Consider the following 140,409-nt stretch of genomic DNA (forward strand, 5'->3'; position numbering starts at 1 on the left):
ACAATTAAGGTCTAATATTTCTACAAATTGCTACAAAACCTGTATATCCATTCATTTTGGGGCATAAACTAGAAGTTGAAGGATACAATTAAGTCTGATGTACCGTGCATGTTCATATCATGTATAGCTGACATGAATTGATTACAAAGGACCCCAATGGAAACAAGCCATAATGCTTTCTTGGGTTTAAAATCCTCTTAACAGGCAATTTTACATCGAGGTGCCCAGATGTCCCTAGTGCCCACCTATCCTGTATCCTCGAATCATACAGAATGTACTCAGTGACCTCTTGCAGTCAAGAGAGCCCCCAGCTGGCGCATCGAGTATAATATAACTAGGCTACATTCTATGGCTATGTTTACCATGTTCATTATAGAAATGAGAGGGAAATTCTGTTCAAAATACATCACAACAATTATAATTTATCTCGGAACTTTAAATAAATATGACTGATTGAATTTAATTGTATTATAGGTGTGTGCTGAAATAATCAGTTGAGTCCTTTTCAGTAGATCCCTCTGGGATGACCCTGGACTGGAGTGATTTTATTGTAGGCTATAAAGTCAGAAGAATTCCCTCATATTTTAATGGTCTTTTTTTTTTTTTTTAGGTCGGGAGTCGGGGGGGGGGTCCCCAGATGACAGTGAAGTGACAATTTAAGGACTTTTGAGACCTTTTTAATACCTCAAAAAAGAAAGATAGAAAAAAGACCATTACTGCATCAAAAGTAATCAACAAACTATAGGCTACTGTAGAAACTGGTCAAACATTGGCCAAATTGTCAAATAATATAAGAAAATAGCCGATCTGCAAGTTGGGAGGAGTTGTGACCTTGTAGATCTGCTATTTTCACAATATTTATCTTTTTGGCAATTGAATGCCTCAACTCCTACATTCCAAGTAAGTGCTTGTTGTCAGGGTGGGGGGTCCCCAGTTCAAATATGATTATTTTGGGGGGTCAGGGCCTGAAAAGGTTGAGAAGAGAACCACTGCTTTAGAAGGTGTGGTAATAATATCCTCACAATCACCCTAGAAATAAAACACAACATCCAAAAACAAAGAAAACAGAACACTGTAACATAAACAAATAGACAACAACAAAACTCTCTCTCTCTCTCTCTCTCTCTCTCTCTCTCTCTCTCTCTCTCTCTCTCTCTCTCTCTCTCTCTCTCTCTCTCTCTCGACTAGAAGACTAGTGCGATACATTTGGGCTGTCACTGGGTGGCAATGTTGTGTCGTCTCAAAAACGTGGAGGAAAAAAACAACACATTTTTACCTCTCTGTTGTTAGCTCAGCTGTGTAAGTACATATGCTTTATTTTTTTTAAAGTTTGTATTTATTTATTTATTTACTGAGTTTTCAAACGATCGATTCCTCACAAAGTTGCCCCACAAAATCTCCCATTGTAAAATAAGTAAGTAAGTAGGCAAGTAAGTAAAACATACATACAAAATGATAATAATAAAGGAAAAAAATAAAATAATAAAATAAAATAGACTTCATGAGAAGATACTGGCTGGCTGCTGCTGGGTTGGCTTGGGGAACTTAAAACGATGGAGCAGAAAGAAGTATTCAGACAGTTTGTTTGTTTATTTATTTTGAGGTCAAATGTTATTTCCATCTTTTCCCCAGAGCTACGACCATAGAGTTATAATATATCGGCTTACGACCCCGCAATCAGCATGCAAGTTAGGCTATGATCTGATCTGATGTGTTGTGCACGCCCACAGGAGGCTATGGCAGGTGCCTGTTGAGGGAAAGCGCGGAGACGCGTCCGATGTGGAGCCGAACATACACCCACACACACATCAAGACGCTGCTCTTTCTCTCTTTTGATCGAGCACCGTGTGGTTTGTGCGTAGCCTACTGTATGTATGAAGACAAGTTGTATTATCTGCCTCCAGTCAGCTGAATGAAGGATTTGGTGCTGGAGCTCTCCAGAGGACTTGGATATCGTAAGTACTATTAAGCTTATTCTTGAGCAATCGGAAAAGTTTGTCTGCAGGTTGAGAATTTCAACCAATAGCCTACAGAATGATTTTACCATGCCTTTTTACCCATTGCCAGTAAAGTGTCAGTTAGATGGACGTTGAAAGTCATACCAAGGAATTTGCATATTCCACAGGTGCGCAGGGACCATAACAGATGAGCAGCAGCTAGCCTGAGCTTACCTGTAATTTTCTGGATACCAACCTGCCTGAACTTGATTTAACGAAATAACAAAGTTTCCACGTAAAGCATGCCCATAACTTGTAGTAGCCTACTACTCCAGGTTTACTGGTAGGAGTATGCTATTATTACAGACCACTTCTACTATTGGTTTTTACTCTGAATAACAAATACTGGCTTGCAAACATGAACACAGTAGTAGGATAGTAGAAGTGATTGTGTGACTCTCTCTCTCAGTTGTTCTGTTATTTCATGTCAGCATGGTGCTGATAAACGATGTAAAGCTTCACTGAGACAAGCTGTGTTATTGCACACCATCAATTTCCGACTGGGGGGGTGGGGGGGGTGGGCTGCTGATGCTCATGATACAATATCACTGCTGCTGATGCTTATGTGTCTCACCTCATTTGAATCATTTTGTTCAAGAATAACTAACACACACATGATAGGCCACATGAAAGGGCTGTGAATATGGGCAAAGTCTTTTGTGGCTGCCGACTGAAGTAGCCCCTGCCATCAGATACAATGTGCTGATGCCTCTCATCAATGGCTAATGTCATTAAAATGACACAACTGAAAACATATTGAAATTATAGTTAATAGTGTTGAATATACTCCTTTCCTTACATTAGTGGTTTTCTCTTCAGCCATATCAGTTCAGATGATAAATCTGTTACCTAACATTGGTGAGCTCATGGTAGTCATATTGTAGTATATGGTAATCTCCTGGTTTTGTTGAAAGAGGGAAGGAAATGCAAGAGGAAAGAAGAAGAATAAGGGGGAGAGGGTGCAGAGGAGAGAGAGAGGGCAAACAGCCCAGAGCACAGAATTAAAAAAGATTGACTATTACAAGCATCTTAATTCTCTGCTGAGAGAGGGAGAGAGAGAGAGCGCGAGAGCGAGCATGCTGACTAAGTGAGATGACTAAAGTGTATTAGATGATATTATTTGATATTATTTGTTATACTATTTAAGAGAAGGGGAGGAGAGGAAATGTCAGCAAGTGGGAACTTGGAAGTGAGAAGAAAAAAAAACACAGATTGTCATTTCTCACTGCTGCTATGCTTTTATGTATTCTATCCAATTGTCCTCTGCAGAACTACAATGTAAAAGAGTGTTGATTTAACACTCAGGATTTACTGTATTCTGGAAAGTACAGAGAGATATGCTGAGAGTAGCTGTAAAAAGAATGAAGGGATGCTTGTGGAAATATCACATTAGGAGAGTGAGAGACTAAAGGACAAGTTTGCAGGGTCAACTCATGTGCAATTTACTGTTTGCTGACAGAGAAGAGAGAGGGTGAAGTAGGGACATTGGTTACTTTCTTGCTATTATTCTCAGTGGAGTATGTCCAACTCTCACTATAAATATATCCTGACATCTAATTTTTGTATCATCGATTTTCTAAGCTACCTGGTTGCCACACATTTATGATTTGGCACAGAGCCACTAAAGTGAATGAATGCTCTGGAAAGAAGATCCCTGCTGTTCTAATCCTTGGGGTCTCAGACAGATGAGGTAAAGAGAACGAGGGATGAGTGAAACGGGTGGAGGAAAAGGAGGAAAGCCTGCCTCGGAAGAGAAACTCACCTACTCTGGTTTGTCTGGAATGAGGCTGGGCCTTGAGGAAGAGCAGAGAGAGGGACAGGAAGCGGTTAAATGGCAAATACACAGGGCGAGAGAGAGGAAAGTGGACTTGAGTAAAACACAATGTAAATAATTAGCTTTGTGGTTAACAGACAGGCAGAGCCACAGACCGATACTCTCTCTCTCTATCTTTGTCGTCTACTTTTTGTCCTTGCACCCCCTCAGCCCTTGCGTTGTGAGGGAAACAGTGAGTGATTGTGAAACTGGTAGAATGACATTGTGCGTCAGGAGGAGCAGAGCCAATAATTAAACAGATATCACTATTGTTGTGTGTAACCTCCTGCCTTCAGCATGACTAGCATCATGGTTTCATGTCAGGACAGTTTCAATTTTCTACAGTCTGTGTGCACACAGTATGATGAGCATAGTATCTGCTTGCCAAGGTGTGTGTGTGTGTGTGTGTGTGTGTGTGTGTGTGTGTGTGTGTGTGTGTGTGTGTGTGTGTGTGTGTGTGTGTGTGTGTGTGTGTGTGTGTGTGTGTGTGTGTGTGTGTGTGTGTGTGTGTGTGTGTGTGTGTGTGTGTGTGTGCGTGCGTGCGTGCGTGCGTGCGTGCGCGAACGGAGAGCAAATGTACACAGTAGCACCTGCAGTATTATTGTGTGTATGTGTGCTGGAGACTGCTTATTTTAATGACGGTAGCAAGCAAGACCGTTCTAACCCTCTTACTTCATTAGACGCACAAGGGCCCACCCAAGCCTCTCTGTCTCTCTCTTTCTTTCTCTTTCGGTCTGACTTTCTCTCGCTCTCTGTCTCTCAACTTAATTGTCTCACACACAATGGATGGGTCCTGGATCGATTCTGAGACGGGAGTGTGAGCATTGCTGTAGACTTATTTCTCCATTAGACCTGTCCTAAACAGTACCAAACAGAACAAAAGGTAAACAGGGTAAAGGAGAGAGGAAGGAGAGAAGAGGTGTAGGTTAAGAGGAGGGTGGGAAAGGAGGAACAGACTGGAGAACCTGTTGAACAGGAACGAGGAGGTATAGAAGAGGTGGCGGCGGTGGGGGTTAAAGTGGGTGAAAGAACACAGGGTTGGAGGAAGGTGAGAAGGACAGGGGGAGGCAAAGTGCCCTGGCAAGGTGGGAAAACCTCTTTAACAGATTTCATGGAAGAGGCAGAGCGTAAACGAAGGGAGGGGAAGAATGGAGGGATTGTGAATTTGGGAGATTCTGTCTAATGCAGTTCTTCAAAACAGGGAGATCGAACTTTAAAACCGGGAACAGGATTAGAGAGGATGAAGGGAGAGAGTAAACAGTCAACAGTGTGCAGCTCAGCTGTTTTGACAACGCTTGCAAGTTTTTGCCAGTTTTCGGTTGCATGGATTTGGGCAATGGTTGTCTCCCTCTGTATGGCTAGAAGAGGATCTACACATCAAAAGCATGAGTGTTAATTGAACTGATAATGTAAGAAAAATAAAGCCAGGAGATCTTGGGCATTTCAAATATTTGATTTGGAATCTGTGCATTGCGATTTGTGTTGGTTTATGCTCTGCACTGCGCTGACTGGCATGTATTTCTGTTTGTTTGTAGGGGTTGTGTTTCATGCAAGGAATTAGGGGATGCAGCCTTCATAGAGGTACCACATTTTACGTGTTTTACTGTTCTGCCGCTGTAGAGGTTCACCACCCCCTATCCTAGAATAAACAGAGATAAATGGAATGCAGGAAGTGGCTTTTGGGAGCGCTTATAGAATGGCTTACTGGCCAGGTTCCTTTTCGAGGTCATTTTCTGCATGTAATAGACATCGATGTCACACACACACACACACACACACACACACACACACACACACACACACACACACACACACACACACACACACACACACACACACACACACACACACACACACACTGCATTCTACAACTTGGTTGGGGCAGCGGTGGCCTAAACTTTGGTTACAGGTGCGAGTTTTAACCGAAAGGTTCCCGATTCGATTCCTCTGACTCCTCCCCCAACACCGCTGAAGTGCCCTTGAGCAAGACACTGAACCCAACTGCTCCAGAGCTTCTCAGTGGCCAACAGTATAATAACACTTTGGTTGTACCGGGCGGGCACCTACTTTACCAGGTTTTGATGTGAGTGTGAAGCAGGGCGTTTCTGAAAAAGAGTATTAGTTCTCGGTGAATCTCCCCTGGGTAAATAAAAAAAATATTAATTAATAAATAAATATCTAAATGATTAGAATACATACATTAATTACAAGTAATACAAATACAAAACATTCCAATAATAAAAAGGTATCAACAATAAATAGAAGACTTGAATGGATAAGGTCAAAGTTTTTGTTTTCATTTAAAGTCAACATTTATTTTAGTAGTCTTTTTGGCGACACCTCCTTACGCCTGTCTATAGTCTGCTACTGCCAAGTACGACTTATGACGAGACATCGTCACAACGCCCTCACTGCCAAGGACGACTTATGACGACTTTTTATTTATTTTTTTATTTAAAAAAATAATATATATATATTTTTTTTTCTTCGTTTTTTCACAAAGAACCAGGAGATAACGTGATCCGAAGATTTACTGCTCCATTCACTTCCTGGTTAATTTGTTTGGGAAATAACCTGTATCTCGGCTCCTGTGTGTATTTTTGGCGAGACATGCTATTTTCAACGGCGTATAACAAGCGAACGGGAGGTCGCCATGACATTTTTTTTTGCGGAAGCACAGTGAAACCCTCCATGATTAGCAACATCAGGAGATTGATCATACTGGAGATAAATATTCTGTGACTACTTGAAAATGTAAGAAAATCGAAAAATCGCTGGCAGTTATTTATTTGGCAGTGGAGAGAACACTGATTCAATGGATTCAGTTCAAAACAAAACCACAGAAGTCTGCTCCAAAAGAAATGCTGCAGGATTCTTGCACCAAGGATATTTTGGAAAGCAACAGCAACGTTATCAGAAACGGAATGTATTCACTTTAAAATGAATAAATAAATAAATGTCCTTTACATTTCTGGTGCCTGCGTTGTTTGCCTGTGTCAAGGTGACTAAAATTGTGTTTAGAGACACATTGATGTGGAATGGTTATCATGAAAAATATACCAGTAAAAGATTATATCAAAAATAACGTTTTTTGATTGAAAAAGTTTCACAGTATGACTTTCTAAGATTCACATCAATCCAGAATCGATCCCATGTCTTTAATTTTTCCTTAATTTTGTGTCTTTTAATTCTTCCCAACATATATTTGTATGATATAATCTCATATAATCTCATAAAATATTTTCCTCATTCTTTGAGCATAGGGGTTCTGGCATGTTTCCAGTTATGTAATAGGATTATGGATGTATTACTGAATGAATTTTACTCAAGTCACTTGAACACCTCTGCCTACCTCTCCCGGGCATAACTCGGGACCCCTGACCTAAAAACTTGGCATGTGTCGGCGATGACCCGGGGATGTGTTATGCCAAATGGGAATTTGGTGAGACTGGCGGCCGAAAATCCACTAGAGTGTGTGTGTGTGTGTGTGTGTGTGTGTGTGTGTGTGTGTGGGGTGCATGTGTGCATCTGTTGATCTCAGCAGGCATCAGCTTCCCTGATTGGCCAAACCCACCCACTGGCTTCATGGATTGGCCAAGCTTTGTTTAATGTTTGTGCGCTGTACCAATATAAGTGGCAAAAATACTCAAGAAAACCATGTGTGTATCTGCCCCGACTAATTGACTAATGTAGATATGGGGATCCTTGATGTCATCATACTTGCTGACGTTGTGTTGATGACATCACCAAAGGGGTCAGCCATCTCATTGATAAGAAGAGCTTATAGCATACCTGAAGATATTCCTACCAACCAGAAGTGTAAGACAGGGGAGACTCGAGTGATGTGAGCGAGGCATTGGGCAAGTCTGTCTGTGTCCCTTATACCCATATAGCTCCCTGAGGTCATCAATATGACATCATAGTACTGACGTCATAGACTAGTCTCTTAAGTACTATAGGATTTGGTATCGCACTGGGTTCAGGCAGGCAGTGTCCTTAACTCAGCATATATCAACCTCTGTCTTGTATTGGTTAGGCTGTGTGTGTGTGACTCACCAACCAAAATGTGCTTTCGCTGGTGCATGACATTTACCCGGACCTGCTCCTGAGACCCTAGAATACACACACACACACACACACACACACACACACACACACACACACACACACACACACACACACACACACACACACACACACACACACACACACACACACACACACAGGAGCCTTGTGTAGCTGTAACGTTATACCGTAATATGATCTGTCTCTGCTCTGGTCATAGTGGTTTGAGACTTTGACTTAGAGAGTAACCCTACTCTCCTGGTCCGGATGCTTACCTGTGTGTGTACCTCACTGAAGGCTACACATGATGTTTTGTCATACATGATGGCAGGCAATGCAGGGATGGACGTTTTCCTGTTCACTGTTGCTGGCCCATGGTTGGAGTTTTTCATCTTCTAGGCTATTGAAGGGAATTGTCCTCACAGGAGGCCATACATTTATTAGTAAACTGTTGACAATATACAACATACAGTAGCTGTTGAAACGGAGCTTCAGTAAGAAAACATAAACAAACGCCTGTGCACATTAGTGCAGACTATGAAACAAGGATACCGTGTGCATTATGCAACAGGCCCCCATGTCACAAGTTCTCGCACACCAACAGATATGCATATCATGCAGGCACAATAGAGTAGCATAGCATGCAGGTGCATCCACATGTACTGCACACACACATAATGTACGGCTGTCCCGTTGACAGGCGTGTATGCCTGTTTGTGTCAATGCAACAATACTCCATGTGATGCTTTGCCCGTGTCACCTTAAGTACAAACACGTGTAACTTTAAGAACGAAAACACAGACTGATTGGCTAACTCATTAATCACAGTGCTTTCCATTGGCCCTTTTTGCTTAATGATAACTGACTGGCCTGCTCCAGCTGTCATATGAGGCGGTCAGCATCTTTCATATGTACAGTAAGCAGTGTTGACGTGTTGTTTTACAGTGGTGACTTGCTGACACTGGTCTTTGCATCTGGTGCTTGGTATTTCAATGCCTCAGGCTTCTGTATGTCAGGGCTTCAGAAAGAGTTAAATAATGTACTCAGTAAATCTTTATCCCTTTTTGTATCACGGTAAAACAAACTGTGGGTGCTCAAGGCGTTTGTTCGTTCATACAGTCGTTGAATACCAGTGTGTTTGTTTACCCACATTATATCTTGAATCCCCTAAAGCCAGAGAGCTGTAGGGGAGAGAGGCAGGGAGTCTGCACTTGAAACTCTTTAAATGTTATTGTACTCCCCGGTACCACCCAGTACACTCCTTGCTAAGAACCTCTTACTCTTATACCTGCACGGTAATCATACAATATACTAGTTTTATTGCTAGTTTTATGGTATTTTTCATTATGTCGTTTTTTTTATGGGGTGTTTTGGGAGGCCTTGCTGGGCAAGAACTGGAGAAAGTGGAAAGTCCCTGTTCTTTGTATTTTCCAGTTCATTTAATGGAAGAAAAGTGAATGATGTATCCATTTAAGACCCTTGCATCATGCACAGTGTACTCATGGTTTCTGGCCTAGAAATCGACCAGATGTCTTTGCATTGGTATCGTTTTTACCAGGGCTGCTTGCAACAAACTGTGAGGTGAAACTCATTCTGCGAATGGAATAAGTGGATACTACAGCATGCCATGTTGTAGTACCCACTTAGGCAAAGATGTAAGCACATCATGTAATGATTACTTTAGATCTATGGCAAATGTACTCTTACTGTTATTGCACATTATCATGTCTGTGACAAGGCCAAGCAATTTTTGTTCTCAAATCTCTCTCTCTCTCTCTCTCTCTCTCTCTCTCTCTCTGACATAGGCTTCGCTAACTAATGTGCCTTTTATAGTGAGCCAGTGTGTTGAGGTGGAAGGGCTAAATATAGGAGGACTGAGTGATAGTGTTATGCAAATCAACCTGTTGAGTTCAGCCAGTATGCCAATGTCCAGCAGAGATCCCCCCCCTCTGTTTAAATTCACTTCTGGGATTGAGGAAATCTGCTTCATTTTGTTTTTGATGGTCTTATATTCTGGATATATGGTGATGTATGTTATCATTTGGTCACTTGGTTTGATCCAAGGATCATGAAACACTTCACACATATGGAGTTCAAAATCATGCCAAAAGAATCATGGCTTTTAACCTCACAATAAGTAGTGAGTGAGAGAGAGAGGCAGAGAGAAAGAGAGTGCAAATAATTTTTAAACTAAAGGTGAGAGGAGGGAACATATCAACATCTTAAATGTCGTCTGCTCCATCATGTTGATGTTAATTGGTGGAGATTCCGGTGTTTCCTGTTGGCTTGGCTGCAGTGATGCATACACACACCCACACAAACGCACACTTGGATTTACCCTGCATGACAGGAGGGCCGGGGGGGTTTAGGGCTGGCCCCTAGCTGATGACACTAATCTAAACTGGCTATGGCAAATGAGGAGCAATGGTAAACTCACACACAAGGACGCGCGTGTGTGTGTGTGTATGCACAAACATTTGTAGGTGTTAATGTTTAACCCCTCTTCTCATGGTTAACAGGTTCACATGCATTCTGGCATTTCCTTTTCTCAGAGGCGCAGCCCTAATTGTCCTTGGAAAAAAGTTCCAGTGATTCTGGTTTCTAAAAGCTACGGATTTCCACTCTGTCAAACAAACACACCTTTGTTTGTAGTAAATGTTTTACAAGTACTTTCTCACAATATTGAACATGTCCAGTCCTGACCGTCTGTTTTCTGATTAACCACTTTCAACCGGGTGCCCCTGTTTTAGGCATGTTATTATTGGCCAAACATAAAAACAATATAAGCTGTAATAAGATGTAAAATATTTTCTTGTTGTTTTAAAATCTTTAATTAGCAGATCTACATTTTTCTATTTGTCATATATATATATATATATAGGGCTTAAGCGGTTAACAGAATGGTGGCCAGTAAAGATCCATGATAAAAGACAACAGCCTTTTAAAGCTCTTTTTTAATTTCTGTTGTTGTGACAGCCACGATTAGTCAACTACAAAAAAAGAAAGAGAAAACATTAGCTCACAGCCTGTTCATCGTTCCTGTGACCTTGGACAGTTTAGTCTAGATTTATACACAAGTGGTCTCTATTAATGAAATACAAGAACCAGCCTGTGCGACATCAAGAGAAACACTAGAGCTGTTTTGTTGAAATTGAATAGCAGACAGATTTTTTTGCAACTCACTGCCAGCCATACTTGTAGATGAGCAAACATCAAAACCACACGCTCGTGTTCTTATGCTGTTGAATTTAACTGTACAGTTCATAGAGTGCTCTGACTGATATTCTCCCAGATCTCCCAGTCTCCACCCTCTTCTGATTACAGTAAGTCAGTCTGATGATGAATAATGTAATTAGCTACAGTATGGTTGTGATAATGGTGCTGAGGCTAAGTGTTGTCAGGCAACAAGCTCTCTGTCACAACCGTCTCAGTGTAAGCTCAGATCAGCTCAGCTTTCTGTTTTTCAGACTCCATCTGTTTGTTTTACATCAGTTTTTGTTTCTGTGTCCTTTCCCTTTTCTGCTCTGTTAATGTATGTACAATATAAACAAGTGTTATTCTCTTTCTCTATAAATACATGCAAGGGAAGGAAATGAGAATCTGTCCTGTTCCACCACATCCACTGTCATACTACCCTTGATGAAAAACCATCCATGAATCTAAACTCTCTGACCCCTCTGTGATTGACAGTACAGGGAAGTAGTAGTACTGGTTACACAATAAAACACAGAGGGTAACCAAATGGACCTGTAACTTAAGGGTCGATTTCTGGTCCATTTAGTTGCATACTCTCTCAGAGTTACAAATTAACAAATTAACACTGTAGTAGTAGAACACTGAGGATTCTACTATGTAGATGCCTGCAAGTTGTGGTGTGAATTCTATGTCGCAACTCCCTGATCCAATTCTGGGCATTTCATAATGGAGGAATATTTGTCGAAATTAGCAGATCTACAAGCTCACTAGTTCATCTGCTATTTTTGGCAAAGAGATTTGATGTAGTGGAAAAACGTTGGGGGCCAAGTATGGACCCATGCATGCGGGACCCCGGTCAACGAAGTAGCTATGGTTTTAAGTGGTTAATAAATCACAAGCAGGTCAATAATTTGAACATGTTTAATTGGATGAAACTACCAACCAGTCAAACATTCACCTGCAGAGCTGCCTGTGTGAATCTTTGATAACCTTCTGGATAAAAAGAGAAAACATTATAGGAAATGAGGGCAGCACTGAGGAAGGAATGTTACTTTAAAATGTAATTGGTTATGACAACAGCCTTTTTTCAGTTGATGTCATCTATTGCATTTGTAGCTGTATAACCATGGATTAATAAGAGTAAACTGTATCATACTGTTCTGTAACCCAAAGTTAGTGCTTGTGCTGGTTGTGGTATTATTGCTCAGAGGTGTTTGTCTAGGTTCCCTGTGACTATTTGATATCACTAGTGTGCAAGGCCAAGCACCATGGTGTTGGTACAATCACAGAATGAACGCGGTCCTGTGAATCGTTTTGTTTTTGTTTCATTTCTTTTTATTTTGTTCTTTGGACCATGTGGTCAACTAGGCTGTTTATACCTTATGTTCATTGCTGTGAGTCTGAACTGACCTGACCGGCCCGACCAGAGATTAATTTACAGAACAAAGAAACTGAAAATTATAGTAAAATTCCTTGACAAACCAGACAGACAACAGAACAGACTAAACATTGCTAAACAGTAGAACTGAAACAAATGATCAAGAAGACACGTGAAGTAGTTATAATGTAATAGATATGCAGTGATTCTCAGGCTTTTTCATTTCAAGGACCCCAGATATGCATTAGGCCTCCGACCCCCATTTGAGATTACATTTATCTCTGCGACCCCAATCTCTCCACTGTAAAATCCCCAGTATTAATTTCTCTCTCTCGGTGACACAGACTGTCGGTGTCACAGACTAGTAAGGGTCCATTTGGTTCCTAACTATCAATCCTTTAGCTGGGGGGCTACTGGAACCGCCTCAAGGACCCCCTAGGGGTCTCTGGACCCCACGTTGAGAATCACTGTGGTATGAAATCAGAAGCAGAGTAGAGTAAACTAGTGCAGCTGGGAGGCACAATGTACTGTACTGCCACGCTTCATAGAACACACAATACGCAGAGCCAAACAGCAGAAAAGATAATCTAACTAATGTTAAACCTTACAGACTCGGCTCTAAGATGATGCTTTTTATAGCATTTTTGTTTATGCATGTATCTATATTTTGCGTGTGCAGAGTTCGAAAAGAACAAAGGGCACTTGCAGCGAAATAATCCGACTCCAGGAATAACGGAGGTCAAATTGAGTCACAAATGCAAAAAAGAAAAACAAAGTGATTAGTCTTAGGGCTTCTTTTCACTGCAGAACATTTTCTGCTTGAAGACAGCAATCTGTCTCGCTATAATGTATTTTTGCAAAAAAAAGTTTTGGAAACTAGGCGGAGCGGTAATGGAGTGGAGGGGGAGAGCGAGAGTACAGTATATAAAGCTTAGTATTATATATATTACGTACACTATACAGTATCATAATGCTTAGGGTGCAGGTAGACTGCATTGCAAGAGTAAGTTGTTCCTCAACTTTGGTTTAGAATTCCAGTTCACAACCTCATATTTTGATTGATTGTCTCTTGAAAAGTGGCACATGATTTGCAGAGCAATTCCATTCATGATAAACTATCCTCATGTTAAACTCTTAAGGAGAGAAACCTCTACTGTAAAAAGTGAGCGACCTACCTTGCAGCCAGTATTGAACATGATGGAAACCATATCTTTCCTTAGGAATGTCCAGTCCTTTTTTCCCTTGAGTCTACATGAAAATCTCTTTTGTGAGCTTGTAGAATGGCTATTTTCTGTAAATACTTATTATGACGCTTGGGTCATAATAGAAAAAAGAAAATGCCTGAAAATACACATTAACATGACAACTAATGAATCGAACATATTATTAGCAAAGATGTGCAAACAAACACTCAGAAAAATGTAATATATACCTTAACCTCACTGATGATAGTGCTGTTAAACGAATCTATGAAGCCATCAATGCTGCAATGCTTTACAATGGAATATTGTCAGGGGTGCCTCAAATCTCAACGGTCAACAGAAATTGATGAGACAATCAGCTATCTTTCAAAGCCTTTTATCAAGTTGCATGAAAGGCTTTAAAATAAACAATATTTTATATGGGGGTCTCTCTCTCTCTCTCTCTCTCTCTCTCTCTCTCTCTCTCAGCTAAGGGGTCCTGACTCCTTGGCACAAAAAACGGCGAAGACCCCTGCATTAGCCTATCAGCAATGGCTGTGGGACAGAGGTACTCGTCTGTATTGGAATTAATTTATTTTCCTACATGCATCATGATTTACAGACCCCTTCCCACTAGCTGCTTGCAGACTCTCTGAACCTTCATGCGCTGGGTTGTGACCGGGCACAGGAAAAGGGCAGTGATAAAGAGCAGTGTTGGATGTCAGTAATGTACTTAGGTCCCAGCAGGCCATGTGATGGCCCTGATGGTTCTAATCATGAAGCTGATAGCAGCACAGGCACTCAACGACTGTGCAGCTAAATAGACCCAGCTTCTGGGTGGCAGTTCACTCTCTGTGGGCATACACGAACACACACACACACACACATGCACGCACGCATGCATACCCAGTCTAACCACTGTACCACTGCTCTGTCTGTCTCTTACTGTGTCGCTGTCACACAGAGAGAGACCTCAGTGTGGAGTGGATTGAGGCAGAAGAGGATTGGTCCAGCGGACGCATTGTTCAATTCGGGCCTGTGCTATTCTCACACACGTGCAGTAGATGGGAAATATCTTTTGATGTGATTGTTTGCATAAAGACAATAAGAACTGATTTAGTTCTTGGTTTAGTTACTCACCACAGTACTATTATGTAGTACTATTATACAGCTGTGTGTGTGTGTGTGTGTGTGTGTGTGTGTGTGTGTGTGTGTGTGTGTGTGTGTGTGTGTGTGTGTGTGTGTGTGTGTGTGTGTGTGTGTGTGTGTGTGTGTGTGTGTGTGTGTGTGTGTGTGTGTGTGTGTGTGTGTGTGTGTGGGGGGGGGGGGGGTATGGTGTAATAATTGTGGTGGTGTATTGTGTGACGTAAGAACAAACAAGCCACTGTGTGAATATGGTCAATGGTGTGGCAGCTCCAATAAGTATGTCTGTTTATATTGTATGGGGAGTGAACCTTTCCACCACAGTAACATTACTCTTTGTGTTCTCTTTGTGTTGGCTCAAGTTGTGTTTTGTCTATTTTATTCCAAACACTGGCGATTGTGGGAATATGTTTGTGACTTTGCCTTAAGAAATTCCAAGTTTTGTAGCTTTAACCTTCACAGTTTTCTGTTCTCCCCACAAAAATACACAGAGCAGCCATTCTGTTAGAGTCCAGCGTTAGACTTCGGCAAGAGTTTAGATGATGTGTTTTGATGCTGTGGTACTTGCTTTTTTTCTCTCTTTCTCATGGACAGACATTGTTCTGAAATCTGCTGTTTGCTGCATTCTAACAATTGGTCTTGCTAGCCACCACGATAGTGTTATTTCTCTTTCTAAAGAAATGTGCATGGGCTGCAGGGTGCTGGATTTGAGGGTCTTTAGTTAGCTTTAGGTAGCTTATCCCACTCACAGCAGGGGGCAGGGAGCAGCAGGTATCTGTATTGTGTGTGTGTGTGTGTGTGTGTGTGTGTGTGTGTGTGTGTGTGTGTGTGTGTGTGTGTGTGTGTGTGTGTGTGTGTGTGTGTGTGTGTGTGTGTGTGTGTGTGTGTGTGTGTGTGTGTGTGTGTGTGTGTGTGTGTGTGTGTGTGTGTGTGTGTGGAAGAGGCACCTCTCATAGTGTACAAAACCCTTGTTGTTGTTGTCAACCAGCAAAATGCTTTATCAATCAGAAAACTATGAAAACCAATGACAATGTCATATTAGCTCAAAATAAACTGCAGGATCATGCACATGGATTTTGTTAATGGGAATTTGGCTCAATAAATCATCACAACCACCCACAATGGTCAGGCTAGATGAGATACCTGTTAGATGGGTAGGTGACACGTTCTCGAATGTACCCCCCCCCTCCCACTTTCAAGCTCACAAACTTCCACAATTTAGAAGAACAAATTAGCCTATTCATTAACAGGGCACAATAGCAGATGTAGAAACCAGAGAAGCAAATAATGTAACCCAGTCACACACTTCGCTGTTGGGTGGAAACCTTCTATGTCCAAAACTGCTGTACTTTTCAGGAAATACAAGAAAGATCCTTTGTTATTATTTAGTCACAAGCAATTGTCAATACTTTTCATTTGACAAATATTCCACTTTGAATGTTTGGAGCTCTACAAGCTCACAACACGCCGCAATGCAAGCTTGTAGATAGGCTAGTTTCAATATATTTGCACGACATTGTCATACGTCAAAGTAGGGCATTCATTTACTAAAAACATAAATGTTAAATTATAGGGATACAAGGTTTCTGCCCGACAACATATTACTTACATACTGTATGAGAGGAACACACAATACGCTGGATAAGAGTCCACACACTTGGACACACTTTAAATCATGATTTCACAAGCCTTTCTTTGTATAATTAAAATCATATAAACAAAAGACAATGTGCATGAAGTTACAAAGGTTTTCTCATGACAACAGTGATAAATGATATCCACTGCGGTTTCTGCTCCTCTCAGGGATTTATTTGCTTAGCAGCCTTAGCTGAATATAGCAAATAAACAGCTGCATGCCAGTGTTTTTGAGAAATGTAGGTGCTGCCTGGAGAAGGAGTAAAAGGAATGTTAGAAATTCTGGTGGTAACCACCCAGTGTCAGTTGTAGACATCTGTTCTGGTTGTTACTTGATGTATTTCACATACACACCTTTCTGTAGCCTTCCACACACATCTTCAATTAAAAACTACAATGTGGAACTTATTTTACTGAATAAAAAGTTATTTAACCAATCTGTATGGTAGAGTATGTTAATAAAACTTTATTTAGAAAGCTTGACCCTGGTGCTGGGTGAAGCTCATAAATGCAATATCTCCCCAGGCTAAGCGGGAACCGTCTCTTGTATGAGCGGTAGAAATTTGGTCTCTAATGCATGAGACCCAGGTTTAAATCCTGGGCCAGGCAGGACATAAAAGATATGAATTGCAGCTTTGAAACACGGAGACGTTGTGCAGCTTCACTTTATGCTCCACAAAGTCATGTCATCACTCATGGACGTTAGTTGAAAGAAACGGGTTACAGGTTGTAGTGTTTGACAAACCTGTTTTTCTGCTGTAGATTTCTCTTGCTGAAAAATAAGTTGTGTGGTTTTTTGTGAATCAAGATTATTAAGAAATTACAAGACAAAAACTACAGTATGTAGTTTATCTGCCAGAATGTATCTGCTAATCATTCACTAGAACGAGAAGTAGGACTCGAATTTCTCTCATCTGTTTAAATAAAACAACATGCAGTGAATATAACATAACAACATTTAGGGCTGTTTTGCTCATTATTTCAACCACATACTCTTACATGAAGGTCTGAGGACCAAAACATTGTTTCTTTCTCACACACACACACACACACACACACACACACACACACACACACACACACACACACACACACACACACACACACACACACACACACACACACACACACACACACACACACACACACACCGGCACAGACAATACAAGTGATCCTCTTTGCTTTTCTGTTTCAGTTCATATAACATGGCAATAATCTCTTAATAAGGATAATCAGGATCTGAACATACGGTACTAGTGTACACACACACACACACACACGCACACGCACACGCACACGCACACGCACACACAGGCTTTGTTGTCCTAGTGCTGAGTTAGTCTGTCATAGTTCATGAATGGTGCCATCATCACCTCTGTCTCTACAAGTGCCATGGACACACTGAAAATGAACAATATGATATAGATTTATACACACACAGCTGTGCACACACTTTTAAGAGGCCAGAGGTGCTCTAATGTAAGAAAGGGCGCCCCCCTGGAGCTCTACAAGCTCATAACACGCTGTGATGCGACCTGTTGTTAACTTGTAGATAGGCTAGTTTCACTATATTTGTCATACGTCAAAGTAGGGCATTAATTTACTAAAAACAGACACGTTTTCTGCCTGACAACGACAACATATTACTTACAAAAATGGATGTAATGAGTAACAGATAAGCCCCAAGAAGTTTGACTGATTAACATAAACACTAAAAAATACCTATTAACAGACTCAAGGTGCACATTTTTGAGCAAGACTTGCAAAGGATGGTGCTAGGCATGTCCTAAAACCAGACTTATCAGGAGGGAAAACATGGGAACCTGTGCCAACAAAACAACCTGTAGTCTAGCCTTTGTATTGAATGACAGCAGGGCAGAGAGCAGCTGGTTTGGTTCAGCAAAAGAGAAATAAACAAGAGAAATTATGTAAGCATAAAAAATGCCACTTTCTCCTATAAACGCAATCAGGCAGGTGCTCAGGCACTGGTTGCCCCCCCCCCCCCCCACACACACACACTCACAATCCATGCATATGGATGACTAACAGAGGCACGCTCAAGCACACATATACTGTACTTTCACACACGCACGCACACACGCAATATGCATACGGCATAGGCAATGGCATACACCATATTCACAGATGCAGCAGTATAATAACTGCAGTTAAATATGCATTTCGTCTCTTACTTGCAGATTTCCACTGTTGGCCTTACTGGTGAGTTCTTGTAGTGAAATTAGAGTTAATGTGGATGAGCATGAGGCTGCTCTATAGGGTGCCTGTTTGCCCGGGCAGCAGTAGATTACATCACAGTCTTCCCGCTTGATGTCAGTGCTGATTTCTATTGGTCTGTAAGTCAGGATGACAGATGAACGAGCGCCTCGGAGGACAGATGACAGAAAAGGGGTCGAGTGCTTGCAACTGGAGGGTGATGGGGAACACAGCAAAAACCTCAGTGTTAATATAACTCAGAGAGTGTGTGCAAATGTAACCAAATGGACCCGTGAACGGGTACAATCTCAGAGTTACAAACTGATAAATGAACAGTGATGGGGTCGCAAAGCTGGAAGAAGGGAGATGGAAGACTAGCCAGAGGCAGCGATGACAGGGAAAGTAGGATGACAGAGATGACACATGAAGAAGAACAATCTTGCTCTAAGGAACATCTACCAGTTTGCATGTTACAGCAGTAGCGCGCATGTGTGTATGGGACGGTGCATGTGTTTTTGCTCCTTTAATTAGACCATGAATGTAAGAATGGATTGGGAAGTCTCCACATGCAAGAGGGTGCAGTTACTGCAGTATGTGTACGCATTGTATGTCCTTTTAAGCCCTTTGCTCCCTATAGCCTTCTAGACACATAATTCTGGCCTGGCGAGCGGCCGGGGAGCCCGAGGTAAATGCAGTGAAAATGTCACTTAACAATACAGCTGATGTTGTGATTTCGGTTGACCAACCCTGTGGTCCCTTAAGAGTCTCCATCTAACTAAGGGTGGTGAGTGATGTTTCAGATGAGTCGCGTGCACGGAGAACACAATGACACCAGGCAGTATCACACGACAAGCTCTAAAGTTGAATGCACACATAGAGAAATATATACAGTATTGGACAGTGGACACATGATGTGACCAGAAGATATGGAACAAGGACAAGAACAGAATGGTTAGGAATAGAACATGCATCTTGTATCATTGTGCACAGACGTCGGCCTAATAAAGTAGTTGATGGTCATCGTATCACGGGTATCAACTATGCTTACGTGATTCACCACATGTGTGTACTGGGTCAAGCAGATAAAGGTCATAATTCATGACAGCTGATGGCACATGTTGGAACCAATTATATGAATTATGTCACTGTTTACACACTGCATTTTATTCTTAAGTTAACATCCTACTATAATTCTAGTAACCTCTGTGCGTTTGTAGTGGTGGTGTAGTGGTGGTGAAGACACCCGGTTCTCCCCACTGGCTGGACCAATTGCTCTGATTTTGCACACAGCCATTGACCATTACCATCTGAACTTAACTGTGAAGCCCGTTTTTCAATTTCATCAAATCTCAGCTTCTTATTAGCGTTTTTGTGTCAAACACTGTCGCCATGGTTACGGGGCTGCCCAGCAATGGGACTAACTGCCTCCCGGGTTGCCAGATCATGTGCGCATATCCCCCCACGGATGCGCTGCGCCGACCGGGTATGGTCTAGTTTAGATAACTCTCACACTGGAGCAAATGAAAACCCCAAAAGGGTCACTAGGATTCTTACATTTCACAGTGATGTGTGAAAGATAAAATCTTCATTATTTATAGATAACTGCACACAGCAAATTGTGTGTGTGTGTGTGTGTGTGTGTGTGTGTGTGTGTGTGTGTGTGTGTGCGTGTGCGTGCGTGTGTGCGTGCTTGCAGCGTTTCTTTCTGCATGGTCTACACAATACCACTGTCCATGAAACGTTCATGTGAGTCCACATGACTTGACTGTTTTATGTAATTGTAGCATACTTACTGAGCATCTCTAGAAGAGAATATTACATTATGGGTCACTTGCAGGAGAGGCCCTCTCTCAGTTTTTCCTTGCTCAAACCCAATACCTGCTTCTGCCTGACTGCTGAGGGACATGTCTAAGTCATTTTTTTAGTTACGTCATAAAAGCCTCTTTGTTTTCTGGTAATAAAAACCCCAAATCCCCCTAAAAGTTTCCAAAGCATGCCTTCTTTTAGAAATACCCCAAAAAGTTGATGCATGTGATTACATCGAGAAATCCGTAAGAAAAGCACAGCCACGCTAATAAGATGAATCATTATTGAATTAGTGTTGGTGTCTAGCATCGACACGCTAACCGTTGCTTCATCTGTCATCACTCAACAGGATGTGACTGTGTTCAGAGCGTGATGCTTGTGTGTCACCAGCCCTAAACAACGCCCATGCCCAAGGACGCTTCCCAAACTATCACTTATAGAAATCCTTACAGATAACTTAATACTGTGAGATTCTCTCCATATCTTGATCAAATCAGCTGTGAATTTGAACACGCACACATGGTGTGTGTGTGTGTGTGTGTGTGTGTGTGTGTGTGTGTGTGTGTGTGTGTGTGTGTGTGTGTGTGTGTGTGTGTGTGTGTGTGTGTGTGTGTGTGTGTGTGTGTGTGTGTGTGTGTGTGTGTGTGTGTGTGTGTGTGTGTGTGTGTGTGTGTGTGTGTGCTGATAAAATTAGCTGTTAATTTGAACATGATATAGAGAGAATCTCACAGTGGGATACTGTGTTAGCACTACATTGTATTGAACATTATAACATTATTTACCCGTGTCGCTGCCTTTTGGCAGTATCCTTTTGCATTCTAACTGCTATCAGAATCATTATTTGCTAAAATTGCTACAAATCAAACCCTGGGCCAAATGAGTGCTCATGCAAAGCAAAATGTCAGCGAGAGTTTCTCTCTTCTGTGGTTGAGAATGTGTAGTTATTCAATTTGTGGCATCAAGGCTTTGTTGATTGTCTCAATATGTCCAATTTGTCTTTCCTCTTCACAGAACATTGAAAGGTCTCAGGTCTGATGCTGCCATCAATTGTCATGGAAACTGATGCCAGTCACATGTTGGAGGCAGCCCTGGAGCAGATGGATGACATTATAGCAGGTAAGAACAGGCCTCAAACCCAGATTATCAGTAGTTATCATTAGTATCTGTCCCTGGGCCTATGCAAAGCCTATGCAAAGCAACCCTATTAGATGTTTTTCAACAATACAGTTTTCTGTTGTTACTGTAAGCAGCATTTGTGTACAGGAATCACACAGTTTGTTGGTCCCAGGGACAAACAAGGGCAACCTAGTGGTGTGCATAGTTTTAATGTTTTTATTATGAAGCATTGCAGGTAAACATACAGGGCATCCAACTCAACATGGGTCCATTTTTCTTTTTTCTTTTTAAACATACATCAATCAACAAGAATAAATATGACTTGACAGTCATATTATTAGCAGCTGCATGCTGTATTTTGTGTGTGTGTGTGTGTGTGTGTGTTCGTGTGCGTGTGCGTGTGCGTGTGTGTGCCGTGTGTGTGCGTCTTGTCAGCGTGTGATTGTTATCCTAGACCTGCTTGTTTCTCGCCAAACCTGGCAACATTGAATGTGCGACTCTAAATGCTAATTACGTTTTTTATATAAGTGGTGGCAACATTTTTAGACACCACACAAGTCTTCCTAAAGGTCCTTACATACCGGCGAATATAGCGAATATACGCAAAATTCGGACTCGTTCCGAATAATTAAAAGACGCTTTTTCGCTTCGCTTTTTCGCTTTTTCGCTCCATGTACGGAGCCATTGACTTTATAAGGTTTTAAAAAAACCCGCATTATTCGCACGAAAAAATCGCCCCGGTGTGTAACAACCTTAACAATAGCGAAGATTAAAGTAACGGTGAACATGGCCAAATAATAACTTAATAGCCCAACTACGTCTGAGGAAGCACGCTAGCATTTAGGCTAACTCTATAGCCTGACTTCTCGCCAAACCTGGCAACATTGAATGTGCGCCGCTAATTATGTTTTTTATATAAATGGTAAATGGTGCATTTATATAGCGCTTCTATCCGAAGCGCTTTACATTGATTGTGCCATTAACCCATTCACACACATATTCATACACCGATGGCGGAGGAAACCATGCAAGGCAAGCAAGCAATTAGGGGTTCAGCGTCTTGCTCAAGGACACTTCGACACTAACTCTAGGGGAGCGCCCCAGCCCGGGATCGAACTGGGAACCTTGTGGTTTTCCAGTTCACTCTACCCGGCCACTCTACCCCTGAGCCACTGCCGCCACATATATAAGTGTTGGCAACCTTCTTAGACAACACACGGGTCTTCCCAACAATAGCGAAGATAAAAGTCAGGGTGAACATGGCCAAATAATAACTTAATAGCCCAACTAGGTCTGAGGAAGCACGCTAGCATTTAAGCTAACTCTGTAGTCTGAAGCTACGTTGCACTTGCAGCGTACTGTTGTTGAAGAAACTAAGGAGCCTTGATTTCCTCAGGGAGGGGAGGGGAGGGGAGGGGGGATACTGCGGAGGACGGGCCGTCTCCCCATTGGCTTAAACGGGGAAGTGTCCCCATTGGCTTAAAGGAGTGAAGGACAGCCAGGACAGCCAGGTGTCGAATAGGTGTCGTGGATGATGATGTGTCTGTCTCTTTGTAGAGCAGCCTGGCAGCTGCTAAAGAACAACACAAGATCAACCCAATCACACACAATAGCACAATACAGAATTTGTTCAAGCAATTCAAAATGCAAATGCTTCTTTGAAGTGAATATAAGTAAAAACATGTTTTTTTTAAAACGTTCGGTTTATTGAATTTTTAGTTTTTTTACATACTCACAGGTCATATAGGCATGTACTGAAACAAATAAACCAACCAAAGAAATTAAAGTCACACAAAACACGATACAAATACAATAGAAAAAGAGAAAAAAGAAAAGAATACAGAGACCAAATGAAAACAACCAAAAATAGGCCTGCATTGTTAAGCCATGTGGGATTATCAACAACCTTGCCCTTTGACCACCAAATTGCACCATATGTTAGATATTGACATGAAAAGTTTCATGGCCATGTCTTATTTGATATCATACAGTGTATTGAGACATGATTTGATATCACACAGTTTATTGATCCATTGCAAACAGTGACATGCATACATACTGCACGTACGTGTGTATGTACAGACAGCCTCAATATACCCATGTTGCTGTTTCCCGAGACCAATGGAGAAAGGAGAATGCATGCTGTATACGCTGCATACAACACAGCTGTTTTGTAAAACAAGTAGGCCTACAAGAGTAATGAGAGGTCTAAACCTTTATGCATGTACCTACATGAGTTCAAGTCCTGACAGTGATGACATGTAAGCATCATTGGGGTGATGTTAAGGTTAAAGTTTCTAGTACTGAGTGTTAGTGTTAGAAAAGGAGAAATTGTTGTAATGTTCTCACTAGGATTGTAATGTAATGACAACGCTGTGTGTGTGTGTGTGTGTGTGTGTGTGTGTGTGTGTGTGTGTGTGTGTGTGTGTGTGTGTGTGTGTGTGTGTGTGTGTGTGTGTGTGTGTGTGTGTGTGTGTGTGTGTGTGTGTGTGTGTGTGTGTGTTAAATGACTAATTACCAAATTAGTGCCAAGTGTAAAACACAGAGGGTGGGGTTAGAGCTGTGTGTGTGCGTGCACATGTCTGTGGCTGTGCTTGCTTCATGGGATCTCGCTTCCTGCCGGCAACGAAAGACATTGCCAAAACGATTTAACTAACAGGGGGCAAATGCTTAATGTGGCCTGCCAACGAATGCATGTGTGCATGTGTGACAGAATTCTTGGGTGAAAATGCCAGTTACTGAGTGAAAGCGAACAGCAGGCAGGCAACTCTCCAATTAGACAGCGAAGGGAGATAGACAGGGCAGGATGCAGTAGTGAAACCAAGGGCTGCCTCATAAACAGTGACACATTGATTTGATCACTCACACTTGAATGTACGTGTGCAGCTGTCTTCTCTAATGCTCTGTTAGCTGCTGCTGTTGGCAAAATAACAAAAAAACAAAAAAACATGACCTCATCAAGGTCACCGAATGCCTCTCAATGACCACAAATAGAACTGCATTAAAAATCCCATTAGTGATATGATCAGCCAATCATTAACAAGGAAATTAGAACCATTTATCTGCTGTGCGTTGACATGGCAGTCAGATTGCATTCCAGAATGAAGTGCTGGGTTCAACATGTTATGAGAGCAATATTGAAAGCACTTTGAGTGGTAATGTCTTTGATGTAACCCTTGTTCTTGTTTGGTTTAAAATGGTGCTGCCATCTACTGGTTGCAGGCGGACCATCTCTGAGTAAGAGCAATCAATTAAATGTACAGCATACCAGAATATTCTGTACTTGTGATCATTTCAATGGAAAATAATTACATATTTGAATGAATATTTTTGTTTTTCTCAACTCAGTACCTTCCGAATCTAAAGAAGGTGATATGAAAGGAATTAGCTGTTTTTTTGTTGTTGTTTTTTTCATGAGAACATTTAATGTACTGTATAGGAGATACATTTCTTCTGGGCTGTGCTGAAGTTAAATCGGCATGAATTAACTAATGCTACATTTGGATGCTGTTAGTCACTACTAAACTCTGAGAATAATCTCTGAGAGCAAAATTGGCTGAATGTGAGCTGACATTGATTCTGTTAACAGATCTCGGTAAGACTTTTTTATGAAGCCCATGTCATTGTCTAATAATGCATTATGAACATGCATACAATGCATTATAATCTGCTTTGAATGTGTGTGTGAATGGGTTAATGGCACAATCAATGTAAAGTGCTTTGGATAAAAGCGCTATATAAATGCACCATTTACCATTTTATATGGCCAAGTATCATAATACTACATAATTTCTGGTCACTCACTGACTTCTTTTGGCCAGGATCACAGTGTGTTATAATTACCATAGTTGTAATGCATGTAGTCATTTATAATTATAATTATAATGCATTACAGTGTTATTATAAGTCAGTGTCAGTGTGGTCATTAGGTGCTTTAAATAAAGTATAATCAATAATAATAATATTAATAATAAAATGTAATAGCATTAAAACTATGCAAATGCATCCAATGGCCACTTGACTTAGACAGTGTTGATAGTGGTACAGTAGTTAGACAGGGTTGATAGTAGTGGTTTGTAATTAGATAGGGTTGATAGTAGTAGTTTGAAGTTTAACAGGGTTGATGGTATTAGTTTGTAGTTAGACTGGGTTGATAGTAGTGTTTTGTAATTAGATAGGGTTGATAGTAGTAGTTTGAAGTTTGACAGGGTTGATAGTAGTAGTTTGTAGTTGGACAGTGTTGGTAGTAGTAGTTTGTAGTTAGACAGGGTTGATAGTAGTAGTTTGTAGTTAGACAGGGTTGATAGTAGTAGTTTGTAGTTAGACAGTGTTGAAAGTAGTAGTTTGTAGTTAGACAGGGTTGATAGTAGTAGTTTGTAGTTAGATAGGGTTGATAGTAGTAGTTTGTAGTTAGACAGGGTTGATAGTAGTAGTTTGTAGTTAGACAGGGTTGATAGTAGTAGTTTGTAGTTAGACAGGGTTGATAGTAGTAGTTTGTAGTTAGACAGGGTTGATAGTAGTAGTTTGTAGTTAGACAGGGTTAATAGTAGTAGTTTGTAGTTAGACAGGGTTGATAGTAGTGCCTGGTACAGTAGTTTGTAGTAGGGTTGATGGTCCATGCATAAGCCTTTCCTCTCCAAGGCCTCCATGGGCACCAAGGGCTGCCATGGACGGATGGAAAGATAGTCTAAAATGATGGGAGGAGAAGTTCATATTGTGTGTGTTCATATTGTGTGCATATATCCACTTGCGTGCATATATGTACACACAATCATGGGTTACTGCTACAGTAAGACATGTGACAATTAATTCTCCATTGGCTTCAGGATAAATCTCTCGCTGTGTTCTGCAGCTGTGCCGGCCTGTTGGCTTACAGGCAGTACGTAGCAGCAAGATTCCACAGAGGAAGAAAATCACATGTTGTTTATATCATGTGCTCTTTTTCATGTACATGAAGGGATTGTTTTGTAAGGCTATTTGGCAGTGTAATGGCTAACTTCATCTAGTGACTAGTCAACACACACACACACACACACACACACACACACACACACACACACACACACACACACACACACACACACACACACACACACACACACACACACACACACACACACACACACACACACACACACATATATATGTATTTTATTTCTGTGAATGTGTGTAAGTGCCAGGGAAAGGATCCAGGTGACACATGGACATTTGGAATCATTGAGGAGGATGTATGTCTCTGATTAATTCTGTTTCTCTACAACTGTGGCGCATTAAGTACATACTGTCCTGAAAAATGTACTCTTACAGCTGGAATAGGAGCCTCTTCGCCAATTCTACTGAAAATTACACGTGGCAGCTAATCCTATCAAGTTTTATGCTGTAAGAGCTGAACCGAAGAAGACTTTATTTTATACATTTAACCACCTAGAACCTATATAGTATCCCAAAGGCAGTTTATTTTACAATACACACACACACACACACACACACACACACACACACACACACACACACACACACACACACACACACACACACACACACACACACACACACACACTCACACACACAATCCGAAAACAGCCGAGCTGTGTGAGCTTGTAGATCAGTTATGTTCGCTGAATGTTTGCCTATGATATGCCAGAATAGGGACGCTAGGGTTCAAGTGGTTAAGTAATCTCTCTCCTTTCCTCTCCTCCGCCTATGCTCTCGCTCTCTCTCTCTGTCTCTCTCTCTCTCGCTCTTTATCTCTCCCTCTGTTTTTTTTTCTTCCTCTCTTTCCTCAGGCTCCAAAGCAGCAGCAGCAGAGTTTAACGGCCTGTACGAGCTCGGTTCTCCGATCAGCACGGGTCCACTACAGGTGCTGCAGCTGGCTGAGGACTTGAAACTAGCCTTGGATCTACACAGCAACCAGGAAGCGAGAGGCAGCCTCAGGTCACAGTTACCTAGAGAAACAGCAGACGCTCTCATAGACTGGCTACTAAGCGGAACTGTGAGTACATACTAGTAGTGTGTGGTAAACACATACATTAGGTGCCTTGGATTGCAGCAACAGGAAGAGAGAGTCAATTATGGTGCTCACTTACTCAACTACTCAATAGAAACATAGATGGGGTGCCTCAATGTTATTTTGTCCAGTGACCCAACCTGAGAAATGTATAAAACATACATGCTGTTTCACAACATGCTTTAACAGAAGTAGTCTGCCTAGCTACAGATTCCTTTTTTGGGTGGCACTGACTGTATGTATCAAAAGCTAGAGACGACACAATATACTGTAATACACAGTATGTAAAATGGTGACCAGTGTATGGCGTGCGGATGGAGATCAATTCAAAGTGCAATCATTCACAGAATTAGTTCTGAAACACACACGCTTCTGAAACAGTGATTGATGGATATGAAATATGTTCATGGTTCTTTATTGTCACTTCCATAATAGAAAAATATCATTCTCCCCAGTGCAACATAAGTGTAAACCACAGACAAGATATCATTAAAGAATCATTAACAGTAAAAAAGTCATTAGAAATGTTAATTGTTTGGCGTCCTGCAGCCACACCAGGCACAGTTGGCAATGGAATAGACTTTCCACGCGCATCTTTAGACTCAACATGCTTTGGATGTTTTGTAAGTGGAGTGGCTCGTATTTGGCGCCGGCGAAATTATCGGCACAAGACATTAAACACTTACTAAGAGCAGCAGCTGTGAGGAGTCACAGAGATGTTTTCAGTGTGGAATATTTTTGTTTATAGAGTGTTGAGGTTTTTTTTCACCGCCCTTTTTTCAAGGTCAGTTATTCATAACAAATTAGCTCAGAGAGGCTGGATTGATCCTTTCATTCAGCAGCTGTGGGGTCAGAACCAAAAGATTTGTGAGTGGTGCTGTTGGGTCGTTTACCACGGTCCTCTTTCACCTGGGACCTGAATCTGAGACATGTTTTACCAGCCCCAGACTCTGTGTTTCTCACTAGTGCTGTTTTGTGACTTTTGAGATCTAAACTCAAAACTTTGATACAGTAGCCTGTTATTGCTGTCAAGCTCACTGAATTGAATGGGAGCGGAACATGTTCAGTTTGATGCGAATCCAACTTACTTTAGTACAGTAGATGAAATATTAGTGATTGTAAAGTTAGAGCAAGACAAGTTTATTTGAAATTAATACATTTTGAATAGAAATGAACTTGGACACTGACGTAGTGCTTTAGCTTCCATGAGGGGGAGTGTAAATGAGGACAGACTGGGTGAGGTGAAGGGTCAGGGGTAAAGGAGAGGAATTTAGCTGGACTCCTAGACAGCAACTATTCCTGGAGCTGTGGGGTCTTGACGCGTGTCTGTGAGGTTTAACTCAGACAGGACTTTCTTGGTCTGTGTCCCAGTCTGAGACAAGCCTGTTCATATCTTCCTTCTTTCCTTCCTTCCTTCCTTCCTTCCTACCTTCCTTCCTTCCAATGACTTTAACATATTGTAAAGGTGTAGTCTATGCATAAGTGAAACTGGGTCTTGGGTGATAGTATTAGTATTGCTGTGAATTCTGTCTATTGGGGGAGGGAGGGAAGGGGACATGCAGAGAGGGTCTGGGATGTGGTCCAGTACTGTAAGTGTTCCTCTGAGACACTATTACAACTCAGATCAACATCCTGGGCTTAACACACACTCTTTCTCTCTCTCTCTCTCTCTCTCTCTCTCTCGCTCTCGCTCTCGCTCTCTCTTTCGCTCTCTATGTCCATTACACCCTATGTCTCTGTTTTCTCTGTGACTCACAACTTCTCTCACTCACTCTCCCTCCCCTGTTTACACTTGGTGTATCTCTCTCTCTCTCTCTCTCTCTCTCTCTCTCTCTCTCTCTCTCTCTCTCTCTCTCTCACTCACAGCACACTCCTACTATACCTGTTTGTCTCTCTCCCATGCAGGTATTTGTATTCTCTTGCACCTCTCTAGTACCTCCACTCTCTGCTCACAGCCTCTCTATTATTATTAAGTATTGTACAATATTTTGTCAAGCTCAGGATTAAACTATATTGGAGTATCAAGGTACGTTCAACTGTATATTAGTGGAATCCTTTCTCAAAGTATTTGTGGTCTGGAAGTGGCTGCTCTCTTAATGGCTTGTCCTTATTTTACTTTTTTGATGTATTCTGTAACATCCATAATATCTTGGTTTGTTTTTTGTAAACAGGCAGAAGTTTTGTAATAACTCAATTAGATTTACTGGATATTAACAGTTTTCCCTGAGCACTGCCACTGAGTTTTACAAGCCCACATGTTGAGAGACTTTTGTCTCTCAGTGCATGATACATATTTACTCTACATGCATTTAAAGGGGATTTTGCATAATAGATAGATGTAGAGTCTTACTTTTGGGTTTACCTGCAGACATGAAACAATTATTAGATTCCAATTTATTTTATTTTATTGTTTTTCTTTGGCAAAGTTAAACAACAAAGGGTTTCACAGTACTGTTTTGTTTGTTCATGGGTCAGTTTTTAGTTCGGCATTGGCCTGAAAATTTCACAGTTAATTTAAATGTAACCAAATGGACTCATAAGTGTCCATTTGGTTCATTTAACACCTTCAGAGTTAAATGAACACGGAGGATTTGACTGTGTAAAGACTATTAACAGGGAATGTTGTCCCTGGACCAGAGGAGCTCCTTCTCTGCATCAACAGCAGAGGTCTCACATGTTGCACACAGTTAACCACCTAGAACCCCATTCTCCTTCTCTTTCTTTCTTTCTTTCTTTCTTTCTTTCTTTCTTTCTTTCTTCTTCTCTTTCTTGCTTTCTCTCTCTCCTGTCCTCCATTCTGTCTCTTCCCCAACATCTTGCTCCTAATGTTGTCTTTTCCGCTCTGTTTATTTCTACATTGTGAATGCTACACTACAACATCTTCATTTTTCTTTTATTTGGATATGTTCTGACATTTGTCCTTGTTACATAATATACTGTGATGGAGAGGGTGGAGCAGAGAGAGGGGTTGCAATGCTGGTACGATTCAAGAGAGAGTCAGACACCACCCAGACACTTTCATAACATGTTGTGATCTCATAAATACAACTTAACATCTGTTTCACCTTCGGCCCACTCCTTCTTTGTTATGTCTTATGTTCTCCTTCTTAAACTCTATTTCACTTTTCTACACTGTCAAATCCTTAACTTTGAATTAACATGATGAATTCATTTATGATGAATGAATGAAACACTGAGGATTTTACTGTGTATACTTGTAATAGAACATTCTCACTTGTTAGCACGCGCACACACACACACACACACACACACACACACACACACACACACACACACACACACACACACACACACACACACACACACACACACACACACACACACACACACACACACACACACACACACACACACACACCATAATGTGAGTGCATGAACTTTACAGCTGTCCCGGCTGTCTGTAGAGAAATCACTCACTTGCTCTCATTTCAACACTGCAGACATATAGTTCTCCCAACACAAACATGCATGAAGCACTGTGAGCCATGGCATTCCTTTTTGTCTAGTTTCTTCAAATTTAACATTTCTTCAGAAGTCAGCTAGGAGAACCTGAACACTGGCCATGGTCACAGTGTTGTTCTGTAGACAGTTATGCTCTAACTAACACATCTAAGTTGCTCTGTTCTAAGTTGCTCTGTTCTACGCTCTAGTCCTTCTTACTAAGTCATTCTGTTCCAAGTCCTTGTCTTGCTCAATGTAGTCTTCCCATCTCCTCTTTTCTCAGTCTGTCATCTTTTTCACCTCCCTTGCCTTTCTGCTCCTGCTCTCTGACACGCACGCACGCACGCACGCACGCACGCACGCACGCACGCACGCACGCACGCACGCACGCACGCACGCACGCACGCACGCACGCACGCACGCACGCACGCACGCACGCACGCACGCACACACACACACCACACACACACACACACACACACACACACACACACACACACACACACACACACACACACACACACACACACTCACACCACTGACCTAGCGAAGAAACATCAAAGATACATGCAATTAGTCAGTGCCCTGTTGGTTACTCTGGGATTACACACACACACACACACACACACACACACACACACACACACACACACACACACACACACACACACACACACACACACACACACACACACACACACACACACACACGTGCATGGACAGTCGTACACACCCTCATACAGATACAAATGCACGCACGCACACACATGCATACGTACTGTACACACAGGAAATGTGATAACTGTGTTACAGGCAGGAAGTCAGGAGACCCTTTGAGCACTGCTCATTAACACTGACCTGAGGGCTTTGTCTCTTCATCCTTGTCTGTGTGTGTCTCTGTGTCCAATTTAAGGTTTTAGATTTATGATCTGGACATTATTTTACCCAAAAGAATAGAGAGAATGAATGCTTACGGCAATCTTGGAAAAAAGACATCGAGTAGACAGCCTGTAAGAGAGAGAGTGTGAGAGAAAGAGAGATTATTGTTCAAGCTTTGCAGCTGTTCCTTAGAGCCATTGCCAGGTGCTGGTTTCCACTTAAGACTCAATCCACATGGTTGAGGGTAGAATGGAGAATTACACTCTATTCTATAGATACGTTTTTCAGCCTTGCTCTAGGGTGGCGCCATTGCTCCTTTTTGTGTGAGTTGTGCATATAACTTCTGGGTCTAAACTTCCAGGGCATCAGTGGTTCTCAACGTGGTATCTGGGGACCCCCACGATTCCTTGAGGGGGGGGGGGGGGGGGGGGGGGTACAGGGTGTCCCCAGGCAAATGAGGAGTTTAATATCACTATATATTCACTTGAAATGATTACAATGCAAAACCATTACACTAAACATTACAAATATTCATAATGGTGACATATTGGTGTTAGGAGTGACTATACTAACTTCTAACAATGTTAAAAGATTACCACCATTAATCTTTTTCTCATAGGCAATTTAATTATATTTAAACCAAAACATATTTGAATAACAGGGCTCCTGAGACAGAATCATTTGAAATGGGGGTCCATGGCCCAATGAAATTGCATGTGGGGCTGTGCTGTATACTATATGGGGCTGGGCTGTATGCTACAGTATATTAATTATCAATGTGTCTGTGTAAATGAACCTGTCAAGAGTTTGACAAATGATTGATTTTGTTATGGAGAAGGGGCCTACAAGATACAGGAAATGGAATTGTGGGTGGGTTCTCGTGGGTAATGGGTTCCGACCTCTCAATGGTCAAGGAAGTTAAGTGAGAGAGAGAGAGAGAGAGATTGAGAGAGAGGCATATGGTTGTTTTCTCTTGTATCTACTACAGGCAGTCATGTAAAGTCTCAGGTCTTTCAGATAGAGTTACAGAAAGATGGAGAAAGAAACAGACGGACAAAGAGGGAGACCTGGCTTGGTTTGTGTTTGCACTGACATTACAGCCTTTTGCCGCAGATGCTGGAAAGAGTGTGTGTGTGTGTGTGTGTGTGTGTGTGTGTGTGTGTGTGTGTGTGTGTGTGTGTGTGTGTGTGTGTGTGTGTGTGTGTGTGTGTGTGTGTGTGTGTGTGTGTGTGTGTGTGTGTGTGTGTGTGTGTGTGTGTGTGTGTGTGTGTGTGTGTGTGTGTACACGGGCTGAGATTCAGACACAAACAGATGACAAATAAAAAAGAACAGCAGCAGGACCTCCCCTCTCGCTCTCTCTTTCTCTCCTCTCTCCTGTCTTTCTCTCGCCGGGGGTTTGACCATTTGGCTCTCAGTCAGACAGACTGTCAGCAGCCAGGGAGAGACGAGGGACAAACAACAAAGGGCCAGTGAGCAAGAAGGAGAACAGGAGACGAGACAGGAAGGGAGTGACTGGGGAAAAGAGGAGATGGGAAGACTAGATTGAGCAAGACAAGGACTTGGAACAGAATGACTTAGTAAGACGGACCAAGTAGAACAGAGCAACTTAGAACTTACAGAAAGTCTCCGAACAGAGCAACTTAGAACGGAGCAACTTAGAATAGAATGACTTAGACTAGAACAGTACAACTTAGTTAGTACTGAATGACTTTGAATAGAACCACTTGGTATTGAATGACTTTGAATAGAACCACTTGGTACTGAATGACTTTGAATAGAACCACTTAGTACTGAATTATTTTGAATAGAACAACTTAACTTAAAACTTAAAACAGAACGACTCGAGGACTGAGGGAGGGACAAAATAGAGGAGAGTAAAGCAGGAGACAGCTGGGCAAGGAAGAGAAAGAGCATGCGAGAGAAACAGAGAAGAGAGAGAACAAGTGCTAGTGTGGAAGGAGAGAGGGGGGCACAAAAGGGGAGTTAACCCAGTGAGAAGGCAACGATCTTAGGTCATAAAAACCTCCTACACTCACAGCTGAGAATAGCGCTAACACACATACACACTCTTACATTCTTACAGTCTTACAGTTACGCTTACTTGCTGCCAACACTATTGCATGCTAGGATGTCATAGGGTTTTAGTTATACTCTTTTGTTATTCCATCTGAGTGCTGTACTTAACACAGCACGTGCACACATACACACACTGCAGCATCAGAGAGGACTTAGTGACACAAGACAGAAGAGAGAGGCAGGGCAGCAATGGGCCGGTAGCATGGATTCTCCCATTGACATTTACAAGCACTTCTCCTGGCTGAAAAAGGTGAGACTTTTTTTTGCTTCTAACTTTTATGATCCTGCTTCTTGTTAGATGTTTCTCCAGCATGATCTGTCGTTTTTACTCTTGGAACATTCCTTGCGGCAAGATGGGCTTCTTGAAGTTGACATTGCTCTCTAGCTTTCTTTATTGATGACATTGTACTGTGTGGGTCTGCGTGCGTGCGTGCGTGCACGTGTGGTTTTATTTGTTTGACTGTGATCAGTGTTGGGCAGTAACTTATTACTAATAAGTAATACTGTATATTACCCTAACATTAGTACCACTTTATAACATCTTATCTACTGTACACTGACTGTGATTGAATGGAAACATGGGGAGATGCTTGTGTTTAATCAGGTAAAAGAGTGATGTTTACCGGGAACTGTGTCCTTATGCATCACTGTTCCCGGCAGAGGATGAGTGTTGTTGTCCAGTCCTCTATGTTATTTTCCGGGTCAAATGTTTTCTTATGTCATTCCCCTTGGTTTAAGAGCTGGGCTGTGTCTCTGATCTGGGCTGAGTCTTATTATTGTTGTTGTTGTGGGTGGAGGTGATTATGTGTGTGAGTGTGCATGCCTATGCATGTGTGTGTGTTCATGATGTTTGTTGATATGAGTTTGCGTGTGTATCTCTGTGTGCCTGATGTGCGTGTGTGTAGGGGAAGGAGTTCATGATGAGTTCAGGACCAGATGAGAAGCATTATCCATCATCTGATTGCTCTTGACAATACAGAAGTGATTCATGCGGTATAGTCAGGATTCATTCAGTAAGACGCTAAACTTTCTGTGCTGTTGTGAGGAAGTTGCAGACAACTTGTTTATTGCACATACTGTACCGTATAGCAAATGAATGAAAGATGAGATTTTTATCTTTAATCTCTATTGAACAGCGTACTGATGGACTGAACCATGATCTCATTCTACTGTTTGTCCATTGTCTACTTTGCTTATTTCATGTCTATGATATCTATATTGAACGGGCGAGTGCCTTACACTGTAAGATAATTTCATAATTTTGGAATTGCAGGGGTGCAACAGTCAATTGAACGAATTGATGTAATTGATTATAAAAAATAAAAGTTACACAATAATCGATTTCCCCCCTTTTTTTTATAATCACTTTCAACCTGACATCCCTATTTTGGGCATGTAATTATATGATTATACATTTTCAAATATTTTCAAATATACCATTTACAAGCTCACAACACACATATTTTCTTTATTTTTGCACGACATTGTTGTATGGTGAAGCATAAAGGAGGGCTTAAATAGTTAATCAGACCAATTGATTTTGTCAATTATAAAAAATCAACTAGAATGTTTTCACGGTGATTCGCTGATATATAACAAAGAATATAAAAAACATGCATCTGGATTATTCCATTGATCAAAGAAGTAATCGATAGAATAATCGCTAAGAAAATAATCGATAGCTGCAGCCGTATCGAATTAACATGGTGACAGTTTACGAAAATATACTGATTCCTAATTTGAGTGAATCTTAGTGAAACTGTTTACACTTGACAGTGGTGCATTAAATACTGTGCAGTTTGCATCAGGCATAAAAATGTGCTCTGCATGATCACTTAATTTGAAGAGTAAAATTAAGTAGCCTTGCCGAGCCATGAGGCCCATAAGACAGGAGCCTATCTCCTGTTTCTGTAGCGTGAGGCAGCTTGATGTACAAGCACACCCCCTGGACATGATGCTAGTACAGTATGTTGCAGGGACTTACCCCCAATCCAACCCTTGATGCTGAGTGCCAAGCAGGGAGGCACTGGGTCCCATTTTTCAGAGTCTTTGGTATGACCCGGCCAGGGATCAAACCTCCCAGTCTCAGGGCGGACACTCCAACCACAAGGCCACAGAGCTGGTTAATTTGAAGAAGTTCATCTTTAAATCTGCAAGACAGGCTCTGTCATGAATTATTTGAGCACTGTGTGTGTGTGTGTGTGTGTGTGTGTGTGTGTGTGTGTGTGTGTGTGTGTGTGTGTGTGTGTGTGTGTGTGTGTGTGTGTGCGTGTGCGCATGTGGGTCATGCATGCATGTTCCTAGCCTTGTGTGTTTATTTGTTGCTGCAAGCCATTTCATTATGTTGCTGTCACACTTTTATTCTCCTGGTCAATCATTTTCAAGATTCTTAAGCCAGGTCACTGCTTTGGAATGCAGTTTTTGCTTTGTTTCCGTTCACAATCTCTGTGCTCTTTGGCCACTTTCAAGACTTGATCAAGTTGTGAGGATTGATAGTGATAATCTCAGAAGGATTTTTAACAGGCTCTAAAAAATACCTCTTTCAGGACAAAGATATACTGTAGGCCTAACCTTTCAAAGTGGAATGTGGAGATATATTTGCTGAGTATTGGTATGGCGAGAAGAAGAATGCCTTTGATTTGTCCCTGGAGGCAGTGTTCAAAGGCATTAACTTAAGATGGTCCTTACAAGTTATGTTTGCTTTAGCTCCCAGAAGACACGCATACCGCCATGTTTCTAAATCCAAACTTAAGGCAGTTAATTCAATTTCAGAGCACAGCATGTTTTCACAGTTTTGGGCAAAGTGAATTTGGGAAGCTGGCTGCTGCTTGCCTGCTATTTACGCAGATGCAGATCTAATATTAAATTCAAGTCAGTTGGCTCTATAAAACATACATACATAAAACATATACTTTAGATGCCACTGGCAACCAAGATTCAATTACAAGATCCCTTACCTTGTTTACCTGTTAGGAGGCAATACAACACAGAACCAGTGACATAACAGCATTATCTATAACAGCATTATCTAAAAGTATCAAGCACACAGTTTCTAAATGGTGGGAATAGGAGTTCCTTCCCCTATTCAGGTTTTAACCACAACCCTAGCATTCTCATTCTGGGGTGAACATTTGCAGAAAATAACAGAGCTGCAAACTCGCAACGTGTTGCAATGCAACGTGTTGTAAGCTTGTAGATTGACTATTTTTGCTGATGAGGGGAGGGGGGAGGGGACCAAGTATAGACCCCTGGCGGACCCCAGTCAACTTATATAGGGTTTAAGTGGTGTTTTTAGAACTAACCACTCATAACATTTCAGTATAGAGAAAGAAAAGGTTTCATGTGGTTTGCTTTTATACCGTTCACTCTTCCTCTTTAAAAAAAAAAAAAAGTATGTTCCTTTTGCATATTTGATATATCACGCTACAACACAGCAACATAATCATGTACTAGGAAGTTGTATACTATAAAGGCAGGGTGCATCCATTTTCTGCCTTCCAGCATGGTAGCTAACCACACTGCGGGTGCAACAATTAAAAAACACACAGGGAGTGATTTTATGTGACTTCCTCAACTCCATAACACAGTGCTTAGTAGAAGGACTGGTATACAAGTAGTACAATAGGGATTTTTGTTCTTCAAGGTCTTTAAAGGAGCAGGGCGTTGTTACTTTTTTGCTGTGCTGTCATGCATTTTCAGACTCTTGAGTCATATTTGTCATGATGAATTCACCTCCCACCCAATCCCATGTAAAATACTTTTCGCTGGAAAAGCTCATGAAACTGTACCTTCATACAATGATAACTTCTCCGAAAATTATCCACAAGAACCAACAAGAATTGGCTTTCAATTAAAATCATATAATATACCACTGATGTATTGAAAGAGTGAGATCAACAAAGATATAACATTTGTGTGTGGGATGCTAACAGAGAGAATGGTGCACATTAGGATAACAATCAAACAGGAAATTCTGATTATTTGTTGTTTAAATAATTTGTCACTGTCATTTGAAGTAGGTCCAACAGTGTAGAGCATTTGAAGTTGGTAATGAATCATTCGTACATTATTTGATTAATTTGAATGACTATTGTTAATGAATAAATATGTTTTCTTTTGTTTTCAGAGACCTAACTGTGACTGGAAGGCACCAAACATGTCTTCAGGGCCACAAATATGTATTACTTTAGTCAGAAACCAAAACAAGTATCAGAACAGATCCACATTCAAGAGAAGTCTCAGAAGTGCTGAGGTTTTGACTGTATTGCCAATTCAAGTTATCTGTATTTAGTCAAGTTAAATACGTATTTATTGGACTAGTCATGTGGAATTCTGTGGGCTGAGCAACTTCATCTTCTGATCGGGTCAAAATAGGTCAACAATGCTGTGGACACTTATTTATCAGATAATATACAAAGTATCCTTCTAAAATCTTCTATACCTGGCAGAAGTCAGTGCTTAATCATTTTTGAAGACTATGATCATGTAATTTGTATTAGTTTCTTACTCGGGGCAGTAGAAATACAGGAAAGCCAGGGCAGAACTACAAGGTATGGACATGCAACACTGGTCCACAGTTTGTGATTATGTGTGGTCAACACTGCCCTTTTTCTAGTTTTTTATACTTTAATGAGAGGAGTCAGGCTTTGTGCCTCTGTTCATAAGTTAGCTCAGGCAGAGAAATAGTTGCTCTCTTACCGTACTGCGAGGGCTGTGGTTACACAAACACAAGCCCCTTCCCTACACTCATTACAGTGGAAATTATGACTCAGTGGGATATGGGTTATTGGTTACACATTGCGACTATACTATACAATGGCATTTATATGGCATGTCATGCTGTATGAAGCTATACCATGTAGCATGACAGTCTTCATTAATTACTGACTGAATGCTCATACAATCCTTTCTGGCTGACTATTGCTGTGTCCAATTTCAGAATGAATGGATATGTTGTTTCCCTGTGATATTTGAGGCAGGCATCTGACCTCAAACAAGAATTACAGTATGAACATCTAACCTCAAACAAGCTTAGTAGTGACAATCAATCCAAATATGGCTATAAGAGAGCTTCAGCTTCCTTTATACACTCTCATCTTCTCCACCCTCTGTTTCTTTCCTTTGTTCTCTTGTCCACTCTTTCTTTCATACTGTGATCTCACACTTGTTCTCTCTCTGCTGATTCTTTCCCTCTCCACTTCTGCTCCTGTTTAGTATACAGTATGTTAATGTGTTTAATGCCTCCATATGGTCTTTGTCAGAGAACCCAAGTCGGTATGCATGCATCCTCCCTGCACTCAGTGAACTCTGCCAAAGATATTTGGAGGATACCATCATGACAGAAATATGAGCTTTAATTGATTCAGTCAGAAAGAGAGAAACAAAGAGAGGGAGAAAACACAAGTTTGTAACCTTTTTTTTCTAACATTTGCTAATTACCAATGATTGTTGATGCCAAAGCTTTTTGTGTTAGAAGGTTTTCATTGCCAATATTACTTTAAACCTACATTATCGTAAAGACATCGCTAGTTCTTATCGTCATTCTTATCGTCCTATAAACCTGCTTACACTAAAGTAAACAGGAAGACGAGGGGTAAAGACGGCACCCTGTCGTTCCAATGTTTTTCTTTTTCAATGAATGGCACAAAATGACATGTTGATTTACTGATGAGGAGTGAGATGTTCATGACAAAATATCATGTAATCTCACTCAGAAATGCAGTCATTTTGCGACCAAACAAGCACAGCGGTCTTGTACAATATTGGTCATGACTTATTCACTTTGCTAGTAATCATAGACCATATTCATACGGCATCTACTTTGCTACTACTTCATAAGAGAATTATTTAAATACTCTACAAAATACAAAATTGCCAATGTTTGAATATGGTTAATGGTAGAAACTCATATTATATAACTATACTCTTGTCATGGTCTTGATCTGTCTTTCTGTGTGTTTTGTTCAGGTGAGCTTGTGTTCTCCGGTCAACAATGAATCGTACCAGGAACGACTGCTCCGTCTAGAGACGGACAAGGAATCTCTGGTGCTACAGGTCTGTACTCCAGATGTGTATGTCTGATGTGTGTGTATCTGTTCATCTGCATATCTGCATGCTGGTGCTAGGACTGCCATATATAGTCAGGCTTATAAGGTCAATTTAGGTGAAACCTGTTGTTTGTGCATGTGTGTTTCTGTGTAAACTGGTGTCAGAATCAGATTAACTTTATTTACTAAGGAAATGTACTAACAAGTTAGTGTCTTAGAGGACTGATGCCACCTATAATATACAGTAGTAACGTATTTTATGGTGCATGCATACAGTCTAGCCAGCACTTGGGTTAATTTGTGTTCTCTGACAGCGAACGTGTCCAGACATTGTCACTCTCTCTGTAATGTGTGTTTACTGTCAGCACCACCATGCTAGACTTGGAGATTATATGTCTGCATGCTAAGCAATGTCAGTTTTCTGCGAGGTATTTTCCCTCTGCTCCTACATCATTTTAATGGTTAGGGTCATGTAGCTGTGATTTTTCGTGCATGTGTGTGTACAGTATCTTTTACTGTAATTGTAGTTTTCAAGCTGCCCCTCAGGCTCTGTCTTAGCTTGTCATGTGAGGCAAACCCTTATCAACACTAGCTAGCCTTGTGCATGTGTGTGTTTGTTTTGTGATGTGGGAAACCTTGACTGGGTGGATTTTTATTATTCTTTCCTTTTTTTCTGAGTTTTTCCAACACAAAGTTAGAACCATAAACTCCAACCGCCTGGTATGTTAAAGTGTTACAAAACCCATATCAGACTTCTGTGGAAGAATAGTCATCTACTGTATCTCTCTTGTAACGTTGGCTACCCCCCCCCCCCCCCCCGCACACACACACACACACACACACACACACACACACACACACACACACACACACACACACACACACACACACACACACACCTGCCTGTTGCACATTCCTCAGGCTCAGATCCAATTCCTGTGATTGGTTGATAGCCAAGGTGACTGGGACTTGCGTTCTTTGACAGAGGATTTAATTGGCTGTCGACAGGTTCACCCTTGGTGCTGTGCTTTGCTTTCCCTTTGCCTGCTTCTTCTTAAGGGCAGAGTCATTCTGTGTGGCTGTCTCTCACTCTTGTGCATGTGTGTGTTTGTACACATGCGTATGTGCACTTGAGCACATACTGTATATGCCGAGTAACAGACTTCTCTATAGCTCAGGGAACTTTCACCTCCTTTGTATGTGTGTGTGTGTGTGTGTGTGTGTGTGTGTGTGTGTGTGTGTGTGTGTGTGTGTGTTTGTGGCATAGGAGAGAAACATGGCAGAGGTAAGGGACTAAGCTTCAGAATACTGGGTCATTCTTTTAAACATCAGAAAGAATATACACTATAAAATCCTTTAATGTAACTCTTGGATTGTACAAATGGTTACATTCAATGTTATAAATGGATAAATTAACACTGAGGTTTTTTACAGTGTATAAACTACAAAGACAGTTCATTTTAAATAGGTCACTGGGATTACAATAGCTGTGAGTTGTTCATTGAAGTTGTTTGGTACTGTAAATAATCTATATTTAAACTTCGTATTAATTGACAGGCAGATAATTGTGTACTACAGACTTAAATATTCTTACATGATATAGACTTGTTGACTAGTTTAATTTGTCAGTCGTGGCTCTGACGTTCTAGCGTCACTCTTAGGAACAATGGACACTGGTTTATCGGCTTTAATTATTTACTTTCTTTATAATGTGCATTTTAACAAACCTTAAGCCAAAGCAAACATCAGTGTTTGAATGGACAAGACAGGGGGTCTTGCTCTGTGGCTTTGAAGTCGAGTCAGACAAGATCTGGTTTCAGGGGCAAAATCTGTTCTCGGTAAAGAAGCTGAGGTGACAGCAAATGAGCTAGAGGTTTGTGTGTTGTGTGCTTGGACTGTTTGGCAGGAGTTGAGTGAGTCGACAGGGAGATTACGGTAAATGTGGTAGAATGCTCTGCGTTCCTGAGTGAGAGACTGCTGACTAATTGTGTCCTGTTTTGGTATTGCGGTAATAGTATGTACGAGTGAATACTGTGTGCCTTTGTGTTTGAAGCAGGGAAAGTCAGGACAGCAATTGATAGAATAGACAGTAAGGTAAAGATGGATGCCTGCATGTAGGCTACTGTACCATGCAATTAAATCAAAGGCAATGTGCTTGTGTGTATGTACTGTAATGTCCAGTCCAAGTTAAGTTTAGTCATGTACTGTATCTGTTTGCAACCATTTGCAAAACCAGTGCGTGCGTGCGTGCGTGCGTGCGTGCGTGCGTGCGTGCGTGCATACTGTATGTGTTTGACAGTTTACAGTATATACGGCATGTGTTAGAATAATTTCCTTCCAGGAGTGTAGTGTGTGTCATTCATAATATTGTTCCATTGACTGTTGGTGTCTGTTTGTTTAGCACAGTGGAATGTGAGCGTGTCTACATGTTTCTGTTAATACTAACGGTGTTTCTTATGTGTCACATTGTAGGTGAGCGTTTTGACGGACCAGGTGGAGGCACAGGGAGAAAAGATCAGAGATCTAGAAACCTCTCTGGAAGAAAACCACCAGAAGCTGCTCTCTACAGAGGAGATGCTGCAGCAGGTAAGAGAGACACACACACACACACACACACACACACCCACACCATATTATTACTACACAGTAAAATCTGGTGTTAATTTAACATAGTGTAAAAATGTACCTCTACATTCTCAGAATGTAATTAACTCTCCGGGATTTACTGTTTACGTAAATGTTGTTTTGTTTTGTTTTATCCAGAGCTTTGACAAAGCTCTTTCTAAGCCTCGAGCCCCAGGCTGTGAGACACCTCAAAGTGCATGCCAGTCTGCATTGTGACAAACAGTCTGTTACTGCAGGGTGCTGTTTGTCCTTCATAATCCTCTAAATGTAAGAGTTTAGAGTCTAAAGCACCCAAGCGTCCTGCAGCGGTGCTCAACCTCTTCTGGGTCAAGGCCCACTTGAAAATCTTGAATCTTGAAAATGCACGCAGCCCATTCATCTGACCACTTAACCACTTAACTTATAGTGTTAAGTGTTCAGATGGGGTGGGGCGCATGCATTTTCAGAGCATGTTTATTTTACATTCTTATTTATCTGTATCACAATGAAAGCACATTTTTCAGGTAATTTTTATTACATTATTATTTTAAATATTAATGCTATATTATCATTAAAAATATATATATATATTATTTGGGGTCCCCACTTGCAATACGCTCGCTGCCCACCAGTGGACCCTGGCCCCCATAATCACTGGTCTAAGGCATTGGTTCTCAAAGTGGGGTCCGGGGACCCCCAGGGGTCCTTGGGGGATTCCAGGGGGTCCCCAGCAAAAGGAGGTATTACACTACAGCGTCACAATCATTTTAACAACTTTATCCATTTCTATGTTGGCTATTCAAAAATAGCAGATCTGCAAGCTGAAAATTGGTCGTCGCTGGCACAAAAGGTTTTCAGATGGGGGGTCCGCAGCCAAATACATTAATTTGGGGGTCCTTGACTTGAAAAAGTTTGAGAACCACTGGTCTAAGGGCTAAGCTGCAGGGCATTGTTACCAGAGCCAAATAGCTTCAATTGTTGTGCCCGATGTCAAAGATGAAGCAGAAGAGACAAATCTGAAGATGACAGTATAGCCAGGCGATTCTGAACAACAGAACTTCCATTTGAACAATCGGCCCTCTGTTTAACCTTTTCTACAGCGTCTTTGTACGTGTTGTTGTCACACTGAGGTTTAAAAGGTCAAACGCCCAACATACATTACTCAGTGAAGCGTTGATATCTATCAGTTAAAACCAGTCAGATTTAATTATCCATTAGTGTGTGTTGGTACTGCACTTAAATTAAATCCTGAGTGTTAACTCTGAGTGTACAAATAGAACCAAATGGACCCACAATCTTTTAAGAAGGTGTCTCATTGGGTATTAGAATAATGTCAGAATTGTGTTTCTTGGTTAGCAAAAGACGTGTAACCACAGTTGCCATTTTTGTAAAGTCATTTTCTAAATGACTTTGGTTATGCAATTAGTTACAGCCTTTGTCTGTTGTGTCTCCATTACAATTCTCCATGACTCGTGATAGTAAGTCAGTGGGTTATATTGAATTTAGCTCCACTGATCTGCAGCTGTGTGTGTGTGTGTGTGTGTGTGTGTGTGTGTGTGTGTGTGTGTGTGTGTGTGTGTGTGTGTGTGTGTGTGTGTGTGTGTGTGTGTGTGTGTGTGTGTGTGTGTGTGTGTGTGTGTGTGTGTGTGTGTGTGTGTGTGTGTGTGTGTGCGCGCGCGCGCGACATGGCCTCATTCCACAGTTAATAAGAGCTGGTCAAACAGCTAATGTGATATAGGATGGGCCAATGTTTGGTGATAAGTCTCTAACAATGGAGAGTGAGGTGGTGTATGGAGATAACGTGTGTGTGTGTGCGTGTGTGTGTGTGTCTGAATAGATATTGGCCTCCTTTGAATAGTTATCACCTCCTAAAGTCTGTGCCAGTGAAATGCTCTTGATGAATACTGTAGTCTGTAAGATAAGAACACATGCCATACCCTGTCATACCATATCTCTGTCTGTTCCTATCATTCTGTCTCTGACTGTGAGACAGAGAGGGGAGGGTTAAGTGGGCAGCGACAGCAGTATCCAGACATATAACAGTTTGTGTCAGTCCCACGAGACTACTACTTGCTATGGGAAACACAATTAATTAATTATGTGTGTCCTTAGTCAGCACACAAACAGACACACACTTTGCATGTTGTTTTCGTCGAGGAGGGATTCCTCCCACACTTAAGAGTGAGTTGTCTTCAAAATAGCGATGTTGTCTTCATTCTGAGAATGTTTGTTTTCTGCTATGTCTATGTGCAGTGCATGATAACATAAATAAATACACAACAAATGTTTTCAGTTGAAGTTAGTCCTGAGCCACAGACATGGGATTGGTAGCAACTCATTGACACGTGTTTGAGAGAATGCTATAATGACATCAGGGCTGGAATTAGCAAAGGAAATTAAATGAAATACAATTGGTTGGTTTGGTCAGGCTTGGATTTGCTGCAGGGGGTTGGGGGAGATCAATGCCTCTGATATACCCCTTCTGGTCATTAATTCTTGTGGCTGGTGGGGATGTATTTTATCCCTGCTTCTGGTCAGAGTGAAATGGATGCATTTCCTTTTGGTAACACACTGTTACCAACATCTGATGTTTGTATTTGTTTGATAATATCATAATTTAACAATTTCATAAAAAATGTATGTTAACCCAATTTACCTTGCCGTCCCTATTTTGGGCAAAGTTTCAAAATGTATCATAATTTCACAATTTTTTAGAAATAGCTCAAATATTTAGCAAAAATAAATGATCTACATGATCAAAATGTGGGGGGGGGGGTTACTGTTAAGTGCTTGATATTCTTTGTTGCGTGCGGTGTCATCCACCAAAAACAGCAGATCGACAAGCTCACAACGCTCTGTGAGCTTGTAGAAGGCTAATTAGCTAATTTCGGTGCGCGAAACAGACTGTTATGAGTTCACATATATATATATATATACATGCACGCACGCGCGCGCGCGCACACACACACACACACACACACACACACACACACACACACACACACACACACACACACACACACACACACACACACACACACACACACACACACACACGCACACACACTCTATATTGTTGTGAGGAGATGGGGTGGGGTGGTCCTAGAGGATTGTATGAAATATGCTAGTGATCCAGAGCTCAAAAAATGAACCAGTACTGCTTTTCAGTTGGTTTCCCATGTTATTCCTCAGGCTCAATTTGCAAAATCCACTCAGCTGGTAAGTTATGTAACAGAATCAGCAGTCTGCAGAGGAAGGAAGAATGTGCAAAATTGGGAATAGAATGCAGCTGACCGGGGCTGTAGCTCATCAAAATTAATTATCCCACAGTAAGATATTTTGAGAAGATCCTACAGGCTCATGCATGATTTTAGTTTGTATTGAATGTGAGGAGCATTGAATATGTTAGAGCAGCGGTCTTCAACGTTTTCAGGCCAAGGACCCCCTAGCTGAGAGAGAGATGAAGCAGGGACCCCCTCTATATTGTATAAAATTGTGTTTCAGATAAACCTTTGCTGCTCTTTTTTTTCCCTCTACACACGCACACCTATAACTCTTTGCCAAAAATAGCCGATCTACGTACAAGCTCACAACGCCTCGCAGCGCTTGTAGATCTGCTATTTTTGGCTAAAGTTCTCCTCAGAAAAGGGATACTAGGATTCAAGTGGTTAATGTAAAAAAAAATCTTATCACACAAAGATTTGGGGGACCCCCTGTAGTAACTCTGAGGACCCCCTAGGGGTCCCGGACCCCCTGTTGAAGACCCCTGTGTTAGAGCTTTATAGAGGGACACAGGCATAAGCAGAGGCTGACTTGTTGACATACATACATACATACATACAGTATACTGTATATTCAATTTTTAAAATCTGTGGCGTTAATCAGAGAGGAAATTGGTTTCAGGCTAATTGCTTTGTCCATTTTCCTTTACAATTCATGTCTTAGTAAGGCGAACACAAATCATAATTTCTCTCTCTGCCAGCCAGTTGCATTCCCATGGCTGTAGAGGCTCAAACAGCACATCACAACACAACTTAAAGCCAGGCTTTGAAAAGCGGAAGTTGGATTAGTAGTTTGGACAAGGAAATGAAAGCAATGGCCCGGCACACAGTCTTGTGAAAGAGACGTGCATGTTTAGCGTGAGTCAGTGAATAGAAATGTACACACCTTTCCATAGTCCAATAGCATGTAGCGCTCCCCTTCTCTGTTTTCTCTCTAGTTCTCTCTCTCTCTTTCCCTTGTTTGTTTCTTTCTACCATTCCAGAGGGAGACAGAGGGATTATTAATAGAGTCCTTAGCTAGCCTGTATGAGTGTATATTTAGCCATGTGGGGTCCTGGCCCCAAGCCCAGTCCAGCCCGCTAGTGTGGGAAGAACATTGTGCCCAGTGGAGTGTCATACTGGCTGAGTGTCATATCTGACTACATTACAGTACAGTAGCTGTGTTTTTGTGTGTACAATACATGTTTATTCATGTGTGTCTCCCTGTCTTAATGTCTATGAGGACTCTGCGTGTGTGTCTGTGTGTGTGTGTGTGTGTGTGTGTGTGTGTGTGTGTGTGTTTGTGTGTGTACGGTCATTTTATGTAATGTATTTGCCTGTGTTTGTGTTCCAGGAGCTGTTGAGCAGGACATCGCTGGAGACTCAGAAGCTGGATTTGATGGACGAGGTTTCGTACCTCAAGCTGAAGCTGGTCAGCATGGATGACGTGCACACCAACACGCACAACCAGGACTCGTCTGAGCAGAACAAAGCAGAGGTAAGGAAACGAAAGAATAGTGTGTGTTGGCATGCGTGTGTGTTGGTCTATAAGTAATGTTTCTCAACTCCTGCTACGAGTGTTTTACACTTTCAAAGTTAAATTAACGCTCACTTTCAAAGTTAAATTAGCGCTCAGACTTTTACTATGTTACCAGGAGATTACTAAATGTATAGTAAGTCATTAATGTAACTGATATAGAGGTGGGCAACTATTTAGTAATTGCCAAAATTCTTATTGAGGACCCTTCATGGTTGAGGGCCTAAACTTTTCCACATTTGTAACATTCTATCAACCATATCACTGCTGTCGGGCAGACAACTTGTATCTCCGTATTTCATCTTTTTATAGGGATGTCCGATTTTATCGGCCTCCCGATATTATCGGCCGATATTAGCATAAAAATTGATATCGGGAAAATATCGGTATCGGTTTTTGAAAAAAAAAAATTTTTTTTTTTTTTTTTTTTTTTTTTTTTGCTTTATAAATAAGTTACAGGAGTTCTTACTGTATATGGTGTGTGTGATATGAAATTTGAGCTTACCCTAATCACAATAATCCCCGCATATATCGGTATCGGTTGATATCGGTATCGGTAATTAAGAGTTGGACAATATCGGTATATCGGTTATCGGTAAAAAAGCCAATATCGGACAACCCTATCTTTTTATGATCTTTCATAAACTAATGCCTTGTTTGTATGACAGTGTTGCACAAAAGTAGTGAAAATCTACTAGCTCACAACGTGTTGCATCGTGGTGCGTTGTGAGCTTGTAGGTCTTTGAATTGTTTTTTGTTTTCGCTTATAATGATGATTTTATAAATATTTAACCAATGAAAAGTATTAACAAGAGCTTGACTAAATAACTACAATGGATCCATAGGTTATTTTTGTCAATTTCCTGAAAAGTAGCTGTTTTGGACTCTGCCAAAGCACCTATATATCATGACAGTGCTATATAGACTTGTATTAGGAGCTTTTTTGGTGAGGTCATTTGGTGTACAGTAGATGGTAAAAAACAGTCCAAGTACAGAGCCAACTCAGGTCCAGATTACTAAGTCTACTCTAGAGGGTTTAAGTGGTTAACAGTCAGTTATAATGACATTATAAAAGCAGGTATATCAGGTTGTCCACAGGGCTGTGTTTGGGACAGAGACATGCATACTGTGGGTGATCTGCTGGTGGGTTTGTCATTGAGCCAAAGGAAATAGTACCAACTTTTCCCAGTGAATAATTGTGGTCTCAGCTAGCCAGCACTTCAACCAAAATAGATGGGTTTCCCAGACACAAAATTGTGCAGACTTAGATGTTTGATTCTTGGTGTATTTAACTTATGGGACTTTGTGGATTAAGAGCATTTATGTGCAGGCCTGGGATTTATTGATTTATCAATTGAGGTCATCTGAAATACATGGACAAAGGTCCCCGGATGTTTTGATTGTGTGATGTCACCTGTGTTGTACTGTACATGCCACTGGAGCAGTTTCCACAAGAGAGGAATGTGATTGTGGGAATGTGTGTTTGATGTTAGCCAGGGCTGTTCTCAAGTCATTTGTCAACATGTCCAACATGTCATCAGGCCAGTGTAGAGGTGCCAGTTAGCCAGTAATTCTATGGAATCAGATTACTGAATAGTGAATACTCAAAATGTTTTTTTGTTGCTGGAGACTTAGAAGCTTGATACTGCATGCTTAATACCAACAATTTGAAATGCAAAACATGAATTAACTATTTATTTACCTGGGACAATGCAGTTGCACATTAATCAACATTTCACTTCGATGTAAATGTGCCAGAGTTGAGATGGTTAAAAAAATATAAAATGTGAAGAAATAATGCACTGATTTGTGCAGTGGTTTGTGATATTAGACCTGGACAAACAAACAAGAAAACATAATCTCTCTCTTGCCTTCGGCCTGGTGGAGATAATAATATAACAACATCATCATTCATAATGCTGACTTATGGGCCACAATGGTTTCATTTGTGTTAGGTTATAATCTTGACAATACTGTAATGTATTTAACTGCTAGTTGAGCTTTCACGTGGATATACTGTAGGCTGATGGAGCTGTTTTTATTTGTGTAGTATAATCTATCATTATAAGGAAGTGATTAAAATTTCATTTTGTAATTATTTGCTACTTTTCCTGTCAAGACGTAATCAAGATGAATCAGGGTGATGTTAGAAAAATGTACTGCTCTCATCGTGTCAGGTGTATTTTAAAGCTCCACCATATAACTTTTTTGTAGTGAATGAAATTCTATTTTGACCGATCTGTATGTTAGAGTATGTTAATACAATATAACCAACACCACTGCGGTGGTTGTATTTGGTCTTACTCTTCTTCTATTGAGGCATTTAGATCCTGTGGTCTGGTATGACCACTACTGGTTGATAAGTGGTACTGTCTGAAGGTCAATATTCAATTTCTCCCCTGAGTGAGCAGGCAGGCTCTATCAGTGGTCAAACTTCAGCACTTGCGCGGGGTTCTCGGGTAGAACATTAAAGATAAATAGTGCAGCTTTAATGTGAAAAGTGAACAGAAGTCTGCGGCATAGGAGTTGTGTCAAGCTTAAATCATTTTGAACATGGTCCAGTACCCGTGATCCATGAGCACGGATTGAGTGAACATGCCTGAATAATGAAATGTAAACATCAAGTCTCCCCAGACACCCAGTCAGACAGACAGCTGTCAGTGACCAATACATTGCTGTCAACAAGACCACCCTCGCCACCAGCATGTGTTATTGGTGGGCACTGGGTTTATATGATGCTGTTCTTCTGAGTGAATGTTGTTGCTAATCATGGGCACCCGTGTTATAAAAGCAATAATACACTCATTATTGTATTATACACAACTAAGGGTTTTAAGGCACTCTTCTATTCATGCTGTCACTGTCATGCCAACACCATTGATAGCAGTGATATAATCATGATATACCATGGCCTCTAGTGTATTATTGCTAAAACACAAAACACCCTGACATTTCAGTCTCACTGCTTTATTCAGGTAATAATGAAAGTGTCAGTCATGCTCAGGACTCAGGAGTCTGTTTATTTCCGTCAGGGTTGGTTTATATTCCTCCCATCAGTTTCTCTGTATTCATGTCAAAGGCCATTGCATGATGTTAGACACACAGTGGCATCTGCGTTCTTAAAACCCAAACAGGGCTACATCCTACACACACAAACATGCATGCGAATGCGCGAGCGCGCACGTACGTGTGCACGCACACACACACACACTGAGTCAACTGCTGGATAGCTGAGCAGTCTTTGCTTGTCTTCAGTAGTGTCTTTGTATTGCTTTGTTCATTGTGACACCCAGCTGTTCCCCAGTGGCACCGCAAGACACTGGAACAGCCCCCGTGGTCAGGCCACGTGTGTGTGTGTGTGTGTGTGTGTGTGTGTGTGTGTGTGTGTGTGTGTGTGTGTGTGTGTGTGTGTGTGTGTGTGTGTGTGTGTGTGTGTGTGTGTGTGTGTGTGTGTGTGTGTGTGTGTGTGTGTGTGTGTGTGTGTGTGTGTGTGTGTGTGTGTGTGTGTGTGTGAGTGTGTGTGTGTGTGTGTGTAACTATCACAAGAGATGTAGCTCCAGGATTGTGCTTCATAATTGAATAAACAAGATGAAGCATTTTCGACACATAGATGCCCACACTCTGATGTGCGCGCACACACACTCAGTTGCAGGATAACCATCAACAGAAAGTGACAGGGACACGGAGAGACAGTGACTAGAGGGGTGGAGATGTGAGAGCGTGGACAGAGAGGAGAGAGACAGAGAACGCGGGACAAGTGAGTGATGGACAGTGAATTAGATGAAAAATGAAGTTGTTTGCCCTACACACACACACACACACACACACACACACACACACACACACACACACACACACACACACACACACACACACACACACACACACACGCACACACACAGGATACTCACACAGTAAATATTGCAGGATGTAACTGTCAGTGACATCTGTGAGAAAGCCAAACTGTGATTTGACTCTTCATGGATTATTTATCTGCTCACACAAGGGGCTCACAATTCAAATAGAATCAATAACAACATGCTTCTAATTAAGCAGCAGTTTAGTACAATTGGCTTACAATAATGTTTTTGGGCAGGAAATCTGATTCATACAGCCCAACAGATTCAAGTAGAATTCTTTGCCAGTGTCGTATTGTTAGCCACTTAAGTACAATGGACCACAATGAAAACAAGCCCCCTGGTGGGGCTTTTTGTGTTATCCTTTTAGCATAAGCTTTGACTGTACTACTTGTACTGTTATCAATCGTGCTAATAAAGTATTCAATCAATCAACCAAGCCATATATTTCATTGTGCGATAAATACTGAAGAATGAATAGCCAATCTACAAGCTCACGTGTGATATTGCGACACGTTGCGAGCCTGTACATCGGCTATTTCATTTTAACCTATTATGACATGCCCAAAGTTCGGATGCCAAGTTTAAAGTGGTTAATAACTCACAGCTTTTTTTAAATACAAATTAAGGGTAGCACCATCTCACACCTATTGTACCATAATCACTGCACACAGATTCAAACCAGAACGTTTCCACCGTAACATACAATCAAATCAAATCAAATTCACTTTAAGTCTAATTACCATAATGAGGGAAGGGAGACATGAGGGTAGGTGGTCATTGGCTGTCATTGGACTGAAATGACCACCATGAAATCTCAAGTCACCCACAGTCTCTCCAGTAGTGTCCAGTAGAGTAAGCAATAATGTGAGCCAACTATCCTAAACCAACATTTACATAGCTGTACAGTGTTGCTGTAGTGAGAGAGTGGGGGGGTTTAGCTTATAGACAGATGTCTGGATGTCTTTCAGCCGTGTTCACGCGTGAACGCATACAGTACACATCAGCTCATATCAAGGCCAATCAAACCCGTTAATTGTTTTAAAATGTGGTGGGTGGTACTTTTCGTCTCTCTAACCAACTTTTCTTCTGCCTTTCTGTTTTTGTCTGTTCTCTTTTCTGGTTCCCTCACTCTTTCTTGCTCTATACATACACACACACACGCGCACACACACACACACACACACACACACACACACACACACACACACACACACACACACACACACACACACACACACACACACACACACACACACACACACACACACACACACACACACACACACACACACACACAGTCCTGCTCTTTAGCCATGAATCCAACATGTCCGGTGTAGTGTAGCATAGTATGGTTTTGGTCATGCTGTGGTGGTAACTAATACCAGGCTACATTTTTTTGTCAATAAACTGCATACAGTATGTGCGTCTGTGTGTATGTACGTACTAATAGGCTAGCTATAGCCTGTGTGTTCTGCGGGTATGTTTGTGGTTAGCAACAGCTGCTAGGCTCCAGTGGGCAGACAAGAGGAATGGCAGACACCCATTCATAGCATTCCTCAGGGCCAAACACTTTCACCTCCAGAGACCACAACCAACACACACACACACACACACACACACACACACACACACACACACACACACACGCACACACGCACACACTCTCTCACACTGTCTGTCTGTCTGTCTGTCTGTCAGTCGGTGTGGGTGATGCATGTCTGTCTCTGTTTGTATGTCTCTCCTCTTTTTGTTGTTATGTGCTTGTGTATTATTTTTACATCTTCCCTAAGTTCCACCATATTCTCCAGTATTTTAATCAAATCATTTTGTACATAGCATTTATTCATCACTAGGTGTGTTTCTAGACATGTGTGTGCGTGCATGTGCTCACCTGGCATAGGCCACATTTTGGGACATTTTTTTTTTTTACAACAAACAAGTTGTTTGCGGACATCTATTCGGGGACTAAATTGTTGTCCCCAATTTGATTTTACTGCGGTTTCATAAGGTCAGGGTTAGGCATTGTATAAATAGGGGAGGCAGGAGAGGGTATGCTAGAGTAAGCGGATATGGATTAAAAGGATGTGTGTGCAATGTGCATGCACGCGTATACATTTGCATACTCTGTTTCTCACGCTATTCCAACAATGTGGCAATAGAGATGTGATGCTACAGTATGTTCTGTGCTGTCTTGTGAGTTTGTTGTGGTACATTTTACCCCTTGAGCTCTATCTTATTTACTTCGTCGAACGATAGTGTCACATGGCAAAGATAGCTGATCTACAAACTCACAACGCGTTGCATGTTTGTCTGCCTGTACATGTTTGTCTGCCTGTACATGTCATCAAGATATAGTGCAGCTTTATCCAATGTTTTCCAAAATAGGGCTGCGTTAAAAGTACAGTATGTGTCAATTGTAGCGCTAATAATGTTTTATATCCAGCTCTGTGTCCAGGATTCTCAGGATGCCTTCAACATATTCCTCTCGCTATATTTGAAAAAAAAACTTGCTCCATCGTTGAACTATTGTTATTCTGTTTTTGGCTGTTTTCGCAACTTTTTTCTGTTTGTAATTTTGCCATTTTTTATTACAGGTTTATGTGTATGTGTGTGCTAGTTTGTGTTTTATGCGTTTCTTTGAAAGGTGGCCTAAGTAATAACAGTCAGTAATAAAAAATTGGAAGCACACGTACACAAGTAATGTCTAGATTAACATATAAGTTCATGTCTTTTATCTCCTCCTCTCTGCTCTTCTCTTTTCCTCTCTTCTCCTCTCCTCTCCTGTCCTCTTCTCTAACCCCCTCTTTACCTCACCTGTCCTCGACTGATCAAAAATGTCCTTTCTTCTCCACCCACTGCATCTGCTCTTCGCTCTCTTTGTTTCCTCCATCTTTCCCGTCCTCCATTTTTCCCAGTGTGTGGTAAATTTGATCAGTGAGCTCCAGGAGCAGATGTGCAGGTTTCAGGAGGAGATCAGCACTCGCATTCAAGAGAAGCGCGCCCTGGAAGAAAGAGAGGGCCAGCAGGAGGACATAGGAGACAGCCATGCCCAAGATCAGAGTCCCAAAGTGGGCATAGTTGGCTCAAATCTTTGCCCCTCTGCCAGTGACCTGGAGGAATGCAGCGGGCACAGTGGAGGACAGAGTGTACATGTAGGCGGACATCACGAATGAGCTCATCTTTCCCATTGTTTCCTCCCTTCCTTTACTCCTTTTTCCTTCTAACCGTTTGCACACCAGCCAACATCTGGACTTTTCCAACAAATCAAACTAACAACCTCTCTTGCAGTGAATGTCTGTGTGCTGTCATACAGTGTACGAGGGGAAGGAGTGGACTCTTGTTTATGTTATATTAGGCCTCTCTGACTTGCCTTCCAAATACTTCAATACACTGAGGTGCAGCAGAGCTTATGAAAAGATTACAAATCTGTCCAGGGCATCTGGGTGGTGCAGGGGTAAAGTTCCTGCCCACCACCGTGGGGCCTGACTATGGGTTTGGATCCTCAACGGTACGTACGGATTGGCCGGGCGGTCCAATTCCAATTGGCCGTGTTCGCAGTTGAGAAGCCGGCATTCTCTGTCGCTGCTCTAGCAACTCTACAGGTTGGTGGGGGGTTACCTGTTCCGCAGGAAGCAGAACTGAATAGCAAGTTCCTCTACATGCTTTACGTCCTCCAGGAGACATTTCTCACTGTCAGGTGGAAAGAAGCGGCGTCATGTGCTGTATGTTGGAGGAGACACATGGTTGTCTACACCCTCCCCAATACCAAACAATAGGGGTCAGCAGTGACAGGGACTACATGGGGAATTGGGAATTTGCATAATGACTGAATTGGGAGAAAATGAAAAAATGTATTAAAAAAAAAGATTTAATGTTAAGAGAGAGCGCCACTATAAAAGTTACAGCATTAGGGGTGTGGAATAATTTTAAGGCTACAGTTCTTATTGAGTTTTCTAAAGTACTGTATTACAAAACTCCTTACTGCATGATATAGTCTAGCCATAGACATAAACAGATGTCCCCATTCATACAATGTAGCAACACTGTGCCTCCATGTCAAAACACGGAAGAGGAAGTAATCAATCCATGGGGGCATACTGTTACAATGATGCATTTGTTGAATATGAAGATGCGTTGGTTAGATTGTATCCATAGCAAGTGCCATCAGGGCCCCCATGGAAGTAAAACGCTTATGATCTATCTATACGTTTATATCTGTGAGTCTTATTTAGCTTATATAACATTGTGTGAAGAAGTGGCTATGGTCAGGGAACCCCACCAAAAGCAAATAAACAGACAACTGGCTCACCCTGATCCTCAGGTGCTGTAGGCATTTGGAAAACTCCCTCCAACCTAGCTTTGGATTTGTTCTTTATACATTACATGTATTTTATTGATGATTATATCATGTAAGTGGAAGCATGGATGTGGTCTCCCCTTTACTAATGATTTACGTTGGCCTGTTTCTCCCTCCACTTATGAGGTGGATGGATATTGTGCCAGTTTGAGGTCAATGACTATGATATATTGTTGGTGTCCTACAGGAGTGAATGTTGCCATGTTTTGTTGTGAGAGGAGGAGATTAGGAGAAAATGCTTCAGGACCTTGTGATACCGAATCACTGCACTTTAACCACATGAACCCTAGCATCTCTATTCTGGATAGTTGAGCAAAATAGTTGAACAAGCTCACAGCACATCAACGTTGTGATCGGCTATTTTTGGCAAAGAAATTTGAGAAAAAAGGAGGGTACCAACTACCAAGACCCCTGAGGAGGGTATAGGATGTAAGTGGTTAAAGAAACCTGGGCATGCCTACATCATTGGAAAAGATTAATTATACTCTCTCAATTCCCACAAAACACACTTTTAAGAGATGTTTTTCACATTTAGTTGGACACTGACAATATACTGTTGTTTTACTTTTAAACATTTATATCTTTTCCAGGTGGATGCTCCCTTTTCCCCAATACAACTTGGATGGCTTTTATTCCTTGCTTTGTATTCTCAGGCTCATCCTGGTTGTTGATAACCGCACGGTGTGGTGTCTGTTTGTTTCAGGGGATCATTCCACTGCATCCAAATGTATGCCTGTAATAACTCTCCTGTTTGGGCTTGGAAACCTCCCCCCCCCCCTTTAACTGCACTGAATGTGGGTCTGTGATTGAATGTCTACCCCTTTATGGTGTGTGTACTGCTGCCGTTCAGTAACATAGGGGTGATTTCCTTGCCATTCCTGAACACTAGTGGAAATTTGTGCATTCTTTCCAAAAAATTCCATTTTCAGAGTTTCAGAATGAATGGAGTCTGAAGTGAACTCAAGTGCATGGCAGATTATGACTTTCAAACTGGTTTGTGGTTTCGTCTGAACTGAAAACGTGTGTTATTGTTTTCCATTGTGTCTAGGATTTACTACAGGAAGTGAATCAGCTGAAGAGTAAAGTGGAAGAGCTGGAGGGAGAGAGGAACCAGTATGAGAGGAAGCTCAGAGCCACCAAGGTACTGTATACAGTATGGGACAATACTTATTTTTTTTTAAATGGTACTCCTGTGTTACATACTATATTAACAGGTTTGCATAGTAATAATGATAATAAAATAAAAAAACACACACAGATTTTCCAACTTATTTCCATGTATTTGATTTAATACTTTATTAACAGTTTGCGAAAAGTACATCGGTACGATTATACAATGATGCCAAAATGATAACACATAAAGTCCTGAGGGCTTGTTTCCATTGTGGTCCTATGTATTCAATTCATCAATAATGTCTATGTAACATCCACAATATTTCATGTCACTGTATCGCTGTAGCGAGCTGCAGCCACTGCCACCCAGTGACATAATTCTGATGCCACTGGTTGGAAGAAAAATAACAAGAGTTTCAACTTTATTTAGCTGCAGACTGCAGAATATGAATGAAATAATGAAGTCAGAAACTATTATTTAGATATTCAGCTTCCTTCAACTTTGTTTGTTAGTTCTACAGCTGTATGCATTGTATTGCTTCAATGTAATTATGCTGACCACCTAGTGATCTACACAAGCAAACTACTCACACATTGTGTTTCCGCTGGGGTTTCTACATACACATACAGTACACATGCACATGTTAATAACTCGCGTCTTTACTGTTTACTTCTTTTTCGACTAACATACCTCACACTTACACTAATACAATGAATTTCCCAGAAAATTGCTGCTCTTTAAGAACATGTCTGTTTGGTCTGAGGCCGTTGGACTGACAGCACACATTTCAGCTTGTTTCACTTGCTTCAGACCTGTTCACTTATGAATATTACTTTTTTCCTTTGATAACACAGTTTGCTAGTAGCTAAACTGAATGTCGATTTGCCATTTCTTTATTTCTGCTTACAGTGCCTCCTTCCTGCTCTCTCTTTTTCTTCTTCTTGGACTGCTTTCCTCTCTTTTTTCCGCTCTTTTTTGCTTGCTTTCACATTCTCTCTCCACTTCTTTTACTCACCCCATCACTCATGACACACACACGCACACGCACACGCTCACACTCACACTCACACACACACACACACACACACACACACACACACACACACACACACACACACACACACACACACACACACACACACACACACACACACACACACACACACCACTCCTTCCCCATGTCCTCTCTCTCTTTCCTGTCCTTCCTCTCCTCATCTCTCTCTCTCTCTCTCTATCTTGTGTCTGTCCTCATCATCTCTCGCTTGTCTCTTTCTCACCTCTCTCTACTCTCATCTCTCTTTTGTGTCTCTCTTTCTCCAACCTCTCTCTCCTCTCATCCCTCTCATCATCTCTCATTTCATCTGGCTATCCTTTCTCTCTCGTCTCTCTTTCTCTCATCCTCTCTCATCTTACTTTCGATCCTCCCAACTCTCATCTCTCTCTCTCTCTCTCTTACTTTTGTCTCATCTCACTCTTCTCCTCATTGTCTCTCCATCTCACCCACCTTTTTTCTCTCGCCTCTCTCTCTCTTTTCTTCTCCTCGTGTTCTCTCTCTCTCTCATCTTCCTCTAGCTCTCTATCTCTTACTCTCTCCATGTATGTTATCAGTCTCTCATGACCCAGCTGGCCAGCCTCAAGCTGACAGTGGAACAAACACAGCTGGAGAAACAGCACTGGGAGGAGCGCTGCCACAGCGCACAGGTGGACCACCCCTTAACCCTTAACCCTGCACCCACCACTGTTGATTTCCTCGACTAAAACTGTGACGAAAAATGTTTTTTTTTCACTGACGAAAACTAAATAAAGACTTAGCTATGATGAATGAAACTGAGACTAAATATATTGACAATTTTGTCAACAAATAAAAACTAGACTGAAATGTTAGGGAGTGACTAGTGGAGACGAGATCCAGTAGAACTAAGACGAGTCATTTTATGTTTGGTTGCGCTCTGGTGTCTCGCTCTGAAAATAGCCGATCTACGAGCTTGTGAGCTCGTAGATGTGAGCTTGTGAGCTAAATGTGAGCTTGTAGAGCTATTTTCAGCATGCAACCAAGTCAGCCATTACGACGCCATCAAAGCAACTGTAACATCAACTGTAGATTTAGTCAACCAAAATCCTATGATATTTAGTCGACTGAAACTAGACAAAAACTAAAACATTTCAGATGACTAAAATGTGACAAAAACTAAATGGAATTTTATTCAAAAGACTATTGACTAAAACTAAATCAAAATTTGATGTCAAAATCAACACTGCCATCCACCCACCCACCCCACCCCAGCACACACACCACACCGTTCTAATATGCTCCTTGTCTATGGCGCTTCATGTTCTGTTCTCCCATAATGTCTTTCTCCTCCTCTTCCTCACCTTCCTCCTTGTTTTGTGGTAGTAGTCTGTATTTGCTTTTTAACCTGAGCTGCACCAGGACAAAATCTTCATCAACTTTTGTTGACATGGCAATAAAGACTTGAACTTGAAACTGAATGACATTTGCCAAAAGTGTCATTGTCATTGGCCTGGGTTGTACATGGAATTTAATGTGATGTAGACAGCAGCTCTGCACAGTAAAATCCTCAGTGCTCCATTCCATTTTCCATTTGTAACTTTGTGAGAGTGTATAAACCCATAAGGTCTGTACAGTATATCTCATTATTAGGACAGGGAAATATGAGATCTATTCATTCATCCAAACACAAGTCTGTCAGCTAGTGATGCAATCTGTCTGAATGTCTTGTGCTTGCGAATGGAAAAGGCATTCTTTGTATTTGTGTGTGTGTGTGTGTGTGTGTGTGTGTGGAGTGTACCATAATGGAGTGAACATAATCCGTGTTAATGTAACCCCTGAGAGTGTACATTTTTACACTCTCAGGGGTTCACATACAGTACAGTACGGCACACACACACACACACACACACACACACACACACACACACACACACACACACACACACACACACACACACACACACACACACACACACATTTGTCATGCAAACTGAGCAGCACATTTAGCAGACCACTCACATGGGTTTGTTTTGTTCAAGCCATTTGCATTTCGCTTCTGTCGGGTGGAATCCTCAGATGTCCAAAACCGTTACTTTTCAGGATTCAAATTAAGAAATAGCAATTATGTCTGACCTGCAAGCTCAAAACGTGTCGCTTTTTGAGCTTGTAGATCAGCTGTTTTTGCTACTTTTGTGTGACTCTGTAGTATGACAAAGTGGGACATTAATTTACAAAAAAAACATGAAAGGTTAACTCATTCAATCCGGGAACGCATCTCTATCATTTTAGATTTCTTTGGCTATTCAAAAATAGCAGATATACAAGCTCATTGCACAAGCGCAATGAGCTTGTAGATCTGCTATTTTTGAAAAATCGTGAAAATGTGTTCAAATCTTTCAATATATATTTTTTAAGACAACATTTGTAAAATGTTTTGTTCCAGGGACCTCCAGAAGCAAAGATTTGAGTTACACATTTTCCCTTTAAAATGTATATATTCAAAGATTTGCACAAAATATTTTTCAAAAATAGCAGATCTACAAGCTCGTAGCGAGGCACAGAGTGCCGCGCTATGAGCTTGTATATCTGCTATTTTTGAATAGCCAAAGTATAAAATAATGGTTAAAGCTCAAATCTAAAATGATACAGATGCGTTCCCGGAGTGAATACATTAAAATACGGAGATAAGAGGTTTCAGCCCGCCCATTGCCCATAATGTACCCATGTTTCCACTGACACACACACACACACACACACACACACACACACACACACACATGGTTCCCATTCAAGATGTTACATCGTGGTGTCTGTTTCTCCATAGAATCTTTATAGGGGTCTTTGACCACCAGTGTTGCTTTATGTTCTTAAGTTCTTCTCCATATGTTGTTGTGGTCTCTCATCAGCGTCTGTTCTCTGACTGAGTGCGTCTCTCCTTTTTTAGTGCAAACCCTCTCCATGTCAGCCTCTCCCTTTGTCCCTAAGGAATAATGATAGAAAATAATAAAGCATCAAACTTACTTATACAGTATAGCGCTTCTCTAAACACTCAAAGGTGCGTGCGTGCGTGCCCACTGTTTTCAAGTTAATGGTGTGTATGTCCATTGTTTTAAGTTAATGGGGTCATTCACTGCCAAGTAGTACATTAAGGTAAACCACTGACTGGCAGGACAATAAAACAAGCTGGCTCATTCTCTCCCCACAGGCAGAGATCTCAGAGCTCCAGCAGCTCCTGTCCTCCAAGGATTCTGAGATAGAATGTCTGCAGAACCAGCTACTGGCCAGAGGCTGCACACCAGCTGACACGGAGAGAGGTATGCACACCTGACAGTCTGACTGTTCACTGTGTGTGTGTGTGTGTGTGTGTGTGTGTGTGTGTGTGTGTGTGTGTGTGTGTGTGTGTGTGTGTGTGTGTGTGTGTGTGTGTGTGTGTGTGTGTGTGTGTGTGTGTGTGTGTGTGTGTGTGTGTGTGTGTGTGTGTGTGTGTGTGTGTGTGTGCACACACAGTCATTTGAGTGTGAGAAAGAGAGGGAGGTACATGCTAGTGTTCTCCAATTAACCTCTAATTAACACATCCTTCTGTTTTGACTTGTTCTTTACTCTCTGCTGCCCTCTGCTGTAGAGGAGGTCTATATCAAGCAACTGCTTGACAAATGTAAGGCACAGTGTGCTCTGGTTCTACGTCCGATTTCAAACTAAACTCTTGTCTAATGTTACTGTAGTTCACTTGCCAACTTATTTTGTGTGTGTGTGTGTGTGTGTGTGTGTGTGTGTTTTATTTTATCCCCCCCCCCCCCACTGGACATGGAATTCCAAGCACAAATCATGCATTTGTTGCCAAGTGTCTGTGTGGCCTTCCTGGACCTGCTACCACCTCTTAATGTCAACTTGATAGTTTCTCAACCACTTGGCCAGTACCCTGTGAACATTGTAACCTAGCAACATTGCATAGGGAGCATGATTGAATGTCGTTGTGGATGACAGTCATGTGTGGTTTTGGAATGAAAATAAGTGCACACTGTCACACACACAAAGTGAGTGAGTGAGTGGCCACTTTCAATTATTCAGGAAAGTGGTGTTTTCCACAAGTGTAGCAGAGAGTTTGGTTTGAGTTTGGTCCAAGCGCAAATAATATTTAGCATCCTTTCAAATGTACTTGCTGGCAAATTTCATCCTCTATTTTCCCTTGTTTCCGGCTTTGCTTATGCTTCTAGCTACATTGGTAGCCAAAGTAGCTTTTACCCAACCCTGTATATAAAATGTATTTGATTTCCTAAAGAGTTAGTCTAGCAGGTTGGAACAGCAACAGTGCAGCAAGCGTGAAATACAATTGTCTTTGATGGGCACTGCTGTTCAGTTATTGTTTTAAATATCTATCCATCAGTTTTGAGTTTTTGTGTGACATTTGGGCACACTTACTACTGTCTAGATGTCACCATTACAACAAACAAGACTAAGCACCATTGCTGTATTTGAACGGATGTTGAATAATATTTGGTACTGGTGTGTGTTAGTATCTTGTGTGTCAATCAGTGTCATGTGATGAAGATATGATGCCTCGCGTAAAACCCCATCTCTAGAGTAAACCTGCGGTATTGTTCTGCATCCCACCAGTTAAAACCATTGTCTGAAACGAAGCAACATTGGTCCCAGGTAATGGCATATGGCCAGCTGTGATGTCAGTGTCCATTTGTTTTGCTTGGTCATTGTATTAGCATGGCTGTCGTATCGGTCCACACTTCACATCAGGCATGCTCTGAAGAAGAAGGAATAGAACGCAGTAAGCATCTGTATGACACACTTCTTCCTGTTTCTTAGACCAAGAGTTCCACAGGTTGAAGATGGGAATGGAATCTTTGTTAGCGTCAAATGATGAAAAGGTCAGTGTTTGTGCTCTACTCGGTACACATTTTAGATTCCATATTTTGTATGATGTAGCTCAGTGGTTCTCAACCTTTTTTGAGCTCTGGACCACTTGCATATTTTAAACAATCATCAAGAACCACCTCCCCACAACATATTTAGTTAATAAGAAGGAATAACACCGTTTTTTTCTATTATTATAATTTTTTTATTAATATTTAACATGAATGATCTTAATTTTCTTAGACTGAAATTATTTAGTTTTTATCAATTACTCACCCCATGAAGCCTTGAATACAGGGAGATGTTGTTGTTTTTTGCCGCATTCCTGAGCCAATAATCCAATATTTGACTAATTGGAAGTTAATAGGAGACCAATCTTAAAATAGCAATACCATATTTAAAACATTGTCTTTGAACCTGGATAATCAGTAGGCCTCTCAGTGATTACTCTTGTGTTTTGGAGTTTATATTATTATTTTATATACTGTAGTTACTAGTTTTGTATTGGTCTACTACCACAGCAGTGGCAGCAAATATTGAATTTTAAAACTCAGGAATACGACAAAAACATAAGAATCTCCATGCAATCAAGGCTTCATGGGGTGAGTAATTGATAGAAAAGAAGTAATTTATTTTTGGTGAACTATTACTATCGATACTTGGTTGCACTTCTGTCACACACCAAATAAATGAGCAGATCTACAAGCTCACAACGCATTACAGCACGACACATTGTGAGTTTGTAGATTGCCTATCTTTTATTATGTATATCAGCCCTTTTCCCCACACATTTCTTTTTTTTTTTTTTACATTTAAAACATTTGCTCATGGACCAAATGTAATTATGCCATGGATCATAGTAGTTTATGGACCACTGGTGGAGAAACAATGATGTTGCTCAATTTTCAAATTGAGTTCTATGTTTTAATTACCCTGATTCTGCTGTGGAAAAAACACATATATTTAATTAGATTACTTGTTTTGTTAAATGACAGGATCGACATATAGAGGAGCTGACCAATTTATTAGGCCAGTACAGAAAAATGAAGGAAGTCATGGCACTCACACAAGGTAAGAATTATCCAGTACAATATCTGACTATTGTATTATTGAGTGGTGTGTATGAAACCAAACTAATTGGACTGGGTGTGACTGCACACCTGTTGTGCACACAGGATAAACTAGACAAGTGCGCTCCTCGTAGCGCAGGTCTCCGCCAGGCCGGGTTGCCTACCCAGGGGCCGCAAACTTTGGACGGCTGTCTGTCATAGCCGAATGGAATCTGAAAAATCTGACTGATACATCTTGATCAAATGACTCCAGAGATAATGTGTAACGATTTGTGTGAGTTTATACTGAGTTTTCTGGTGTGTGTCATACAGAATTATGTTAGGGAAATGGTGTGTTATATTATATACAATTATGTTTACACAGTAATATTTCTCAGTGATAATTTAATTCAGAGAGTGTACAAATGGAAGCATATGGACCTGTACGGTTCTATTTAGTCCATTTGGGACTATCCTCTCTGTCTCTGCCCCCATTATACTACTGAAGAAGACTGAACAGACCAGCATCCAAAATTCAATTTAATTCTGTATATGATTCTGTTTGGATTTATTTCCTTCTACTCTCCCCTCCCTGTTTTCTTGTATCGGTGTTGTACTGTATACCAGTGGTTCTCAACCACACTGCTGTATACTATATGTGTTATACCTTATACTGTATGTGTTGTACCCACCAGGAAGTAGTGAAGAAGAGCTGAGTGGCAGTCTGAAGCTCAGAGCTCTCACACACAAAGCACATTCTGACATTCTAAGGTCAGAGGTACGTTAATACATGCACATACACACACACACACAGGCTTGATAAGTACTTCTATTTCATTAGCACAGTAAAATCTTGAGTGTTCATTTCACTCCAGTTGCCTGAAGAAATGTTTTGCTGTCAGTGAATAAGTGATACTACAGTATATTTTGTCTTCCTTAGATATCATCTAGAGGATCATCTCCACTGCTGGTGTCCCCTTCTTCCTTCCAGAGGGAACTGGACTCCAGGTATAAATATAAAACAAACAACAAAAAACAGCTGCTTTGAAAACCAATCCTGATAAGATCCCATATGAAGGACCACCCTAAAGTCTTTGTATTGGTCCGTTTTTCTTTCTTTTCTTACATTCCCAAATTGTTTACATCCAGTTAGAGCCCATTCACTGAATTTAGATATCACCAGATGTACCAATAGGCTGAGATCTCTGATCGCTATGCGAGACTACACACACGCACACACACACACACTCACTCACTCTCTCACTCACTCACTCACTCACTCACTCACTCACTCGCAAAATGTTATTTAACATCTTGTGTCTGCCAGTTTCCGCAGCATACAGAACTCCATGGACTCATCGTTGGTTCCTGCAGGAGATGCTAACTTCCTTAATGGAGCATGGTACGTAGAATTCAATAGTGTGTGTGTGTGTGTGTGTGTGTGTGTGTGTGTGTGTGTGTGTGTGTGCCCGCATGCAAATGTGCGCATTACTGTATAGACATGTTATGGTGGTAATTGCTACTCAATATATTCGCTCATATGATGGAAATGACCATTGGCCAAGTGTATAGGAGTGTATACAGTATGACACATAATGTAATGGCACTATCAAAGTTTTTATGACAGGCATAACTGTATGTGTGCCAAAGGACATTGTATCTTTGTAAATCTTTCCATCCATGTACAGTAATTACAAATGTTTTGGTTGTTGTTTTTGTCCAGGAATCGACAGCGACTGCTATCCAGCAGTCTTGAAGAGTTGCAGAGTGGATCCTTACCAAAGGTTGTTGTTTCTGTATTTTAATCAAATCAATTGTTTTTGAAAAGAAGGTTCTGCTATTGGTTTGGTCTTTGTTACAAGTATTCAAGCTAATCTAACCTTCCTCAATTAATACAGCTATGCCTGCTTTTACTGCTTATAATACTAACTGGAAAAAAAGAAACGATAATGCTAACTTTTCACTCCCTCATTTTCTTGAAAGGAAGTTGTATGATTGGTAACATGCTTTTTAACTAACTTTGTTTGTTTGGGTTTATGTATGTTTATGTACGGTGTCGGGTGCGTGTGCATATGGATGTGTGTGTGTGTGTGTGTGTGTGTGTGTGTGTGTGTGTGTGTGTGTGTGCTTTCTATCTCCTGTGCTGGTGTCTGCTATAGGCTGTAGAGTTCCAGTCCCTTGAGCCTGACTCAGACATGGGGACAGAGGTATTTTTCAGCTGCATCACATACTGTAGCTTAACCCACCAATAACGAAACACACACACACACACACACACACACACACACACACACACACACACACACACACACACACACACACACACACACACACACACACACACACACACACACACACACACACACACACACACACACACACACACACACACACACACACACAGACAGAAACGCACACCCACAGGGTCATGCCCCACCTGAAGAGGTTGTCAGCAGCAGTAGGCATCACAGCTGCCTCCCAGCCAATCCTCTCTGCTGGCCTTTTTCCTCTCAGTCTTTTCAGATCACTGTTGACTCTGATGCTTTTGCAAATACCAAGATCATTAAGATAGTCACCCTTCAAAAGGACACAAGATCAACCTATTCTTAGACATAAGTTATACGGCAGAACAAGGATCAAACAGAACAGAACCCTGCTCTTGAATTGGCTTTGTCTTGTCATACTGTGCCTAAAATGTATGAAGGACCACAAACGATGTGTGTTACATGAATTATCAGATGGATTTAATGTTGTGAAAGAAAGTTTCTAAAGTTTTGCCTGTAGATTAATTGGCACTCACATTACACTGGTTTTTGCTTCTCAGAATCGTCCCATGGAGCTGAACAAGTACCAAACTCTGCCAGGGAAGCTGCGTAAGCGAGGAGAGCTGAGGATGGAGCAGAATGGAGACGGAGAGGGAGAGTACTCGTCCCCTGTTCACCTCTCCCCTGTCCACAGCAACGACAACGACTACAGCCTCAGTGAGTGTCTACACCAAAGCCTTGAAAAATTAGCTTTCGTTGTGTGATACCGATAAGTAGAAACTTAAGAGTGTACTATGTTAGTCCCATTGATCCAAGACGGAATGCAATCGATTGATTGATCATTAACCCATTCAATCCGGGAACGCATCTGTGTGACTTTAGATTTCTTTGGCTATTCAAAAATAGTAGCTCTACAAGCTCATAGCGCGGAGTCTCGCGCTATGAGCTTGTAGATCTGAAAAAAAAATTGTGAAAATGTGTGCAAATCTTTGAATATATATATATATATACATTTTTAACTCAAACTTTGCTTCTGGGCGGGTCCCTGGAACAAAATTTCTTGAGATGGGGGTGGGTCAGCGGACAAATACATAGCGTTTTGGGTGGTCCTTGACATGAAAAAAGTTTGAGAACCACTGATATTACAGCAACATAAGTTTAAAAAAAAAGGATTTAGAAGATATTTGTAGAATGGATGTAGAAGAATGTAGAAGCAAAGATTTGAGTTAAAAATGTTTGCTTTAAAAAAACATATATATTCAAAGATTCAAAAACATAATACATAGTTATAGTTTAAAAAAAATCTAAAATGACACAGTATGCGTTCCCGGATTGAATAGGTTAAAATAAACATGCTCGACATTCGGCTGCCGTGTTCAGTGGTCAGATGGGTGGACTGTGAACACTTTTGAGATTTTCAAGTAGACCCTGATCCAGAAAACGTTGAGAAGCACCCTTAATCAAAGATCTATACATTTTGAACTTTAGTCAATTAACTTTCTTCTTCAGACACAGGGAATTATTTTTTCGTTCTGCTTTATTAACAACTTTTACCTTGGCGTGCCTATTTTGGGCATATCATTATGGGCAACATTTTTGAATTGGGCAAGCTGTGGTTAACCACTGTTCACATTTTAGTTTATAGTATTTAACTGTTGGGCACCGCTATCTGTGAACACACAAGCTAGTATGATGTTAGAAGAAGCATTTGATATGAACATGTCATTCTAATAATCCAAATCTGTTTCCAAGGAGCTAGTGCAAAAATTAACACTGAGAAATAAAGGAAGGGGAAGTAAATCATTCCAGGTATCCCGAATCAAAATATTATATATGTTAATATTTGTCTTTATTCATAACATATTCTTGAGGATTTTAAAGTGAGTTGACACATCCCTGCTTCTTGCCAACTTTCATTTTAATCCGAGAACAACTTTATCTCAAAAAATAAGTCCCAACGCAAAATGCAACAAACTCTTGGTGATTAATCTTTTCCTCTACTAACGTAACTATGATTGCTTCTTTTCCTATGCTCAACTCTTTCTCTTTCCACTCCTCTGCTGCTGCATTGCGCTTTCTCTGTCTGTGTTCTGGCTGAAGTTCGCTGCAGGAGTGCCAGTGCTCCAGCCTTAGGTACTGTATAATTACAGTATATGGAAAGACTTAAGGAGGGAGTTGAATTGATATGCTAGTGATGTCACTGCAATCTTTTGTTCATACCTGTTTCAAATAATTAATAATTGTATTGTTTGTAAAGTTATCTTACAAACAAAAACAAAAAAAAGGTTTGATCTATCAGATTGCATGTCTGCCAGTCTCTTAATACCAGTGGTTCTCAAAGTGGGGTACGGGGACCCCCAGGGGTCCTTGAAGGGGTTCCAGTGGGTCCCCAGCTAAATGACTGGCAACTCTGAGAGTGTACAAGTGGAACCAAATGGCTCCATTTGGTTCCACTTGTACACTCTCAGAGTTATGGGGGGTCCGTGGAGCTAATGCATAGTAAACTGGGGGTCCTTGAAAAGAAAGGTTTGAGAATTGCTGCTCAAGACAGACGTGTTGGCTCCCACAATTATGATAGTTGTTGCTTCGGAATGAGTAGAAAATAAAGTGCATGTCACGTAATTTCCCCACTTCCGTTTCACCTTTGCAGTCGCGTAAATATTAAGTAACTCCTACTGGAAACCAAATTAGTCTAAGCCTATCTAGCTAACTGCTTTGCAGAAATGGACATTCAAAAATATGTTTTAAAGATCATTTTAAAATACATTTTCGTGAACGCCGCGGCATCACCGGTCGAATACTCTTCCGGTCTCAAGAGCATATGACAGCTTCCTTTTTAACCAGCAACTTTTACCCTGCAGAATTACAGAATGTCTTTAGCATTCGAAGATTGTGGAAGAGATGTTCTGGCTTGAGAGACTATATGTCTGCCCATCCAGAGAAAGGTTCTCTGGATAAAACCAATAAGCGTTTGGAGGTGTAGGCTAATGGTTATGTGCTAAGAAAGCTTAGAGGTGACTTGAGACTCACAAGTTATCAACTTTCAAAAGAGGATCAAGCAACTCCCTTGCCAGGATTATTACTGTTGTCACCTCTGTGACTCAGAGAGTTGTTCAAGATAATCCCTCACATCAGCATTCTCTTACTACCACACACACACTAGCGCACATGCACAGTCACACCCATTCATACACACAGAGCTTAAAGCATCAGAGTCATCAGTGTTGTTTGAGGGCGAAGTGCACGCTCAGGGATATGCACTGTTCAACTGGCTTAGACGTCCAATGTGTACAGAATTTACAGCCCTCTCTACAATTTTACTAAGTGTGTAGCAGGCTTTTACTGAAAAGGAACGTTCTACAGGCCAACATTCTTGATTTATACTGCCCACGCCCAAAATAGCTGCTGTGACGCTTTGTGAGCTTGTAGATCTTCTACTTTATGATGGTGTATAAATAGGCAAAACAATAGAACATCTTTTCTCAAACACAATCTCTTTTACAAAGAGAGGCCATTTCATGCTAAGATATTTTCATCTATTAATTGAAAAGGGAAACTCTACACACTTTCCACTGTAGAGAATTAATCTTAGCACCAAAAGTGACCTTTCAAGTCTGATAAAGACCAAGCCAAGCCTAAAGCCTGATGAAATGTGACTTGCTAAATAAAAGTGACTTTTGGTTTTGGGGATAAATTCCCTACCGTTGGAGCTCCCCGTGTTGCAGCTTTTATCTTCTCCTTAAATGTGGCTTGTGAATTTGCATGCTGCTACTTAACACTACATGTATTCGTAGAGAGGTTTTGAGGTTTATTAATGAGGCTATGACTAATGCCCGCTTCTGCTTCTTACCCATTCGTCTTTGCTTTGCTAATCTCCTCTGCCACAGGATCTCCTGGAAAACATGACCTCTATGATGGTGGGTACTACAGTATGTTACAGCATCAATATGCACTCTGTTCCCACACAATTGTTGTAGCTGACCTCAGTGAAATGGGTTATCTCTGCATGAATATAACACATAACCTCTAGCTTTTGTTACAAGCCGCGCTGTTGTGGGATTCCCCTTTGAGAGAGATATAAATTAAATACCCATGGCCCAGTGGGTTGCTCTCCCTTATGTGATTCTGCTCCCCCACTTAAATCTAAATCTTAAGGCCACAAAATACTGTTGCAATGAAGGGCTGTGGGGATATTAACCACATCAACCCTGGTGTCATTATTATTTATTTATTTTTGCTATTTTTGAAATAATTCGGAAGAATTTTATGGTTAAGTGATTAAGCAGAATGAAACGATCCAAGGTGATCATTACCTGAATGGCTATTGGATTAAAGACGATCAATTGAAACCTTTTAGTTGTATTACTTTGTATACTCATCTGATCCAGTTTGCTGTTGCTCTGCCTCTGTCCTGTCTAGGGCATCCAGAGAGACTGGAGGAATCCATTCTGTCAGACCTGTCCCCTCTGTCCTCTGGAGTAGACTCGGGTCAGCAGTCTCCCATCTCCCCTGAAAACAAGAAGAGCCACAGGGGCATCAAAAAACTCTGGGGGAAGTAAGTGTTGAAGACCATGCAGGCACGCACGTACACACACACACGTACCCCAGATTTTGCGAGAGAAATAAGCAACCAGGTCTATGAAAACAAGCCCAAAAGAAGCGACTATTGGCCACTTGAGCACTTTAAAACTATTATGCATTGGATATTTGAAACTAGCCGATCTACAAGCTCACAACGCATTGCGATGCGGCGCGTTGTGAGCTTGTAGATCTGATATTTTCAGACAAAGTTTTGAATGTTTTTTTTTACATTTTAACAACACAAATCTGGTACGAGGGTCCCTGACACAAAATATTTTCAGATGTAGGTCTGTGGACAAATACATATTAATCTACAGTGTGAAAAACCTTGTATAGACACGATTTGGACTGTGTGTCTGCAGTGGCATCGGCCCTCAGTATACAGTAACACAAACAAAATAAAAGAAAACACACTCATCATTCTCTCTCCACTTCTAGAATCCGTCGTAGTCAGTCAGGTAGTCCTGTTCAGGTTGATGATCCAGAGATGGGAGAGTTCAAGAGGGGAGGCTTCAGAGCCACTGCTGGACCACGGCTGACACGGAAAGCAAACACACGGTATGGGGACACATGCACACGCGGGCACCCACACACACACACACAGGGCAGGCACACACACACACACACACACACACACACACACACACACACACACAACCTTTGCTTTAGAATATGCTTTATTGCGTGAACTTCCGTGAAACATATTCTTATGTTTTCCTGTTCAGGGACCTGAAGACTCCCTTTTCAAAGTGGACAACTGAGCAGGTGTGTGATTGGCTGGAGGAGATTGGTGTCGGTCAATATGGAATCCTTGCTCGTCACTGGATCACCAGTGGTCAAACTCTACTGTCTTCCACCCCACAAGACCTAGAGAAGGTACACACACACACACACACACACACACACACACACACACACACACACACACACACACACACACACACACACACACACACACACACACACACACACACACACACAGGTTACCAGTTAACAGAAATGTGTGTTACTAACCGTATAGGACTTAAAGGGATTAAAAAATATATATATATATATATATATAAACTGCTCAAAAAAAGTTCGGAAACTTAACTTCGGCCAATTATATCTCCCCTTTAATAATACCAATTGGTATTGTGTTTTATATCATTTTTATCGTTGATTAGTCACCTTTACAAGGAGGTACAGCTTGTAAGGATCGGGCATTCGTGTAATGAGCAACACAGCTAAACGTGTGGGTAGCGCCTCCAAAAAATTTGCCAAAATCACCCAATATGCTTCTGTTATGCTGCTCTTGTTTTGAGCAACCTGCCAGCACACACCTGCTGAGAGGTGTGTGCCAGTAGTCACAGGTGTGTGACTGCCTCACAGGTGAGTGACTGGCACCTGAACATGGGTTCTCCAACTTTGTTGAGTTGGAGTGTGTATGCTCCAAGCAGCAACACTGCCCCCATGGAAAGATGCCACGTTTGTCCCTTCAGGATAAGGCCCGTGCAATAGGGCAAGTGAAGCTGATGTTCTGTTACGCAGATTACGCATTATTTGATGTCAGCCCTGGTACCATTTGCAGGCAGGTGTGTGCCAGTCACAGGTGTGACTGGCACCTGAGCATGGGTCCTGCAACTTTGACGTCTGTCTTTGGTTCCGTTGTGCAAATCTGGCCTGTACATCTATGGTTCCTCAGTTAAGCAAGGGGTCTTGGGTTGTTGTCTTCCTTGTTGACTTCACCAGTCTCACATAACTTGGTCCTAAGTTTGCAAATGGTTCCTGGGCTGACACCAAATAATGCTGTCACTTTGATTCACTTGCCCTATTGCACAGGCCTCATCCTGAAGGGACAAACGTGGCATCTTTTTATGGGGGCAGTGTTGCTGCTTGGAGCATACACACTCCAACTTAACAAAGTTGCAAAACCCATGTTCAGGTGCCAGTCACTCACCTGTGAGGCAGTCACACACCTGTGACTACTGGCACACACCTCTCAGCAGGTGTGTGCTGGCAGGTTGCTCAAAACAAGAGTGATTACCAACAGAAGCATATTGGGTGATTTTGGCACATTTTTTGGAGGCGCTACCCACACGTTTAGCTGTGTTGCTCATTCCACGAATGCCCGATCCTTACAAGCTGTACCTCCTTGTAAAGGTGACTAATCAACGATAAAAATGATATAAAACACAATACCAATTGGTTTTATTAAAGTGGAGATATAATTGACCGAAGTTAAGTTTCCGAACTTTTTTTGAGCAGTTTATATAGCCGCCATTGTTTCCTGCTGCGCTGTTTTTACTTTTTACTTTCGGTTTTAAAACGCTCTCAAACTTCTGTTTTGAGGCACGGAATTTACTTTTAAGATGTCGTTTGGCTAGAATTTAGTTGTTTAACTTCATATATGTGGTCAATTTATCATTACAGATCCTATTTAAAAATGAAAATTCAGAGAACAGGCAGGGGCATGGCCCGTCACCCCCTGGTGGTCAGGGAAACGAACTGCTGAGGAGGAGGAGGGGGGGGGGGGCGTTGTTTGACAACATTTTTTTTTCTTTTTTTGATCTCTGAACTTGCCTAGAATCCCTTTAACCTAAATTAACCGAAATTAAGTCATATAAAAATATTAGCAGAATATTAATGGAATAAATAACTTGGATATAATCTATAATTGTTCCTCATACAATATTTTTCAATACCTAATAAAGAAAAAAAAAATTGAAGAGAAGAAGATGCATTGAAGATGCATTGTACATTGCTTTATGTCCTATTTGAACTGCCCACACATAGGACTGCAACTTTATTTATTGATATTACGACATAGACAGTTAACCGCGGTTAACTGCCCACAGTCCAAAGGTTAAACGTTATCAAAAAAGGTCTAAATTCCCATCACACACACACAGACAGACAGACAGACAGACAGACAGACAGACAGACAGACAGACCACTAATGCTGCTGACAAAATAATCTACCATTGAGCGCATCAATTAATCTTTTGGTTCTACCTGTCTGTCTTTGTTCCTGTCTGCCTCTATAATCAGTAACACCCGTCTCTCCTCTTTAGTTTCACCTTCAGCTGTGTCCTATTCCTTGTCTTGCCTTCTCCTCTTAATGATGATTTGATTTACGTGATTGATTATGATGGCTGTGCTGTGCTTGCTTTTGTTCTCTCCTTTTCACTTTGTTATACCGTGAGCTCTGTGTAGTATTTCTCAGTCTATGACGATCAGAATTTACTCCATTGTCACATCACAAAGTGGGTGAAATTCGTTTTTGGGCAAGCTCCATCGTTTTGATTGTTTTCAGGAAGAGAACAAGAAAAGAAGTGGGGGACGGGGAGAGCAAAGAGAAAAATAAACCAAACAGTCAAGAGAAACATGTTAAAGATAGGCAAAATGTAGAGATATCTACATACATACAGTACACATAGCATAATCCAGCTGGACAAGGGGACAAGGGCATTACAGCAGTGTTCCAAAGTTGTCTCTGAAACTGCGAGGCAAACGACAAATGTCACATCTGTGAAATGCAAAATGACAAATGTGAAATGATGATGTTAGCATTATCTCTGTCTCTCCACATCAGGAAATGGGAGTGAAGAACCCCCTCCACAGGAAGAAGCTGCAGCTAGCCATCAAGTCATTTAGCACCAAGCAGGCTGAGAAGTCCTCAGAGCTGGACCATGTCTGGGTCACACGTATGTGCGCACACACACACACACACACACACACACAGACACACACACACACACACACACACACACACACACACACACACACACACACACACACACACACACACACACACACACACACACACACACACACACACACACACACACACACCTAGGGGCATGGAAATAGGGATGGCGGCGAGCTGGTTGTAGAGGCTTTGGTGTCTCCATGGACAGTACTTTGTTTTGTTATTTATTATCAGTCTATGTATATGGAGTGCAAGCATATCGTACTGCCGACAGGCCCTACTGGATTGGAATGAACTGTCAAACTGTTTGTTTATCAATTATTGGACAGTTACAGTAACTGACCACTGGTATTTGTCAAACGGCTACAATATGGCCTGAAATATGCATTATATTTATTGTGTCTGTGGAGGGGATTCTTTACTGTTTTTACTTGTCATATGTGTTGTACTGTCCCCTGCTGATACTTTTTACTTTCGTTGTGTGTACTTGTTATACACAATGCCAATAAAATGAACTGAATTGAACATGGGCTATGAACTTCTCTATGAAGTAAGTAAATAAAGTAAATTAAAGCTTATAAAATCTCATGTGTTCCAAGGCTGGCTAGATGACATTGGACTACCTCAGTATAAAGACCAGTTCAATGAGGGGCGGGTGGATGGACAGATGATGCAGTACCTGACTGTGGTAAGTGGCTTCATGTGGTACAACTGCTGCTGGGGCCAATGTAGCTGTTCAGCTCTTTGGTCTCTAATGTGCTTATGTTTCAACACAGTCACAGAGTAATATTGAAGCACATATTGACACATACAGTATTTAGTGATACAAAAAATTGGATTCCTTCAAAGTGAACCCAAATCTTTATACAATGTAAATAACCTGCAGTGACATGTGCCCCTCTTCTCTTTCTCTCTCTCTCTCTCTCTCTCGCTCTCTCTCTCTCTCTCTCTCAGAATGACTTATTATTCCTTAAAGTGACCAGCCAGCTGCACCACCTCAGCATCAAGTGTGCCATTCATGTTCTACGTGTCAACAATTTCAGCTCAAACTGCCTCAAACGCAGACCCAGCACTGAGGTCAGGGATGGGTGTGTTTGTGGGTGTGGATGTTAATAGATGTGGATGTACTGTAGTTTGGACCTTCCATCTAGCTTGAACTGTACTGTACATGTGTGTATGATCATGTTTACGGATTAGGGCAGGGATTATTATCGTAATATACTATAGGAGGCAAATTCTATACCCAAAACAAAATATTTGAACCACTTTCAACCTGGCGTACCTACTTTGGGTCATTATAAGCAAAAACTTTGTTTGTTTCCCAAAACTTTTCTAAAATAGTGAAAATATCAGCTCTTCAAGCTCACAATGCGACACATTGTGAGCTTGTAGATTGGCTAATTCCACTTTTTTTGTGTGAAATTGAAGTACGAAATAGTGCTTGAGTGGTTACTAACCTTTTTATTTGGCATTAAATTAAAATAAACGTTTACAGAGTGATAAGAGGCTATTTTTGCACGGATATATACAGGTGTGCCTTGAGATTTTTATATTCCCTTTGGTGTGCTTTGGCAACAATAAATAACATAGTAATATGTGTTTGTGTGGCTGTGTGTTACAGAACCAGACCACTCCCAGTGAGGTGGTCCAGTGGTCAAATCACCGTGTGATGGAGTGGTTAAGATCTGTGGACCTGGCAGAGTATGCTCCTAACCTGAGGGGCAGTGGTGTGCATGGAGGGCTGATAGTAAGTACACACCAACAACTCTCTCTCTCTTTTCTTTCTCCCAATCTGTGCATTTTGCCATCTGACTCAAGCATACTTTGGACATATTTACAAAGCCTTCTGCAAATCAGTGTCAGGGCCCCAAAATTCAGTATCACCTCATGTTTTTAATAAGACTGATTATGATGAAAATGGAGACGGCTGGGGCGCCCCGGTGACTCACCGACCAAGAGCGCAGGAATACGACCACATAAAAAAGGCTATAGTCCTTTCTGTAGCTGGCCCGGGTTCGAATCCGACCTGAGGCTCTCTCTCTCTACTGCATGTCATCCCCCTTCTCTCTCCCACCCTTCCTTTCTCTCTGTTCACTGTCGTGGGAGTATAAAGTATTGAAAATGGAAATAATCAAGTAAAGTACAGTACTTGAGTAATTGTACTGAGTTACTGAGTTTCCACCACTGCCTCTGGTGCAGCGCTGTAGTAAATATAGACCATTGTCTCGTAGCACCTATAAAAGCACAGCAAACCCTTGTTAAAATGGTCCCTGGTTTACACAGATACTTTCATGTCTGTCCCTGTAGATTCTGGAGCCACGGTTCAACTCGGACACGCTGGCCATGCTCCTGAACATTCCTCCGCAGAAGACCCTGCTGAGACGCCACCTGGCCACCAACTTTGGCAGTCTGGTGGGACCCCAGGCCCAGCAGGAGAAGAGGGAATACACAGAGGCAGCCGGTTACACTCCACTCAACATTACTGCTAAAGTCAGGGTAAGCTGTTAGATAAATAAATAAAAACAACTGATTCATGCACGAAGCACTAAAATCTGGACATGCAGCCAAAGGCAGATACATGCAAATGCAGCATTTATGGTCATGCTAGAAGAAAGGGAAATTCATATGGCAACATGATACACAGTACCACGTGTCATAAGAAGACCATGCACACACACATACTCTCGACATTTTTCTCACTTCCTCCATCCCTGAATGAATGCACCTTAATCCTTGGTGAAACCTTGGTGTGTCAGCTCAGTAAGCCCTGAGCCTTGCATATCTGCCTATAAGCTCCTGAATGAGACGAAACCGGACTGACGCTGCTCCTCCTCACAGCTGTAAGACTCAGCAAGCATCCACACACTACAGCCTTTAGCCTCAAGTCCCTCTGTATGCTGTCATCTGTTCATGAGAAAAATTAATCCACGTTGAAACATGACTCACATGCCGTGCAAGCGATGACCACTGGCAAATATGTATACTATGCTTACTGTGTGTTCTTGTAACGATACTGTGTATGTACAGTTTCAAGAACGGATAATTACCACAAAAATATATTATTGTAAGCGTGTGTCGTTTGTGTTTAGTGTTTAGTTACTGTTAAAATCATACCGTGTAACTTTTTCAATTAAACAATTAACACATTCCCTGGCAAGAACGTAGATCTACGTCCTTTCAGATCCAACAGTTGACCGCCATTGACGTAGATCTTTGTCCATTCAAAAAATTATAATGATAATCTAACGCAATTTAGGAATGATCCCTCAACGCTGATAGAAGGAATGGACGGATGTGACGTCATCCCAAAAAACGTAATTTCCGTCCATTCCTATATTAGGATTAGTAGAAATACACTTCTAGCTCGTTTTTTTTTTTTTTGTGTGAAAACAAGCCATTTTCAAGGGCCGATAGCAACCAAATGGCCGAATGCGGTAAAACAGTTTTTGTTCCAGTGGATAGACGAGACCCTCCCCCACCCACCAGACACTTTTTGTTTACATCCGAATGCACGTCGTGGCTTCAGCGGCTCTCCAAAGATCGTCATGGTAAAAAACCTGGTAACCAGTGGATGAAGCGGATGCATAGTACCTGGCAGTGAATGTGTTAATCCCCCAAAACAATTGTAGCAGCAAGAACAGGAAGGGCCTTCATAGCATTCCTTTTTTTTTACGCTGGTAGAAGTGATCGGATTAATCATTCATCCTTTTATTGTTTTCCATATTTCATCTGACTGCAGCCAAAGAAGTTGGGCTTCTCTAACTTAACCCACCTCAGGAGGAGGCGTTCGGACGACTCACCGGATTACATCTGTCCCATGGAGGCGTCCTCGTCCCCGCCTCAGTCGTCATCGGGTCAGTCCGTGGTGAACGGCTCACAGACGCGGCCCTACGCAGGCTTTAGGGGCCTGAGCCCCATCCTCGACCGGGAGCCCGACCGCGACAGGGACCAGGTGGGGCTTGACGACATGTGATCCGTCTCCATGGCAGTGCCATGACGACAGCCATGAACAACATGGCAAAAACAATGACAACACCATGGAATCTGCGCTGTCACGCTTCCACTCACCTATCCCCCATTCAATCCGGGGATGCATCTCTGTCATTTTACATTTCTTTGGATATTAAAAAATCACACCCTGTGTGAAGTGAGTGGTGCCTTGCTTAGCTTGGCTAACATGTTCAATCAGCCAAGCTAACATGTCCAATGTTAGCTTGGCTGATGGCACTGATGTCACTTTGAAACATGTAAACAATGTTTCAAAGTGACACACCTATTTATAGGGCTCTATTTCGTCATGCGTCTCGCTAGCCAATCAAAGCACACCCTTTCAACATATTGTCACGTGTCACGTGATGCTTGACCAATGTTAGCTTGGTGGACACACGGACATACAGACATACATACATACATACATACGGACACACAGACACAGCCACGTATAGGAGTGGTTGCCTTCGGCACCACTCAAAAATAGCAGATATACAAGCTCATAGCGCTGCACCGAGTGCCGTGCTGTGAGCTTGTAGATCTGCTATTTTTGAAAAATCTTTGAATATATATATTTTAAAGCGAACATTTGTAACTCAAATCTTTGCTTCTAGGGGGTCCCTGGGACAAAATATACTATAAATGTTCGCTTAAAAAATATATGTTTCAAGATTTGCACAAAAAATGTAAAAAATAGCAGATCTACAAGCTTGTAGCGCGGCACTCGGTGCTATTTTTGAATAGCCCAAAGAAATACGTTCCCGGATTGAACGGGTTATCACTTTTATACTATTGCGCTTCCTTTGCTTGCAGCCCATAATCCCCAGGCCCTCTCAAACTCATGCACCCCCATTCCTTATTATCTAAGATATATGAAAGGTCTGTTGATAAGCTACCCTGGCTATTTCAGAGAAATAGCCTCCCTGCCATGAAGTGATTAATGGTGTTGACTAACTTGCCTCAAGTACTTGAAAATGTTGGGAGAAAGATATTTATTTCACCTCTGGTGAAATATCTCTCCGACCCACCGTCATGTCCTCCACCCTTCAGCTGTGCCATGATCTAACTCCAAATGACAGACCAGAGGAGAACTGGACTGCAACTGTACACATATCAGTTCATTGTGACATCACCTCCTGTATTACATATGTGGATTACACTACAGTACAGTCAGTGTCAACATTTATACACCTCTGGTACATTATGTTTTGTGTGTATGTGTGTGTAGGATAATCATTTTTAAACTTTTAAGTGTCCTAAATGGTTTAAATGAGGAAACCATTTGTCAGATGATTGATGAGAACTTGTGCAATATTTGCACAATATTATAGAGGGATTATATTTAATATTAATGCCGTTAATCAGCTGAGCAGATACTGAAATTGTGTTTTAGTACATTTGGCAATTTTGTACTATTTTCATATTTGACTGTTATAGTATTTTTATAGTAAAAATACTGCTTCAGGAAAAGAAGCTCCTTTGTGGTCATGTAAATGTAAACAGATTTATCCAAATGGTTTAATAAAAAATAAATAAACATAAGCGTGTAATGTTGTTTCTTTCCTTCTAAATCATAAATACACAGTATTATTGAACTCTAAGTTAACACTGATCAAAACCATGATTAAACACAGCATGTGTGTATTGTATTCAGCTGTCATCTTAAGATGTGATGTTTTATTTTGCTACAGGATAAGTTGGCCATAGGGTTTGTTTCAAGTCCAGCTGAATGAACTTGTCTACTTTAATATCGGCCCTTAGTTGTATTTTGGTCTGCCTTTTTCCCCTCTTAAAATAATTGTGGATAAACCCAGCAACAAGGCCATCAGCATGCTACCATAACCTTCATCAACCACTAACCTGTTAACTTCATCGTCATCTAATGCATTATTGTTGTGCATTATTGTTGTGTTTTATTGTATTTTAATGTTCGAAATAAACATTCATTCATTCATCTCAACATCATTGTGGCAGTTAATCAAAGCAGTTGGCCTGTCCTCCCTCCAGCTGATCCATTAGCACCAAGATGGCTGTCTATCTGAGATGGCTGATACCAAACGTTATGGTAACACTGTGGGAGCAAACATGAAAAGATAATTTATGCTGTAGCTTGACAAAATTAACTCGCAAGCAAAAAAGAAAACATATATTAGTCATATGATATGCTAGCAAGAATATGTATCCAGTTTAGCAACAACATGCACCTGCTTGAAGCATTGACTATATTTTCTTTATTTGAACAATGTTTATTTAAACAACGCTCCTCATTCAGGTGCAGTACTAATCCTTCCCAATTGTTTTGCATAATTAGATAAATGCAGATTCCACTTATTGTTATTGAGCCATCAATCTTAAAAACTTTCATCTGAGCACTTTATCTGCCATAATGTCATTTGATTACTTGTACATATTCTTGTCACCAGTAAATGTAGTGACTTCATGATTTAATGTGTTTGTTACAGATGGAGATAACAGAGGGTACCAATTTAAAGATAGAAGCACTGTCTGAAGGCATCAACAAGCTCACAGTGAGTGCATAATACACCTAGAATATCAGATCTAGCAAGATCACAGTTGTACATGATCTCAACTTAAATAGTAAAATAGTGCACATTCATTCATAATGCAGTCATTAGGTATAGATGTAGCCATAGGCTACTTATTTAGGCATCCTCTTAATTGAGAGAATCACCCTTAATTCTAGTTGAAGTAATCTTAGCAACAGCACCTACATTACAGCCTTTACATAATAAACGTGTAAATCCTCCTCTTTGACATACCCCAAAGTAGTGGTTCTCAACAAATGTCCAAAATGATTGCTTGTTGGAGAACAAACCTTATGCTGTATAAGAGTGTGGAATAAATACATATTTAATATGTGATATATTTTTGTTAAACAAAAAAAACTCAAATTATATTGTAATGCATTTTAAGTAAATACAAATGTAAGTCTAGCATCTCTGCAATTACTGGTCCTCATTCTTGGTGTGCTGTTTCCATGTAATAAAACAAGATGCTTTTTATCCTTGGGATCAAGCTGGCGAGCTGCTGTTATGAAGTGATCTAACTGCCAATAAATAATGACAGAATAATGTATTGCTCTGTGAGGTTGCCCTTGGCATTAATTGGCATAACAACCCCTATCCGACCAAAACTGATCTCAGCTCTGTGGCAAAGGACAACTTCACCATATGTCTGCAAGCTCTCTAACCCCTGGCCTACTCCCATGATGCTTTGCTTCCAGTACCTCCTCGACAGAGATGAGATGCAGAAGGAGATGAGGCGGGCTCAGACGGCACTGGTCTGATGGGACTGTTTTGCCTCAGTAAAGCCTGTCAATCAACCCCAGAGACTAATAGCAACCTGCCTCATACCTGTACCTCAAGGCTACAATCTTACACTACAGTGTGAAGCCTCTTCCAGACACTTTTGTTAGCCACTTATACCTCATATTACTATAGAGATACTGTAGTGAGAAATCCCCTTAGAAATTGCATTGGTGTAGGACAAAGCACATACTGTAATGCTGACTGTTATTATGATCATAATAAATGATCACATCGTCTTTTCTACAACAATTAACACAAGGCATATTTTGAATGCTTTGTCATTTCCCTATGCAATAATCCAGTAATGTTGATGTTTTCCACTACTTGCATATATACAGTGTTACTATTATTTGAGACAAAATATGGGATAAATGTGATCTTTAATCTCCATAAATAAACGGTTGTAGTGCCTCACCCACACTACATGTCCTTATTTGTGGCTGCTTTGAGAAGGTACAGTTTTGTGGTTTGTTTGCCCATTACACCCTTCAGGCTCTTCCGTGTCTAGATGCTGCTACTCCCAACTAACTGGTAAGATTAGTCCTTTTTCTTTTGTTGACTTACTCAACTTTTTGCTACTTACACCCCACCAATGCTAAGACTAGTGATTAGGAACTCGACCCCAGATCCTCCTCATGATCACAGTAGGTCAGACATTTGAGGCTGCTGTTGTGCTGTTACTTCGGTGGACTAACCACTAAGCTTCACATCACTACAGGAGAGGAGAGCAGGCAGTTCTACATCAAGACCCATTCTGGTGAGTAATGTTATTAACTTCAAATTCATCTCAGCACTTCATAAATGCTGTAGTTCATGTTAACTTGTTGTTCTAAACACTGTCTGAATCAAACGGTCATATAATTTACCTCCACTTAGAATTTGTCCACAACAGAAAGTTAATAGGAGTGTGAACTGCTTGGTGATTTGGGTTTAAATTCACGATTCAAGTAAAATCATGATCATTACAATGGCAGGTGTTTTCATTCAGCTCTTGAAAATGCAAAACTGAAGGGGTATTTCACTTTGAAATTCTGGGGCATTTTAACGTCTACTCCGGCTTTACAGGGATCCCAGACAGTTTTTAAGTTGCTTGATTCAATATTTAGAATTTTTATATTCCTTTTATCAGACACGCCCCCCTCCTATATTAACACATTGAACTTTAAATTCCATTTCAAACGGTGTTAGACTTATTGAACACACACGTCCCTGGTTCTGGTGACTGATCTGTCCTTCTAAAGGGAAATACCCCTTTAAAATAAATTCTGATGATATTGCATTATTATTGTGTTCAATTTGACAGTTTAGAAATAAATATTTTTATTTATATTTTTTCCAGTGTATTAGGGAGACCACCATCTGACCTGTTGTACCCTATTGTCCCTACATCATGGGCCTGTTCAAGAGCAAGCCCTCTGCTCCACGCTTCCAGCCCCCCAAGTTTTTATCCTCTTTCAACGCTTCCATACGCAGCTCTTCTAGTTTCTCCAGGCTCTTCAACAACTCCACCTCCACCCCCTCTCCTGCCCCTGCCCCTGCCCCAGCCCCATCCCCATCCCCAGCCCCACTTGCTCACGACCCATCACAACCGAGCATCTTCTCCACGTTGTGGCGGCCAAATCCATCCAAACCCAATGAACTCGTCCCTCTGTTCAGTGACTGCATCTCCACTGCATCTTCCAGAACCCAGGAGTACTTGGGCTTCAAGGACCCAGAGGACAAGTTCCACCCCGGCCCTGAGGTGCTCGATCAGGTAGAGAACACAGCCCTGTTTGGTATTAAGAGTATTTAAGGCCTTTCCAAACGTTTTACACTTTACTGCACTCACAGAGACGACAGAATAATGTCTTTACTGCCCTCACAATTATATTATTAATTATTTTTTTAAATACTCACTGTGTATTAACAAATACAAAACATAAATGTCTGGTTTGCCAAAATGTGTTCACCTGATGTTGAGAAGAAATCCTGATGTTCATAGTTGTATTGTTTTCTAATTTCCGTAGATCTTTCTCATGACCTACATCTCTCAGAGTGTCAAACTCAACTTGACGGAGATCTTCAACTGTACAGCCATGACTCCTCAGCAACGTATCCTCCTGGGGGTTGACTGGGTATGGGCCGTCCTGGAGAAAAATAGCAAGAACCCCCGGATCCAGATAGCTGTCCAGGTACTGCACCTCCCGGACAACAGAGAGGGCGCTGATGAGGACTGTCCCCCAGAGATGTGCACAGAAAGCATGCATATGGCACAGCTGGTGTCTAGCCACAGAACCATGTGTGAGAGGATGGTCGATTTCTGTGCATCCATTGGCAGCGACTGCTATGCTCTCTTCTTGTTCTTTGGCAAGAAAAATGATGGGGCGAATATCTATGGTGTCCTCAGCAACAACTTCCATGCTGCAATTGGGAAATGCGACAAAATTGACCGGGGATTGATTGAGAACTTTTTTAAAGGGTCACGGTATCTCTACACTCCCACAGGCATGCTGCAGTCTATCCTCACCAAGAAGGAAGGAGAGCCTCTCACGTTGCTGATTAAGTTCAGTGCCTAAACGTGTGACATTTTATTGCCGGTAGTGTAATTGTTGAAGGACCACTTCACCCATTTTCAACCTATCTTCATATCATTGGTCCTCACTAATGCTCTGGACTAGTCTATAAGCCGTAATGGAAATTGGACTATGGTACAATTTTTTCCTACTTGGTCTGTGTATCACAGGATAGCTGTGGACAGTTCAGAAACCCGCCTACCAGTGTTATCTTCTTTTGTATAAATCTGTGCCACTGTGCCTTTCTTTGTAAACTGTTAAAGTATTCAATCAAACATCATCGACGGGGAATCCAAGCTAATAGGAATTATCTGCCTAACGATGATGTCACTGGTAGACGGGTTTCTGAACTGTCCACAGCCCTCCTAAGAGACAAAGTGAGTTTTTTTTGTTTTACCATTTTATCATGAGCAGTAGTGAGGACCAATTATATGAAGATAGAGATTGAAAATGGGTGAAGTCGTCCTTTAAGAGAAAATGCTAAATAAATAACCATATGGCACTTCTCTATCTACTGAAAAAAACATCTTCCTTCTTGGGAGACGCTTATCTAATATACGCAGTATATGTCAAGAACCCCATGTAACTGTACTGTACATAACGCTTGGGACAGTAACTGCATATCCATTGATACTGGTAGTTGGAAGATGTAGTGATGAGAGTGAAAGAGATCATGATTGCCACTCGCAAAACAAAACAAAAACGAAGAATTTAACAGTTAATAAACATAATCAGTTCGCTAAAATAAAAGTTAATGTGTGAAGTGAGAATTTTTAAATGCTGAATTTCAAGTCTCCAGTGATTGTGGGCCATCTCCAGTGTGATTAGAAATTCAGATGACGTAGTGACTTTTGTGAAATTCATCTCTCTACTTTGCTTTGCTGATATACCCCACAGAAACAAATAATGGTGGTGAAAAGGTGAAGGTATTTTATTTTATTTTTGGCAGCTACCCAATGACTTCAATATTAACTATACTATAAGATTTTGAACAACGTCCCACAAGTCTTTCCATGTCAAATGTTTGTTCATTCAGGGAGTGTAATAGAGTATGTGATTGTACATGCAGACTTCAGGTAATCCCCACTGGCCTTATACAGTTTACTCTGGGCGGATGTTGACAAGTTCAATTGGTCTGGTCTACATGAAAGGCACAGGCACAGTAGTCCCACATCCCTACCCACCTGATTGGTCCTCATTGTCCAGGCAGAATACATCAAGGTGTTGCTCAAATAATTACATCTTTACACACATTTCCCCCCTCCATCCCTTATTGAATAAGTAAATATGTGCCAACTGGTTAAAGTGTTTACTTTAATACTTATCACAAGTGCACACAGTAGATACCTTACCTTGACCTACTTTTTTTTTCAGATTGTATAAATGAAACTATTTATTTGCTTTATATGTTTTTAAAAATCAGGATACTGGAGCAAGAGTCTGGTTATTACGGGGCCAGGCTTCCAGCATGGACCCGTTTTGTTATTGGCATTATTCCGTTTCTTCTTCTGCCGTTTTTGCCAGTTCTGGCTGAACCGTGCATACGCTTTTTATGAAACTCGGCCATATGATAGATGGTCATGAAAAACGATCAAAAAATACATCTCACAATCTTTCGTCAAAAGGTGGCGCTATAGCACTCAATTGAAAAATGCCAACTTTGAACAGGTACAACTCATGGCCTGTTTGACCTACAGCCATGAAACTTCAATACACATACTGTATGCGTCTCCTCATGCCTAACAACTTTCACTGTTTGACTTTTGACCTCTGACCTTTAGATCTCCCACCATTTCGAATTATATGAAAAGCAGTAAAAAGCAGTTAAAACCTATCTCCTCCTGGGATTTTTGAGCAATCTGCATGAAACGTTTTACACATGAACTTTGGACCTATGCCGACAAACGTTTGCAGCGGATTTTCCATAAGTGAAAAAATGAAGCTTTAATGAGCCAATGAATATTGCAGTTTTATGACAATTATTCATCTGCCCCTAACACATACATGCAGACTTACCATTCTTTGAAACTTTGCAGAAATGTAAAGGGCCATTCCAAATATCACTGAAACCAATCTTACTCCAATTGGTCAAACGGGGGCGCTATAGCAATTTTTTGAAAATGCAAACTTTAAACAGGCAAAAGTCATGCCTCGTTTGGCCGACAGCCATTAGACCTGCTTACACATGTGCCTTGACTAATGAGGAACACATCTATCACGTTGACCAGTAAGCACCGCCCTTAGATTGTCCGCAATCTTGAGCAGTTTGAAAAACACTTAAACCCAGGATTTTTCAGCTATTTGCGTGAAACTGTATGATCAGTGTGATCTCTTTTTTCAGAAGATTGTCTGTTGGTCAGATAGCTTCCCGCTTAAGTGTATGTCTCACAACCTTAAGGTCACAGGTTCAAGCCTCACTTGGTGTAGACTTCATCTGAGTTGCATTTAACACAACATGACTATCAATGAATACATCTGCAATTGTTAAATATAACATGAAATACTTAATTGAGTGTTTTTTACATACTTGTGAAAATAGCTGATCTACAATCTCACAACTTTTCAGATAGCAATGAGAGTATGTTTTTTCAATGTATAACATACTTCATTGTGAAAATAGCCGATGTACAATCTGACAACTTTTAATGGTTTGTGAGCTTGTAGATCGGCTACTTTCACTAGTTTTGGTTCTGAGGAGATGTACAATTTCTTCATTGGTAAATGGTTTGTGAACGAGTGATCTTAGTGTTAGTGAAACAGGGGCTTGGGTCATGACAGAAGGCAAGAGTTTGTGATCCTCAACAGACTATATCAGCCTGGACAAAGCTATAGCACTATAGGTAGTGTTGCAGCTACCTAAGAGTGCCTCATGACCGCAAGGTTGCCGGTTCAAGCCTCACTTGATGCAGACTCATTTAAGTTGAATTGCAAAAAACATGACTCAATCTATTCCGTTTCCATGGCTCTCTCTCTCTCTCTTCAATCTATTCCGTTTCCATGTCTTTCTCTTCAATCTATTCCGTGTCCATGTCTCTCTCTGTCTCTTCAATCTATTCCGTTTCCATATCTCTCTCTCTGTCTCTTCAATCTATTCCGTTTCTATCTATCTATCTATCTATCTATCTATCTATCTATCTATCTATCTATCTATCTATCTATCTATCTATCTATCTATCTCTCTCTCTCTCTCTCTAGCTGAGTGGTTAGCGAGCCAGAGGCTCTGGTTGCCCCAGGTACGATTCCAGGCCAGCGGGTAGCAAATGTGTCGATGAAATGAAATTTGTCCCTGAGCAAGACTCTTAACTCCTAATTGCTCACAGGCCCTCACTGGAAACAAGACCGCAAGGACTTTCATGAACTGACCTGTTAAAGGAATTATCATTTCTCTTTCTCTCTCCTGGCCCCGTATTATCGCTGCTTGCAGCTATATTAATCCTTGCTTTGCATTGAAAATGCATCCAAGCTCGGAAGTGGTTGAGCTCAGGTGATCAGACATCAGAAACATTAGAAAATCAGTACAAAGCATATTGCGTGTGGGCCACACACGCGCGCGAAGCGCGCGCAATTTTTTTACATTTAATTAATTATAGACACGCGCATGCGGTGCGTGTGGGAGGCAGGGAATAATCATAGTATACCCTCCAAAAAAATCTAGAACACACCACTGTCTGCGCCTAACACACACATGCAGACTCACATTTGTTTGAAACTTTGCAGTAAAATTGCAAATATCACTGAAACCAATCTTACTCCAATTGGCCTAAGGGGGGCGCTATAGCAATTTTTTGAAAATGCAAACTTTAAACAGGCATAAGTCATGCCTCGTTTGGCCGAAAGTCGTGAAACTTGCTTACACTTGTGCCTTGATTCATGAGGAACACATGTATCACTTTGACCAGTAAGCTCCGCCCTTAGATAGTAAAGCAACGCATTTGTCTGTGGTAGATAGGTACAGGCCATAGGCGTACGCTCATTGGGGCCAACGAGGCCATGGCCCGGTCTGTGTGAACCCTAGCTCTGGTTCAGAGCATTAGTGAGTTCCCTCTAACGCTCTGGAAGACCCCTCGCTCTGGCCATGTACAAGGAATTCCACTGCCCTGCCAGCGCTCAAGAGTAGTGAAAATAAACAAAACCATTTCGCTACTCACCGAAGCAAAGGCTGTTTTGTGTTGTTGAATGTCTATTGTCCAACCCCGCACGCCTAAACGCACCCCACCTAGCACCTACTCTGTAAAATACACTTTTTGGGCAGAAAATAAAATATGTCAGCGAGACGGACATTATTTGTATTTACTCCACAGTGCCCTCTACAGATCTGGGGGATTTGAACTTACCTTTAACCAATATGTAGAGGGCACTGTGGAGTAAATACAAATAATGTCCGTCTCGCTGACATATTGTATTTTCTGCACAAAAAGTGTATTTTACAGAGTAGGTGGGGTGCAAGATCCGCCAGGGGGAAAAAACAAAAAATCAACATAACAACATTAGCAGCCCCTCACCCTTTAAGTCACCTTTGTTTTCAAATGGGGCTCATTTGCATTCGGCCGAATTGTTAATGAGTGGCCATTAGAAAACCCCGTTTCGCCGTCAAACCGGTTCGCAGAGAGGAGCACCTCTCCATTCAGAAATGTAGTAGAAGAAGAACCGTCGTCCTGAGACACCCTGCCCCGCGTCTAAACCGGCGGCCTCGGTCTGCGAAAAAAATGGGGCAGTGTGTTTTGGGACGAGCGTTCCGTTTTCCAGCCGGAATTGCTCGGTAATTCTCAATAGACTTATCGGTCCAGACGTTGTGGGGGGGTTAAGATTCTGGCCCGGTCAACGTAGTTAGAATTCACCATACGCCAGTGGTACAGGCTGCCCTCTAGTGGCACAAAACTAAAACTAAAACATTAGTGCTACTCTATAAATCTATAAATATAGATTGAGGCGTTGTGAGCTTGAAGATCGGCTGTTTTGAAAATGTTTTCTTATATTATTTGACAATTTGGCCAATTAAAGCTAGGGTAAGTGATATTTTTGAGTATTTTTTGTTTTGTTTTGTTAAAAAGGTTAAAGTACGATAGTAATTATTGCTACAGAGCGTTTGTTTGGTCACAGGGGTCTCTTCAGCTCAAACAGAATATAGTACATTTTCAGGTAGGTGACACAATTTAAGCCAATCAGGAGAGAGCACTGGAAATGTATTTTCTGTTTAATAAAGAGCTGGAGAGACATGGGAGACTCCTTTTACTGAACAAACACTCTATAGCAATGAGTACTATCAGAATATAGAGCTATTTTACACGTATTTTAACAAAAGCAAATCACTTACCCTACCTTTAATATTAGACCATTTTTTATAGTTTGTTGATTATTTGTGATGCAGTGATAGTGTTTTTCCTTTCTCTCTTACTTTTTTGGGGTTATTAAAAAGGTATTTAAAGTCCTTAAATTGTCACTTCACTGACATCTGGTAAATTTTAGTAAAAATACTAAAATTGCTAAAATACAGAAAATGAATGGTCATTAAGTTCATAAGGTATAATTTCTAATTTCATGATATAAATAAATATTTTGGGTCATAATTGATTTCATGTAAGGTTAAAAATGTAAAACATGATGTGATTAAACTTTCTGGGGTGGAACAAAAGTTTGCTGTCTGTCAGTAACACTACACCAGACTAGCCCTGAAATACTGTCATACCATGACAGTCATGGAGCCCAGAGTTCCTGATTTTTGATTTTCTTTTACATTGCCAACTCTCACATGTACATAAACGTTCAGGTTTCAAACATAAAGTGCTTACCCAAGTGCCACGGATGTTACAAGGCGATCCGTACCACGATAAGTACCCGTGTCTCCCGTATTGTTCAATAAAAAGCATTTTAATGCCATTGCCGGCCATTTTCTTTCTTTTTTTAAAGTAATATATTAGTGTAATACACCTATCAACCATTAGTGTCGCATAGTTGAAAGCAACGGACGAAATTTGGAGAAAATGGCGGGCGATCGGATTAAAATACTTTTTATTGAACAATACGGGAGATACAGTAAGTTTATCGTGGTACGGATCACCTTGTAACATCCGTGGCACTTGGTTAAGTACTTTATATTTGAAATATGAACGTTTATGTAGATGTGAGAGTTTGCAATGTAACATCTCACTTAATTTAATGTAAATTGAAAAACAAAACCATAGCTACACATCGGACCATTATTGATTGACGCATGATTGCCATTGCTGACAGGTGGTGCAAACAAACCTGGTCGGCTATGCTCTGTTATGTGATATCGCGCTGCTAAAGTTATTTAAGACGTCTGAAACAGTGAAACCAAGGACAAACGGTCAAAAAGACATTTTAAGGACTTTAACAAACCAAAGAACGAAGAACCTCTTTTCCACAACAAGCGGCCAATGAGGTATTCTGTTTTGATCTCACTTTGATTTGCCGCTGTGTTTGATCATCATATTTCTCCATGTCATTGTATTTTTTATTTATGTATGCTTTGGTCTATGTACTGTGCAAGTTGTTGATTGTGTGCTTATTTTTTTTACTCCACTACATTTATTTGAAAACTTTAGTTACTAGTTACTTTGTAGATTTTGATTATTATTACAAAACATACATTAACCACTTCAGCTCTGTATACATTTTGGCCATTTGAGCCCATCTACAAACTCACAATGCATTGTGAGCTTGTAGATCTGCTAAATTCAAACGATTTCTATGCATTTGAAAACTTTAAATGGGACATTCTGCATGAGTACATTTACTTTTGGTATTTTAAGTACATGTCTCTCTCTCTCTCTCCAGCTTCCATGTCTGTCTCTCTCTCTCTCTCTCTCTCTCTCTCTCTCTCTCTTTTGTTCTTTTGTACTTTTACTAAAGTAAATGTTATAAAGTCCCAAAGACACTGCCAGGCGCGCTCCCAAAGCGCGTGCATGAGCGCACTCCGCAGGCACAGAACGGGAGCGCGGACGCACCTGTCAATCACTAGTGACTCTGTTTCACTGTGCCTGCAGAGGAGTTTGTCTCCCCCGCGACGGACTCTTTCTAGTATTATTATATACTCCTTTCTAATACTATATCCTTAACCTGTGTGCGTCATTGAACAACCGTGAGTTGTGCTTTATGTTTGATATTATGTTTCACCATTATTATGGCTGGCATATTCTGTTTTAGTGTAACTTTGTGCCACTGTTTGTGCCATTTAATCTCTGTGGACTGACGCTATTTTGGTTGATTGTTAGGTTAATTCCTGTCATTATAGTTTACCTACATTTACCTATAATCTGCCTACATGCATCATTTATGTGTATTTATGTGTTTGGACACAGAGGGAGTTTGTAATGTCCTTACTTTAGCTCCATGCACGGATGCTCTGCTCACTTAATCACTTGTTGCTAACACCTGGCTGCAATAGGCCTCGTTAAGGGTCCCCTTTGATGTTGCTGCTGTGTATGTGATTACCCCGTTTAGCTTATTGACCCATTGCCTGTGTTTTGTTTCATCATGTTTGTGACTGATGCCATGTTTAGTGCAGTATGCAGAACTGACTGTATGTACTCCTGATTTATTTCAGACCACACACACCCAATACCTGTACCTGTGCTATCTGTATCATTGAAAACCTGTATCATTGAATCACTGAAAACGTTACCTAGTATTACTTTAAGTAAAAAAATGTGAGTAGTTTTCCGACCCAGGCCCGGTTACAGCCAGTAGTACTAGGGTGGGCAGGCAGAAATGTTAGGTGGGCGACTCCTTCGGTGCGCAGCCGGATTCCCCCCCCCCCCCCCCCCCCCCCCCCCCGAAATGCATAGAACATCTATCTATCTATCATATCAGGTGTTACCTTTTGTCTGACCTCTACTCTGAAACCTGCCTGGCTTGGTTGAACCTGCCAGGGGTATGACCCCTGCCGGTATAGACCCCAGGGTCATGGAGGCACACAAGCCTCCCCACCACAGCAAGGTAGCAACACAGGGGTATCTATCTATCTATCTATCTATCTATCTATCTATCTATCTATCTATCTATCTATCTATCTATCTATCTATCTATCTATCTATCTATCTATCTATCTATCTATCTATCTATCTATCTATCTACATCTCACCCTGTCTGTCTGTCTGTCTCTCGGTTACATGGCGGCTTTCCGACATGTCGCCTTTCCGACGCTAACGAACCCTATACCTAACCCTCACCCTAACCCTAACCGCACGCGGAAGCCACTAGTCGGAGTGGCGAGATGTCGGCATGGAAGACTGTTACCTGTCTCACCATATCATGTCTGTGTCTGCCTCGCCATATCATGTCTGTGTCTGCTTCGCCATATCATGTCTGTGTCTGCTTCGCCATATCATGTCATGGCTCTGTCGAGGATGTTAAGCAGGGATCTTTTGAGAGACAGAGAGGGGGTGACTGATGGTGGGGTTATCAGAATCTGTATTTTCTAAATTTTGGGGGGTCAAACCCCCCAAACCCCCCGAAATGCATAGAAAACTATGCATTATACCCGTAACAATACAAACACATTGGTCTTACGCCTGCATTAGGCTACTACATCACACTTACTGTAACATGGTTGTAACAAGTTCTATTCAGACCATAATCACAAGGAAATTCAATGCAATGCTTCAGCCATACGTCAGATATGTATTGTCTACGTATGTATGTTTTGCAGTTTGATATTGGCAGTTGTTTGCAAAATGTGAAAAAGTAAATAATTAAAGTATGCTTTGGAAAAGGGTATGAAATAAGTAGGCTATACATGATGATTTGAACCTCCAAAATGTACCCTTCACCTTATTGTTTATGCCATAATGACATCCACAGGCTTTATAGCAATTGTTCAAATGAGGCCTTAAATGTGAAATGTTCAACAAGCATGTTCAAATCGGATACAGGATAGGTGGGCACTAGGGACATCTGGGCACCTTGATGTACAATTGTCTATTTTGTACAAAATGTTGAAAAAATACATGATGTGAACATGCACGGTACATCATTAATAGACTTGATGTTATCCTTCACGGTACACGCACGCACGCACGCACACACGCACACAGAGGGAGTGCAGCCTACCTGCTGCAGCAGCCGCAGGGGGAGGAGGAGAGGACACAGCTCATTCTTTCAGAATACCCACATAGTTTTGGGGCCATGAAGCACGTTGGCTGTTATGCTTTTGTAGCTCAGTCCGTGTCTAACTAACAGTGATGCTATGCTCATTTGAGAAGTGGTTGCTCTCTATTTTAATGACGTGACACGCACGTCGCTTAACACCTACAGTACAGGTCACACAATGGACAATTGATATGCATATAGGCTAATTCCTATGTTAATGTACCTGGCGTGAGTCGGGAGCCTTTGTAAACTTTGATGAAGTGTGAATTTAAAGTAGTTTTAAATCTATGCGTGTGCCTGCGCGTCCCCCTGGCCAAATAAGTGGTTGCTCGGCGTGCAACCCCGTCCACTGAGCATTGCACCCCTGCTAACTAACTATAAGCTAGTATGATATACTACCTCACATGCAGAAACTTATTTTCGGTAGAGCAATGTTAGATGCATGCACCTTTATTGTGTTTCGACGGCTGAGCATGTCTGTACTCTGTGCCATAGTGTTAGAGTTCTAACATGTTATAAACCTCCCTGTGACGTACAGTAGCTCTGGTCCATAGTGTCAGAGGGAGTTGGTGCTAAAGAGTTGTGTCGTACGGACACAAGGACTGAGGTGCAGAAGGCTCTGAAACATCTCCACTCACGGGGCTTAACACAGTTTTTCTTCCCACAAACAAAATAGAGCGCCGAAGTCTGACGTCACTGCCAGTAGAGGGCCAGTAGAGGGCGCTGTTCCAGGGTTCGTGGCTTTATTTTTTGTGTTGAAATCCCCATTTGGGAATCTTAGATCACGTCATATAAGAACTGCGTTCCAAACATAAACACACCACTCTGGCGTTTTTGTCAGGGGGGTGGCTGAGAAAGAAGTAAGGAAGAGGCCCAATTCATTCCCAATATGGCTGCTGTGCATAGAGCCTATTGCAGTATTGAAGTGTGTGTGTGTGTGTGTGTGTGTGTGTGTTAGTGAGGCGCGGGTTGACCCGTAACCCGCGGGACCCGCGGGTCAAGTCAGAATTTCGGAGGCAATTATGCGGGCTGCGGGTCAGCCGCTCTCACACGCAAAAAAAAATCAAAAAATCACATGCTCTTGTTTTGTCTTTATTCCTAATAAGAATAATAACAATAAAACAGTTTGAATACACTTGGGGATTATTTTCTAACCATGATTTTACAGAATAAAAAAAAAATCGCGGGTCGCGGGGCGGGTTGAGCCATATATTTATATATGGGTTCGCGGGGCGGGTTGAGGCGGGTTGGGTTCCGTCGCGGGGCGGGGCGGGTCATGAAAAAACCCGACCCGCGCATCACTAGTGTGTGTGTATATATTAGTAGAGTGAAAGAAGAGCGTACCAAATGCACTCTTTACAGGTCCGTTTTATCAAGTATAGAGGGTTAAGACAAGTGGTACTGGATTTGACGCTCAACAAAAGCTAATTAATCCTTGTGGATAACGGAGGACAATTTCACAATAAATTAAAACGATTATTGTGAGCGTTTTTAATGATGTGATGTGAACAAGTATCGCCCCATCCCTAGTTGTGACAGGATACAGTATACATATTGCCTCACTTCCACTATATACATGTATATGTATATTGCATAAACTTGTGTTGCTGATTAAAGCTTTTCATAGATGTTGGTTTCATGTTAATATGTATTTTCAGAGATTTAACCACTTAAACCATCAACACTAAGTAAACGTTCACTCTGTACTTAGTCTGCTCTTTTCCCCCTATCTTTGTCGAAAATAGCCGATCTACAAGCTCACAAAGCCTCGCAGCGCACAACGGCGTTGTAGATCGGCTATTTTCGGCTAATGTTCCCCTCAGAATAGGGATGCTAGCCAGGTTTAGAGTGGTTAATGTAAAAACGAAAATCCTATCACACAAAGATTTGGCGGACCCCCTGTAGTAACTCCGAGGACCCCCTGTTGAAGACCTGCTCTAATGTGTTGTAACTATGCACATACTGTATATGTGTCTGTGCGCCGATGGATGCCTGTTGATGCTGTGTTTGCCACAACCTTGTACGGCACTTTGCTCAGCTTCTGTTGTTTATTAAATGTGCTCTATAAATAAAGTTTGATTCCATATACTAGGCTGTGTATGTTGTGACAGGATACAATCTACGTATATATCTGGCTCTCGGTCACTTGAATTAATATTTGTTTCTTACTTTATTTCTCAGAGTGGAGACGGACTGTGCCGAGGTTGTTCTTGTGCCATAAATGCCCAGATGACTGAGGCTCTCACCTACAGTATAACACCCTCCCAGACACCAGAAGACTGAGGTTCTCACCTACAGTATAACACCCTCCCAGACACCAGGCTGACTGAGGTTCTCACCTACAATATAACACCCTCCCAGACACCAGAATGACTGAGGTTCTCACTGGTTCTTGCGCTTCGCGCATACAGTACAGTATGTGCCGCTACGCTGCGATCGGTCGGGTTCTTGCGTGGTATTTGCGCATATCAGTATAGTATGTGCCGCTACGCTGCAATCGTTGGTCGGGTTCTTGCACGGTATTTGCGCATATCAGTACAGTATGTACCGTTACGCTGCGATCGGTCTGTCGGGTTCTTAAGCAGTATTGTCGCGCATATCAGTACATTATGTGCCGCCACAATGCGATCGGTCGGGTCTTTGCTACGGTATTGTCGCGCATATCAGTACAGGATGTGCCGTCACGATGCGATCGGTCGGGTCCTTGCTGCGGTATTGTCGCGCATTTCAATACCGTATGTGCCGTCGCGCTGCGATCGGTCGGGTCCTTGCTGCGGTATTGTCGCGCATATCAGTACAGTATGTGCCGTCACGCTGCGATCGGTCGGGTTTTTGCTAAGGTATTGTCGCGCATATCAATACAGTATGTGCCGTCGCGCTGCAATCGGTAGGGTCCTTGCGCCGGTATTGTGGCGCATGTCAGTACAGTATGCGCCGTCACGCTACGCTGCGGTCGTCGTCGGTCGGGTCCTTGCGCCGGTATTGTGGCGCATGTCAGTACAGTATGCGCTGTCACGCTACGCTGCATGTCAGTACAGTATGCGCCGTCACGCTACGCTGCGATCGTCGCCGTTCGGGTCCTTGCGCCGGCATTTTGACGCATGTCAGTACAGTATGCGCCGTCACGCTACGCTGCGATCGTCGTCGGTCGTGTCCTTGCGCCGGTATTGTGGCGCATGTCAGTATAGTATGCGCCGTCACGATACGCTGCGAACGTCGTCGGTCGGGTCCTTGCGCCGGTATCGTGGCGCATGTCATTACAGTATGCGGCGTCACGCTACGCTGCGATCGTCGTCGGTCGATTGGATCCTTGCGCCGGTATTGTGGCACATGTCAGTACAGTATGCGCCGTCACCTACGCTGCGATCGTCGTCGGTCGGGTCCATGCGCCGGTATTGTGGCGCATGTCAGTACAGTATGCGCCGTCACGCTACGCTGCGATCGTCGTCGGTGGGTTGGATCTTTGCGCCGGTTTTGTGGCGCATGTCAGTACAGTATGCGCCGTCACGCTACGCTGCGATCGTCGTCGGTCGGGTCCTTGCGCCGGTATTGTGGCGCATGTCAGTACAGTATGCGCTGTCACGCTACGCTGCATATCAGTACAGTATGCGTCATCACGCTACGCTGCGATCGTCGTCGTTCGGGGTGGTTTTCTGCCGTATTGTGGCGCATATCAGTACATTATGTGCCGTCACGCTATTGCGCCGTCGTCGGTCGGGTCGTTTGCGCGTCCGTACGCCTAGCCCCGGTCATGGACGCGTCGAACACTTGTTTGGCGACGTGTCGACACTCGCGTCGACCACTTGTTGGCGACGTGTGCTGTCCTGTGGCCGGGGCTGGGCGTACGGACGCGCAAACGACCCGACCGACGACGGCGCAATAGCGTGACGGCACATACTGTACTGATATGCGCCACAATCAGTATCAGTACAGTATGTGCCGTCGTCGGTCGGGTCGTTTGCTGCCGTATTGTGGCGCATATCAGTACATTATGTGCCGTCACGCTATTGCGCCGTTGTCGGTCGGGTCGTTTGCGCGTCCGTACGCCTAGCCCCGGTCATGGACACGTCGAACACTTGTTTGGCGACGTGTCGACACTCGCGTCGACCACTTGTTGGCGACGTGTGCTGTCCTGTGTTCGGGGCTGGGCGTACGGACGCGCAAACGACCCGACCGACGACGGCGCAATAGCGTGACGGCACATACTGTACTGATATGCGCCACAATCAGTATCAGTACAGTATGTGCCGTCGTCGGTCGGGTCGTTTGCTGCCGTATTGTGGCGCATATCAGTACATTATGTGCCGTCACGCTATTGCGCCGTCGTCGGTCGGGTCGTTTGCGCGTCCGTACGCCTAGCCCCGGTCATGGACGCGTCGAACACTTGTTTGGCGACGTGTCGACACTCGCGTCGACCACTTGTTGGCGACGTGTGCTGTCCTGTGGCCGGGGCTGGGCGTACGGACGCGCAAACGACCCGACCGACGACGGCGCAATAGCGTGACGGCACATACTGTACTGATATGCGCCACAATCAGTATCAGTACAGTATGTGCCGTCGTCGGTCGGGTCGTTTGCTGCCGTATTGTGGCGCATATCAGTACATTATGTGCCGTCACGCTATTGCGCCGTTGCGGTCGGGTGGTTTGCGCGTCCGTACGCCTAGCCCCGGTCATGGACGCGTCGAACACTTGTTTGGCGACGTGTCGACACTCGCGTCGACCACTTGTTGGCGACGTGTGCTGTCCTGTGGCCGGGGCTGGGCGTACGGACGCGCAAACGACCCGACCGACGACGGCGCAATAGCGTGACGGCACATACTGTACTGATATGCGCCACAATCAGTATCAGTACAGTATGTGCCGTCGTCGGTCGGGTCGTTTGCTGCCGTATTGTGGCGCATATCAGTACATTATGTGCCGTCACGCTATTGCGCCGTCGTCGGTCGGGTGGTTTGCGCGTCCGTACGCCTAGCCCCGGTCATGGACGCGTCGAACACTTGTTTGGCGACGTGTCGACACTCGCGTCGACCACTTGTTGGCGACGTGTGCTGTCCTGTGGCCGGGGCTGGGCGTACGGACGCGCAAACGACCCGACCGACGACGGCGCAATAGCGTGACGGCACATACTGTACTGATATGCGCCACAATCAGTATCAGTACAGTATGTGCCGTCGTCGGTCGGGTCGTTTGCTGCCGTATTGTGGCGCATATCAGTACATTATGTGCCGTCACGCTATTGCGCCGTCGTCGGTCGGGTCGTTTGCGCGTCCGTACGCCTAGCCCCGGTCATGGACGCGTCGAACACTTGTTTGGCGACGTGTCGACACTCGCGTCGACCACTTGTTGGCGACGTGTGCTGTCCTGTGTTCGGGGCTGGGCGTACGGACGCGCAAACGACCCGACCGACGACGGCGCAATAGCGTGACGGCACATACTGTACTGATATGCGCCACAATCAGTATCAGTACAGTATGTGCCGTCGTCGGTCGGGTCGTTTGCTGCCGTATTGTGGCGCATATCAGTACATTATGTGCCGTCACGCTATTGCGCCGTCGTCGGTCGGGTCGTTTGCGCGTCCGTACGCCTAGCCCCGGTCATGGACGCGTCGAACACTTGTTTGGCGACGTGTCGACACTCGCGTCGACCACTTGTTGGCGACGTGTGCTGTCCTGTGGCCGGGGCTGGGCGTACGGACGCGCAAACGACCCGACCGACGACGGCGCAATAGCGTGACGGCACATACTGTACTGATATGCGCCACAATCAGTATCAGTACAGTATGTGCCGTCGTCGGTCGGGTCGTTTGCTGCCGTATTGTGGCGCATATCAGTACATTATGTGCCGTCACGCTATTGCGCCGTCGTCGGTCGGGTCCTTGCGCCGGTATCGTGGCGAATGTCAGTACAGTATGCGCCGTCACGCTACGCTGCGATCATCGTCGGTCGGTTGGATCCTTGCGCCGGTATTGTGGCGCATGTCAGTACAGTATGCGCCGTCACGCTACGCTGCGATCGTCGTCGGTCGGTCGGGTCCTTGTGCCGGTATTGTGGCGCATGTCAGTACAGTATGCGCCGTCACGCTACGCTGCGATCGTCGTCGGTCGGTTGGATCCTTTCGCCAGTATTGTGGCGCATGTCAGTACAGTATGCGCCATCACGCTACGCTGCGATCGTCGTCGGTCGGGTCCTTGCGCCGGTATTGTGGCGCATGTCAGTACAGTATGCGCTGTCACGCTGCATGTCAGTACAGTATGCGCCGTCACGCTGCGATCGTCGTCGGTCGGGTGATTGCGCCGGTATTGTGCCTTATGTTAGTACAGTATGCGCCGTCACGATACGCTGCGATCGTCGTTGGTCGGGTCCTTGCGCCGGTATTGTGCCGCATGTCAGTACAGTATGCGCCGTCACGTTACGCTGCGATCGTCGTCGGTCGGTTGGATCCTTGTGCCGGTATTGTGGCGCATGTCAGTACAGTATGCGCCGTCACGCTACGCTGCGATCGTCGTCGGTCGGGTCCTTGCGCCGGTATTGTGGCGCATGTCAGTACAGTATGCGCCGTCACGCTACGCTGCGATCGTCGTCGGTCGGTTGGATCCTTGCGCCGGTATCGTGGCGAATGTCAGTACAGTATGCGCCATCACGCTACGCTGCGATCGTCGTCGGTCGGGTCCTTGCGCCGGTATTGTGGCGCATGTCAGTACAGTATGCGCTGTCAAGCTGCATGTCAGTACAGTATGCGCCGTCACGCTGCGATCGTCGTCGGTCGGGTGATTGCGCCGGTATTGTGCCTTATGTTAGTACAGTATGCGCCGTCACGATACGCTGCGATCGTCGTTGGTCGGGTCCTTGCGCCGGTATTGTGCCGCATGTCAGTACAGTATGCGCCGTCACGCTACGCTGCGATCGTCGTCGGTCGGTTGGATCCTTGCGCCGGTATTGTGGCGCATGTCAGTACAGTATGCGCCGTCACGCTACGCTTCGATCGTCGTCGGTGGGGTCCTTGCGCCGGTATTGTGGCGCATGTCAGTACAGTATGCGCCGTCACGCTACGCTGCGATCGTCGTCGGTCGGTTGGATCCTTGCGCCGGTATCGTGGCGAATGTCAGTACAGTATGCGCCGTCACACTACGCTGCGGTCGGTTGGATCCTTGCGCCGGTAATGTGGCGCATGTCAGTTCAGTATGCGCCGTCACGCTACGCTGCGATCGTCGTTGGTCGGTTGGATCCTTGCGCTGGTATTGTGGCGCATGTCAGTACAGTATGCGCCGTCACGCTACGCTGCGATCGTCGTCGGTCGGTTGGATCCTTGCGCCGGTATTGTGGCGCATGTCAGTACAGTATGGGCCGTCACGCTATGCTGCGATCGTCGTCGGTCGGTTGGATCCTTGCGCCGGTATTGTGGCGCATGTCAGTACAGTATGCACCGTCACGCTACGCTGCGATCGTCGTCGGTCGGGTCCTTGCGCCGGTATTGTGGCGCATGTCAGTACAGTATGCGCCGTCACGCTACGCTGCGATCGTCGTCGGTCGGTTGGATCCTTGCACCGGTATTGTGGCGCATGTCAGTACAGTATGCGCCGTCACGCTACGCTGCGATCGTCGTCGGTCGGTTGGATCCTTGCGCCGGTATTGTGGCGAATGTCAGTACAGTATGCGCCGTCACGCTACGCTGCGGTCGGTTGGATCCTTGCGCCGGTAATGTGGCGCATGTCAGTACAGTATGTGCCGTCACGCTACGCTGCGATCGTCGTCGGTCGGGTCCTTGCGCCGGTATTGTGGCGCATGTCAGTACAGTATGCGCCGTCACGCTACGCTGCGATCGTCGTCGGTCGGTTGGATCCTTGCCCCGGTATCGTGGCGAATGTCAGTACAGTATGCGCCATCACGCTACGCTGCGATCGTCGTCGGTCGGGTCCTTGCGCCGGTATTGTGGCGCATGTCAGTACAGTATGCGCTGTCAAGCTGCATGTCAGTACAGTATGCGCCGTCACGCTGCGATCGTCGTCGGTCGGGTGATTGCGCCGGTATTGTGCCTTATGTTAGTACAGTATGCGCCGTCACGATACGCTGCGATCGTCGTTGGTCGGGTCCTTGCGCCGGTATTGTGCCGCATGTCAGTACAGTATGCGCCGTCACGCTACGCTGCGATCGTCGTCGGTCGGTTGGATCCTTGCGCCGGTATTGTGGCGCATGTCAGTACAGTATGCGCCGTCACGCTACGCTGCGATCGTCGTCGGTGGGGTCCTTGCGCCGGTATTGTGGCGCATGTCAGTACAGTATGCGCCGTCACGCTTCGCTGCGATCGTCGTCGGTCGGTTGGATCCTTGCGCCGGTATCGTGGCGAATGTCAGTACAGTATGCGCCGTCACACTACGCTGCGGTCGGTTGGATCCTTGCGCCGGTAATGTGGCGCATGTCAGTTCAGTATGCGCCGTCACGCTACGCTGCGATCGTCGTCGGTCGGTTGGATCCTTGCGCTGGTATTGTGGCGCATGTCAGTACAGTATGCGCCGTCACGCTACGCTGCGATCGTCGTCGGTCGGTTGGATCCTTGCGCCGGTATTGTGGCGCATGTCAGTACAGTATGGGCCGTCACGCTATGCTGCGATCGTCGTCGGTCGGTTGGATCCTTGCGCCGGTATTGTGGCGCATGTCAGTACAGTATGCACCGTCACGCTACGCTGCGATCGTCGTCGGTCGGGTCCTTGCGCCGGTATTGTGGCGCATGTCAGTACAGTATGCGCCGTCACGCTACGCTGCGATCGTCGTCGGTCGGTTGGATCCTTGCACCGGTATTGTGGCGCATGTCAGTACAGTATGCGCCGTCACGCTACGCTGCGATCGTCGTCGGTCGGTTGGATCCTTGCGCCGGTATTGTGGCGAATGTCAGTACAGTATGCGCCGTCACGCTACGCTGCGGTCGGTTGGATCCTTGCGCCGGTAATGTGGCGCATGTCAGTACAGTATGTGCCGTCACGCTACGCTGCGATCGTCGTCGGTCGGTTGGATCCTTGCGCCGGTATTTTGGCTCATGTCAGTACAGTATGCGCCGTCACGCTACGCTGCGATCGTCGTCGGTCGGGTCCTTGCGCCGGTATTGTGGCTCATGTCAGTACAGTATGCGCCGTCACGCTACGCTGCGATCGTCGTCGGTCGGGTCCTTGCGCCGGTATTGTGGCGAATGTCAGTACAGTATGCGCCGTCACGCTACGCTGCTATCATCGTCGGTCGGTTGGATCCTTGCGCCGGTATTGTGGCGCATGTCAGTACAGTATGCGCCGTCACGCTACGCTGCGATCGTCGTCATCGGTCGGGTCCTTGTGCCGGTATTGTGGCGCATGTCAGTACAGTATGCGCCGTCACGCTACGCTGCGATCGTCGTCGGTCGGTTGGATCCTTTCGCCGGTATTGTGGCGCATGTCAGTACAGTATGCGCCATCACGCTACACTGCGATCGTCGTCGGTCGGGTCCTTGCGCCGGTATTATGGCGCATGTCAGTACAGTATGCGCTGTCACGCTGCATGTCAGTACAGTATGCGCCGTCACGCTGCGATCGTCGTCGGTCGGGTGATTGCGCCGGTATTGTGCCTTATGTTAGTACAGTATGCGCCGTCACGATACGCTGCGATCGTCGTTGGTCGGGTCCTTGCGCCGGTATTGTGCCGCATGTCAGTACAGTATGCGCCGTCACGCTACGCTGCGATCGTCGTCGGTCGGTTGGATCCTTGCGCCGGTATTGTGGCGCATGTCAGTACAGTATGCGCCGTCACGCTACGCTGCGATCGTCGTCGGTCGGGTCCTTGCGCCGGTATTGTGGCGCATGTCAGTACAGTATGCGCCGTCACGCTACGCTGCGATCGTCGTCGGTCGGTTGGATCCTTGCGCCGGTATTGTGGCGCATGTCAGTACAGTATGCGCCGTCACGCTACGCTGCGATCGTCGTCGGTCGGGTCCTTGCGCCGGTATTGTGGCGCATGTCAGTACAGTATGCGCCGTCACGCTACGCTGCGATCGTCGTCGGTCGGTTGGATCCTTGCGCCGGTATCGTGGCGAATGTCAGTACAGTATGCGCCGTCACACTACGCTGCGGTCGGTTGGATCCTTGCGCCGGTAATGTGGCGCATGTCAGTTCAGTATGCGCCGTCACGCTACGCTGCGATCGTCGTCGGTCGGTTGGATCCTTGCGCTGGTATTGTGGCGCATGTCAGTACAGTATGCGCCGTCACGCTACGCTGCGATCGTCGTCGGTCGGTTGGATCCTTGCGCCGGTATTGTGGCGCATGTCAGTACAGTATGGGCCGTCACGTTATGCTGCGATCGTCGTCGGTCGGTTGGATCCTTGCGCCGGTATTGTGGCGCATGTCAGTACAGTATGCGCCGTCACGCTACGCTGCGATCGTCGTCGGTCGGGTCCTTGCGCCGGTATTGTGGCGCATGTCAGTACAGTATGCGCCGTCACGCTACGCTGCGATCGTCGTCGGTCGGTTGGATCCTTGCGCCGGTATTGTGGCGCATGTCAGTACAGTATGCGCCGTCACGCTACGCTGCGATCGTCGTCGGTCGGTTGGATCCTTGCGCCGGTATTGTGGCGAATGTCAGTACAGTATGCGGCGTCACGCTACGCTGCGGTCGGTTGGATCCTTGCGCCGGTAATGTGGCGCATGTCAGTACAGTATGTGCCGTCACGCTACGCTGCGATCGTCGTCGGTCGGTTGGATCCTTGCGCTGGTATTTTGGCTCATGTCAGTACAGTATGCGCCGTCACGCTACGCTGCGATCGTCGTCGGTCGGGTCCTTGCGCCGGTATTGTGGCTCATGTCAGTACAGTATGCGCCGTCAAGCTACGCTGCGATCGTCGTCGGTCGGGTCCTTGCGCCGGTATTGTGGCGAATGTCAGTACAGTATGCGCCGTCACGCTACGCTGCGATCATCGTCGGTCCGTTGGATCCTTGCGCCGGTATTGTGGCGCATGTCAGTACAGTATGCGCCGTCACGCTACGCTGCGATCGTCGTCATCGGTCGGGTCCTTGTGCCGGTATTGTGGCGCATGTCAATACAGTATGCGCCGTCACGCTACGCTGCGATCGTCGTCGGTCGGTTGGATCCTTACGCCGGTATTGTGGCGCATGTCAGTACAGTATGCGCCATCACGCTACGCTGCGATCGTCGTCGGTCGGGTCCTTGCGCCGGTATTATGGCGCATGTCAGTACAGTATGCGCCGTCACGCTACGCTGCGATCGTCGTCGGTCGGTTGGATCCTTGCGCCGGTATTGTGGCGAATGTCAGTACAGTATGCGCCGTCACACTACGCTGCGGTCGGTTGGATCCTTAAGCCGGTAATGTGGCGCATGTCAGTTCAGTATGCGCCGTCACGCTACGCTGCGATCGTCGTCGGTCGGTTGGATCCTTGCGCTGGTATTGTGGCGCATGTCAGTACAGTATGCGCCGTCACGCTACGCTGCGATCGTCGTCGGTCTGTTGGATCCTTGCGCCGGTATTGTGGCGCATGTCAGTACAGTATGGGCCGTCACGCTATGCTGCGATCGTCGTCGGTCGGGTCCTTGCGCCGGTATTGTGGCGCATGTCAGTACAGTATGCTCCGTCACGCTACGCTGCGATCGTCGTCGGTCGGTCGGTTGGATCCTTGCGCCGGTATTGTGGCGAATGTCAGTATAGTATGCGCCGTCACGCTACGCTGCGATCGTCGTCGGTCGGGTCCTTGCGCCGGTATTGTGGCGCATGTCAGTACAGTATGCGCTGTCACGCTGCATGTCAGTACAGTATGCGCCGTCACGCTACGCTGCGATCGTCGTCGGTCGGGTCTTTGCGCCGGTATTGTGCCTTATGTTAGTACAGTATGCGCCGTCACGATACGCTGTGATCGTCGTTGGTCGGGTCCTTGCGCCGGTATTGTGGCGCATGTCAGTACAGTATGCCCCGTCACGCTACGCTGCGATCGTCGTCGGTCGGTTGGATCCTTGCGCCGGTATTGTGGCGCATGTCAGTACAGTATGGGCCGTCACGCTGCGATCGTCGTCGGTCGGGTCCTTGCGCCGGTATTGTGGCGCATGTCAGTACAGTATGTGACGTCACGCTACGCTGCGATCGTCGTTTGTCGGTTGGATCCTTGCGCCGGTATTGTGGCGCATGTCAGTACAGTATGCGCCGTCACGATACGCTGCGATCGTCGTCGGTCGGGTCCTTGCGCCGGTATTGTGGCGCATGTCAGTACAGTATGCGCCGTCACGCTACGCTGCGATCGTCGTCGGTCAGTTGGATCCTTGCGCCGGTATTGTGGCGCATGTCAGTACAGTATGCGCCGTCACGCTACGCTGCGATCGTCGTCGGTCGGGCTGCGATCGTTGTCGGTCGGTTGGATCCTTGCGCCGGTATTGTGGCGCATGTCAGTACAGTATGCGCCGTCACGCTATGCTGCGATCGTCGTCGGTCGGGTCTTTGCGCCGGTATTGTGCCTTATGTTAGTACAGTATGCGCCGTCACGATACGCTGCGATCGTCGTTGGTCGGGTCCTTGCGCCGGTATTGTGGTGCATGTCAGTACAGTATGCGCCGTCACGCTACGCTGCGATCGTCGTCGGTCGGTTGGATCCTTGCGCCGGTATTGTGGCGCATGTCAGTACAGTATGCGCCGTCACGCTATGCTGCGATCGTCGTCGGTCGGGTCCTTGCGCCGGTATTGTGGCGCATGTCAGTACAGTATGCGCCGTCACGCTACGCTGCGATCGTCGTCGGTCGGTCGGTTGGATCCTTGCGCCGGTATTGTGGCGAATGTCAGTATAGTATGCGCCGTCACGCTACGCTGCGATCGTCGTCGGTCGGGTCCTTGCGCCGGTATTGTGGCGCATGTCAGTACAGTATGCGTCGTCACGCTACGCTGCGATCGTCGTCGGTCGGTTGGATCCTTGCGCCGGTATTGTGGCGCATGTCAGTACAGTATGCGCCGTCACGCTACGCTGCGATCGTCGTCGGTCGGGCTGCGATCGTTGTCGGTCGGTTGGATCCTTGCGCCGGTATTGTGGCGCATGTCAGTACAGTATGCGCCGTCACGCTATACTGCGATCGTCGTCAGTCGGGTCCTTGCGCCGGTATTGTGGCGCATGTCAGTACAGTATGCGCCGTCACGCTACGCTGCGATCGTCGTCGGTCGGTCGGTTGGATCCTTGCGGCGGTATTGTGGCGAATGTCAGTATAGTATGCGCCGTCACGCTACGCTGCGATCGTCGTCGGTCGGGTCCTTGCGCCGGTATTGTGGCGCATGTCAGTACAGTATGCGCTGTCACGCTGCATGTCAGTACAGTATGCGCCGTCACGCTACGCTGCGATCGTCGTCGGTCGGGTCTTTGCGCCGGTATTGTGCCTTATGTTAGTACAGTATGCGCCGTCACAATACGCTGCGATCGTCGTTGGTCGGGTCCTTGCGCCGGTATTGTGGCGCTTGTCAGTACAGTATGCGCCGTCACGCTACGCTGCGATCGTCGTCGGTCGGTTGGATCCTTGCGCCGGTATTGTGACGCATGTCAGTACAGTATGCGCCGTCACGCAACGCTGCGATCGTCGTCGGTCGGGTCCTTGCGCCGGTATTGTGGCGCATGTCAGTACAGTATGCGCCGTCACGCTATGCTGCGATCGTCGTTTGTCGGTTGGATCCTTGCGCCGGTATTGTGGCGCATGTCAGTACAGTATGCGCCGTCACGCTACGCTGCGATCGTCGTCGGTCGGGTCCTTGCGCCGGTATTGTGGCGCATGTCAGTACAGTATGCGCCGTCACGCTACGCTGCGATCGTCGTCGGTCGGTCGGTTGGATCCTTGCGCCGGTATTGTGGCGAATGTCAGTATAGTATGCGCCGTCACGCTACGCTGCGATCGTCGTCGGTCGGGTCCTTGCGCCGGTATTGTGGCGCATGTCAGTACAGTATGCGTCGTCACGCTACGCTGCGATCGTCGTCGGTCGGTTGGATCCTTGCGCCGGTATTGTGGCGCATGTCAGTACAGTATGCGCCGTCACGCTACGCTACGATCGTCGTCGGTCGGGCTGCGATCGTTGTCGGTCGGGTGGATCCTTGCGCCGGTATTGTGGCGCATGTCAGTACAGTATGCGCCGTCACGCTACGCTGCGATCGTCGTCGGTCGGTCGGTTGGATCCTTGCGCCGGTATTGTGGCGAATGTCAGTATAGTATGCGCCGTCACGCTGCGATCGTCGTCGGTCGGGTCCTTGCGCCGGTATTGTGGCGCATGTCAGTACAGTATGCGCTGTCACGCTGGATGTCAGTACAGTATGCGCCGTCACGCTACGCTGCGATCGTCGTCGGTCGGGTCTTTGCGCCGGTATTGTGCCTTATGTTAGTACAGTATGCGCCGTCACAATACGCTGCGATCGTCGTTGGTCGGGTCCTTGCGCCGGTATTGTGGCGCTTGTCAGTACAGTATGCGCCGTCACGCTACGCTGCGATCGTCGTCGGTCGGTTGGATCCTTGCGCCGGTATTGTGACGCATGTCAGTACAGTATGCGCCGTCACGCTACGCTGCGATCGTCGTCGGTCGGGTCCTTGCGCCGGTATTGTGGCGCATGTCAGTACAGTATGCGCCGTCACGCTACGCTGCGATCGTCGTTTGTCGGTTGGATCCTTGCGCCGGTATTGTGGCGCATGTCAGTACAGTATGCGCCGTCACGCTACGCTGCGATAGTCGTCGGTCGGGTCTTTGCGCCGGTATTGTGCCTTATGTTAGTACAGTATGCGCCGTCACAATACGCTGCGATCGTCGTTGGTCGGGTCCTTGCGCCGGTATTGTGGCGCTTGTCAGTACAGTATGCGCCGTCACGCTACGCTGCGATCGTCGTCGGTCGGTTGGATCCTTGCGCCGGTATTGTGACGCATGTCAGTACAGTATGCGCCGTCACGCAACGCTGCGATCGTCGTCGGTCGGGTCCTTGCGCCGGTATTGTGGCGCATGTCAGTACAGTATGCGCCGTCACGCTATGCTGCGATCGTCGTTTGTCGGTTGGATCCTTGCGCCGGTATTGTGGCGCATGTCAGTACAGTATGCGCCGTCACGCTACGCTGCGATCGTCGTCGGTCGGGTCCTTGCGCCGGTATTGTGGCGCATGTCAGTACAGTATGCGCCGTCACGCTACGCTGCGATCGTCGTCGGTCGGTCGGTTGGATCCTTGCGCCGGTATTGTGGCGAATGTCAGTATAGTATGCGCCGTCACGCTACGCTGCGATCGTCGTCGGTCGGTTGGATCCTTGCGCCGGTATTGTGGCGCATGTCAGTACAGTATGCGCCGTCACGCTACGCTGCGATCGTCGTCGGTCGGGCTGCGATCGTTGTCGGTCGGTTGGATCCTTGCGCCGGTATTGTGGCGCATGTCAGTACAGTATGCGCCGTCACGCTACGCTGCGATCGTTGTCGGTCGGTCGGTTGGATCCTTGCGCCGGTATTGTGGCGAATGTCAGTATAGTATGCGCCGTCACGCTGCGATCGTCGTCGGTCGGGTCCTTGCGCCGGTATTGTGGCGCATGTCAGTACAGTATGCGCTGTCACGCTGGATGTCAGTACAGTATGCGCCGTCACGCTACGCTGCGATCGTCGTCGGTCGGGTCTTTGCGCCGGTATTGTGCCTTATGTTAGTACAGTATGCGCCGTCACAATACGCTGCGATCGTCGTTGGTCGGGTCCTTGCGCCGGTATTGTGGCGCTTGTCAGTACAGTATGCGCCGTCACGCTACGCTGCGATCGTCGTCGGTCGGTTGGATCCTTGCGCCGGTATTGTGACGCATGTCAGTACAGTATGCGCCGTCACGCTACGCTGCGATCGTCGTCGGTCGGGTCCTTGCGCCGGTATTGTGGCGCATGTCAGTACAGTATGCGCCGTCACGCTACGCTGCGATCGTCGTTTGTCGGTTGGATCCTTGCGCCGGTATTGTGGCGCATGTCAGTACAGTATGCGCCGTCACGCTACGCTGCGATCGTCGTCGGTCGGGTCCTTGCGCCGGTATTGTGGCGCATGTCAGTACAGTATGCGCCGTCACGCTACGCTGCGATCGTCGTCGGTCGGTTGGATCCTTGCGCCGGTATTGTGGCGCATGTCAGTACAGTATGCGCCGTCACGCTACGCTGCGATCGTCGTTTGTCTGTTGGATCCTTGCGCCGGTATTGTGGCGCATGTCAGTACAGTATGCGCCGTCACGATACGCTGCGATCGTCGTCGGTCGGGTCCTTGCGCCGGTATTGTGGCGCATGTCAGTACAGTATGCGCCGTCACGCTACGCTGCGATCGTCGTCGGTTGGTTGGATCCTTGCGCCGGTATTGTGGCGCATGTCAGTACAGTATGCGCCGTCACGCTACGCTGCGATCGTCGTCGGTCGGGCTGCGATCGTTGTCGGTCGGTTGGATCCTTGCGTCGGTATTGTGGCGCATGTCAGTACAGTATGCGCCGTCACGCTATGCTGCGATCGTCGTCGGTCGGGTCCTTGCGCCGGTATTGTGGCGCATGTCAGTACAGTATGCGCCGTCACGCTACGCTGCGATCGGCGTCGGTCGGTCGGTTGGATCCTTGCGCCGGTATTGTGGCGAATGTCAGTATAGTATGCGCCGTCACGATACGCTGCGATCGTCGTTGGTCGGGTCCTTGCGCCGGTATTGTGGCGCTTGTCAGTACAGTATGCGCCGTCACGCTACGCTGCGATCGTCGTCGGTCGGTTGGATCCTTGCGCCGGTATTGTGACGCATGTCAGTACAGTATGCGCCGTCACGCTACGCTGCGATCGTCGTCGGTCGGGTCCTTGCGCCGGTATTGTGGCGCATGTCAGTACAGTATGCGCCGTCACGCTACGCTGCGATCGTCGTCGGTCGGGTCCTTGCGCCGGTATTGTGGCGCATGTCAATACAGTATGCGCCGTCACGCTACGCTGCGATCGTCGTCGGTCGGTTGGATCCTTGCGCCGGTATTGTGGCGCATGTCAGTACAGTATGCGCCGTCACGCTACGCTGCGAACGTCATCGGTCGGGTCCTTGTGCCGGTATTGTGGCGCATGTCAGTACAGTATGCGCCGTCACGCTACGCTGCGATCGTCGTCGGTCGGTTGGATCCTTTCGCCGGTATTGTGGTGCATGTCAGTACAGTATGCGCCGTCACGCTACGCTGCGATCGTCGTCGGTCGGTTGGATCCTTGCGCCGGTATTGTGGCGCATGTCAGTACAGTATGCGCCGTCACGCTACGCTGCGATCGTCGTCGGTCGGTTGGATCCTTGCGCCGGTATTGTGGCGCATGTCAGTACAGTATGCGCCGTCACGCTACGCTGCGATCGTCATCGGTCGGGTCCTTGCGCCGGTATTGTGGCGCATGTCAGTACAGTATACGCCGTCACGCTACGCTGCGATCGTCGTCGGTCGGTTGGATCCTTGCGCCGGTATTGTGCCTTATGTTAGTACAGTATGCGCCGTCACAATACGCTGCGATCGTCGTTGGTCGGGTCCTTGCGCCGGTATTGTGGCGCTTGTCAGTACAGTATGCGCCGTCACGCTACGCTGCGATCGTCGTCGGTCGGTTGGATCCTTGCGCCGGTATTGTGACGCATGTCAGTACAGTATGCGCCGTCACGCTACGCTGCGATCGTCGTCGGTCGGGTCCTTGCGCCGGTATTGTGGCGCATGTCAGTACAGTATGCGCCGTCACGCTACGCTGCGATCGTCGTCGGTCGGGTCCTTGCGCCGGTATTGTGGCGCATGTCAGTACAGTATGCGCCGTCACGCTACGCTGCGATCGTCGTCGGTCGGTTGGATCCTTGCGCCGGTATTGTGGCGCATGTCAGTACAGTATGCGCCGTCACGCTACGCTGCGAACGTCATCGGTCGGGTCCTTGCGCCGGTATTGTGGCGCATGTCAGTACAGTATGCGCCGTCACGCTACGCTGCGATCGTCGTCGGTCGGTTGGATCCTTGCGCCGGTATCGTGGCGAATGTCAGTACAGTATGCGCCGTCACACTACGCTGCGGTCGGTTGGATCCTTGCGCCGGTAATGTGGCGCATGTCAGTTCAGTATGCGCCGTCACGCTACGCTGCGATCGTCGTCGGTCGGTTGGATCCTTGCGCTGGTATTGTGGCGCATGTCAGTACAGTATGCGCCGTCACGCTACGCTGCGATCGTCGTCGGTCGGTTGGATCCTTGCGCCGGTATTGTGGCGCATGTCAGTACAGTATGGGCCGTCACGTTATGCTGCGATCGTCGTCGGTCGGTTGGATCCTTGCGCCGGTATTGTGGCGCATGTCAGTACAGTATGCGCCGTCACGCTACGCTGCGATCGTCGTCGGTCGGGTCCTTGCGCCGGTATTGTGGCGCATGTCAGTACAGTATGCGCCGTCACGCTACGCTGCGATCGTCGTCGGTCGGTTGGATCCTTGCGCCGGTATTGTGGCGCATGTCAGTACAGTATGCGCCGTCACGCTACGCTGCGATCGTCGTCGGTCGGTTGGATCCTTGCGCCGGTATTGTGGCGAATGTCAGTACAGTATGCGGCGTCACGCTACGCTGCGGTCGGTTGGATCCTTGCGCCGGTAATGTGGCGCATGTCAGTACAGTATGTGCCGTCACGCTACGCTGCGATCGTCGTCGGTCGGTTGGATCCTTGCGCTGGTATTTTGGCTCATGTCAGTACAGTATGCGCCGTCACGCTACGCTGCGATCGTCGTCGGTCGGGTCCTTGCGCCGGTATTGTGGCTCATGTCAGTACAGTATGCGCCGTCAAGCTACGCTGCGATCGTCGTCGGTCGGGTCCTTGCGCCGGTATTGTGGCGAATGTCAGTACAGTATGCGCCGTCACGCTACGCTGCGATCATCGTCGGTCCGTTGGATCCTTGCGCCGGTATTGTGGCGCATGTCAGTACAGTATGCGCCGTCACGCTACGCTGCGATCGTCGTCATCGGTCGGGTCCTTGTGCCGGTATTGTGGCGCATGTCAATACAGTATGCGCCGTCACGCTACGCTGCGATCGTCGTCGGTCGGTTGGATCCTTACGCCGGTATTGTGGCGCATGTCAGTACAGTATGCGCCATCACGCTACGCTGCGATCGTCGTCGGTCGGGTCCTTGCGCCGGTATTATGGCGCATGTCAGTACAGTATGCGCCGTCACGCTACGCTGCGATCGTCGTCGGTCGGTTGGATCCTTGCGCCGGTATTGTGGCGCATGTCAGTACAGTATGCGCCGTCACGCTACGCTGCGATCGTCGTCGGTCGGGTCCTTGCGCCGGTATTGTGGCGCATGTCAGTACAGTATGCGCCGTCACGCTACGCTGCGATCGTCGTCGGTCGGTTGGATCCTTGCGCCGGTATTGTGGCGCATGTCAGTACAGTATGCGCCGTCACGCTACGCTGCGATCGTCATCGGTCGGGTCCTTGCGCCGGTATTGTGGCGCATGTCAGTACAGTATACGCCGTCACGCTACGCTGCGATCGTCGTCGGTCGGTTGGATCCTTGCGCCGGTATTGTGCCTTATGTTAGTACAGTATGCGCCGTCACAATACGCTGCGATCGTCGTTGGTCGGGTCCTTGCGCCGGTATTGTGGCGCTTGTCAGTACAGTATGCGCCGTCACGCTACGCTGCGATCGTCGTCGGTCGGTTGGATCCTTGCGCCGGTATTGTGACGCATGTCAGTACAGTATGCGCCGTCACGCTACGCTGCGATCGTCGTCGGTCGGGTCCTTGCGCCGGTATTGTGGCGCATGTCAGTACAGTATGCGCCGTCACGCTACGCTGCGATCGTCGTCGGTCGGGTCCTTGCGCCGGTATTGTGGCGCATGTCAGTACAGTATGCGCCGTCACGCTACGCTGCGATCGTCGTCGGTCGGTTGGATCCTTGCGCCGGTATTGTGGCGCATGTCAGTACAGTATGCGCCGTCACGCTACGCTGCGAACGTCATCGGTCGGGTCCTTGCGCCGGTATTGTGGCGCATGTCAGTACAGTATGCGCCGTCACGCTACGCTGCGATCGTCGTCGGTCGGTTGGATCCTTGCGCCGGTATCGTGGCGAATGTCAGTACAGTATGCGCCGTCACACTACGCTGCGGTCGGTTGGATCCTTGCGCCGGTAATGTGGCGCATGTCAGTTCAGTATGCGCCGTCACGCTACGCTGCGATCGTCGTCGGTCGGTTGGATCCTTGCGCTGGTATTGTGGCGCATGTCAGTACAGTATGCGCCGTCACGCTACGCTGCGATCGTCGTCGGTCGGTTGGATCCTTGCGCCGGTATTGTGGCGCATGTCAGTACAGTATGGGCCGTCACGTTATGCTGCGATCGTCGTCGGTCGGTTGGATCCTTGCGCCGGTATTGTGGCGCATGTCAGTACAGTATGCGCCGTCACGCTACGCTGCGATCGTCGTCGGTCGGGTCCTTGCGCCGGTATTGTGGCGCATGTCAGTACAGTATGCGCCGTCACGCTACGCTGCGATCGTCGTCGGTCGGTTGGATCCTTGCGCCGGTATTGTGGCGCATGTCAGTACAGTATGCGCCGTCACGCTACGCTGCGATCGTCGTCGGTCGGTTGGATCCTTGCGCCGGTATTGTGGCGAATGTCAGTACAGTATGCGGCGTCACGCTACGCTGCGGTCGGTTGGATCCTTGCGCCGGTAATGTGGCGCATGTCAGTACAGTATGTGCCGTCACGCTACGCTGCGATCGTCGTCGGTCGGTTGGATCCTTGCGCTGGTATTTTGGCTCATGTCAGTACAGTATGCGCCGTCACGCTACGCTGCGATCGTCGTCGGTCGGGTCCTTGCGCCGGTATTGTGGCTCATGTCAGTACAGTATGCGCCGTCAAGCTACGCTGCGATCGTCGTCGGTCGGGTCCTTGCGCCGGTATTGTGGCGAATGTCAGTACAGTATGCGCCGTCACGCTACGCTGCGATCATCGTCGGTCCGTTGGATCCTTGCGCCGGTATTGTGGCGCATGTCAGTACAGTATGCGCCGTCACGCTACGCTGCGATCGTCGTCATCGGTCGGGTCCTTGTGCCGGTATTGTGGCGCATGTCAATACAGTATGCGCCGTCACGCTACGCTGCGATCGTCGTCGGTCGGTTGGATCCTTACGCCGGTATTGTGGCGCATGTCAGTACAGTATGCGCCATCACGCTACGCTGCGATCGTCGTCGGTCGGGTCCTTGCGCCGGTATTATGGCGCATGTCAGTACAGTATGCGCCGTCACGCTACGCTGCGATCGTCGTCGGTCGGTTGGATCCTTGCGCCGGTATTGTGGCGCATGTCAGTACAGTATGCGCCGTCACGCTACGCTGCGATCGTCGTCGGTCGGGTCCTTGCGCCGGTATTGTGGCGCATGTCAGTACAGTATGCGCCGTCACGCTACGCTGCGATCGTCGTCGGTCGGTTGGATCCTTGCGCCGGTATCGTGGCGAATGTCAGTACAGTATGCGCCGTCACACTACGCTGCGGTCGGTTGGATCCTTAAGCCGGTAATGTGGCGCATGTCAGTTCAGTATGCGCCGTCACGCTACGCTGCGATCGTCGTCGGTCGGTTGGATCCTTGCGCTGGTATTGTGGCGCATGTCAGTACAGTATGCGCCGTCACGCTACGCTGCGATCGTCGTCGGTCTGTTGGATCCTTGCGCCGGTATTGTGGCGCATGTCAGTACAGTATGGGCCGTCACGCTATGCTGCGATCGTCGTCGGTCGGGTCCTTGCGCCGGTATTGTGGCGCATGTCAGTACAGTATGCTCCGTCACGCTACGCTGCGATCGTCGTCGGTCGGTCGGTTGGATCCTTGCGCCGGTATTGTGGCGAATGTCAGTATAGTATGCGCCGTCACGCTACGCTGCGATCGTCGTCGGTCGGGTCCTTGCGCCGGTATTGTGGCGCATGTCAGTACAGTATGCGCTGTCACGCTGCATGTCAGTACAGTATGCGCCGTCACGCTACGCTGCGATCGTCGTCGGTCGGGTCTTTGCGCCGGTATTGTGCCTTATGTTAGTACAGTATGCGCCGTCACGATACGCTGTGATCGTCGTTGGTCGGGTCCTTGCGCCGGTATTGTGGCGCATGTCAGTACAGTATGCCCCGTCACGCTACGCTGCGATCGTCGTCGGTCGGTTGGATCCTTGCGCCGGTATTGTGGCGCATGTCAGTACAGTATGGGCCGTCACGCTGCGATCGTCGTCGGTCGGGTCCTTGCGCCGGTATTGTGGCGCATGTCAGTACAGTATGTGACGTCACGCTACGCTGCGATCGTCGTTTGTCGGTTGGATCCTTGCGCCGGTATTGTGGCGCATGTCAGTACAGTATGCGCCGTCACGATACGCTGCGATCGTCGTCGGTCGGGTCCTTGCGCCGGTATTGTGGCGCATGTCAGTACAGTATGCGCCGTCACGCTACGCTGCGATCGTCGTCGGTCAGTTGGATCCTTGCGCCGGTATTGTGGCGCATGTCAGTACAGTATGCGCCGTCACGCTACGCTGCGATCGTCGTCGGTCGGGCTGCGATCGTTGTCGGTCGGTTGGATCCTTGCGCCGGTATTGTGGCGCATGTCAGTACAGTATGCGCCGTCACGCTATGCTGCGATCGTCGTCGGTCGGGTCTTTGCGCCGGTATTGTGCCTTATGTTAGTACAGTATGCGCCGTCACGATACGCTGCGATCGTCGTTGGTCGGGTCCTTGCGCCGGTATTGTGGTGCATGTCAGTACAGTATGCGCCGTCACGCTACGCTGCGATCGTCGTCGGTCGGTTGGATCCTTGCGCCGGTATTGTGGCGCATGTCAGTACAGTATGCGCCGTCACGCTATGCTGCGATCGTCGTCGGTCGGGTCCTTGCGCCGGTATTGTGGCGCATGTCAGTACAGTATGCGCCGTCACGCTACGCTGCGATCGTCGTCGGTCGGTCGGTTGGATCCTTGCGCCGGTATTGTGGCGAATGTCAGTATAGTATGCGCCGTCACGCTACGCTGCGATCGTCGTCGGTCGGGTCCTTGCGCCGGTATTGTGGCGCATGTCAGTACAGTATGCGTCGTCACGCTACGCTGCGATCGTCGTCGGTCGGTTGGATCCTTGCGCCGGTATTGTGGCGCATGTCAGTACAGTATGCGCCGTCACGCTACGCTGCGATCGTCGTCGGTCGGGCTGCGATCGTTGTCGGTCGGTTGGATCCTTGCGCCGGTATTGTGGCGCATGTCAGTACAGTATGCGCCGTCACGCTATACTGCGATCGTCGTCAGTCGGGTCCTTGCGCCGGTATTGTGGCGCATGTCAGTACAGTATGCGCCGTCACGCTACGCTGCGATCGTCGTCGGTCGGTCGGTTGGATCCTTGCGGCGGTATTGTGGCGAATGTCAGTATAGTATGCGCCGTCACGCTACGCTGCGATCGTCGTCGGTCGGGTCCTTGCGCCGGTATTGTGGCGCATGTCAGTACAGTATGCGCTGTCACGCTGCATGTCAGTACAGTATGCGCCGTCACGCTACGCTGCGATCGTCGTCGGTCGGGTCTTTGCGCCGGTATTGTGCCTTATGTTAGTACAGTATGCGCCGTCACAATACGCTGCGATCGTCGTTGGTCGGGTCCTTGCGCCGGTATTGTGGCGCTTGTCAGTACAGTATGCGCCGTCACGCTACGCTGCGATCGTCGTCGGTCGGTTGGATCCTTGCGCCGGTATTGTGACGCATGTCAGTACAGTATGCGCCGTCACGCAACGCTGCGATCGTCGTCGGTCGGGTCCTTGCGCCGGTATTGTGGCGCATGTCAGTACAGTATGCGCCGTCACGCTATGCTGCGATCGTCGTTTGTCGGTTGGATCCTTGCGCCGGTATTGTGGCGCATGTCAGTACAGTATGCGCCGTCACGCTACGCTGCGATCGTCGTCGGTCGGGTCCTTGCGCCGGTATTGTGGCGCATGTCAGTACAGTATGCGCCGTCACGCTACGCTGCGATCGTCGTCGGTCGGTCGGTTGGATCCTTGCGCCGGTATTGTGGCGAATGTCAGTATAGTATGCGCCGTCACGCTACGCTGCGATCGTCGTCGGTCGGGTCCTTGCGCCGGTATTGTGGCGCATGTCAGTACAGTATGCGTCGTCACGCTACGCTGCGATCGTCGTCGGTCGGTTGGATCCTTGCGCCGGTATTGTGGCGCATGTCAGTACAGTATGCGCCGTCACGCTACGCTGCGATCGTCGTCGGTCGGGCTGCGATCGTTGTCGGTCGGGTGGATCCTTGCGCCGGTATTGTGGCGCATGTCAGTACAGTATGCGCCGTCACGCTACGCTGCGATCGTCGTCGGTCGGTCGGTTGGATCCTTGCGCCGGTATTGTGGCGAATGTCAGTATAGTATGCGCCGTCACGCTGCGATCGTCGTCGGTCGGGTCCTTGCGCCGGTATTGTGGCGCATGTCAGTACAGTATGCGCTGTCACGCTGGATGTCAGTACAGTATGCGCCGTCACGCTACGCTGCGATCGTCGTCGGTCGGGTCTTTGCGCCGGTATTGTGCCTTATGTTAGTACAGTATGCGCCGTCACAATACGCTGCGATCGTCGTTGGTCGGGTCCTTGCGCCGGTATTGTGGCGCTTGTCAGTACAGTATGCGCCGTCACGCTACGCTGCGATCGTCGTCGGTCGGTTGGATCCTTGCGCCGGTATTGTGACGCATGTCAGTACAGTATGCGCCGTCACGCTACGCTGCGATCGTCGTCGGTCGGGTCCTTGCGCCGGTATTGTGGCGCATGTCAGTACAGTATGCGCCGTCACGCTACGCTGCGATCGTCGTTTGTCGGTTGGATCCTTGCGCCGGTATTGTGGCGCATGTCAGTACAGTATGCGCCGTCACGCTACGCTGCGATCGTCGTCGGTCGGGTCTTTGCGCCGGTATTGTGCCTTATGTTAGTACAGTATGCGCCGTCACAATACGCTGCGATCGTCGTTGGTCGGGTCCTTGCGCCGGTATTGTGGCGCTTGTCAGTACAGTATGCGCCGTCACGCTACGCTGCGATCGTCGTCGGTCGGTTGGATCCTTGCGCCGGTATTGTGACGCATGTCAGTACAGTATGCGCCGTCACGCAACGCTGCGATCGTCGTCGGTCGGGTCCTTGCGCCGGTATTGTGGCGCATGTCAGTACAGTATGCGCCGTCACGCTATGCTGCGATCGTCGTTTGTCGGTTGGATCCTTGCGCCGGTATTGTGGCGCATGTCAGTACAGTATGCGCCGTCACGCTACGCTGCGATCGTCGTCGGTCGGGTCCTTGCGCCGGTATTGTGGCGCATGTCAGTACAGTATGCGCCGTCACGCTACGCTGCGATCGTCGTCGGTCGGTCGGTTGGATCCTTGCGCCGGTATTGTGGCGAATGTCAGTATAGTATGCGCCGTCACGCTACGCTGCGATCGTCGTCGGTCGGGTCCTTGCGCCGGTATTGTGGCGCATGTCAGTACAGTATGCGTCGTCACGCTGCGATCGTCGTCGGTCGGTTGGATCCTTGCGCCGGTATTGTGGCGCATGTCAGTACAGTATGCGCCGTCACGCTACGCTGCGATCGTCGTCGGTCGGGCTGCGATCGTTGTCGGTCGGTTGGATCCTTGCGCCGGTATTGTGGCGCATGTCAGTACAGTATGCGCCGTCACGCTACGCTGCGATCGTCGTCGGTCGGTCGGATCCTTGCGCCGGTATTGTGGCGAATGTCAGTATAGTATGCGCCGTCACGCTGCGATCGTCGTCGGTCGGGTCCTTGCGCCGGTATTGTGGCGCATGTCAGTACAGTATGCGCTGTCACGCTGGATGTCAGTACAGTATGCGCCGTCACGCTACGCTGCGATCGTCGTCGGTCGGGTCTTTGCGCCGGTATTGTGCCTTATGTTAGTACAGTATGCGCCGTCACAATACGCTGCGATCGTCGTTGGTCGGGTCCTTGCGCCGGTATTGTGGCGCTTGTCAGTACAGTATGCGCCGTCACGCTACGCTGCGATCGTCGTCGGTCGGTTGGATCCTTGCGCCGGTATTGTGACGCATGTCAGTACAGTATGCGCCGTCACGCTACGCTGCGATCGTCGTCGGTCGGTCGGTTGGATCCTTGCGCCGGTATTGTGGCGAATGTCAGTATAGTATGCGCCGTCACGCTGCGATCGTCGTCGGTCGGGTCCTTGCGCCGGTATTGTGGCGCATGTCAGTACAGTATGCGCTGTCACGCTGGATGTCAGTACAGTATGCGCCGTCACGCTACGCTGCGATCGTCGTCGGTCGGGTCTTTGCGCCGGTATTGTGCCTTATGTTAGTACAGTATGCGCCGTCACAATACGCTGCGATCGTCGTTGGTCGGGTCCTTGCGCCGGTATTGTGGCGCTTGTCAGTACAGTATGCGCCGTCACGCTACGCTGCGATCGTCGTCGGTCGGTTGGATCCTTGCGCCGGTATTGTGACGCATGTCAGTACAGTATGCGCCGTCACGCTACGCTGCGATCGTCGTCGGTCGGGTCCTTGCGCCGGTATTGTGGCGCATGTCAGTACAGTATGCGCCGTCACGCTACGCTGCGATCGTCGTTTGTCGGTTGGATCCTTGCGCCGGTATTGTGGCGCATGTCAGTACAGTATGCGCCGTCACGCTACGCTGCGATCGTCGTCGGTCGGGTCCTTGCGCCGGTATTGTGGCGCATGTCAGTACAGTATGCGCCGTCACGCTACGCTGCGATCGTCGTCGGTCGGTTGGATCCTTGCGCCGGTATTGTGGCGCATGTCAGTACAGTATGCGCCGTCACGCTACGCTGCGATCGTCGTTTGTCTGTTGGATCCTTGCGCCGGTATTGTGGCGCATGTCAGTACAGTATGCGCCGTCACGCTACGCTGCGATCGTCGTCGGTCGGTCGGTTGGATCCTTGCGCCGGTATTGTGGCGAATGTCAGTATAGTATGCGCCGTCACGCTGCGATCGTCGTCGGTCGGGTCCTTGCGCCGGTATTGTGGCGCATGTCAGTACAGTATGCGCTGTCACGCTGGATGTCAGTACAGTATGCGCCGTCACGCTACGCTGCGATCGTCGTCGGTCGGGTCTTTGCGCCGGTATTGTGCCTTATGTTAGTACAGTATGCGCCGTCACAATACGCTGCGATCGTCGTTGGTCGGGTCCTTGCGCCGGTATTGTGGCGCTTGTCAGTACAGTATGCGCCGTCACGCTACGCTGCGATCGTCGTCGGTCGGTTGGATCCTTGCGCCGGTATTGTGACGCATGTCAGTACAGTATGCGCCGTCACGCTACGCTGCGATCGTCGTCGGTCGGGTCCTTGCGCCGGTATTGTGGCGCATGTCAGTACAGTATGCGCCGTCACGCTACGCTGCGATCGTCGTTTGTCGGTTGGATCCTTGCGCCGGTATTGTGGCGCATGTCAGTACAGTATGCGCCGTCACGCTACGCTGCGATCGTCGTCGGTCGGGTCTTTGCGCCGGTATTGTGCCTTATGTTAGTACAGTATGCGCCGTCACAATACGCTGCGATCGTCGTTGGTCGGGTCCTTGCGCCGGTATTGTGGCGCTTGTCAGTACAGTATGCGCCGTCACGCTACGCTGCGATCGTCGTCGGTCGGTTGGATCCTTGCGCCGGTATTGTGACGCATGTCAGTACAGTATGCGCCGTCACGCAACGCTGCGATCGTCGTCGGTCGGGTCCTTGCGCCGGTATTGTGGCGCATGTCAGTACAGTATGCGCCGTCACGCTATGCTGCGATCGTCGTTTGTCGGTTGGATCCTTGCGCCGGTATTGTGGCGCATGTCAGTACAGTATGCGCCGTCACGCTACGCTGCGATCGTCGTCGGTCGGGTCCTTGCGCCGGTATTGTGGCGCATGTCAGTACAGTATGCGCCGTCACGCTACGCTGCGATCGTCGTCGGTCGGTCGGTTGGATCCTTGCGCCGGTATTGTGGCGAATGTCAGTATAGTATGCGCCGTCACGCTACGCTGCGATCGTCGTCGGTCGGGTCCTTGCGCCGGTATTGTGGCGCATGTCAGTACAGTATGCGTCGTCACGCTGCGATCGTCGTCGGTCGGTTGGATCCTTGCGCCGGTATTGTGGCGCATGTCAGTATAGTATGCGCCGTCACGCTACGCTGCGATCGTCGTCGGTCGGGTCCTTGCGCCGGTATTGTGGCGCATGTCAGTACAGTATGCGTCGTCACGCTGCGATCGTCGTCGGTCGGTTGGATCCTTGCGCCGGTATTGTGACGCATGTCAGTACAGTATGCGCCGTCACGCTACGCTGCGATCGTCGTCGGTCGGGTCCTTGCGCCGGTATTGTGGCGCATGTCAGTACAGTATGCGCCGTCACGCTACGCTGCGATCGTCGTTTGTCGGTTGGATCCTTGCGCCGGTATTGTGGCGCATGTCAGTACAGTATGCGCCGTCACGCTACGCTGCGATCGTCGTCGGTCGGGTCCTTGCGCCGGTATTGTGGCGCATGTCAGTACAGTATGCGCCGTCACGCTACGCTGCGATCGTCGTCGGTCGGTTGGATCCTTGCGCCGGTATTGTGGCGCATGTCAGTACAGTATGCGCCGTCACGCTACGCTGCGATCGTCGTTTGTCTGTTGGATCCTTGCGCCGGTATTGTGGCGCATGTCAGTACAGTATGCGCCGTCACGATACGCTGCGATCGTCGTCGGTCGGGTCCTTGCGCCGGTATTGTGGCGCATGTCAGTACAGTATGCGCCGTCACGCTACGCTGCGATCGTCGTCGGTTGGTTGGATCCTTGCGCCGGTATTGTGGCGCATGTCAGTACAGTATGCGCCGTCACGCTACGCTGCGATCGTCGTCGGTCGGGCTGCGATCGTTGTCGGTCGGTTGGATCCTTGCGTCGGTATTGTGGCGCATGTCAGTACAGTATGCGCCGTCACGCTATGCTGCGATCGTCGTCGGTCGGGTCCTTGCGCCGGTATTGTGGCGCATGTCAGTACAGTATGCGCCGTCACGCTACGCTGCGATCGTCGTCGGTCGGGCTGCGATCGTTGTCGGTCGGTTGGATCCTTGCGCCGGTATTGTGGCGCATGTCAGTACAGTATGCGCCGTCACGCTACGCTGCGATCGTCGTCGGTCGGTCGGTTGGATCCTTGCGCCGGTATTGTGGCGAATGTCAGTATAGTATGCGCCGTCACGCTGCGATCGTCGTCGGTCGGGTCCTTGCGCCGGTATTGTGGCGCATGTCAGTACAGTATGCGCTGTCACGCTGGATGTCAGTACAGTATGCGCCGTCACGCTACGCTGCGATCGTCGTCGGTCGGGTCTTTGCGCCGGTATTGTGCCTTATGTTAGTACAGTATGCGCCGTCACAATACGCTGCGATCGTCGTTGGTCGGGTCCTTGCGCCGGTATTGTGGCGCTTGTCAGTACAGTATGCGCCGTCACGCTACGCTGCGATCGTCGTCGGTCGGTTGGATCCTTGCGCCGGTATTGTGACGCATGTCAGTACAGTATGCGCCGTCACGCTACGCTGCGATCGTCGTCGGTCGGGTCCTTGCGCCGGTATTGTGGCGCATGTCAGTACAGTATGCGCCGTCACGCTACGCTGCGATCGTCGTTTGTCGGTTGGATCCTTGCGCCGGTATTGTGGCGCATGTCAGTACAGTATGCGCCGTCACGCTACACTGCGATCGTCGTCGGTCGGGTCCTTGCGCCGGTATTGTGGCGCATGTCAGTACAGTATGCGCCGTCACGCTACGCTGCGATCGTCGTCGGTCGGTTGGATCCTTGCGCCGGTATTGTGGCGCATGTCAGTACAGTATGCGCCGTCACGCTACGCTGCGATCGTCGTTTGTCTGTTGGATCCTTGCGCCGGTATTGTGGCGCATGTCAGTACAGTATGCGCCGTCACGATACGCTGCGATCGTCGTCGGTCGGGTCCTTGCGCCGGTATTGTGGCGCATGTCAGTACAGTATGCGCCGTCACGCTACGCTGCGATCGTCGTCGGTTGGTTGGATCCTTGCGCCGGTATTGTGGCGCATGTCAGTACAGTATGCGCCGTCACGCTACGCTGCGATCGTCGTCGGTCGGGCTGCGATCGTTGTCGGTCGGTTGGATCCTTGCGTCGGTATTGTGGCGCATGTCAGTACAGTATGCGCCGTCACGCTATGCTGCGATCGTCGTCGGTCGGGTCCTTGCGCCGGTATTGTGGCGCATGTCAGTACAGTATGCGCCGTCACGCTACGCTGCGATCGGCGTCGGTCGGTCGGTTGGATCCTTGCGCCGGTATTGTGGCGAATGTCAGTATAGTATGCGCCGTCACGATACGCTGCGATCGTCGTTGGTCGGGTCCTTGCGCCGGTATTGTGGCGCTTGTCAGTACAGTATGCGCCGTCACGCTACGCTGCGATCGTCGTCGGTCGGTTGGATCCTTGCGCCGGTATTGTGACGCATGTCAGTACAGTATGCGCCGTCACGCTACGCTGCGATCGTCGTCGGTCGGGTCCTTGCGCCGGTATTGTGGCGCATGTCAGTACAGTATGCGCCGTCACGCTACGCTGCGATCGTCGTCGGTCGGGTCCTTGCGCCGGTATTGTGGCGCATGTCAATACAGTATGCGCCGTCACGCTACGCTGCGATCGTCGTCGGTCGGTTGGATCCTTGCGCCGGTATTGTGGCGCATGTCAGTACAGTATGCGCCGTCACGCTACGCTGCGAACGTCATCGGTCGGGTCCTTGTGCCGGTATTGTGGCGCATGTCAGTACAGTATGCGCCGTCACGCTACGCTGCGATCGTCGTCGGTCGGTTGGATCCTTTCGCCGGTATTGTGGTGCATGTCAGTACAGTATGCGCCGTCACGCTACGCTGCGATCGTCGTCGGTCGGTTGGATCCTTGCGCCGGTATTGTGGCGCATGTCAGTACAGTATGCGCCGTCACGCTACGCTGCGATCGTCGTCGGTCGGTTGGATCCTTGCGCCGGTATTGTGGCGCATGTCAGTACAGTATGCGCCGTCACGCTACGCTGCGATCGTCATCGGTCGGGTCCTTGCGCCGGTATTGTGGCGCATGTCAGTACAGTATACGCCGTCACGCTACGCTGCGATCGTCGTCGGTCGGTTGGATCCTTGCGCCGGTATTGTGCCTTATGTTAGTACAGTATGCGCCGTCACAATACGCTGCGATCGTCGTTGGTCGGGTCCTTGCGCCGGTATTGTGGCGCTTGTCAGTACAGTATGCGCCGTCACGCTACGCTGCGATCGTCGTCGGTCGGTTGGATCCTTGCGCCGGTATTGTGACGCATGTCAGTACAGTATGCGCCGTCACGCTACGCTGCGATCGTCGTCGGTCGGGTCCTTGCGCCGGTATTGTGGCGCATGTCAGTACAGTATGCGCCGTCACGCTACGCTGCGATCGTCGTCGGTCGGGTCCTTGCGCCGGTATTGTGGCGCATGTCAGTACAGTATGCGCCGTCACGCTACGCTGCGATCGTCGTCGGTCGGTTGGATCCTTGCGCCGGTATTGTGGCGCATGTCAGTACAGTATGCGCCGTCACGCTACGCTGCGAACGTCATCGGTCGGGTCCTTGTGCCGGTATTGTGGCGCATGTCAGTACAGTATGCGCCGTCACGCTACGCTGCGATCGTCGTCGGTCGGTTGGATCCTTTCGCCGGTATTGTGGTGCATGTCAGTACAGTATGCGCCGTCACGCTACGCTGCGATCGTCGTCGGTCGGTTGGATCCTTGCGCCGGTATTGTGGCGCATGTCAGTACAGTATGCGCCGTCACGCTACGCTGCGATCGTCGTCGGTCGGTTGGATCCTTGCGCCGGTATTGTGGCGCATGTCAGTACAGTATGCGCCGTCACGCTACGCTGCGATCGTCATCGGTCGGGTCCTTGCGCCGGTATTGTGGCGCATGTCAGTACAGTATACGCCGTCACGCTACGCTGCGATCGTCGTCGGTCGGTTGGATCCTTGCGCCGGTATTGTGGCGCATGTCAGTACAGTATGCGCCGTCACGCTACGCTGCGATCGCCGTCGGTCGGGTCCTTGCGCCGGTATTGTGGCGCATGTCAGTACAGTATGCGCTGTCACGCTACGCTGCATGTGAGTACAGTATGCGCCGTCACGCTACGCTGTGATCGTCGTCGGTCGGGTCCTTGCGCCGGTATTGTGCCGCATGTCAGTACAGTATGCGCCGTCACGCTAAGCTGCGATCGTCGTCGGTCGGGTCCTTGCGCCGGTATTGTGGCGCATGTCAGTACAGTATGCGCTGTCACGCTACGCTGCATGTCAGTACAGTATGCGCCGTCACGCTACGCTGCGATCGTTGTCCGTCGGGTCCTTGGGCCGGTATTGTGCCGCATGTTAGTACAGTATGCGCCGTCACGCTGCGATCGTCGTCGGTCGGGTCCTTGCGCCGGTATTGTGGCGCATGTCAGTACAGTATGCGCCGTCACGCTGCGATCGTCGTCGGTCGGTTGGATCCTTGCGCCGGTATTGTGGCGCATGTCAGTACAGTATGCACCGTCACGCTACGCTGCGATCGTCGTCGGTCGGGTCCTTGCGCCGGTATTGTGGCGCATGTCAGTACAGTATGCGCTGTCACGCTACGCTGCATGTCAGTACAGTATGCGCCATCACGCTGCGATCGTCGTCGGTCGGGTCCTTGCACCGGTATTGTGGCGCCTGTCAGTACAGTATGCGCCGTCACGCTACGCTGCGATCGTCGTTGGTCGGGTTCTTGCGCTTGTATTGTCGCGCATATCAGTACAGTATGTGCCGTCACACTGCGATCGTTCGGGTCCTTGCTGCGGTATTGCCTCGCATATCAGTACAGTATGTGCCTTCACGCTGCGATCGGTCGGGTGATTGCTGCGGTATTGTCGCGCATATCAGTACAGTATGTGCCGTCAGGCTGCGATCGGTCGGGTCCTTGCTGCAGTATTGTCGCGCATATCAGTACAGTATGTGCCGTCGCGCTGCGATTGGTCGGGTCCTTACTGCGGTATTGTCGCGCATATCAGTACAGTATGTGCCGTCACGCTGCGATCGGTCGGGTCCTTGCTGCTATTACAAACTCTCTTCTGTTTGTAATGTATGTAATATCTGCTTGCTTATGTTTGTAACATACAGTAAGTTTCATGTTGTCCCGTCAGTTTGTTTTGTCCCCCCCCCCTCCCCCCACCCTGATTGGTGGTGGGGGGGGGGTCCCCACTCTCGGCCTGCACCTTGTCGTGGTGAGTGGGCTTTAAACCAAGACAGGCCATTTAACCCATTAAAACCGGGAAAGTTTCTGTCTGTCTGTCTCTGTCTGTGTGGTATGTATAAAGTGTTTCAGAAATGTTTTAGTTTTCAGAACATTGGTTCTCAAAAATAGCAGATATACAAGCTTGCACACATCTTTTTTTTTTAAAGATTTTGGGGGAAAAAAGTCTTTGAATGATTTTTAATAATTTTGAGCTTTTTAACATCTGAGGGGGGGTCCCTGGCACAACATTTTCAGATGGGAGGGGGGGGGTCAGTGGCCAAATATATATTAATTTGGGAAAATTAATTTGGGATTAATTTAGGGCCTCAGGTCTTGCACCAATATACAGTACAAGATGGAGTTGGTCTGCTGTGGCATGCGGGCAAAAGCCGAGTGCCGTACTGTACATAACCTTTTTCATGTCAGTACAGTATGCGCCGTCACACTACGCTGCAATCGTCATCGGTCGGGTCATATGCCGGTATTGTGGCGCATGTCAGTACAGTATGCGCCGTCACGCTACGCTGCGATCGTCGTCGGTCGGTTGGATCCTTGCGCCGGTATTGTGGCGAATGTCAGTACAGTATGCGCCGTCACGCTACGCTGCGATCGTCGTTGGTCGATTGGATCCTTGCGCCGGTATTAGGGCGCATGTCTGTACAGTATGCGGCGTCACGCTACGCTGCGATCGTCGTCGGTCGGGTCCTTGCGCCGGTATTGTGGCGCATGTCAGTACAGTATGCGCCGTCACGCTACGCTGCGATAGTCGTCGGTCGTTTGGATCCTTGCGCCGGTATTGTGGCGCAAGTCAGTACAGTATGCGCCGCTACGCTGCGATCGTCGGGTCCTTGCGCCGGTATTGTGGCGCATGTCAGTACAGTATGCGCCGTCACGCTACGCTGCGATCGTCGTCGGTCGGTTGGATCCTTGCGCCGGTATTGTGGCGCATGTCAGTACAGTATGCGCCGTCACGCTACGCTGCGATCGTCGTCGGTCGGTTGGATCCTTGCGCCGGTATTGTGGCGCATGTCAGTACAGTATGCGCCGTCACGCTACGCTGTGATCGTCATCGGTCGGGTCCTTGCGCCGGTATTGTGGCGCATGTCAGTACAGTATGCGCCGTCACGCTACGCTGCGATCGTCGTCGGTCGGTTGGATCCTTGCGCCGGTATTGTGGCGCATGTCAGTACAGTATGCGCCGTCACGCTACGCTGCGATCGCCGTCGGTCGGGTCCTTGCGCCGGTATTGTGGCGCATGTCAGTACAGTATGCGCTGTCACGCTACGCTGCATGTGAGTACAGTATGCGCCGTCACGCTACGCTATGATCGTCGTCGGTCGGGTCCTTGCGCCGGTATTGTGCCGCATGTCAGTACAGTATGCGCCGTCACGCTAAGCTGCGATCGTCGTCGGTCGGGTCCTTGCGCCGGTATTGTGGCGCATGTCAGTACAGTATGCGCTGTCACGCTATGCTGCATGTCAGTACAGTATGCGCCGTCACGCTACGCTGCGATCGTTGTCCGTCGGGTCCTTGGGCCGGTATTGTGCCGCATGTTAGTACAGTATGCGCCGTCACGCTGCGATCGTCGTCGGTCGGGTCCTTGCGCCGGTATTGTGGCGCATGTCAGTACAGTATGCGCCGTCACGCTGCGATCGTCGTCGGTCGGTTGGATCCTTGCGCCGGTATTGTGGCGCATGTCAGTACAGTATGCACCGTCACGCTGCGATCGTCGTCGTTCGGGTCCTTGCGCCGGTATTGTGGCGCATGTCAGTACAGTATGCGCTGTCACGCTACGCTGCATGTCAGTACAGTATGCGCCATCACGCTGCGATCGTCGTCGGTCGGGTCCTTGCACCGGTATTGTGGCGCCTGTCAGTACAGTATGCACCGTCACGCTACGCTGCGATCGTCGTCGGTCGGGTTCTTGCGCTTGTATTGTCGCGCATATCAGTACAGTATGTGCCGTCACACTGCGATCGTTCGGGTCCTTGCTGCGGTATTGCCTCGCATATCAGTACAGTATGTGCCTTCACGCTGCGATCGGTCGGGTGATTGCTGCGGTATTGTCGCGCATATCAGTACAGTATGTGCCGTCAGGCTGCGATCGGTCGGGTCCTTGCTGCAGTATTGTCGCGCATATCAGTACAGTATGTGCCGTCGCGCTGCGATTGGTCGGGTCCTTACTGCGGTATTGTCGCGCATATCAGTACAGTATGTGCCTTCACGCTGCGATCGGTCGGGTGATTGCTACGGTATTGTCGCGCATATCAGTACAGTATATGCCGTCACGCTGCGATCGGTCGGGTCCTTGCTGCTATTACAAACTCTCTTCTGTTTGTAATTTATGTAATATCTGCTTGCTTATGTTTGTAACATACAGTAAGTTTCATGTTGTCCCGTCAGTTTGTTTTGTCGGGTCCTTGCGCCGGTATTGTGGCGCATGTCAGTACAGTATGCGCTGTCACGCTACGCTGCATGTCAGTACAGTATGCGCCGTCACGCTACGCTGCGACCGTCGTCGGTCGGGTCCTTGCGCCGGTATTGTGGCGCATGTCAGTACAGTATGCGCTGTCACGCTACGCTGCATGTCAGTACAGTATGCGCCGTCACGCTACGCTGCGATCGTTGTCGGTCGGGTCCTTGCGCCGGTATTGTGCCGCATGTTAGTACAGTATGCGCCGTCACGCTACGCTGCGATCGTCGTCGGTCGGGTGCTTGCGCCAGCATTGTGGCGCATGTCAGTACAGTATGCGCCGTCACGCTACGCTGCGATCGTCGTCGGTCGGTTGGATCCTTGCGCCGGTATTGTGGCGCATGTCAGTACAGTATGCGCCGTCACGCTACGCTGTGATCGTCATCGGTCGGGTCCTTGCGCCGGTATTGTGGCGCATGTCAGTACAGTATGCGCCGTCACGCTACGCTGCGATCGTCGTCGGTCGGTTGGATCCTTGCGCCGGTATTGTGGCGCATGTCAGTACAGTATGCGCCGTCACGCTACGCTGCGATCGCCGTCGGTCGGGTCCTTGCGCCGGTATTGTGGCGCATGTCAGTACAGTATGCGCTGTCACGCTACGCTGCATGTGAGTACAGTATGCGCCGTCACGCTACGCTATGATCGTCGTCGGTCGGGTCCTTGCGCCGGTATTGTGCCGCATGTCAGTACAGTATGCGCCGTCACGCTAAGCTGCGATCGTCGTCGGTCGGGTCCTTGCGCCGGTATTGTGGCGCATGTCAGTACAGTATGCGCTGTCACGCTATGCTGCATGTCAGTACAGTATGCGCCGTCACGCTACGCTGCGATCGTTGTCCGTCGGGTCCTTGGGCCGGTATTGTGCCGCATGTTAGTACAGTATGCGCCGTCACGCTGCGATCGTCGTCGGTCGGGTCCTTGCGCCGGTATTGTGGCGCATGTCAGTACAGTATGCGCCGTCACGCTGCGATCGTCGTCGGTCGGTTGGATCCTTGCGCCGGTATTGTGGCGCATGTCAGTACAGTATGCACCGTCACGCTGCGATCGTCGTCGTTCGGGTCCTTGCGCCGGTATTGTGGCGCATGTCAGTACAGTATGCGCTGTCACGCTACGCTGCATGTCAGTACAGTATGCGCCATCACGCTGCGATCGTCGTCGGTCGGGTCCTTGCACCGGTATTGTGGCGCCTGTCAGTACAGTATGCACCGTCACGCTACGCTGCGATCGTCGTCGGTCGGGTTCTTGCGCTTGTATTGTCGCGCATATCAGTACAGTATGTGCCGTCACACTGCGATCGTTCGGGTCCTTGCTGCGGTATTGCCTCGCATATCAGTACAGTATGTGCCTTCACGCTGCGATCGGTCGGGTGATTGCTGCGGTATTGTCGCGCATATCAGTACAGTATGTGCCGTCAGGCTGCGATCGGTCGGGTCCTTGCTGCAGTATTGTCGCGCATATCAGTACAGTATGTGCCGTCGCGCTGCGATTGGTCGGGTCCTTACTGCGGTATTGTCGCGCATATCAGTACAGTATGTGCCTTCACGCTGCGATCGGTCGGGTGATTGCTACGGTATTGTCGCGCATATCAGTACAGTATATGCCGTCACGCTGCGATCGGTCGGGTCCTTGCTGCTATTACAAACTCTCTTCTGTTTGTAATTTATGTAATATCTGCTTGCTTATGTTTGTAACATACAGTAAGTTTCATGTTGTCCCGTCAGTTTGTTTTGTCCCCCCCCCCCCCTCCCCCCACCCTGATTGATGGGGGGGGGGGTCCCCACTCTCGGCCTGCACCTTGTCGTGGTGAGTGGACTTTAAACCAAGACAGGCCATTAAAACCGGGAAAGTTTCTGTGTCTCTGTCTGTGTGGTATGTATAAAGTGTTTCAGAAAAGTTTTAGTTTTCAGAACATTGGTTCTCAAAAATAGCAGATATACAAGCTTGCACACATTTTTTAAAGATTTTGGGGGGAAAAAGTGTTTAATGATTTTTTAATAATTTTGAGCTTTTTAACATCTGAGGGGGGGGGGTCCCTGGCACAACATTTTCAGATGGGAGGGGGGGTCAGTGGCCAAATATATATTAATTTGGGAAAATTAATTTGGGATTACTTTTGGGCCTCAGGTCTTGCACCAATATACAGTACAAGATGGAGTTGGTCTGCTGTGGCATGCGGGCAAAAGCCGAGTGCCGTACTGTACATAACCTTTTTCATATTATGGGGCCAGGCTCTACAGAGCAAGGCTCCGTTTTATTATTGGCATTATTCTGTTGCTTCTGCCGTTTTTGCCAGTTCTGGCTTAACCGTGCATATGCTTTTTACGAAACTCAGCCATATGGTAGAGGGTCATGAAAAACTATCAAGAAATAATTCTCACAATCTTTCGTCAAAAGGTGGCGCTATAGCACTCAATTGAAAATGCCAACTTTGAACAGGTACAACTCATGCCCTGTTTGACATACAGCCATGAAACTTCGATACACACATGCGTCTCTTCATGCCGACAACTTTTGTGGTCTGACTTTTGACCTCTGACCTTTAGATCTCCCACCATTTTGAATTATATGAAAAATATTCATTGGCTCATAACTTCTGCATTTTATCACTTATGGAAAATCCGCCGCTATCGTTTTGTCGGCAAAGGTCATAAGTAAAATGTTTCGTGCAGATTAGAGATAGGTTTTAACTATTGCAGTTTTATGAAAATTATTCATCTGCCCCTAACACATACATGCAAGACTCACATTTCTTTGAAACTTTGCAGTAATGTAGAGGGTCATTCCAAATATCACTGAAACCAATCTTACTCCAATTGGCCAAAGGGGGGCCAATTGGAAAAAAAAAAAAAAAAAGATTGTTTTTGAAAATGCTAACTTTAAACAGGCATAAGTCATGCCTCGTTTGGCCGAAAGTCGTGAAACTGGCTTCCACTTGTGCCTTGACTCATGAGGAACACATCTATCACTTTGACCAGTAAGCTCCGCCCTTAGATTGTCCTCAATTCTGAGCAGTTTGAAAAACACTTAAACTCAGGATTTTTCAGCTACAGTGGGGCAAAAAAGTATTTAGTCAGCCACCATTGTGCAAGTTCTCCCACTTAAAAAGATGAGGGAGGCCTGTAATTTTCATCATAGTTATACATCAACTATGAGAGACAAAATTAGGAAAAGAAATCCAGAAAATCACATTGTCTGATTTTTAAAGATTTTTTTTGCAAATTATGAGGAAATTATTTGGTCAATAACAAAAGTTAATCTCAATACTTTGTTATATATCCTTTGTTGGCAATGACAGAGGTCAAACGTTTTCTGTAAGTCTTCACAAGGTTACCACGCACTGTTGCTGGTATGTTGGCCCATTCCTCCACGCAAGATCTCACCCCGTAGGATCAATTTTTTTTTTTTTTTTTAAAGAATGGTGAGCAAAAATCCCAGAACCACACGGGGGGACTTAGTGAATGACCTGCAGAGAGCTGGGACCAAAGTAACAAAGGCTACCATCAGTAACACACTACGCCGCCAGGGACTCAAATCATGTAGTGCCAGACGTGTCCCCCTGCTTAAGCCAGTAGATGTCCAGGCCCGTCTGAGGTTTGCTAGAGAGCATTTGGATGATCCAGAAGAGGATTGGGAGAATGTCATATGGTCAGATGAAACCAAAATAGAACTTTTTGGTGGAAACTCAACTTCTCGTATTTGGAGGAGAAAGAATGCTGAGTTGCAACCAAAGAACACCATACCTACTGTGAAGCATGGGGGTGGGAACATAATGCTTTGAGGCTGTTTTTCTGCAAAGGGACCAGGACGACTGACCCATGTAAAGGGAATAATGAATGGGGCCATGTATCGTGAGATTTTGAGTGAAAACCTCCTTCCATCAGCAAGGGCATTGAAGATGAAACGTGGCTAGGTCTTTCAGCATGACCATGATCCCAAACACACCGCCCGGGCAACGAAGGAGTGGCTTCGTAAGAAGCATTTCAAGGTCCTGGAGTGGCCTAGCCAGTCTCCAGATCTCAACCCCATAGAAAATCTTTGGAGGAAGTTGAAAGTCTGTGTTGCCCAGCGGCAGCCCCGAAACATCACTGCTCTAGAGGAGATCTGCATGGAGGAATGGGCCAACATACCAGCAACAGTGTGTGGTAACCTTGTGAAGACTTACAGAAAACGTTTGACCTCTGTCATTGCCAACAAAGGGTATATAACAAAGTATTGAGATGAACTTTTGTTATTGACCAAATACTTATTTTCCTCATAATTTGCAAATAAATTCTTTAAAAATCAGACAATGTGATTTTCTGGATTTTTCCCCCTAATTTTGTCTCTCATAGTTGATGTATAACTATGATGAAAATTACAGGCCTCTCTCATCTTTTTAAGTGGGAGAACTTGCACAATGGTGGCTGACTAAATACTTTTTTGCCCCACTGTATTTGCATGAAACTGTATTATCTGTTTGAGCTCCTTTTTCACCGGTTAAGGTCCGTTGGTCCAATGGCTTCTCGCCAAAGCTACTGCCTTACAACCGCAAGGTCGGCAGTTCAAACATCACTTCAGGCAGACTTCATTTAAAGTGAATTGCAAACAGCATGACGTTATCAATGAATACATGTGCAATTGTTAAAGATGAGATGAAATGCTTATTTGAGATTGTTTTTTCAATGTATGACATACTTCATTGTGAAAATAGCCGATCTACAATCTCGCAACGTTTTGTGAGCTTGTAGACGGCTACTTTCACTAGTTTCTGTTCCGAGGAGACTTACAATTTCTCCATCGGTAGATGGTTAGGGAACCAGTGATCTAGAGTAGTTAGCAAAACAGAGGCTTGGTTCATCAGGGTCGGAAAGAGTTATATATATCAACAGACGCTGACAGGGTTACCATATGTCTAGCTCAATGAGAAGAAAGGCAGCCTGTGAGTCTGGAGGTCACCGGTTCGATCCCCGTCCCAGATGATGTGTTGAGGTGATCATGATTTGGCATTCGTAGGCTTACGTGTAGTATTTCTTGAGGTTAAGGGTAGGCATAGTTTTACTGAGGTTAGGGTTAGTGAGGGTTTAAAATGCTCATTTGTTAATTGCATGGTCTTCTTTCTCTCAAGTTCAGTCTTCTATGTTTTATGGCTTATTGTGCATATTACTTATCATTGCTTCTTTCTTTCTTCTCTCTGCAATCGCTGGCCCCGTATTATCGCTGCTTGCAGCTATATTTGGCATTTTATTTTGTGCAAAGAAACCAAATGGACTGTTTTGAACCCCCATGCCTACGGTGATCAACTCTGGATCATATAGGGTTGAATCAAGTATTTTGGCCTCAATTAAATCCAGCCTGATGATTGACTCAGACATAATGTATTGTTGATCATTGCCATGTGACACGGCAAATGTATGGTTTCAGTTTTTTGTTTCGTTTTTTGTGCACATCCCCATTCAAACTCAAATGTATATCACCATAATCTTTCATGTCAGTGTTTCATATAGCCATATTGTTAATGTAAAAAGAGGTATTTTATGTCAAGGAGGCTTGCATATGCCGCAAGAAAACATCTGAATTTGAGCTGAAGCAATGATTACTTTAGACTAGAGTAACCTAATAAACATTCAGAACAGCCTGCAGCAAGTTTGTGGGCTATTTATCTTATGAATAGTAGAAACATTTTACAATTTGCAGGTTGTGACAATGACATGAAATGAATAAAATATATTTATGGATATTGGATAACAGTCTTTTTCCAAGGTGTGGAGGATGTGTACATGGTACAGCAGTTAAGAATGTTCATGCTGTTTTGAAGAGGATTAGTGGCAAATTAGGAGTTACTACATACAGCCGTTCATCCTACACAGTAAAAATACAAATTCAAGCATGCAACTTTCACAATTTTTATATATATGCAACGGTAACAAGTTCAGCTAAACACGAGTGGCCTTTTAATAGAAAAATATAATTGGTTTAAATGAGTAATATTCACTGCAAAAAAAATTGTATAACAATACAAATGTCACTTATTAAAAAAAACGCTACAATGAAGTAATAGTGTATTCAGAGTGCTTCAGGTCATACAGAGACATTCTTTAACTTTACCAAAGGCAGCTTTAAAAAGGTATAAAAGGAATACTGCATTACAATTAAATAACAGTTAAGACATTATTCATACTGAATTCATACCAACTGGAATGGAACTCTGGAATTTGTAATACTATTGTAGCGCATTGCTCGTTCAGGGGGCATGGCCGCTGTTTGCTATGTGCGCCGGTTGGAGCGGGCCAGTTCTGGAGCTTATCCTATCGACTTCACACTTGACACTGAGCGGTTCGTGAGATGTGTGCGCCTACTCATAGCAGGCCAGGGCCGTTCTGGAGAACCCCTAATCTGATTGACTTCACAATCTACACAGTGCACTCTCTTGGGTCCTCAGCAGTACACCTGCTATGAACGGTTCTGCTGATATGCTGAGGACAGTCAGACACACAGACAAACATACTGAGAATCCTGGAATATATAGATTGATTAAACACACTTGATGTGACCACCACCAGTCACCACATGGTGTCGCCAAATAAAACTGAAAATCCTAGAGAGTATGACTTTCACACAGCAGAACAGAACTTTCCTAAAGACATTTCTTGGGCTACATTTACAGGAATAGAAACTAAATGTCATAATCCTTTAACAAAATCCCACCTCTCTATTGTCCAAAATTAAATTAAGGAGCAGACAGGATAATTGATTGAAAGTGCAATGACCATGGGTTCTTGCAAACAGTAGAATTTTGATTTACTGTACTCACTGTTTTGACAATACGGTAATACTTATATTACAATGCAAATGTACCTAACAAACAAAGTCATCATAGTTCTTCCTTCTTCATGGTGGGTTCATCTTTACCAGTTTCACGCTCACATTTACACTGAGTATGGTCATCAGTCTCAGACACAAGCTCCATGTCTGGATGTTGTGTTGGCTGACCTGACTGTCGCTCGGAGTACATCTGTAGTACTTTGTAGTAGTAACAATACAATCTGTTCGGTCGCAGCAGTTCTCTGGCAGCTGCCTGGCCTGCTTCTGCAATCTTCTGTGCTTCCGCATCATTCGCTTTGGCCCATTTGATTTTGTCAATGAGGTCAGACAAGCTTCTCTCCACAGTGATGTAGTGGATGTCTGGTTTCAGATGTGTGTAGAAGTGCTCATAATACGGGGAGTTCTGTTTCAGGACCAGACTGTTTCCCAGCATTAAGTAAGGAAATCGATATGCAGCCACTGTTCCATCCACATTCACTTGGTACTTGTACTAAAAAGTAGGACAGAAACCATTTTTAATTTAAAGAAATTATTTTTAAAATATTTAAATAATTATTGTATTGTTTAACATATTGCCATGGTGAGGAATGGGGGACAGACAATAGAACAATACTGCTTCTCTTACCTTGAAGAAATCAAAGAATCCGACAAGTGATGCTTTCCCTATAAGTTTCTCTCTGTCCCTGAAAAAGAACCATCCTGTTATTCCTGCATCCAACAACTCAGGGTTTTGCTTGGAGAGAGAGGCCAGGTGAAGACGTTCCTCCCGACTGTCTCTGCCTCGGAAAAAAGCCTGTTCCGTTTTATTGGGCCATGAAGGTCCTAGAAGTTGCAGAATCAAATGTCACACTGTAAGTATTAAGCTTATCCTGAACAATTAATCCTGTCTAGATGGATAAAGATGCATTCACAACAACTAGTGACATACACTTGGCAAACGGTGGTGCAAAAACAAATGTAAGTCCATTTCTCATTACCTCCACGAGATCACAAATTACTACTGTGTTTATATGTGAGTTACCTGTGTTTCCTTGGATAGAGAGCAGGTCATTGGTCACACCTCTCATAGCCTCCAGGGTGGAGTGAGTGGTGTCATAGGTAGGGAGGATGATATCCCGTGTGTCTGTGGAGCCACACCACGAGATGATTGGAAAAGCATCGGTTTTCCTCGTCTCTAATGGCCAGTCTCCAACATTGATATAAAATTCCACATCAGGCAACCGCACCTTTAAGATCACATAACATCAATTGACCCATGAATAGAAGTAAGACATCACTTCACAAGTGGCTATTATACTAAAGGAAATTTGAGCCGGAGTTGTATGAGTTGATGTGCCTGGTGGTGGCGATAACACTAGCCAACATCACTAAATACTGACAAAACATTCAAATAGTTGGGCAAATATACAGGCGAGGAAGGAACACCTGTACATTCCAGACAGGTTTAACCACTTAAACCCTATTCCTATTGTTTCTGCAAAAATAGCAGATGTACAAGCTTGTGAGCTTGTACTGTAGATCGACAAAGTGTAGAGCCATTTGGGAATCCAGTGAACTAAGTATAAGGCCCTTGGGAATCTGGTCAAACTAATACGGTTTAAGTCACCCTGAAATGTTTCATGGATATGTTCGTTGCAAATCAAATCATGAAACCTACTGTCTATACCAAGGCTTAAGGCTGCTTAGTTTATTTAACTTAGTCCTAATTTGGTACTGAAATGATATGCACTTTACCGTCACATATATACAGCATGTCACCCAGCAATTAATTGATGGCACATGCAGTCAGTTAAATCCTTGAAAAATGCACAGACACGACTACTAACACACACACACACACACACACACACACACACACACACACACACACACACACACACACACACACACACACACACACACACACACACACACACACACACACACACACACACACACACACACAATCTTACCTTCCTTTTTAAGGAGAGCAACATTTCATCAGAGAACATCTTGAAGTCTGTGTATTTCCCCAGTGTGCGTCGATACACTTGGTTATCGAGGATGGCATAGTGAATGAGACCTCCTCTGTTGGCAAATCTAGGAGGAAGCTCCTGACGGAGTCGCTGCAGATCGACTATGGGAAAAGGACTGAAGTCCTCCAGAATCTGAGGCTCCTCAGCAGGGCATTGCATGATGCTCTCCCAGATGTTACTATCAGGCTCAGGACAGTCACAGTATTCATGGTAGACTGGACCTAATGGTTAAGAAAGATAGAATTTGTTTAAATCCCTAAGGGGAAATGTGGCCATTTCAGAGGCACGGTATGTAGTGTACAGTAGAAGGAAAGTAGCATAAAGATATACAATACAGTACGTACTGTATTCAAAATAAAATATACATTAGGCTTAACCCCTATGACTCTCACACCAAGTGATGCGTTGAGAGGCACGGGCAGGCCCACTTTAAAGTAGTATCCCTTTACAATAGATTTAATCAGCACAACTGTAGTACCTAAGCATTTATTCCATTTGTCTGTAGTATGATATATAATAATTTCTCAAATCTCAGAAACCGTACAATACTGCACATGAAATATTTTGGATTTTATTTACGCTGGCTTAACACATGTAGAAGAAAGAAGTGTATATAAAGTATATACCTTGAAGGATATAGGGTGATTTGGCAACTGCAACCTCTTGATGAAGTATTTCAATCTTCAGCCCTGTCATTGTACTGCCATATAGTCGATACCTTGCAAGGAAGGAGCCATCTCCTCTGTCCAGAGGAGGAGGAACATGGATACGGATATGTTCCTTCTGGGCCAGGGAGGTTATCCTCACTTTAAAAGTGTCCTTACCTACAAACAAGGTGTTTTGTGCAGATGTTACATTTATTCCTTCAAATATGCTGAGACAGGCTGGTCATATCTCAAGCGTTTTCTTTTTTTTATTGGTGGGTGAACATATAGGCTACTACTACTTCACAGATACATTGATGACATTTCTGGGGTTACTTCTATTCTCATCAATCACCGAAAAATAAAGAAAGCACTATTCGACTGTAATGTTTAGCCTTATGACACTTATTACAACTTAAAAGGGAAAAGACATTTTGAAGATTTTGGTTGTCAAAAAGAACAAAAAGGGGGGGGGCTTGAAAAGCATAGGGCAAGGCACCCAAATATGTCTTTTTTCTGATCATGAATAAGGATGTATCATGATTTACCTGGAGAGAATGTCAAGTTTTCTCCTTTTGGGTTGACAGCCTGAATGAAGAAGAAGCGGACAGGTACAACCACACTGGGGTCAAGAAGACCTGAACCCCAGATGAGAGATCTTTCTGGGCTGATCTCTGTATTCTCACTAAACGGGAGGTTTGTCCAAATAATGAACACAATCGAGATCATAAACCTACTAGAGACCGATAAGTTTTCGTTACGCTTGAAGACGTTCACGGTTCTTCTGCAAGTCATCCTGCTCACGACTTTCCAACAGTGGTGTATTTTATTTTAACAAACTTTTCAATGTAAATGTCTGCAACTTCTCTGCGGACATCTTGTCGAAGACATTTGAGCTTAGTGACGATGATGTTCACATGTTAGAGTGCAGCAAACAGAACGAGTTGTGTGACGGACAGTCCCTCCAACCAATCACGGACAGAGTCGTGTCTTGGATATTTCCGGTCTGCTCGGTCTATGTATGCAGTCACTGGAAGTTCAACAGAGAGGCACATCTTTCTTTGTATTGATCTACTCATATGTAATAGTAGGCTATAGGTTATTTTATGTACACTATATTATGGCCGTTATGTATAGTGTAAAATAAATACTAAATATGCTTATAGTATAGACTTCAATATCAACTCTAGAACTATTTCAGAGGCTGTTAGTAGAGCGACGTTAACGTTAAAGTTTGAATTGTGGATTAAGATATAATAGCCCAAATACATTCTCTATTCTCTGTCACGTGTAGAAAAAAACAAAACGAAACAAAAAACTGCTTCATACTGGTCTAATCGTACCTCCTTCAAACACGCATGGTGCCATTCTACATTCCTTTTCTTTCTTTTTTTTTTTTTTTACAATATGCTCTTAATTGCTTCATCATGACAGCTGCACTTTCTCCACACACACGCGTGTGCACACACAGACAGACACACACAAGCAGAGAGAGAGAGAGAGAGAGAAAGAGAGAGAGAGAGAGAGAGAGAGAGAGAGCTCAACAGCTCATCATATTGTATAATGTGTATTCCAAACCGAAAAAGAATGTGGCGAAGTGTTTTATTTTATTTAATGATACGAGTGGGATTGATATTCAAACAGGTGACAAGATGAGGAAACTGAATCTGAAGGCTCTTCCATTTCTCAAACATAGCAGCTGAGCCTGTTATTATGTTTGACTTGTATCTGTGATATTATTTTAGACGGCACAGCGCGACCTTACGAGCTGTCAACTGATGGGGAAAGGGTGCCATCTGTTGGTGGAAACATGTCAATGTAATCATTCCTCGGCACACAGTGTTCGCAATGCTCCATCGTTCTCTTCTCTTAGTTCACTTCATGCATAAATAATGTTCTTTTGAGCGTTGTGCGAAATAACCATGTTTACCTTGTAGCTTTATTCTTTATACTTGTATTTAAATTAGACTGTGTGGTTAAAATGTAGGCTAAACCATTGTTTTCTTTCCAATTAAAAGTTGAGAAATAACTTTTCCCCCCCATCGATATAGGATTATTCGGATTAGAATCTCTCTCTCT

At 45.7% G+C, this 140,409-nt stretch overlaps 3 protein-coding genes across 11 annotated transcripts; 2 read left to right on the plus strand and 1 right to left on the minus strand.

Annotated features, from left to right (window-relative positions):
• The first annotated feature begins 1,745 nt into the window (after positions 1 to 1,745).
• On the plus strand, positions 1,746 to 79,751 carry ppfibp2b (PPFIA binding protein 2b). Of its 9 annotated transcripts, XM_084059726.1 has the most exons (28): positions 1,746 to 1,955; positions 21,439 to 21,543; positions 27,330 to 27,535; positions 34,107 to 34,217; positions 39,935 to 40,021; positions 42,487 to 42,600; positions 47,233 to 47,376; positions 54,191 to 54,427; positions 56,681 to 56,773; positions 60,964 to 61,072; positions 62,577 to 62,638; positions 63,620 to 63,695; positions 64,369 to 64,451; positions 64,614 to 64,681; positions 65,001 to 65,075; positions 65,397 to 65,457; positions 65,833 to 65,880; positions 66,498 to 66,654; positions 69,825 to 69,854; positions 70,357 to 70,492; positions 70,957 to 71,076; positions 71,244 to 71,394; positions 74,093 to 74,204; positions 74,809 to 74,897; positions 75,164 to 75,286; positions 75,831 to 75,956; positions 76,517 to 76,705; positions 77,949 to 79,751. In XM_084059726.1, the coding sequence occupies exons 2-28, from the start codon at positions 21,462 to 21,464 to the stop codon at positions 78,180 to 78,182; spliced, it is 3,123 nt and encodes a 1,040-aa protein (XP_083915852.1). In that variant the 5' UTR covers positions 1,746 to 1,955; positions 21,439 to 21,461; the 3' UTR covers positions 78,183 to 79,751. The 9 variants fall into 9 exon arrangements, with proteins under 9 accessions (XP_083915852.1, XP_083915857.1, XP_083915853.1 ...); XM_084059731.1 differs by lacking the exon at positions 54,191 to 54,427; XM_084059727.1 differs by lacking the exon at positions 69,825 to 69,854 and having other exon boundaries at positions 1,747 to 1,955; positions 77,949 to 79,750.
• A 2,285-nt stretch (positions 79,752 to 82,036) lies between these two features.
• rep15 (RAB15 effector protein) lies at positions 82,037 to 84,171 on the plus strand. The gene is made up of 3 exons (XM_084059916.1): positions 82,037 to 82,285; positions 82,868 to 83,281; positions 83,535 to 84,171. The coding sequence occupies exons 2-3, from the start codon at positions 82,919 to 82,921 to the stop codon at positions 84,081 to 84,083; spliced, it is 912 nt and encodes a 303-aa protein (XP_083916042.1). The 5' UTR covers positions 82,037 to 82,285; positions 82,868 to 82,918; the 3' UTR covers positions 84,084 to 84,171.
• Positions 84,172 to 134,117: 49,946 nt separating this feature from the next.
• Positions 134,118 to 139,214, minus strand: poglut3 (protein O-glucosyltransferase 3). The gene is made up of 6 exons (XM_084059375.1): positions 138,879 to 139,214; positions 138,313 to 138,510; positions 137,624 to 137,907; positions 136,693 to 136,897; positions 136,297 to 136,493; positions 134,118 to 136,161 (listed from the first exon to the last, which is right to left on the minus strand). Exons 1-6 carry the CDS (start codon positions 139,123 to 139,125, stop codon positions 135,721 to 135,723), a joined length of 1,572 nt encoding a protein of 523 aa, XP_083915501.1. The 5' UTR covers positions 139,126 to 139,214; the 3' UTR covers positions 134,118 to 135,720.
• Positions 139,215 to 140,409: the final 1,195 nt, after the last annotated feature.

This window comes from Gymnoscopelus microlampas (assembly GCF_963454915.1).
Source record: "Gymnoscopelus microlampas genome assembly, chromosome: 6".
Lineage (NCBI taxonomy): Eukaryota > Metazoa > Chordata > Actinopteri > Myctophiformes > Myctophidae > Gymnoscopelus > Gymnoscopelus microlampas.

What these genes read in the sequence shown, in the direction of transcription:
- ppfibp2b (XM_084059726.1), top strand. Translation starts at nt 21,462, where the DNA reads ATGCTGCCATCAATTGTCATGGAAACTGATGCCAGTCACATGTTGGAG. An exon ending in AAAACATGACCTCTATGATG is followed by an intron (nt 69,855 to 70,356) that starts GTGGGTACTACA and finishes TGTCCTGTCTAG; the next exon opens with GGCATCCAGAGAGACTGGAG. An exon ending in CCCCACAAGACCTAGAGAAG is followed by an intron (nt 71,395 to 74,092) that starts GTACACACACAC and finishes TCTCCACATCAG; the next exon opens with GAAATGGGAGTGAAGAACCC.
- rep15 (XM_084059916.1), top strand. Translation starts at nt 82,919, where the DNA reads ATGGGCCTGTTCAAGAGCAAGCCCTCTGCTCCACGCTTCCAGCCCCCC. An exon ending in GCCCTGAGGTGCTCGATCAG is followed by an intron (nt 83,282 to 83,534) that starts GTAGAGAACACA and finishes TAATTTCCGTAG; the next exon opens with ATCTTTCTCATGACCTACAT.
- poglut3 (XM_084059375.1), bottom strand. Translation starts at nt 139,125, where the DNA reads ATGACTTGCAGAAGAACCGTGAACGTCTTCAAGCGTAACGAAAACTTA. An exon ending in AAACTTGACATTCTCTCCAG is followed by an intron (nt 138,511 to 138,878) that starts GTAAATCATGAT and finishes CCTTGTTTGTAG; the next exon opens with GTAAGGACACTTTTAAAGTG. An exon ending in CTCTATCCAAGGAAACACAG is followed by an intron (nt 136,494 to 136,692) that starts GTAACTCACATA and finishes TGCAACTTCTAG; the next exon opens with GACCTTCATGGCCCAATAAA.